This window comes from Sparus aurata, chromosome 17 (genome assembly GCF_900880675.1).
Source record: "Sparus aurata chromosome 17, fSpaAur1.1, whole genome shotgun sequence".
Taxonomy (NCBI): domain Eukaryota; kingdom Metazoa; phylum Chordata; class Actinopteri; order Spariformes; family Sparidae; genus Sparus; species Sparus aurata.
The window spans coordinates 36,270,663-36,395,557 of NC_044203.1; the positions used below are offsets into that span (position 1 = coordinate 36,270,663).

The following is a 124,895-nucleotide window of genomic DNA, read 5'->3' on the forward strand; positions in this document are numbered from 1 at the left end:
TTTGAATAGATGAATGGATCTTATTTTTCCCCTCCTGATGTTCAGTGGTGGCCTTCGTTTGAGTTTGTTCAGTGAGAGGCCGAGCTTGAAGCTTCATTAGGGCGTTTTCACACCTAAAGTTCGTTTGCTCTGGTCCGAATCAGGGACCAACTTGTTACAATGTTGCATGTTGCCTCGAGTTTGGTTTGTGTTCACACAGCATCATTTACAAGTGGACCAACATGTGTGATGCGCGAGGAAACTGCTCTCTAATTGGTCTAAATTTCGAAAACGAGGCAGCAATTCAGCTGAATTTAGCACCGAGCAGACAGGAAGTCAAGCACTGAAACAACAACAATTTGACATCTGGTTACTTTTCAAAATAAAACACTCCGTGTTTACACCAGCACACAAATCTCAAAAAAGAGACAAACACAAGCTCTTCTGCTGATCCTTCGGTCGGGAACACTTCGTGTTGTTGTTTTTATGACACAGACCTATAACTGCGGTCGCGAGTGATCATGTGATTATCGCGGGAACTCCTTGGCCTCGCGACGCCAGCTGCCTACCGTACTGCACCGTGTCCGACTCAAAACGCAACCGGGGGTTACCGGACGGCGGAGCAAAACACCTGATCGGGCCGTAACGCAGCGGACACGTATAAAGTGGAAATTCGGGGTTAAGCACTGATGCTTCCTGCAGTTGGGTCGGATCGAGTTTGGATCATGTTCTCACCACTAACGAACTGTACCAGAGTCTGTTTGGAACCGGACCGAGACCACCCCTTCAACAAGGTCTCGGTCCGGTTGTTTTGGTCCGCACCCGAGTGCGATTGATGTGTTCACACCTTCCCAAACGAAGTGCACCAAGAGGGTAAACGCTCCAGGGTTCGATTCAACCGAACTAAACAAGGCAGGTGTGAAAACGCCCTTAGTTTAATGAAACGCTGGCGGTTCAGGTGAAGTAAAACTCACACCACACTGGAAACCACCATCAGCCTCGACATGTTAGCAGGAAACAACTTCACACCTCTGCTCAGGCATTAAACTGGTTTAGCGAAACCTACGTGTTACGCTTTCATTTCCTAGTTCAGTGTCACACTTCTCGGTGTGTGAGCTTATTGACTTTCATCACTCTCAGCTGGGGGAACTTTTCAAAATAACACTTCCTGTAAAACTGAGAAGGCAGGCGGAAATTATATTACAGTAAATGTATGTGTCGTTTCTTTACATTCAGTGTGTGGTAGATTGCTGCTGTGTGTAATTGCATTGTACTATGATGCACTGCGGTCCAAATATATATATATATATATATATTCTGACTGACAGAAAAAAAGATGTTATCAGATTACAGACACATCTGGCAAAAAGGGGATTTCTTACAGGATTATAATTGTATAATTAAGAATAAAATAGTCTGTAATGTGCATGACATCACTTCACATCACTCTGCACTGTAAAATCTACTATAATCTGATTTAATAAATGTGTAAAATAAATGTATTCAGTTCTGACAACATTTAGTGCTTTATACACCAGTAATATGATTTTAAAGTCTTCTCTCAACATCAAATCTGTATTCTTAATTCAGTTTGTGAATCCAGCTATTTATTTGTCTTCTGCAATTACAAAAAATAATATTTTAAACTGTAAATCTTTTTAATCTGAACTATTTATCGATGGATTAATACCATCATTTATAATTCCTAATTTTTTTAAACATTAAAACATCAAATACATACATTTATTATAACAATATTGAAAACTTTGTAATTTAGTCTATTTTAGACTAATAAATGATTTATTAGTGCCGATATTTATTGAACAATTAGTTAAATGCTTGATTACTATCTTACATGACACTTGTGGTCTGTCTGTGACTGACCCTGACTCATTAACTACAAAATACATACTAACTAAAAACAAAGATGTGAACATTAATATTTGAGGAGTTTCTGCCTTGATGAATGAAAGAATGATTGTCAGTTTGCTTAGTTAAAGAAAAAACCTCCTGCCGATATTAAACACTCCAAAACTCTGATTGCCAGAATGTTCCATTGTGCTCTCGTGTTTGAAGTCTATACAGCCGAGAGTGTGAGTCTGTTTGAGCAGCACAACATTTCCTACTGATCTGATGGAAAACATTTGACAACACCGGGCTTGTAGAATCAGTTTGACTCATTTATTGCTTCATCACAGACGGACAGAAACCAAAGCAGTCTATGTTGTTGAGGATGTTCAGGAGTCTCACAGCCTGAGGACAGAAGCTACGTCAGCGGTTCCTTCTGGTTCTGTTAGTCTGTTCAGTATTCTTTGAGCTCTGAGCAGACACCTCACCTCTCTGTCACTGATGCTCTGTGGATGGATGGATCACCTGCTGCAGAGCGTTCCTGTCCTGGGCCGAGCACCAACCAGACAACATGTCAGTCCACAAAACTTGATGACAGGAAATCAGGATTCAGCTCAGGAAGCCGTCGTCCAGCTCGTCCTCAGCAGCCGGTTCTTCTGCCCACACTTTCAGCTCCTGGCTGCTCTCGTTCTGGAGAAACCAACAGTGACCATCAGCACTCTGCAGATATATCAGCCATGTTTGATCCCCCTCGTAAAGTCCAGGTGAAAGATACTCACACTTTCCCTTCAGGCTCCTGTGGCGGCTCGTCTCCATTGTTTGGCTCGTCTTGTTCGTCTCGGTGATTCGTCCTTTCAACCGTCCATCACCTGCAAGATGAGAAAGAAGAGCAGTGGTAGTGTCACGCCTCTTTGTGCAGGTTGTGTGTGTATTTATGGAAGTTTTAGTCTCTTTGTGGAGGTTTTTTGTGTCATTGCGGAGGTTTTTGTGTATTTGTGGAAGATTTTAGTGAATTTGTGGAGGTTTTGTGTGTCATTGCAGAGGTTTTCATGTATTTATGGAATTTTTGTGTGTCATTGTGGAGGTTTTGTGTATATTTATGGAATTTTTTGTGAATTTGTGAAGTTTTGTGGAGTTTTTGTGTGTATTTATGGTTATTTTGTGTGTCAATGTGAAGGTTTTTAGTGTTTTTTGGGAGGTTTTTGTGTATTTGTGGAAGATTTTAGTGAATTTGTGGAGGTTTATAGAGATTTTGTGTGTCATTGTGAAGGTTTTGAGTCTCTTTGTGGAGGTTTTCTGTGTCATTGTGGAGGTTTTCTGTGTCATTGTGGAGGTTTTGTGTGTCATTGCGGAGGTTTTTATGTATTTGTGGAGATTTTTTGCGTCATTGTGGAGGTTTTGTGTATATTTATGGAGTTTTTTGTGAATTTGTGAAGATTTGCAGAGTTTTTGTGTGTATTTATGGTTATTTTGTGTGTCATTGTGAAGGTTTTTAGTGTTTTTTGGGAGGCTTTGAGTGTATCTGTAAAAAGTATTTAACATGTGTATACACTGAGAGCCACAACATTAGAACCAGTGATAGGTGAAATAAATAACATGGATGATTGTGTTCCAATGCCATGTTCGGCTGTGAAACCATGAGTCCTAGCATTCATGTGGATGTCTCTTTGACAAACACCAGTCACCCAAACACAGCTGCAGACCGAGTACACCCCCTCATGGCAGCAGCACTCCTTGATGGCAGTGCCCCCCCTGCAGGACAATGCGCCTGCAACGCTGCAAAAACTGCTCAGGAACGACCCGAGGAACGTGGGAAAGAGCTCAAGGTGTCAAGTGGAAGCTCAATCCAACTGAGCTTCCACTGGATGCAGTCAGTGCCAAGAACGATCCACAGGGGGCCCAACGTGGATGGGAGTTGGTTCTGACGCATCCAACAGATGCTCAGCTGGACTGGGATCTGGAGAATGAGGAGGCCAGTTTGACACCTTGGGTTCTTTGCCATGAGGGGGTGTAGTTGGTCTGAACGGTGTTTGGGTGGGTGGTGTTTGTCAAAGAGGCTCCACAGAAATGACAGAACTCAAAGTTTCCCAGCAGAACATTTGATTGATAACAAGATGATCAATGCTCACTTCACTTGTCAGTTGTTTTAATATTGTGACTGAACAGTTTAGATATACATGTTAAATAAAATATAATTATATAACTTATATTATATATATATATAAATGAGATCAAATAAATGCAGGCGTTCTAACCAGACATACTGTTTATATTTCCTCTCAGTAAACAAAACCCATTTAACATGTTGAACTGAAACAATGCCAGTTGCCTACAATATAGCAGTTAGTAAAACCCATTTAAAATACTAATTTTACTTCCTTCTTTTACTTCCCATTTAAGTTACTTGTACATCGCTTGTTTGCAAATTTGTCTGCCTTTTTAATTAGACAAACAGAGAAAGAGGGAGGGAGTCTAGTGTCCCAACAGAGACACTGTAGTGGCTTCTGCCACCCCAAACTGTCAGTATTCAACGACCTGTGAATGAGACTCTATTATGCTCTAGAATCATTTACTGATCCTAGAGTATTAATGAACAGCAACTGACAAATCTCACACTTCCTGCCTTTAATTTTTGCACCTATATTGCACTGACCTTGTTGGACCAGGTGTCTCTCCTCTCCACACAGATCCCCACACAGGTCAGAGCTGTTCCACCTGAAGCTGAAGACAAGTCCCACTGTTCACCTGGAGAGAGGAGGAAGTACTTTAATATAATATATGTGTATATATATTCTGATTGTAATAGGAAAGAAGATGTGATCAGATGAAAGACACATCCAGCAAAAAGGGGATTTCTTACAGGATTATAATTCTATAATAAAGAATGATATGGCAGTCTGTAACCAAGTCTCACATCACTCTGCACTGTAAAATCTACTATAATCTGATTTAATAAATGTGTTTTTAAAAGTAAACCAAATGTATTAAATCCTGAGAACATTTAGCGCTTTACTCATGAGTAATATGATTTTAAAGTCTATCATTGATTTAAATCACACATTATACCAGAACTGAGACAAACACACTGAATCCATTCTGTGCAGATTACAATGAGGCTGCATATTGTGTGTTAAACTACTTTAGCTGCTCAAAATGACCTTCTAGATGCTGACATACTAACATACTGAGACATTAATAACACAACACATGGAGCCTGTTAGCTAACTGTGCTGTACTCAGATATTCAGCTGTAACAATGCTAACAAGCTAACATTACACAGCACGATAATGGCGTCATGCTAACACTCTCCGAACAGACACACACGTTAGCTAACTTGCTAACCTGTCTGTAAAAACACGATTAAATGAATCAGACGTCTTTATAAGCTTATTGTAGTGTCAGTACCGCTAATAAAGGCAGCTGAGCCGCTGCTAACGTGTTTCCAAACCGTGCAGTGCATCTGCGACAACTTTAAAGTAAGCTAGCTAACATAGCATAACATAACCACTCACTCAAACTGACCAGCAAACGTTAGCTAACCAGATTTCAGGCGTTCAAACTAATAGATACATTTAAATTAAAACTTAATGCTTCATGCCGAAAATACCGAAACTATCGACTTGTTTTGAAATAACGACCAACGTTTAATTAACTGTGCATTATTCATGTAAATAACACGGCAGAGGTAAAATTGCCAAAATCACAATGGAGTTTGGTGCACCGAGCAAAACATAACGTCCATCGCGGATTTAATTGGATGTAGTTAAAGGATTATGTTCCAGCCGAATTAACCTCAACACTTAACAGTTAAATGAGACGTCTTCAGCTTCTGTTCAGAGTTATTTCAGAAACATTTGAGGCAAAAACAAATCTCACGGACATGAGAGGGAGGCTGGCTCCATTTTAACCCGCACATATGCAGAACTTAGTGGGCTTAGACAAGGCATGTGGAGCTTCCTGATATATGAAGGAACATCACCTGGGCTAATTACCTGAGATCTGTAGATAATAACTGATCTGTACACATTCCACACAGACATGAATACACCTTTACTGCGCAGGTAACTGAACACATAAAGCAGATTCGTACAGAACAGTTTACTGACCGTGTTGGTGTCCTCAGAGAAGAGCAGCTCCAAACAGAGTGAAGATCTGTCAGCTGTTTTTATAGGCCTCTACAGTTTTGGAGGGAAATGCAGTAACTTCACGCGGGAAACGAGCAAGACCGCCCCTTTTGGCACGCACCACCTGGATTCGTCAGAAAATCTGTGGGCGGGACTTCATGTGGTTTACAGTGATGCAACATAAGAGTCAGTCAAATGCTGAATGATGTTTAGCTCAGGTGGTAGAACAGGTGTCCCGTGAACGGAAAGTTTATGTTGCCATGGGTTCGAGTCCTGACCAGGTGTCTGGTGATGATTACTGTCATCATTTAACCTGTCTTGTCAAAAGAGAGCAAAATAAAACAAACATTAATAGGACAGACACATAGAAATAACTATTAATAGGATTTAAAAAAGTAACATTTTTTATTGATATTTCATTTATCTGGTCTTTATTTGTTATCAATGCCAAAGTAACGGAAAATAATCAAGTTACATTACTTTGATATTGTAATCGGGTGAATTCGGGTAATCTGGACACCTCAGCTCAAGTGTTATTGATTTCAGTTCTGTACTTTTACAATAAAATTAATGAAATTAAATGTGAATGATGACTTCATGGGGTTGATGTCACAGAAAGGGGCGGGGCACATGTACATATATATATATAAGAATCTATTTCTTACCTTAATATTATACTGTTTATTTTGTACTATTATTATTGTTTATTGTTATATTGAACCGTCCTTAGGCTGCTGTGACACACAGATATCCCCGTTTGCAGGACCAATAAAGGAGTTCTGATTCTGATTCTGAGTCAATCACGATCCATGCCTCGCAGCCTCTGCGATTTACCAATCACGTTGTTTCAAATCGCGATTTGATTTCAAATCAATTAATCATTCAGCCCTAACTCGTACCCAGTTTAACAATGATCCTGTTTGACATTGCAGTTAAAGCTGTGAAAAGAAGCAGAGATATCCAAAGCTTCCTCTTCAGAAACAGAAAAGAGTCAGAGCCAGCCACAGCTACTTCCAGCAGCAGTGAAGAAGCTTAGTGAAGTCAGCAGGCTGGATTCAGCAGTAGTGATGAAGAACAGTCAGCTCCCCCAGCACAGCATGGCAGGTCCATGATCACATAGAACCTGTGATTATATGAACTTGCCACGAGAGTACTAAGCAAAAGATCTGGACTAAAAAGCCTCAAACTTCATCTGACTGGATTGATGTGTTTTAATTTAACCACAAGATGGCGCCTCAAACAGGGATCACCTGTAACAATACAGGTGATACAAACTACTATTGGATCACTAGTGATGTTTGACAATGTGTTCAAAGAGGTTTTCAGCCCAGTATTCCTGTTTGGCCCCTGCTGAATTGTTACATTTCATTTTTCTTAATGATTACACAGATACCTGATGTTCCAGGCAGACTCATTTGGTTCTCTACAATGAGAACGGCACTTAATGGCTTTTCCTAAATGCACTGATTTAAAAATGGACGTTATGTTAAACCAACCAGAGGTTCCCAGGGATAATAGTAATGTAATAGGCTGAAATGGAACAGGAATAGAAAACAGAATGGACTGGTACCTGCATGATTGGGCTGTTTTAGGTTGTTATATTGCTCGTTTGAACTTTTGCAGCAGTTTTATAAAATCTCTACAAAGTAACTAGTAACTACTGTTCTCAGATAAATGTAGTGGAGTAAATAATACAATGTTAGCATCTAAAATGTAGTGGAATAGAAGTATAAAGTGTCAGCTAATAGAAAATATAGGTACTATAGTAAAGTAAAAAATACCTCATAATTGTGCTTAAATACAGTACTTGAGTTAATGTGTCACATTAGGTCACTACATAAATGAATATGTCTTATAACTGTTGTTTTCAGTTCATGAAAGAAAAATGTGACATTTTGGTCCCCTAAAAATGTTAAATCTGAGTCATCCAACAATTGAATTTCTTTTGAATTTTTCTGCTTTCTGGATCATTCGCTCACCTTCAACTTTGTTTTTTTAACTAAATGAATGCAGCTCAGTACAATATTGTTTCTCACAAAAGCTGACATCATGCAGGGAGCTCATTTAGAGCATGTTTTCAATGAAAACATACTTGATGTTACAGCCTCAGTGCTGTGGGTGTATTTTTGTGTGTCTTCTTTCATCCATTCAGGTGACACCTGCATCCTCCTCCTCATCAGTGTGTGGATTGCACACCTGAAGCTGCTTGCCACTTAGTTGGTGTGGATGTAAAGGTGCTGCAGATGCCAGTGGGCTGCCGGCAGCCGTGATAAGCAGAGAGCCTGAGCTACAGCGTGTAGTGTGTTTGTGACGTGCTTTGTTTTGTCTTGACTACAGCCGTGTGGGCTACTACAAGTTCCTCTTTGGAGGCAATAAAGCCGTTTGAGTGAAGTTTTGTTACAGTTTTCCTTTGTCTCCTTAACTCCCAGTTCATTTTTAATATGTTACTCCCTTCATCCCCTAGCCATCCGGGGACGTAACACAGTGTACTGATGGTGTTTCTGAAGAAGTACTTCTGCAGTATTTTGCCGTATCACTTCTGTATGTTGTAAAGAAAGTAACACATTGCAGAGGCTCACTGAAGTGAAGGTAGACATTAAAGTGTGCAGAAGTTATTAATTGCAGATTGTTGTCAGCAGGTGGAGCCACACACAAACACACAAACACACACACATACAGAGACATTAGGCAAACAGTCATCCCTGCTGTAAGATAGATCCTGGTCAGTGAACGCACCGTAGCCTCTCTGTTAAATGAAGTTTCATCTTCATGAGAATCAACATAATGAGAGATGACATGAAGTTCTCATACGTGTCAGGATTGAATATATTTCTGCACACCTAACCTTGACCAAATTCATTCTGACTTTTTGTCAGTGCACTGTTAAATGTGATAAACACAACATTTATGTCCTTTTAACAGCTTTATTAAGCCTACAACTACGGCACACAGCATCCACCATTCTCGCACAGAACAAACTTCAAAGCGCTTGTGTTCAGGGTCAAAGGGTGAACTTTTCCAGTGCTGGGCAGTGCTGCAGTTTAGCTACATTTCTCAGTAGCGTGGTGGCAGCGTTGCTGTTTTCTGAATCAAATAGCTTTTCAGTAGCTTAGCTCTTTTATTGACCAGGTAGTGTGGCAGCGTCCACCAAGCTACATTTTTCCAAACATCTCTGAAGCTCAGCACAGTGGAGCAGAGCTTTCTGCTGCGGTCTGAAATAAAAGGATCAGTGCAAAAGACAAACTTCAATAATAAACCAATACAGTAACGTTACAAATAGGAGGTAAGAGGTGGGGAAATGAGGAAACAGAAAAACATCTGAAAAGTTTACAATACTCTGAATGATTACTTTTGTGATTTTCAACCAGCAGTGGGTACAACAAAAATGCAATTTCTACAAAATTATTAGCTTAGAATGTATGTAGATATAGCTACTAGTACAGAGTGGGCTTGATAAAAATACCACTTTTGAAACTGGCAGTTACATGGGATACAGGTCGGTGGATAGTACTTTATTAATCCCAAAGGGAAATTAAAGTGTTACAGCCACTCGACATAAATCAAATACCAAAACATTGAGGAACGTAAAAGAAACAAATACAATTAAAGGCTGAATTATATACAATAACTAAATAGACTAATTCAAACATAAAATATAAATATAAAATCTGAAACTAGAATACAGACTAGAGAAACTTAACGGAAACTATAACTATACTATACTATTACTGAGCATACACTGTTTAGTTTTATGTTAATATGCTAAAGTTGGTCCAATATATATATCTATATATATCTATATATCTATATATATATATATATGTATATATATATATATATATATATATGTATATATATATATAGCTTTGGTGTAGTTAAACTACTTTTGCCATGTTGCTGTAGCTTAGCTTGCTACATTTCTCTGGGTGTAGCTTCAGTGTAGTGAAGCTTAATTTAATGTAGAGTAACTGGTATGTAGGGTGTCGGGACTAGCAGCAACTAGGAGGTGCTCACTTCCTTTACCACCAGCAATGTGGGGATACTAGCTTTGTGCTAAAATAATCAGCTCTGTGAAGTTTACTGGTGTGTCAACCAGCACGCTACGAGCTGCATGGGTGTTTATTTGTTTCTTAACTATTTTAAAGTGCGAGGGAGACAGGAGAAGTCCACTGTTAGCCAGCTCGGTCTGCATTCAGCAAGGATTGAGTCACCACTGGATGTGTTAGTCCAGTGGTTCCCAAACTTTTTCTGCAGGGCCCCCCTTTATAGATACAAAAAAATGTCAATACATTTGATGTATGCTATTAATAAACAGTCTTTGTCACTTCATCCATCTGCAAAGCAAAACAGTTGTGTTGTATCTTCTCATTAAGCTGCTCCTCTGTGTCTTTTGATATAAAGCGCCTCGCGATTGTATGACAGTGGAATAGCCTTTAGTCTGCTGGCTGTTGCTTCATCAATTATAGTTTAAACCATATCAGCATCGGAAGGTAGTGTTAATTTCTCCGCTATTGTGTGCGTCTTTTTACGCTGAGCAACTCTTTACACTACTTTGTAGGGGGCGAGTTGAGCATTTGAAGGCACGTATGCTGCTTTAGTAAAACAACTGTTGTGCATGACAGTTGAGTGTTTTTTTGCTGAAGAAATCAGTGGGCTTCTCTTCATAGGAAGTCTCAAAGTTGTGTCCCAACATGTTTGGCTTCATACTGTCAGAAGCATTGAGTCACACAACACAGCTGTACTGGTGAAGCCGAGGGCAAGATATGCCATGTCATATTTTATTGTCTTTGCTTTTTGTAGTTGTGACATTTGGTGTAGATTCATCTTCTGTTTTACGTTTACCTGGCTGTCCTTTCACAAAACACAAACACAAACTTAGCTAAAAGAATAACGATGCATCATTTTCATTAGCCTCGCTGCGCTCCCCTGTCATAACTCTGGGCCCCCCTAGGGAACACGTCCCCCAGTTTGGAAACCACTCTGTTAGTCGATGGCTGTATCAATACACTTCTGAACTGCCCATTCACATATAGACGCCAAGAAAAGCTTGAACCCCCGTCCCTTTGCCCTTAGACTTGAATGCCCTCTAAGCTAGTGTTTTTTTTACATGAGGGAAGGATACACAAGTATAAAATAAACTAAAAGATAGTTACATTCTAAGAACCAGGCTCCTCCGCCACTCCTACAAATTTCATCTGCCAGTTAACAGGCTGTAGAGTGCCTCCAGCAGCTTGGGATGATTGATGTTGAACTGAACTTGCCAGCGTTGGGTGAAGTGACGCCACACCACTTAGATGTGGTTGATGCTTTTGCCAAACGCAGGTATTCGCAAGAAGGTAAGGAGTAAAAAAATGCTGAGTTCACAGGAATATCAAAAAGATCGATGACCGCTCGCTTTTCTTCCTTCTCTCATACAGTTTGATGATGCGTGGGTGTAGCCGCCAGCAAGAGCTGAGAATGCCCCATTCCTTAGAAAAACACCAGTTATTTAGATCAGAGCTCAAACAAGCTTCAGCTCAAGAGACATACTACTCAAGCAGTAGCTGCCACTGAGCGGTGAAATGGCACTGAGAACGGAGCCCGGGACCAGAGATGACTTCTTAAAATTCTCAAGCAAGATCACACTGGATCCAAACACAGCAAGCAATTATGTGGTGCTCGCACAGAACAAACAACACAGCGCTTGTGTTCAGGGTCAAAGGGTGAACTTTTTACCATAGAGTATAGAGTAGAGGGGAAATACATGTTAACAATCTCTTTATCAAATCTAATACCTTTAGGTTTCAAACCAAAGTCATGAAATGACCATAAACACAATTATTTCAGAGTAACACCCTGTGAGCATCAAGAATGGATTTGGCAAAAATAAAAATAAAAACATCTCTGGTTTGGTTTGATTTGATTTGATTTGATTTGAAAACTTGATATGAAGCTCTCTTTTTGGTAAGACGGTATCTGACCAGAGAACCTTTTTGATTTTCTTCCTTCTTTGACGCTGCTTATTTCCAACCTGAGTCTTTTCCAGTGCTGCAGTTTAGCTACATTTCTCAGTAGCATGGTGGTAGTGTCGCTGTTTTCTGAACCAAATAGCTTTTCAGTAGCTTAGCTCTTTTATTGACCAAGTAGTGTGGTAGCGTCCACCAAGCTACATTTTTCCAAACATCTCTGAAGCGCAGCGGAGCAGAGCTTTCTGCTGCAGTCTGAAATAAAAGGATCAGTGCAAAAGACAAACTTCAATATAAACAAATACAGTAACGTTACAAATAGGAGGTAAGAGGTGGGGAAATGAGGAAACAGAAAAACATCTGAAAAGTTTACAATACTCTGAATTATTACTTTTGGGATTTTTAACCAGCAGTGTGTACAACAAAAATGCAGTGTCTACAAAACCAAAGTATGGTGGTTTGTCAAAATTATTAGCTCAAAATGTATGTAGATATAGCTACTAGTACAGAGTGGGCTTAATAAAAATACCACTTTTGAAACTGGCAGTTACATGGGAACCATAATAAGGGAAACTCCAGCATAGAGAGATTGAGTGAATGTTAAATAATTGCTTTTATAATTGTGTATTTTTCTAGGGAATAGTGTCTGTAAGCCACTGCATTCCACCTCATGTTGGTTACACCAATGCACCCAGGCATTACCAAACAGCGCAGGTAGAAGAGGGAGCGCTTATCAAGCTTTTAAACATTCCAGGATGAGGAGCAGCAATAACAGGCCTTCCCGGTACATGCTGGCATGATACAGTGCATACATGACTGTAGGTTCTCCCAGGACAATGCTACATGCTGATTACCCAAACACAGCACAGACTTACCACAGACACTTCACTCAAGATGGTCTCTTGGCATACTTGACCTATTGCTACTACCACTCTTTGTGGGTGTCGGGACTAGCAGCAACTAGGAGGTGCTCACTTCCTTTACCACCAGCAATGTGGGGATACTAGCTTTGTGCTGAAATAATCAGCTCTGTGAAGTTTACTGGTGTGTCAACCAGCACGCTATGAGCTGCATGGGTGTTTATTTGTTTCTTAACTATTTTAAAGTGCGAGGGAGACAGGAGAAGTCCACTGTTAGCCAGCTCGTTCTGCGTTCAGCAAGGATTGAGTCACCACTGGATGTGTTAGTCCAGTGGTTCCCAAACTTTTTCTGCATGGCCCCCCTTTTATAGATACAAAAATGTCAATACATTTGATGTATGCTATTAATAAACAGTCTTTGTCGCTTCATCCATCTGCAAAGCAAAACAGTTGTGTCGTATCTTCTCATTAAGCTGCTCCTCTGTGTCTTTTGATATGAATGTGCCCCGCGATAGGATGACAGTGTTATAGCCTTCAGTCTGCTGGCTGTTGCTTCATCAATTATAGTTTAAACCATATCAGCATCGGAAGGTAGTGTTCATTTCCCCGCTATTGTGTGCGTCTTTTTACGCAGAGCAACTCTTTACACTACTTTGTAGGGGGCGAGTTGAGAATTTGAAGGCACGTATGCTGCTTTAGTAAAACAACTGTTGTGCATGACAGTTGAGTGTTTTTTTGCTGAAGAAATCAGTGGGCTTCTCTTCATAGGAAGTCTCAAAGTTGTGTCCCAACATGTTTGGCTTCATACTGTCAGAAGCATTGAGTCACACAACACAGCTGTACTGGTGAAGCCGAGGGCAAGATATGCCTTGTCATATTTTATTGTCTTTGCTTTTTGTAGTTGTGACATTTGGTGTAGATTCATCTTCTGTTTTACGTTTACCTGGCTGTCCTTTCACAAAACACAAACACAAACTTAGCTAGCAGTGCAGAAGAACAATGCATCATTTTCATTAGCCTCGCTGTGCTCCCCTGTCATAGGTCTGGGCCCCCCTAGAGGGCATGCCCCCCAGTTTGGAAACCACTCTGTTAGTCGATGGCTGTATCAATACACTTCTGAACTGCCCATTCACATATAGACGCCAAGAAAAGCTTGAACCCCCGTCCCTTTGCCCTTAGACTTGAATGCCCTCTTAGCTAGTGTTTTTTTTACATGAGGGAAGGATACACAGGTATGAAATAAACTAAAAGATAGTTACATTCTAAGAACCAGGCTCCTCCGCCACTCCTTCAGATTTCATCTGTCAATAAACAGGCTGTAGAGTGCCTCCAGCAGCTTGGGATGTTTGTTGTTGAACTGAACTTGCCAGCGTTGGGTGAAGTGACGCCACACCACTTAGATGTGGTTGCTGCTTTTGCCAAATGCAGGTATTCACAAGAAGTGAAGGAGTAAAAAAATGTTGAGTTCACAGGAATATCGAAAAGCTTGATAACCGCTCGCTTTTCTTCCTTCTCTTATACAGTTTGATGATGCGTGGGTGTAGCCGCCAGCAAGAGCTGAGAATGCCCCATTCCCTACAAAAACATAAGTTATTTAGATCAGAGCTCAAACAAGCTTCAGCTCGAAAGATGCACTACTCAAGCAGTAGCTGCCACTGAGCAGAGAAATGGCACTGAGAACAGAGCCCGGGACCAGAGATGACTTCTTAAAATACTCAAGCAAGATCACACTGGATCCAAACACAGCAAGCAATTATGTGGTGCTCACACAGAACAAACAACACAGCGCTTGTGTTCAGGGTCAAAGGTTGAACTTTTTACCATAAAGTATAGAGTAGAGGGGAAATACATGTTAACAATCTCCCTATCTCTTTATTAAATCTAATACCTTTAGGTTTCACACCAAAGTCATGCAATGATCATAAACACAATTATTTCAGAGTAACACCCTGTGAGCATCAAGAATGGATTTGGCAAAAATAAAAATAAAAACATTTCTGGTTTGATTTGATTTGATTTGATTTGAAAACTTGATTTGAAGCTCCCTTTTTGGTAAGACAGTATCTGACCAGAGAACCTTTTTTGATTTTCTTGCTTTGTATGAGCTCTTTGATGCTGCTTATTTCCAACCTGAATCTTTTCCAGTGCTGCAGTTTAGCTACATTTCTCAGTAGCGTGGTGGCAGCGTTGCTGTTTTCTGACTCAAATAGCTTTTCAGTAGCTTAGCTCTTTTATTGACCAAGTAGTGTGGCAGCGTCCACCAAGCTACATTTTCCAAACATCTCTGAAGCTCAGCAAAGCAGAGCTTTCTGCTGCGGTCTGAAATAAAAGGATCAGTGCAAAAGACAAACTTCAATAATAAACCAATACAGTAACGTTACAAATAGGAGGTAAGAGGTGGGGAAATGAGGAAACAGAAAAACATTTGAAAAGTTTACAATACTCTGAATGATTACTTTTGTGATTTTTAACCAGCAGTGGGTACAACAAAAATGCAGTTTCTACAAAACCAAAGTATGGTGGTTAGTCAAAATTATCAGCTTAGAATGTATGTAGATATAGCTACTAGTACAGAGTGGGCTTAATAAAAATACCACTTTTGAAACTGGCAGTTACATGGGATACAGGTCGGTGGATAGTACTTTATTAATCCCAAAGGGAAATTAAAGTGTTACAGCCACTCGACATAAATCAAATACATTGACAATGAGGAACGTAAAAGAAACAAATACAATTAAAGGCTGAATTATATACAATAACTAATAGATTAAATAAATAGTTAAACTACTTTTGCCATGTTGCTGTAGCTTAGCTTGCTACATTTCTCTGGGTGTAGCTTCAGTGTAGTGAAGCTTAATTTAATGTAGAGTAACTGGTAGCTGAGCTCACTACACTTTCCAAGCAGCTTGCCCAACAGTGGTCTTTGCGCTGTTTGGTTGACTTAAGTGCATCGAACAGAGAGTGATTATCAGTTACACAAATCACCGGAAGATCATTCAGTCCAGCATTTCCAGTATTAAGCTCTGAAAACAGGGTTGCCAGGAATATAGTATTGTCTATTCCGTCTGACATAGCAAGAGTCTCTCCTGCAAGAATAAGAGTGCACCACACGTCTTATTCTCTTAGATTACCAGCAGAGGGCCGAAAACTTTCCTTTTTCTCCCATAAGAACAATCAAGGTTCCCTCTTGTGTACCTCCATCTAGAAGATTGCCAAATAGATTTTAGTTTGCAGAACTTAGCAGAGGCTCGATAATAAGGGAAACTCCAGCATAGAGAGGTTGAGTGAATTGTGAATGAATTGCTTTTGCAATTATGTATTTTTCTAGGGTTTAGCATCTGTAAGCCACTGCACTCCACCTCATGTTGGTTACACCAATGCACCCAGGCATTACCAAACTGTATGAGAGCAGGTAGAAGAGGGAGCGGTTATCAAGCTTTTAAACATTCCAGGATGAGGAGCAGCAATAACAGGCCTTCCCGGCACATACTGGCATGATACAGTGCATACATGACTGTAGGTTCTCCCAGGACAATACTACATGCTGATTACCCAAACACAGCACAGACTTACCATAGAAACTTCTCTCAAGATGGTCTCTTGGCATACTTGACCTATTGCTACTACCACTCTTTGTGGGTGTCGGGACTAGCAGCAACTAGGAGGTGCTCACTTCCTTTACCACCAGCAATGTGGGGATACTAGCTTTGTGCTAAAATAATCAGCTCTGTGAAGTTTACTGGTGTGTCAACCAGCACGCTACGAGCTGCATGGTTGTTTATTTGTTTCTTAACTATTTTAAAGTGCGAGGGAGACAGGAGAAGTCCACTGTTAGCCAGCTCGGTCTGCATTCAGCAAGGATTGAGTCACCACTGGATGTGTTAGTCCAGTGGTTCCCAAACTTTTTCTGCAGGGCCCCCCTTTATAGATACAAAAAAATTTCAATACATTTGATGTATGCTATTAATAAACAGTCTTTGTCACTTCATCCATCTGCAAAGCAAAACAGTTGTGTTGTATCTTCTCATTAAGCTGCTCCTCTATGTCTTTTGATATAAAGCGCCCGCGATAGTATGACAGTGGAATAGCCTTTAGTCTGCTGGCTGTTGCTTCATCAATTATAGTTTAAACCATATCAGCATCGGAAGGTAGTGTTAATTTCTCCGCTATTGTGTGCGTCTTTTTACGCTGAGCAACTCTTTACACTACTTTGTAGGGGGCGAGTTGAGCATTTGAAGGCACGTATGCTGCTTTAGTAAAACAACTGTTGTACATGACAGTTGAGTGTTTTTTTGCTGAAGAAATCAGTGGGCTTCTCTTCATGGGAAGTCTCAAAGTTGTGTCCCAACATGTTTGGCTTCATACTGTCAGAAGCATTTAGTCACACAACACAGCTGTACTGGTGAAGCCGAAGGCAAGATATGCCATGTCATATTTTATTGTCTTTGCTTTTTGTAGTTGTGACATTTGGTGTAGATTCATCTTCTGTTTTACGTTTACCTGGCTGTCCTTTCACAAAACACAAACACAAACTTAGCTAGCAGTGCATAACGATGCATCATTTTCATTAGCCTCGCTGCGCTCCCCTGTCATAACTCTGGGCCCCCCTAGGGAACACGCCCCCCAGTTTGGAAACCACTCTGTTAGTCGATGGCTGTATCAATACACTTCTGAACTGCCCATTCACATATAGACGACAAGAAAAGCTTGAACCCCGTCCCTTTGCCCTTAGACTTGAATGCCCTCTTAGCTAGTGTTTTTTTTTTTTTAAATGAGGGAAGGATACACAAGTATAAAATAAACTAAAAGATAGTTACATTCTAAGAACCAGGCTCCTTCACCACTCCTTCAGATTTCATCTGTCAATAAACAGGCTGTAGAGTGCCTCCAGCAGCTTGGGATGTTTGTTGTTGAACTGAACTTGCCAGCGTTGGGTGAAGTGACGCCACACCACTTAGATGTGGTTGCTGCTTTTGCCAAATGCAAGTATTCGCAAGAAGTTAAGGAGTAAAAAAATGTTGAGTTCACAGGAATATCGAAAAGCTTGATAACCGCTCGCTTTTCTTCCGTCTCTCATAAAGTTTGATGACGCGTGGGTGTAGCTGCCATCAAGAGCTGAGAATGCCCCATTCCTTATAAAAACACAAGTTATTTAGATCAGAGCTCAAACAAGCTTCAGCTTGAAAGACGTACTACTCAAGCAGTAGCTGCCACTGAGTGGTGAAATGGCACTGAGAACGGAGCCCGGGACCAGAGATGACTTCTTAAAATTCTCAAGCAAGATCACACTGGATCCAAACACCGCAAGCAATTATGTGGTGCTCGCACAGAGAATTGATTTGATTTGAAAACTTGATTTGAAGCTCTCTTTTTGGTAAGACAGTATCTGACCAGAGAACCTTTTTGATTTTCTTCCTTCCTTGACGCTGCTTATTTCCAACCTGAATCTTTTCCAGTGCTGCAGTTTAGCTACATTTCTCAGTAGCATGGTGGTAGCATTGCTGTTTCCTGAATCAAATAGCTTTTCAATAGCTTAGCTCAAGTAGTGTGGTATTGTCCACCAAGTTACATTTTTCCAAACATCTCTGAAGCGCAGCGGAGCAGAGCTTTCTGCTGCAGTCTGAAATAAAAGGATCAGTGCAAAAGACAAACTTCAATATAAACCAATACAGAAACATTACAAATAGGAGGTAAGAGGTGGGGAAATGGGGAAACAGAAAAACATCTGAAAAGTTTACAATACTCTTAATTATTACTTTTGGGATTTTTAACCAGTAGTGGGTACAACAAAAATGCAGTTTCTTAAAAAACAAATTATGGTCAGTCAAAATTATTAGCTTAGAATGTATGTAGATATAGCTACTAGTACAGAGTGGGCTTAATAAAAATACGACTTTTGAAACTGGCAGTTACATGGGATCCATAATAAGGGAAACTCCAGCATAGAGAGATTGAGTGAATGTTAAATAATTGCTTTTGCAATTATGTATTTTTCTAGGGAATAGTGTCTGTAAGCCACTGCATTCCACCTCATGTTGGTTACACCAATGCACCCAGGCATTACCAAACAGCGCAGGTAGAAGAGGGAGCGGTTATCAAGCTTTTAAACATTCCAGGATGAGGAGCAGCAATAACAGGCCTCTGCCGGTACATACTGGCAAAATACTGTGCATACATGACTGTAGGTTCTCCCAGGACAATGCTACATGCTGATTAACCAAACACAGCACAGACTTACCACAGACACTTCACTCAAGATGGTCTCTTGGCATACTTGACCTATTGCTACTACTACCACTCTTTGTGGGTGTCGGGACTAGCAGCAACTAGGAAGTGCTCACTTCCTTTACCACCAGCAATGTGGGGATACTAGCTTTGTGCTGAAATAATCAGCTCTGTGAAGTTTACTGGTGTGTCAACCAGCACGCTATGAGCTGCATGGTTGTTTATTTGTTTCTTAACTATTTTAAAGTGCGAGGGAGACAGGAGAAGTCCACTGTTAGCCAGCTCGGCCTGCATTCAGCAAGGATTGAGTCACCACTGGATGTGTTAGTCCAGTGGTTCCCAGTGGTTCTGCAGGGCCCCCCTTTTATAGATAAAAAAAGTAAAAGCATTTGAAGGCACTTATGCTGCTTTAGTTAAACAACTCTGTTGTGCATGACAGTTGAGTGTTTTTTTGCTGAAGAAATCAGTGGGCTTCTCTTTGTGGGAAGTCTCAAAGTTGTGTCCCAACATGTTTGGCTTCATACTGTCAGAAGCATTGAGTCACACAACACAGCTGTACTGGTGAAGCCGGGGGAAGATATGCCTTGTCATATTTTATTGTCTTTGTTTTTTGTAGTTGTGACATTTGGTGTAGATCCATCTTCTGTTTTACGTTTACCTGGCTGTCCTTTCACAAAACACAAACACAATCTTAGCTAGCAGTGCAGAAGAACAATGCATCATTTTCATTAGCCTCGCTGTGCTCCCCTGTCATAGGTCTGGGCCCCCCTAGAGGGCATGCCCCCAAGTTTGGAAACCACTCTGTTAGTCGATGGCTGTATCAATACACTTCTGAACTGCCCATTCACATATAGACGACAAGAAAAGCTTGAACCACGTCCCTTTGCCCTTAGAGTTGAATGACTTAGACTCTTAGCTAGTGTTATTTTTTTACATGAGGGAAGGATACACAGGTATAAAATAAACTAAAAGATAGTTACATTCTAAGAACCAGGCTCCTTCGCCACTCCTTCAAATTTCATCTGCCAATAAACTGGCTGTAGAGTGCCTCCAGCAGCTTGGGATGTTTGTTGTTGAACTGAACTTGCCAGCATTGCATGAAGTGACCCCACGCCACTTAGATGTGGTTGATGCTTTTGCCAAATGCAGGTATTCGCAAGAAATGAAGGAGTAAACAATGTTGAGTTCACAGGAATATCAAAAAGATTGATAACCGCTCGCTTTTCTTCCTTCACTCATGCAGTTTGATGATGCGTGGGTGTAGCCGCCAGCAAGAGCTGAGACTGCTCCATTCCCTATAAAAACACCAGTTATTTAGATCAGAGCTCAATCAAGCTTCAGCTCGAGAGACGGACTACTCAAGCAGTAGCTGCCACTGAGCCGTGAAATGGCACTGAGAACGGAGCCCAGGACCAGAGGTGACTTCTTAAAATTCTCAAGCAAGATCACACTGGATCCAAACACCGCAAGCAATTATGTGGGGCTATCTGAGGGGAACAGAAAAGCGACAAGAACAGGAAGTCGTCAGAATTATGCTAAACACCCAAACAGATTCACCTGGTGGTGTATGGCCCTGAGTAATGAGATTCTGACTACACCCTGTTACTGGGAGGTGGAGCGGCACGGAAAAGTTCACATTGGAGTTGCATACGACACCATCGGCAGAACAGGCGCAGATGAAAATTCACTTGGATACGGTCCCAAGTCTTGGGCTTTGTTTTGTACACCAAGTGGTTACGAGTTCCTGCACAATGGCCAAAAAACCAGCGTCTCTGGCCCACAGTCCTCCAGAGTTGGACTGTTCCTGGATCCCAGTGCAGGTATTCTGTCCTTCTACAGTGTCACTCACACCATGACACTCCTCCACAGAGTCCAGACCACATTCACCGAACCTCTCCGTGCTGCACTTTGGTTTTACTGGGATATTGGAGACAATGCTGAGATCTGTAATCAAGGTGAGACATCAGCTGTGTCAGGAGGACCTGGAGTTGCTGGGGTCACTGGAGTGGGTGATTCCACGTCCAGAGAAGACTTCCTCAGATATTCCCGTGAAATCACACTGGATCCAAACACAGCACGCAATTATATGGTGCTATCTGAGGGGAACAGAAAAGCGACAAAAACAGGAAGTTGTCAGAATTATGCTGAACACCCAAACCGATTCGCCTGGTGGTGTATGGCCCTGAGTAATGAGATTCTGACTACACCCTGTTACTGGGAGATGGAGCTGCATGGAAAAGTTCACATTGGAGTTGCATATGACACCATCGGCAGAACGCGAGCAGATGAAAATTCACTTGGATACGGTCCCAAGTCTTGGGCTTTGTTTTGTACACCAAGTGGTTACGAGTTCCTGCACAATGGCCAAAAAACCAGTGTCTCCGGCCCGCAGTCCTCCAGAGTTGGACTGTTCCTGGATCCCAGTGCAGGTATTCTGTCCTTCTACAGCGTCACTCACACCATGACACTCCTCCACAGAGTCCAGACCACATTCACCGAACCTCTCCGTGCTGCACTTTGGTTTTACTGGGATAATGGAGACAATGCTGAGATCTGTAATATAGGTGAGACATCAGCTGTGTCAGGAGGACCTGGAGTTGCTGGGGTCACTGGAGTGGGTGATTCCACGTCCAGAGAAGACTTCCTCAGATATTCCCGTGAAATCACACTGGATCCAAACACGGCAAGCAATTATGTGGTGCTATCTGAGGGGAGCAGAAAAGCAACAAAAACAGGAAGTTGTCAGAATTATGCTGAACACCCAAACAGATTTGCCTGGTGGTGTATGGCCCTGAGTAATGAGATTCTGACTACACCCTGTTACTGGGAGGTGGAGCGGCATGGAAAAGTTCACATTGGAGTTGCATACGACACCATCGGCAGAACGCGTGCAGATGAAAATTCACTTGGATACGGTCCCAAGTCTTGGGCTTTGTTTTGTACACCAAGTGGTTACGAGTTCCTGCACAATGGCCAAAAAAACAGCGTCTCCGGCCCACAGTCCTCCAGAGTTGGACTGTTCCTGGATCCCAGTGCAGGTATTCTGTCCTTCTACAGCGTCACTCACACCATGACTCTCCTCCACAGAGTCCAGACCACATTCACCGAACCTCTCCGTGCTGCACTTTGGTTTTACTGGGATAATGGAGACAATGCTGAGATCTGTAATCAAGGTGAGACATCAGCTGTGTCAGGAGGACCTGGAGTTGCTGGGGTCACTGGAGTGGGTGATTCCACGTCCAGAGAAGACTTCCTCAGATATTCCCGTGAAATCACACTGGATCCAAACACAGCACGCAATTATATGGTGCTATCTGAGGGGAACAGAAAAGCGACAAAAACAGGAAGTTGTCAGAATTATGCTGAACACCCAAACCGATTCGCCTGGTGGTGTATGGCCCTGAGTAATGAGATTCTGACTACACCCTGTTACTGGGAGGTGGAGCTGCATGGAAAAGTTCACATTGGAGTTGCATATGACACCATCGGCAGAACGCGAGCAGATGAAAATTCACTTGGATACGGTCCCAAGTCTTGGGCTTTGTTTTGTACACCAAGTGGTTACGAGTTCCTGCACAATGGCCAAAAAACCAGCGTCTCCGGCCCACAGTCCTCCAGAGTTGGACTAGTTCCTGGATCCCAGTGCAGGTATTCTGTCCTTCTACAGCGTCACTCACACCATGACACTCCTCCACAGAGTCCAGACCACATTCACCGAACCTCTCCGTGCTGCACTTTGGTTTTACTGGGATAATGGAGACAATGCTGAGATCTGTAATATAGGTGAGACATCAGCTGTGTCAGGAGGACCTGGAGTTGCTGGGGTCACTGGAGTGGGTGATTCCACGTCCAGAGAAGACTTCCTCAGATATTCCCGTGAAATCACACTGGATCCAAACACAGGCACGCAATTATGTGGTGCTATCTGAGGGGAAGCAGAAAAGCGACAAAAACAGGAAGTTGTCAGAATTATGCTGAACACCCAAACAGATTCGCCTGGTGGTGTATGGCCCTGAGTAATGAGATTCTGACTACACCCTGTTACTGGGAGGTGGAGCGGCATGGAAAAGTTCACATTGGAGTTGCATATGACACCATCGGCAGAACGCGATGCAGATGAAAATTCACTTGGATACGGTCCCAAGTCTTGGGCTTTGTTTTGTACACCAAGTGGTTACGAGTTCCTGCACAATGGCCAAAAAACCAGCGTCTCCGGCCCACAGTCCTCCAGAGTTGGACTAGTTCCTGGATCCCAGTGCAGGTATTCTGTCCTTCTACAGCGTCACTCACACCATGACATCTCCTCCACAGAGTCCAGACCACATTCACCGAACCTCTCCGTGCTGCACTTTGGTTTTACTGGGATAATGGAGACAATGCTGAGATCTGTAATCAAGGTGAGACATCAGCTGTGTCAAGGGGACCTGGAGTTGCTGGGGTCACTGGAGTGGGTGATTCCACGTCCAGAGCAGACTTCCTCAGATATTCCCGTGAAATCACACTGGATCCAAACACAGCACGCAATTATATGGTGCTATCTGAGGGGAACAGAAAAGCGACAAAAACAGGAAGTTGTCAGAATTATGCTGAACACCCAAACCGATTCGCCTGGTGGTGTATGGCCCTGAGTAATGAGATTCTGACTACACCCTGTTACTGGGAGGTGGAGCTGCATGGAAAAGTTCACATTGGAGTTGCATATGACACCATTGGCAGAACGCGAGCAGATGAAAATTCACTTGGATACGGTCCCAAGTCTTGGGCTTTGTTTTGTACACCAAGTGGTTACGAGTTCCTGCACAATGGCCAAAAAACCAGCGTCTCCGGCCCACAGTCGTCCAGAGTTGGACTGTTCCTGGATCCCAGTGCAGGTATTCTGTCCTTCTACAGCGTCACTCACACCATGACTCTCCTCCACAGAGTCCAGACCACATTCACCGAACCTCTCCGTGCTGCACTTTGGTTTTACTGGGATAATGGAGACAATGCTGAGATCTGTAATATAGGTGAGACATCAGCTGTGTCAGGAGGACCTGGAGTTGCTGGGGTCACTGGAGTGGGTGATTCCACGTCCAGAGAAGACTTCCTCAGATATTCCCGTGAAATCACACTGGATCCAAACACAGCACGCAATTATATGGTGCTATCTGAGGGGAACAGAAAAGCGACAAAAACAGGAAGTTGTCAGAATTATGCTGAACACCCAAACCGATTCGCCTGGTGGTGTATGGCCCTGAGTAATGAGATTCTGACTACACCCTGTTACTGGGAGGTGGAGCTGCATGGAAAAGTTCACATTGGAGTTGCATATGACACCATCGGCAGAACGCGAGCAGATGAAAATTCACTTGGATACGGTCCCAAGTCTTGGGCTTTGTTTTGTACACCAAGTGGTTACGAGTTCCTGCACAATGGCCAAAAAACCAGCGTCTCCGGCCCACAGTCCTCCAGAGTTGGACTATTCCTGGATCCCAGTGCAGGTATTCTGTCCTTCTACAGCGTCACTCACACCATGACACTCCTCCACAGAGTCCAGACCACATTCACCGAACCTCTCCGTGCTGCACTTTGGTTTTACTGGGATAATGGAGACAATGCTGAGATCTGTAATCATAGGTGAGACATCAGCTGTGTCAGGAGGACCTGGAGTTGCTGGGGTCACTGGAGTGGGTGATTCCACGTCCAGAGCAGACTTCCTCAGATATTCCCGTGAAATCACACTGGATCCAAACACAGCACGCAATTATATGGTGCTATCTGAGGGGAACAGAAAAGCGACAAAAACAGGAAGTTGTCAGAATTATGCTGAACACCCAAACCGATTCGCCTGGTGGTGTATGGCCCTGAGTAATGAGATTCTGACTACACCCTGTTACTGGGAGGTGGAGCTGCATGGAAAAGTTCACATTGGAGTTGCATATGACACCATCGGCAGAACGCGAGCAGATGAAAATTCACTTGGATACGGTCCCAAGTCTTGGGCTTTGTTTTGTACACCAAGTGGTTACGAGTTCCTGCACAATGGCCAAAAAACCAGCGTCTCCGGCCCACAGTCCTCCAGAGTTGGACTATTCCTGGATCCCAGTGCAGGTATTCTGTCCTTCTACAGCGTCACTCACACCATGACACTCCTCCACAGAGTCCAGACCACATTCACCGAACCTCTCCGTGCTGCACTTTGGTTTTACTGGGATAATGGAGACAATGCTGAGATCTGTAATATAGGTGAGACATCAGCTGTGTCAGGAGGACCTGGAGTTGCTGGGGTCACTGGAGTGGGTGATTCCACGTCCAGAGAAGACTTCCTCAGATATTCCCGTGAAATCACACTGGATCCAAACACGGCAAGCAATTATGTGGTGCTATCTGAGGGGAGCAGAAAAGCAACAAAAACAGGAAGTTGTCAGAATTATGCTGAACACCCAAACAGATTTGCCTGGTGGTGTATGGCCCTGAGTAATGAGATTCTGACTACACCCTGTTACTGGGAGGTGGAGCGGCATGGAAAAGTTCACATTGGAGTTGCATATGACACCATCGGTAGAACGGGTGCAGATGAAAATTCACTTGGATACGGTCCCAAGTCTTGGGCTTTGTTTTGTACACCAAGTGGTTACGAGTTCCTGCACAATGGCCAAAAAACCAGCGTCTCCGGCCCACAGTCCTCCAGAGTTGGACTATTCCTGGATCCCAGTGCAGGTATTCTGTCCTTCTACAGCGTCACTCACACCATGACACTCCTCCACAGAGTCCAGACCACATTCACCGAACCTCTCCGTGCTGCACTTTGGTTTTACTGGGATAATGGAGACAATGCTGAGATCTGTAATATAGGTGAGACATCAGCTGTGTCAGGAGGACCTGGAGTTGCTGGGGTCACTGGAGTGGGTGATTCCACGTCCAGAGAAGACTTCCTCAGATATTCCCGTGAAATCACACTGGATCCAAACACGGCAAGCAATTATGTGGTGCTATCTGAGGGGAGCAGAAAAGCAACAAAAACAGGAAGTTGTCAGAATTATGCTGAACACCCAAACAGATTTGCCTGGTGGTGTATGGCCCTGAGTAATGAGATTCTGACTACACCCTGTTACTGGGAGGTGGAGCGGCATGGAAAAGTTCACATTGGAGTTGCATACGACACCATCGGCAGAACGCGTGCAGATGAAAATTCACTTGGATACGGTCCCAAGTCTTGGGCTTTGTTTTGTACACCAAGTGGTTACGAGTTCCTGCACAATGGCCAAAAAACCAGCGTCTCCGGCCCACAGTCCTCCAGAGTTGGACTGTTCCTGGATCCCAGTGCAGGTATTCTGTCCTTCTACAGCGTCACTCACACCATGACTCTCCTCCACAGAGTCCAGACCACATTCACCGAACCTCTCCGTGCTGCACTTTGGTTTTACTGGGATAATGGAGACAATGCTGAGATCTGTAATCAAGGTGAGACATCAGCTGTGTCAAGGGGACCTGGAGTTGCTGGGGTCACTGGAGTGGGTGATTCCACGTCCAGAGCAGACTTCCTCAGATATTCCCGTGAAATCACACTGGATCCAAACACAGCACGCAATTATATGGTGCTATCTGAGGGGAACAGAAAAGCGACAAAAACAGGAAGTTGTCAGAATTATGCTGAACACCCAAACCGATTCGCCTGGTGGTGTATGGCCCTGAGTAATGAGATTCTGACTACACCCTGTTACTGGGAGGTGGAGCTGCATGGAAAAGTTCACATTGGAGTTGCATATGACACCATCGGCAGAACGCGAGCAGATGAAAATTCACTTGGATACGGTCCCAAGTCTTGGGCTTTGTTTTGTACACCAAGTGGTTACGAGTTCCTGCACAATGGCCGAAAAACCAGCGTCTCCGGCCCACAGTCCTCCAGAGTTGGACTATTCCTGGATCCCAGTGCAGGTATTCTGTCCTTCTACAGCGTCACTCACACCATGACACTCCTCCACAGAGTCCAGACCACATTCACCGAACCTCTCCGTGCTGCACTTTGGTTTTACTGGGATAATGGAGACAATGCTGAGATCTGTAATATAGGTGAGACATCAGCTGTGTCAGGAGGACCTGGAGTTGCTGGGGTCACTGGAGTGGGTGATTCCACGTCCAGAGAAGACTTCCTCAGATATTCCCGTGAAATCACACTGGATCCAAACACAGCACGCAATTATATGGTGCTATCTGAGGGGAACAGAAAAGCGACAAAAACAGGAAGTTGTCAGAATTATGCTGAACACCCAAACCGATTCGCCTGGTGGTGTATGGCCCTGAGTAATGAGATTCTGACTACACCCTGTTACTGGGAGGTGGAGCTGCATGGAAAAGTTCACATTGGAGTCGCATATGACACCATCGGCAGAACGCGAGCAGATGAAAATTCACTTGGATACGGTCCCAAGTCTTGGGCTTTGTTTTGTACACCAAGTGGTTACGAGTTCCTGCACAATGGCCAAAAAACCAGCGTCTCCGGCCCACAGTCCTCCAGAGTTGGACTATTCCTGGATCCCAGTGCAGGTATTCTGTCATTCTACAGCGTCACTCACACCATGACACTCCTCCACAGAGTCCAGACCACATTCACCGAACCTCTCCGTGCTGCACTTTGGTTTTACTGGGATAATGGAGACAATGCTGAGATCTGTAATCAAGGTGAGACATCAGCTGTGTCAAGGGGACCTGGAGTTGCTGGGGTCACTGGAGTGGGTGATTCCACGTCCAGAGCAGACTTCCTCAGATATTCCCGTGAAATCACACTGGATCCAAACACAGCACGCAATTATATGGTGCTATCTGAGGGGAACAGAAAAGCGACAAAAACAGGAAGTTGTCAGAATTATGCTGAACACCCAAACCGATTCGCCTGGTGGTGTATGGCCCTGAGTAATGAGATTCTGACTACACCCTGTTACTGGGAGGTGGAGCTGCATGGAAAAGTTCACATTGGAGTTGCATATGACACCATTGGCAGAACGCGAGCAGATGAAAATTCACTTGGATACGGTCCCAAGTCTTGGGCTTTGTTTTGTACACCAAGTGGTTACGAGTTCCTGCACAATGGCCAAAAAACCAGCGTCTCCGGCCCACAGTCCTCCAGAGTTGGACTATTCCTGGATCCCAGTGCAGGTATTCTGTCCTTCTACAGCGTCACTCACACCATGACACTCCTCCACAGAGTCCAGACCACATTCACCGAACCTCTCCGTGCTGCACTTTGGTTTTACTGGGATAATGGAGACAATGCTGAGATCTGTAATATAGGTGAGACATCAGCTGTGTCAGGAGGACCTGGAGTTGCTGGGGTCACTGGAGTGGGTGATTCCACGTCCAGAGAAGACTTCCTCAGATATTCCCGTGAAATCACACTGGATCCAAACACGGCAAGCAATTATGTGGTGCTATCTGAGGGGAGCAGAAAAGCAACAAAAACAGGAAGTTGTCAGAATTATGCTGAACACCCAAACAGATTTGCCTGGTGGTGTATGGCCCTGAGTAATGAGATTCTGACTACACCCTGTTACTGGGAGGTGGAGCGGCATGGAAAAGTTCACATTGGAGTTGCATACGACACCATCGGCAGAACGCGTGCAGATGAAAATTCACTTGGATACGGTCCCAAGTCTTGGGCTTTGTTTTGTACACCAAGTGGTTACGAGTTCCTGCACAATGGCCAAAAAACCAGCGTCTCCGGCCCACAGTCGTCCAGAGTTGGACTGTTCCTGGATCCCAGTGCAGGTATTCTGTCCTTCTACAGCGTCACTCACACCATGACTCTCCTCCACAGAGTCCAGACCACATTCACCGAACCTCTCCGTGCTGCACTTTGGTTTTACTGGGATAATGGAGACAATGCTGAGATCTGTAATCAAGGTGAGACATCAGCTGTGTCAAGGGGACCTAGAGTTGCTGGGGTCACTGGAGTGGGTGATTCCACGTCCAGAGCAGACTTCCTCAGATATTCCCGTGAAATCACACTGGATCCAAACACAGCACGCAATTATATGGTGCTATCTGAGGGGAACAGAAAAGCGACAAAAACAGGAAGTTGTCAGAATTATGCTGAACACCCAAACCGATTCGCCTGGTGGTGTATGGCCCTGAGTAATGAGATTCTGACTACACCCTGTTACTGGGAGGTGGAGCTGCATGGAAAAGTTCACATTGGAGTTGCATATGACACCATCGGCAGAACGCGAGCAGATGAAAATTCACTTGGATACGGTCCCAAGTCTTGGGCTTTGTTTTGTACACCAAGTGGTTACGAGTTCCTGCACAATGGCCGAAAAACCAGCGTCTCCGGCCCACAGTCCTCCAGAGTTGGACTATTCCTGGATCCCAGTGCAGGTATTCTGTCCTTCTACAGCGTCACTCACACCATGACACTCCTCCACAGAGTCCAGACCACATTCACCGAACCTCTCCGTGCTGCACTTTGGTTTTACTGGGATAATGGAGACAATGCTGAGATCTGTAATATAGGTGAGACATCAGCTGTGTCAGGAGGACCTGGAGTTGCTGGGGTCACTGGAGTGGGTGATTCCACGTCCAGAGAAGACTTCCTCAGATATTCCCGTGAAATCACACTGGATCCAAACACAGCACGCAATTATATGGTGCTATCTGAGGGGAACAGAAAAGCGACAAAAACAGGAAGTTGTCAGAATTATGCTGAACACCCAAACCGATTCGCCTGGTGGTGTATGGCCCTGAGTAATGAGATTCTGACTACACCCTGTTACTGGGAGGTGGAGCTGCATGGAAAAGTTCACATTGGAGTTGCATATGACACCATCGGCAGAACGCGAGCAGATGAAAATTCACTTGGATACGGTCCCAAGTCTTGGGCTTTGTTTTGTACACCAAGTGGTTACGAGTTCCTGCACAATGGCCAAAAAACCAGCGTCTCCGGCCCACAGTCCTCCAGAGTTGGACTATTCCTGGATCCCAGTGCAGGTATTCTGTCATTCTACAGCGTCACTCACACCATGACACTCCTCCACAGAGTCCAGACCACATTCACCGAACCTCTCCGTGCTGCACTTTGGTTTTACTGGGATAATGGAGACAATGCTGAGATCTGTAATATAGGTGAGACATCAGCTGTGTCAGGAGGACCTGGAGTTGCTGGGGTCACTGGAGTGGGTGATTCCACGTCCAGAGAAGACTTCCTCAGATATTCCCGTGAAATCACACTGGATCCAAACACGGCAAGCAATTATGTGGTGCTATCTGAGGGGAGCAGAAAAGCAACAAAAACAGGAAGTTGTCAGAATTATGCTGAACACCCAAACAGATTTGCCTGGTGGTGTATGGCCCTGAGTAATGAGATTCTGACTACACCCTGTTACTGGGAGGTGGAGCGGCATGGAAAAGTTCACATTGGAGTTGCATACGACACCATCGGCAGAACGCGTGCAGATGAAAATTCACTTGGATACGGTCCCAAGTCTTGGGCTTTGTTTTGTACACCAAGTGGTTACGAGTTCCTGCACAATGGCCAAAAAACCAGCGTCTCTGGCCCACAGTCGTCCAGAGTTGGACTGTTCCTGGATCCCAGTGCAGGTATTCTGTCCTTCTACAGCGTCACTCACACCATGACTCTCCTCCACAGAGTCCAGACCACATTCACCGAACCTCTCCGTGCTGCACTTTGGTTTTACTGGGATAATGGAGACAATGCTGAGATCTGTAATCAAGGTGAGACATCAGCTGTGTCAAGGGGACCTAGAGTTGCTGGGGTCACTGGAGTGGGTGATTCCACGTCCAGAGCAGACTTCCTCAGATATTCCCGTGAAATCACACTGGATCCAAACACAGCACGCAATTATATGGTGCTATCTGAGGGGAACAGAAAAGCGACAAAAACAGGAAGTTGTCAGAATTATGCTAAACACCCAAACCGATTCGCCTGGTGGTGTATGGCCCTGAGTAATGAGATCCTGACTACACCCTGTTACTGGGAGGTGGAGCTGCATGGAAAAGTTCACATTGGAGTTGCATATGACACCATCGGCAGAACGCGAGCAGATGAAAATTCACTTGGATACGGTCCCAAGTCTTGGGCTTTGTTTTGTACACCAAGTGGTTACGAGTTCCTGCACAATGGCCAAAAAACCAGCGTCTCCGGCCCACAGTCCTCCAGAGTTGGACTGTTCCTGGATCCCAGTGCAGGTATTCTGTCCTTCTACAGCGTCACTCACACCATGACTCTCCTCCACAGAGTCCAGACCACATTCATCGAACCTCTCCGTGCTGCAATTTGGTTTTACTGGGATAATGGAGACAATGCTGAGATCTGTAAAGTCTAGCCTATTGCTGTTGCTTTACTGCACATAGATGAAATAGATAAAATCACTGAACAAGACTCAAGGCTAAATTTTCATCTTAATGTTTTTTATTTCTTTTATGGCTAATAATCGGTTTCCATATGATTCTCACCACTAAAGAAGTCTTTGCATTTACTTTTTTTTGCTTGGCAGGTCAGATGTTTTGTTCTTGTTCTTGTTATACAAATCAAGTTGCTTATGAGCAGCCTTTGGATATTACTGTCTTTACCTAGCTGAGCTTATGGCTAATCAAACATGATTGTTTGGATAAAGTCAGTTGGTACATGAAATCATTGAAAAAGGATCAAGGTTAAGTTTTCATATATATCTTTTTCTTTGACGGGGAGAAATGGGTTTCCATATGTTTAGATGTATTTGTTTGGCATACCAAATGTTTTGTTTTTGTAAAAATCAAGGTACAAAAGAGCAGTCTTGTGATCTTATTTTCTTTATATGGCTGAGATTATGGCTAATCAAACATGATTGTTTGGATAAAGTCAATTTGTACATGAAATCATTGAACAAGGATCAAGGTTAAGTTTTCATATATATCTTTTTCTTACTGGGAGAAATGGGTTACCATATGTTTAGATGTATTTGTTTGGCATACCAAATGTTTTGTTTTTGTGAAAATCAAGGTACAAAAGAGCAGTCTTGTGATCTTATTTTCTTTATATGGCTGAGATTATGGCTAATCAAACATGATTGTTTGGATAAAGTCAATTTGTACATGAAATCATTGAACAAGGATCAAGGTTAAGTTTTCATATATATCTTTTTCTTACTGGGAGAAATGGGTTTCCATATGTTTAGATATATTTGTTTGGCATACCAAATGTTTTGTTGTTGTAAAATCAAGGTACAAAAGAGCAGTCTTGTGATCTTATTTTCTTTATATGGCTGAGATTATGGCTAATCAAACATGATTGTATGGATAAAGTGAATCTGTACATGAATTCAGTGAATTGATTTGAGTCATGTAACACACTTTGGTGAAGGGATGTGTGAAGACGCTAAATGAAAATAAATGAAAAAAAATAAACATGAGCGATGTGTTTTGTTCCTGCTTCGTTACAGAGTTTCACACATGGCTGATTGAGAAAATGTGTAACTATATTAAACTAAAACTCAGGCAGTTTTTCTCATGTCCGAAGCAGAAAAGGAAAAAAAGGATAAAATTGCCAAAATGATACCTACATTTTTATTAACCTAATAGATTTATGTGGTGAGTTTAGCCCTAAAAGAAAAACTGAACATTTGGGAAGCGATCATGAAAAATTCTGTTCTTGAATAAAGAATTTTGCATATGGTGTGATGAAGTTGATCACATACTCAAGATTGCTATTGTCCGGACTATAATAGTAACAATATAGTTAAGGTTAGGTCAAAGTTAGTAAGTTCCAAAATAAGAGACACTTGGTCTCAGAATTTCCAAGATCAACAAAAAAAGGTGAGATTGTTTTTAATACTTTGTTTGCAAAAGGTACAAGACATATCAATATCTCTTAACTTGGCAACGAGACAGTTAACAGGTTATATATAATGTAAAACATAAATTGTACGTCCTTCAATACAGTTTTATTTTGAAAACCTTACATGGGCCCCTGGAAATGCTATCCCGTTGTCGTGGCCGAGTGGTTAAGGCGATGGACTAGAAATCCATTGGGGTCTCCCCGCGCAGGTTCGAATCCTGCCGACAACGACGTTTTGCAATAAATTACATTATGATAAAGTCTTTGCATTACTATCCTCTTTATCCAAGTCTTGGATCAAAGTCTATAATGTTTGCTTTGGGTTGTCATCAACCATGTTGCTCATGCAAAGTATAACGTAATACGGAAAAAATACTACTTCCTGTCACACCTTCAAAATAAGATTTTTAGTAAGTAGCGGCTAAGTTGTGTACTGACCCCTTTCGGTTTTATTGATATGTTAATATTATTTGTTGAATATAGTTTGAATCTGTAAAGAGAACAAGTAAGTTAAGGTATTTATTTACTTAGTAGTGGAGTAAACTATAGATAATCTGTTTATATGTTGTGAGAATCTATTCTGTCAATTACGTGTAATGGAATAAAGAAATATATATAAATTCGCCTCAGAATTGAACGAGTACAAAGTGGCACACAATGAAAATTCTGACGTGAAGTACAGGTACCTCAAAACTTTACTTTTTAACCAGTTGTCGAGTCCAAACATTTTATATTAAGACTAAACTGTATTTCTATTGTAATTAATGCATCAATAAATTGTTATTCAGCTAAATCGATGGTCAAACTCGTGAGAAAGTTGGAGGAAATTCGCTACATTAATCTTTCGAGATTTATTTTGAAGGCGGTGTCGCTCCATTTCCGCTCCGGTTTCCCGTTACTAAGCAACGACGAACGCTCCCGCTGAGCTTTGCTGTTAGCCTCCAAAGCTAGCTAGCAGGGCAGACACACGAACATGGATGGCGAGGACGACCTGGACGAGCTGCTGGATGAAGTTGAAAAAAAGTTTTGCAGCAACGTTTCTGTCACATCTGCGGCTCGCGTGAGCTCGAGTGCGGCTGGAAGACGCGGGAAAGGCAGCGAAGGACAGAAGAAACACAGGTAAGCGATGCTAGTCTGGCTAGCTCGTTTCAGCTAACGTCTGAAGCTTAACAGCGGGACGTGTAATGTGGTTTTCCAGGCGTCTCTGTGTTGATTACGTCTAATTAGCTGTGAGCCCTAAATGGCTTAAATGTTAGCTCAGTATGCTAAAAGACAGGTAAAGACCCAGAATGTCAGTTAAATTAGCTTAAACTAGAGATATTCATGTCAAACTAGCTATTTGGTTATTGTAGCTGCTACTGATACACCTGTTCTCACTCATTTTACTGTATTATAAAATCCGTCCACCTGTCCTAGGTATCATATTTAGATTGTTATATTATGTGAATTAGTTTATACTAAGTTTTAGCTTTTTATCTCTGTTATCTGGATAATTATGATTAAAACCAGGACTTAAAATCAATAAAAATAATTAAAAAACAATAAAGAAAGATAAGAAACAATAAAATCAGAACAAAAATCCACCTTTCACCCACCGTATAGGATAGACGAATAGATAGGCACCCTAAACATGTTTTAAACTAAAAGCTAAAAAAAATGAGGAACCAGCTTGGTAAATATCAAGCACATGTGAGGTTTGAACTGAGAATTGTAAACTCCTCCTGGGTTTCCAACGTTTATACCTGCCTAAAATATTAACAAATCATAAACACAGAGGTTTAATTATCAGTATTTGTCACCTATCTGGCTGTGCACAAGCTCATCCCTGATTTTGTCTTTTAATTTAGTGCTACCAAACCGGAACAGCCGATAAGCAGCGTCTCTGAGGATATCGACGCCCTTCTGGAGGAATTACTGGAGGAAGACTACAGTGAATCCCCTCCACTAAAGGTGAACGTGTATTCAAACAAACCAAGTTACGTCAAAGTAAATAGAGTGGGTTAGAAATAACTTAATGTAGTAGATTCATCTTTGAACTAGAAACTACCAGTAAGTCCAAGTAATACTTTTGCACAGCACAGGAGAAAATTTGTTTACTTACTTTTTCTAGCTTTAATCTTTATTATCATGCAGCTGCTTTGTCAAGTCTTTACCAGAACCATGAGCAACTAATTAGAACCACAGACAGCTGGATTTGTAAATGTGACTAAATCCATGGCACAGTGACCAACAGAAGTCATACAATACTATACAGTAATACATTTATCTGGTGTACATTTGTTGATGCCATATGTTTAAAACGACACAGCACCTGCGGTCGACAGCATTGAAAGTACACGTAGCGACTAAAAGAAAAAGAAAAACAGATCTACGGTCAGATTTTCAACCTGAGGCTGAACATTACTACGAGTTTGTTGGTTTGTGTCCAGTTGTTAATAAAAAACAGGAACAAAGACAAGAAATTATACATGAGAAGATAAAAATTCTGGTATCATGACAACTTGTGAAGACAGTGTTTCACCGTGTGCTGACGTCTCTGATCTTTCTCCTGATTTCAGACTGAACCATTTTCTAAAGGAGCACCAGCGGAGAAGAAGCTTCCCTCTCAGTCTGCAGGAAGAAAGTAAATCAACAAGTTCTTTCTGAATTAAAAGATCACACAGGTTGTGTTGTTGTGTCTGTGTTCAGCAAAATCAAGCCAAGTCCAGCAGCCGTCTTGGTCATCAGGGTCTGAAGGATACTTAACGACCCAACAAAATAAGAGTCTGTGACATTTCTTGTGGTAATGTTTTGAGTAAACATCATAAAATACAATAGACTATAGAGACTCAACTAAAGTAGATTAATCGATCGGTTGATCAAAAGAAAATGTGTGTATAGTGTATATCTAGTGTATATTTCTCTTCTACTTTATCTTATTTATTTGAGTTTATTTTTATTCTATTATACTTCACTTCCTACTAATTAATTAATTTCCACTAAGGGGGATCAGTCAAGGTGCATGTCATCTGATCTCATCTTATTGTTTCAGTCACTTTTTGAGCAAAAATGTCAAACATTTGCTGGTTTCAGCTTCTTAAATATGAGGATTTGCTAATTGGCTGATTAATTCAGAATGAAAATCATCGTTAATTGCAGCCCTAGAGGACGAGATTTTATATTTCTAACCAGTATTTGTGTTGTTCTGTTGGTTCTTTTTGATTCTCTTAAATATTTGATTCTGGTTTTGATGATGTTCAGAGACGATCTGCTGTGTTTGTTCTGTGTCCAGGTGCTGTCCTGTTTTCGTTGGCGGCAGCTCCGTCACAAATGGCGTCGGAACAGCCACGTCCAAGAGGTGCGGAGAGAACAATCCGAACACGAGCGTCTGTCACGTCTCCCTGTTTTTGGTTTATAATGATTCACGTCCCCAACACTGATTATTTTCCAGTGACTAACCCGACCTCAGGTAATGACATACTGATGCATAATTACTTTTGCAAAAATGTTTTTTTTTGTTTTTTTTCAGGTCATGTGACCAGCTGAGGTGCACGTCCTGTGACTTCCGGGTGCTGATGTTTGATGACTTTGAGTGGGACTCTTGTGATTACCTGTTCCTCAGGTGAGTCTGCAGATAATACAGAAAATATACAAACAAATGTAAAGAAAGGAAACTCCAGACGTACATTACTCCTCCACCACACAAAACACCAACCCTTTATGAAACATGTTCCTGGTGGTTTTGTGATGTTCTGTGTTGTGGTTTGGTCAGAAGGTGGCAGTATTGAGCTGTGAAGCCGAACACTGACAGATCCTAAATCTAAATAAAGTGTGTACCGACAGTAAACTCCTCAGACTGTTACAAAATCACAATTTAACAGTTGAATATTTAACATACCTGAAACAGTGAAGTGAGTTTTGTCAGAAGTTTTGTAATGAAGCCGTGTTAAAAAAAACCCAACAACTTGCAGGTTCGATTAGAAACGCTTGTTGTTTATTTTTCTCCCACATTTCCTACAAACCACATAAGAGTTGTCAACGTTTTAAAATCCCAGTGGGAACAATTGTGCATCTGCAGACCAGCGTGACTGGAATACAAAACCAGCCGAGGCATTGTTGTTTTAGGTACCTGAACCCACCAGAACCCACAAATCTAAACAAGAGAATAAGTGCAGCAATTAAGGGTTTTCTCTTCAGACCAATGCAGGAGGATGAAACTACAATTTAAAGAGTAACCTTACTGGTTTATGTCAACCTGGACTTCTTTCTAAATGACTCGCGGGGACAACAGTTTATGAAATATTCAGTATTCGATCAGTGTCGTGGCTGCAGTTTGAACCCTGTGGGCACATTATCTGAGTGCATCCATCTAAAGTGGTTGTTTTTGTCACTGACAGGCTAGGTTGTTATTCAAATTGTCTGACAAGGATCCCTGCAGCGACAGACCTCTTTGTTAAAGAGTGAAATTATTTTTGTTAAACCAAAAAACAGCTGCTGAAGCTCGTGCCAATCAACCAGACTCTGTTGCAGAGACAATCATTTTGTCTCTCTAAAACACATTTCATTCAAACCCGAAAGAAACAAAATTCAACTCAGAAAAACAAAATGTTGATGAGTTTTTTCTGTGTTCCAAAAATCCCCAACTGTGTGGTTCAGATAAAAACCTTAATCCACCGAGTCAGGTGTAAAAAATCCCGAGGAGAGGAGCGACAGGACGAGTGTGAAGAGTTCATGTGACCAAACCAGAGGTGGTGATTTGTTTGAATGACAAAGCAAGATGGTTGTTTCGGATTTTACTTAGTTTCTTTCGAGTTCGAATGAAGTTGAACATTTACAGATTCTGCATCAGTCTGGTGGATTTGGTCAAACAAATAGGAACTTAATTCTCACCAAAGAGCTTTTGACTTTCCCGCCCGACACGTGAAAACAAACATGTGAACTTTCTCCTCCTCACAGCTTCAGAACAGCCTCGTTACTTTAGTTTGATGCATCTGAGGTGAATTCTGGATTCTTGTTATTTCCCAGCATCAGCAGACTGATGTGGACCAATCAGAGCACATCACGCACGGCAGACGCAGCGAGACGAGACAAAGACTTAAAAGCCGTAAGAAGGCGTAAACAGACAGAGAGGGAGACTGGAATGTGGAGAAAAGGCGTGTTAGTGTCTCGTATCTGCAGAGAGTTTCTGATTTTCTCTCTTTGTTGCTGCTCGGGACGCTTTACCAACCCAACATGTGTCTATTTGACGTCCTGGGAATGAGACTCAACAATCAACTGTCTTTGTGGTGCGTTCAGGAACAGCTGGGACAAATCCTACTGATTCTACCTTTAACTTTAATAGTCTTTGAATTCTATTAATATGACGTGAGCTTCAGTTAGCTTTGAGCACAAATGTCCTTCAGAGGGAGACTTTTTACTCTGATACTCTGAGTACATGTCAGAGCCTGTAATCTATTACTTTACTGGAGTAAACAAGCTGAATCAGTTCTTCTATTGGAAGAAAGAATGAGAGGACTTTACATTGTCAGTGCTCAGTTTCCTGCAGAGATTACATCGCTACCTATTCTCCGGCTGCCAGCTGCAGCGGTCTCGCTCGATAGTGCACCACTTTAAAATCCGTCCTTATAATTATTTCAGACACAGAACTTGCTTCTGTGGATTGTCTGCTGTAACAGGTGTTCCTCTGGAGGGACACGCTGAAAAATAATGAATCACTGAGGCTCAGAATACAGAAATGAGGATTTAAGGGCCAAATGTAAAAATAAAAATTCCTTGGAGTGCAGCTGGGGGATTATTATCAGATTTTCATTATATTTTACAATAAAAGCCTGACATGATCTCGGAGGTCCAGCACCAGTTTGTTCTGCTTTATGAGCAGCAGATCTGAGCAAACCAAAAACATCCTTAACGTACGCTGTAGTTCTCTCTGCACCTGTAAACACACTTTAATGTGTAAAAGCTGTGGAGTGAAGAGTCAACAAACACTTCTCTGCTTCAAGCACAACCGCAAAGCATCTGCCACCACATCAGAGCGAGCTGAGGACATGTCGAACCACGAGAACACGACACAGCTGGATCCAGTGGACAGCAGGCGTAATGTGGCGTGAGCATTTGTTTGAAGCTGTGGTTCACTGGATCATGAAAAACAAAAAGAGACAGAAAATAAAAGACAGAAACTTCCAATTTGTGTCTGGGAAGCATTTTGTATCAGTCTCTGTGACATTTCAGCACCAAGCAGCACTTTTTCTTCCTTGTTTTCCGTTTCCTTTCGGTGTGATGTTGTTAAGCTCTGAGTGCTCCGAGTGACGAGTTTGTCCTTCAAGTCTCATCGTCAGCGTTCAGGCACAAAGTCCTTCAGCAGCAGAGCCTCGACCAGCTGACTGTGACAGAGAACAGGTTTCATAAAAACAGAATGAGGGAATCCTGCGCTCAGCCTCACCGCAGATACGTCGTTGATTTAACTGTGATCAGAACGTTTTAATGTCCAGTTCTTTAAAGTAAATCCTGGAAAACACAGTTAACTAAAGTGGCACTGCTGTAGTTAAATTTCACTCATCCTTTATTAACCGATTGTTTTGGTATTTTTCTCCATATATTTATCAGTTTATCCAGAATGTGTTCATTAAAGAATATAATGTTTAATGTTCCTCATCACCTTCACGGCTCTCTGAACATTTCTTCCTCAGGCGGATTGTTTTCTTTTTATTTCACGCTGCTCTTCATGTTCGCCTCAGTACAGAGTGAACATCCCCTACTGAGGCCGCCCACACGTTTGTTTTATGATTTATTTATTTTCTTTAATTAAGAGGCTTACCGAGGCGTGTTAATGGTGATAAAAGTGCAGGTGTTTTGGCCTGTAATTTAATATAAAATGTGACGTTCATTGTGCGCTCATAAAAGGTTGTAAGTGAATTTATAATTGCTCTGTAATTGTTGACGACGTGATGACTTGAATTAAAATATTGTTTTTCAGGTTAAAGAAAGGTTTGTTTTGAAAGTACACTGCAAAGTCACCGCCTGTGTTTCACTAAGTAAATAGGTCAGAGCCTTCCACTGGATAATTATTGCAGAGGGAAACAAGTTATTTAACTTTAACTGATGCAGCGAGGAGCTTCTCGTTTCTTCAGCCAACATGTCAGAAGACGAGATGTTCCTGTGTTTCACAAAGGTCCAGTTATTGTCCTGCACCAAACAAAGACAACCATGAAGGAGATGCAGAATCTACTAAACAGAAGAGAAACCTGGAGGGATCGTGGTTAACGTTTGGTGAAATCAAAAGGTCAACAGCAGAGCTGACGGCTGTGTTTAACAGTGAAAGTAACAGCACACTGTGAAATGACCTCGAGGGATTGGGACTGAACAGCTGTGTAGCCTAAAGAAAACCACTTATCAATGAAAAATGGCTTCAGTTTGAGTTGTAATTAAGGTTGATGTTGCTGCTGCACTCAGACTGCGTTGTCGTTCTGTCTTCTGCCTCACAGTTGGTAAAATGTTGATTTATTTTTGGTCTGCTGTGGTTTGTTGTCTTCCTGAGCAGCTGCAGCTTCACTCCATGTTCTCCATCTGAGCATGTTCAGCGTTAGTTCTGCATTCAAATCACAGTTGAGCTGATAGGAATGTAAATCAGTTTGGCAGCTATTTAATTTAATTGACCTTTTATTAAATCTGGACTGTATGAAATTAATTTGCAGGTGACGAGGACGTTAACGTCGCCTCCTCAGTGATTCGTCTGTTTTTCACTCCTGTGTAGGAACAACATGCCGGACCGGCAGAAGCTCAGAGCGAAGCTGAAGAAGAGGAGAGGTTTACGGGCGTACGCCTGCCAGTGCAGCTGGTTCTCCACGGCAGAACCGACGGACCTCAGGGACCGACCTCAGCTCAGATGGGTCTGTGGAAAACACCTGGACTGATGTTTACTCCTCACTGCTGCTCAGACACTCAGAGAAACTTCACATCCTTCCATCCGCTGAGCTTCAGCCGTCTGCAGACAGTCTGTAAATAATGAACCTTCAGCTTTCAACCATTGTTCATGAGAAACAGTTCAGAACAGTCGTGATGTTATTTTCAACATCTGTATTATCTTCTTCAATCACTTGTGCTATTTTTAGACCCTGAAGTTATCATGACCGTGTGTTAAACTGTTGAACATGTTTAATTATTCGGTACAACATCATGAGAGGACTCTGAAGCTGAACCTCCAGAGTTCATCTGTTCATTCTTTCCTACTTTAAAAGTCACATATGATGATTTAATCTGTGGTCAGATTTTATTTTATTTATTATATTTTCATGATAACAGTATATTTTATTGATTACCATCAATCAGGAAACTGTAGAACTGGACATTAGTCACCTGGACTGCCTCTGAGTCGATGTTCTGTTATTAGAAGTCACAGTTTAGTTTTCAATCTGCGATCACAAACAAACCTCGAGGAGTCAAAGCTGCAGCCAGACAGCTGGAAATCACTTTGTGGTGATTTTCATCTTCTTGCTGCAGCAGAACTGAAGGTTTGAGGGAAACAGCTGATCCTGCTGCTTACTGAGATAATGTACGTATCATTTTACAATGTCACATTCTGTCTTAGTTCACAGGGCGTTTTAATGCTCATATAAAACTGTTCCTGAATCAAAATCTGTACAGATCTATCTGGTGTTATTCTTTATTTTGCACAAACCGACAACACATGAAAAGATTTTCACTCCTGATGACGTCGAGCGTTCTGACCGGTTTAGTTTAGTTTGGCAGCTAAAGTCAAGATTTCACCTTAAAGGTTTTAAAATGTAAGAATGAGCCACCTTTCCATCAGCACAGGGGGAACAGATGATGACTGCATTTTACATTTTTTGGTGAACTTATTCTTTAAAATTCTTTTTATACTTTTACATATTTAGACGTGTGTATATTTCTTGCTTAGCTTTTTTCTTACTAGAGCGTTTGCTGTAAAAGTTTGTTTTGTTGTCACTAAGTTGGTTGACATTGTTCGGTACAGTGTAAACAGACTGCTGCCATGTTGTGTGAATATATCATTTAATATTTGTATTGACCAAATCATTTAAATCTGTATAGGATACAATGTACATTTGTTAATACGACAAGCTCAAACTGTGCTAAACTCAAAACCAAGCTTTAGACTTTATATCACCAGGAGGAGGAGAGGAGGACTTTATATCATCAGGAGGAGAGGAGGACTTTATATCATCAGGAGGAGGAGAGGAGGACTTTATATCATCAGGAGGAGAGGAGGACTTTATATCATCAGGAGGAGAGGAGGACTTTATATCATCAGGAGGAGTATATCATCAGGAGGAGGAGAGGAGGACTTTATATCATCAGGAGGAGGAGAGGAGGACTTTATATCATCAGGAGGAGAGGAGGACTTTATATCATCAGGAGGAGGAGGAGGACTTTATATCATCAGGAGGAGGAGAGGAGGACTTTATATCATCAGGAGGAGGAGGAGGACTTTATATCATCAGGAGGAGGAGAGGAGGACTTTATATCATCAGGAGGAGAGGAGGACTTTATATCATCAGGAGGAGAGGAGGACTTTATATCATCAGGAGGAGGAGAGGAGGACTTTATATCATCAGGAGGAGGAGAGGAGGACTTTATATCATCAGGAGGAGGAGAGGAGGACTTTATATCATCAGGAGGAGAGGAGGACTTTATATCATCAGGAGGAGGAGAGGAGGACTTTATATCATCAGGAGGAGGAGAGGAGGACTTATATCATCAGGAGGAGGAGAGGAGGACTTTATATCATCAGGAGGAGAGAGGAGGACTTTATATCATCAGGAGGAGGAGAGGAGGACTTTATATCATCAGGAGGAGGAGAGGAGGACTTTATATCATCAGGAGGAGGAGAGGAGGACTTTATATCATCAGGAGGAGGAGAGGAGGACTTTATATCATCAGGAGGAGGAGAGGAGGACTTTATATCATCAGGAGGAGAGGAGGACTTTATATCATCAGGAGGAGGAGAGGAGGACTTTATATCATCAGGAGGAGGAGAGGAGGACTTTATATCATCAGGAGGAGGAGAGGAGGACTTTATATCATCAGGAGGAGGAGAGGAGGACTTTATATCATCAGGAGGAGGAGAGGAGGACTTTATATCATCAGGACAAGAGGAGGACTTTATATCATCAGGAGGAGAGGAGGACTTTATATCATCAGGAGGAGAGGAGGACTTTATATCATCAGGAGGAGAGGAGGACTTTATATCATCAGGAGGAGAGGAGGACTTTATATCATCGGGAGGAGGAGAGGAGGACTGGATTTATATTTTTGGGTGAACTGCCTCTTTAAGCCCCCCGACTCCCCTAAACGCTCAGTCTGCTCTGATTGGTCAGCTCTCACAGGCCTGAGCAGCCACCATGTTCACATGTCAGCTGTGTTTTTGTGATCTTTTGGATTTTTGGATTATCATAACAAGTAGTGATAAAAAAAAAAACACCACAGGAAGTGAAGACGTCCACAGACTGTTCTCGTGTTTTTGGCAGGAGCGATTAAACCTGCTGGGATCGTTTGGCGCTCAGCCGGGGAGAGTTCTGGCTCGTCTGATAATTATCAGCTCAGAGGTAAAAACAGGCTTTCCTGCTGCGAGTGTGGAACAAACACAGCGACAGCTGATCTGAAGCTGTGTTCGTTCTGTTGGAGAGGCTCAGCCAGAGATGAGCGCTCGTGATTCATGTCCGATTACTTGTTGAATGTGTTTATTGACTCACTGGCTGGTGTGTTTACAACCAGAGCTCAGTTCAGTCTCTGTGCACAAAAGCTGGAAAGTCTGATGACGAGTGCAGACGAACATAATCAACTCATCAGACCAGTAGAGATTCAAAAGTCCACTTAACCTCTCCTCCAGGAGAAGTTCAGATACATGTGTACAAACAGACTCTGGTAAAGTAGAAGTACTGATTCAGCTTGATTACTCCAGTAAAGTAATAGATTACAGGCTCTGACATGTACTCAGAGTATCAGAGTAAAAAGTCTCCCTCTGAAGGACATTTGTGGTCAAAGCTAACTGAAGCTCACGTCATATTAATAGAATTCAAAGACTATTAAAGTTAAAGGTAGAATCAGTAGGATTTGTCCCAGCTGTTCCTGAACGCACCACAAAGACAGTTGATTGTTGAGTGTCATTCCCAGGACGTCAAATAGACACATGTTGGGTTGGTAAAGCGTCCCGAGCAGCAACAAAGAGAGAAAATCAGAAACTCTCTGAGTGCTCTGACACTGACAGTCTGAACTGACGGACAGGAAGTCAGAATAAATAGATTGAACTTCAGGTACAAAAACATAAATACAATTTAACACCTTTAAAGGAAGAACACACAGAGAATGACTCATCCTCTGATCTGGAGGAGAGAAAGAGTGATGGACTGAGGGAGGAAGACGGAGTGACAGACATCTGACTCAGCGTGTCTCCTGTCGGACAGCAGGAGGAAAAGAACGAGAGGGGAGCTGAAGAAGAGGAAGAGGAAGCAGAGGAGGAGGAAGAGGTAAACAACAGCCGGCGTGAGGGCGCTCTGCACATCGTGGGAAGGATGAAGTGTCGACAGCTGGCAGAGTGTCTGAAGAGTGTTTACAGGTGACATTAAAGGGGCGCTACGTTGTAAATAATAATGAATAAAAACTTTCTCCGTAAGTAAATAAACCAGCTGTTCTCAGACGAGAATTAAGTCCCAGAACACTGTCTGAATATAGAATGGTGGCAGGGTCCGCCACAGTTAACAGTAAAAGCTGCGTTGTCCTTTAAGGTCATTTTGTTTATTCAGTTTATTCAGTAACAAAAAAAAAAAGAATTACTATTTAGTTTGTTTCAATCAATGAAGATTAAAGTTTCCTCCCCAAAACTACATAATGCTCCTTTAACATTTCATTTTAATTTAATTGAGGGTTACATGTTCCTTCTTGTTACAGATTTGGCTTCTTACAAAACATAACCAATATTCAGTGACAATCAGCTACTTAATAATGGATCAATATTATAGATTAAAACACATTTATTGCCGTGTGCACAGGTACAGGGCAGTTTTGTTAAATTTGAATTCCTGTGTCTCTTTCTCTAGAAATAAAGGCAAAGAAGGCAGTTAAAGGAGCAACATACAACTTTATTAAGAATCACACTATGAGACTGTTTGTAGAAATGTAAATGTTATTTTTGTCAATAGTAAAATAAAACAAGTGAATAGTTTCCTGTTTAAGAGCCCAAAATTAAGAGTTATTGATTAATATCCCCGTTTACATCAGTAGAAACCGGCGGGAGCGAGTGTCCAGCAGGGGGCAGTGCAGCTCCGTCATTGGTTGAATGAAGCAACCAAGAAACCCACGAAGAAGGAATACAGGAAGTAGAGTAACAACAGATCCACGCCTGCAGTAACGTGAGGAGACGCTGACATGGATGAACCGGAGTGTGATGATGTTTTAGATGACTGGTTTATCGAGTCCCTGAAAACGTGAGAATTATTTACTCATTGTTAAAGTTCATGTTAGCTGTTAGCTAGAAGCTTCTTTCAGCCGCGAACGCTAAAACTAGGTAGCGTTGCAAACTGAACTCTTAAACTTTCCTAAATTCAACTTCCACTAACTCACCCTCAGGTGTATATTCCGTTTTCATAATATTAAAATATATTTCCTGCATCTAGTTTATCCGTTTTTCAGTTCGGCTTGCACGAATTCCAGAAGTGTTGTTAGTTTACCCGCCGTGGTGTCAATGAATTACTGTCCGACTGAAACAAAGTTCATGAGGTTTTCAGTACCTTTGTGCTGGCTTAACCTATAACCTATTGTTGGTTATAGGTAAGAGGTTGGGCTTATAACCTATTGTTGATTGCTAATGTGTAATTATTTATATAAATATTTGAATAGAAAATAAAAACATTTTTCTATTAAAGATCAGCATTTTCCCACGTACAGTCAGTCAGGGTTGTTGTCCAGTAGCATCCAGGTCATGTGAACCATTGACTCAAAATCAATGCCGAATTGTCTTCATATACTTGTTGAATGAGACACATGTATTTTTATTGGATTTTTGTCCTTGTCATGTTTTATATTTATCTTTTTTATGGAAAGTCATTTTTTTAAAAATAGGTTCCAGGTATAGTCAGCAGTTTTTTGTCAATATCTTTCAAGTCATGTGACCCCATGACTCGATATAAAAGATGGATTATCTACCTGTACTGGTTGAATGAGACACACCTGTTATTATTGGATTTTTATCATTATTTTAATGAAAAATCAGCATTTTCAATAGTTTCCTTGTATAGTCAGCAGTTTTTTGTCAATAGCTTTCAGGTAATTTGACCCATTGACTCAAAATCGATGCCGAATTGTCTCCCTGTAGCCGTTGAATGAGACACGCCCTATTTGTTTTTGCATTTTAGTCCTCCACATATTTTATATTTATATTTTAATGACAAATCAGCATTTTTTCCTTGTATAGTCACATTTACTCAAAAGCAAAGCTGACATCTCTTCTCATGCTGCTCGGTCAACAACTTTAATGCTGAATTGAAAAATGGATAGTTACATTTTATGGCTAAGACATGTTTGTTTATAATAACATATTGCACATGTGTATTATTTACTGCACAATCGTGTGAAGCAGTCTTGAGTGTGTGTGTGTGTGTGTGTGTGTGAGGCAGATGGAGGGATTTCACTTTGTGTTTAACAGACTTATGGCTTGTGGGAAGAAGCTAAGAAATATTAAATATGACGCATTTTTAAAGGAGTCTGGTGTCAAAGTAAAAGGCAGTGTGAATAGTCATTAACACCTGTCTGCTTTCTGTCCTCAGGTACAAAGATCTTTATGTGTACCAGCTGGAATGTCCCACCAAGGTCATCGAGTGGACGTCAGGCAGGAGTGAGTCAACATATTTTAATATAATAATCATCTCTGTTACCTGTAAATGTCTTATTCCAGAGTGGACTTACAAAACACTTCTATGAAGATTAACTCTGTACATTGGGCTGATTTTCAATTGGATCTTATTCAGGAGATGTTCACAAACTAAACTTTTTTATTATTGCTGTTTTGTTTTACAGCCGTGTGTGTCGCAGGTTACGGCTCATCTAAAAATGAAATCCTGGAGCTGCGTTTGCCTCCAAAACTCTTTGCCAATGAAAATAAGGTATCAAAACACCAACACAGTCCAAACTTTGTGGTTGTTATTATTAAAAACACAACTTCCAAATGTCACTCTTTGCTACAGTTTTGTGTGTGTGTTGTGTTCAGGGTCTCTGTGCAGAACGGGATTTCAAAGTTGTCCACGGTGGTTTCACAGACGGGCCTGTTCACTGCCTCAAACATGTCCCAGGAACCCGGTGAGTCTGTTTCAACTGTTCCAAGAGTGTCACCAGACTCCCTTAACAAATGTTGTGATTTTAAGAGTTGTTGAATCAGGAGAAACTTTCTAAACTTTGTGAAACACTCTTTATTTGGGACAACATGGCGTCTGTTTGTCCCAGTGATGGACGTGTTTATGTGCACATAGAGCAGGAAGTGACATCTGATCACAAGTGGTCACCATACCAGGTGTTCTGATGAGGTCTAAACCACAGAAGCCCTGAGGGGAAAGCACTTTTTTTTTTATGTTTGTGCTGTCTCACCATCACATCCGCTCCTGTGAGTGCAGCGGAGGGGGACGGACAAAAAATTATTTCATTTCAAACATTTTTTTGTGGCAGAGATTAAAAAATGGATCACCAGAAAAAGTAAATCTCACTTGTCCCTCACGGCTTCTGTTCTAAACCCAGTGATGTGAAATTGATTAATAAATGTAGGTGGAAGTTTTGTACGTGCTCTGAAGTTTGAAGTGAAGCTGATGTGGATTCTGTAGAAAAGATCTTAAAAACACCAGTCAGGCAGAGATGTAACTTGATTAGACTGCTGACATGAATTAACTTCCTGTTGTTGTTTTGACAGGTGTGTTGTTTCTAACGATGGGCGGAGCTCCGAGCTGCAGGTGTGGGAGCTCGGAGGAGAAGACAGCGGTGAGTTAAAGACGAGACCAGAGAGACGCCTTCTGTTTCAAAGTCACTTTTTTATTGATCGTCTGTTTTTTCCTTGACTGTGATCAGTGCAGCCACAACAACAAACTCCTCAGATTATCTGGCGGTTTTCAGATATTTTGTTCTAAATTGAAAGTACAAAATCAAAGCCTTCATTTTTTAAGCTAATCAATTAAATTGGTGTTGTGTTTTCTCACGATGTGATTGGTTATCTGGTGTTTCACTGTCCAATGACAGATGTGATCCGGAGAACAGGAAGTGTGGCGGGGAGGAGCGTTGTGTCAGAGGGAGGCAGCAGGATCGCAGCTCGACTCTCGTCACAGCCTCAAGTTCTTCACGGCGCTCGGAGCGGCGACGTCCAGCTGACCGAGCTGACCTCAGGACAGCCTCTGTACAAACTAGGTAAAAGTCATCTCACACACATTAATGTCACTTTGTAGCACAAGTCTCTGTTCTGTAGGTTCTAACCAGTGATGTTGTGGAACCATTTATAACATGATGTTCTTTTGACAGAGACGGACTCAGCAGATCCTCTCAGTTCTCTACAGTTTGTGACTGACGCCGTCTTCCTCGCCTGCTGCTGTAACGGGAACGTTTACATCGCCGACACTCGGACGGCTGCTGCCCCTCAGCTTTCACCTCCACCTGTGTCGTCAGGTGAATCTGTCCTCTGGTGGACGGACGCCTCCTCAGGTTCTTCCTGTTTGGACCCAACCAGCTGCAGGATCGTCAGACTCTCCTCGTCTGGACAGGCGGTGATTTCAGACCTGAGGAACCAGAGAGAAGCTGCGAGTCAGGCTCAGCTGGACGTCCAATCACATCACTGCAACCTGGATGATGTCACAGTGTCATGGGCTCCGGCGCTGGATGGCTGTATCGCAGTGTCAGGTTAGTTTACAGCACAGAGGGACATTAAAGGTGTAGTATTAGCAACCACCAACTGTTTTGAACATATGAGGAGCTTTAGATTAAAACTGCTGGGACATTTTAATGATGGAGAACAAAACGTGTAAATATGTTCAGCCTGTGGTGACCACACACCTTTACAACTGCTTTCTGGGTTTTAGGACTACAAACTACACCACTGTAATGTTCTTGCAAGACACTCCCTACTCCATCTCTGATTGGTTGGCATTCTTGGTTGTGTTCTCTATGCTTGACTCAAACTGTTGACTCACACAGTAGCTTGACCTGTCGGCTCTACCCAACAAGCCCAGAGACACTGGCAGCTCCGGCTCACAGTCCGCTGCATATCAGCTCTGCAACACTGTCTCTGGGCTCATGGCTGCCCTGCTGCTGCTCTGCCATCTGGCCTGTCCGCTCTACCTGGCAGCAGCAGAGACACTGAAGCTGCAGAGCTGATGTAGCGGACCGTCGGGAGTGTCTCTGGGCTCGTTGAGTAGAGCCGACTGAAAAGCTACTTTGTGAGATAAGTTTTAGTCAAGCATAGAGAATACGTCCAACCAGCCGAGATGGGACAGGGCAGGTCAGATTATAATAACACCTCTTCTGCAGAGTCAGCCATGTTCCACAGTACAAACCTACCTCCACCTGTAGGTGAGTGTGAGGAATGATCCTTCACACTGGACCTTTAAAGAAAATGACTGTTGTCTTGGATGTTTGAATGCTCTAAAAGACCTGTGCTAGTAAACACTGATTAACTGAGCTAACAATAGCAACAGTCATTAACAGAATACAGTTAGCAGCAGGTAGCTGATACTTTTGTAACTGATGGTAAAACCAGTGTTATATCTCGTTCTGAAAATCTGTGGAAATCTAAACTCCAGAGACAACAAAGCCACCTTAACTAGAAACCTGTTGGTCAGTTATAGCTGAGAAGAACCAACTTACCAGATGAAGTAACAGATTTGTTTCCCTCTGGCAGGTTTCAGTGGAGCCGTTCAGATCTACAACACGTCAGTCTGGAGGACGGAGCTGCAGGAGGCTCAGCCGCTGTTCCAGCATCGCGGTCACACAGTTTCATCGCAGCCTGACGACGGCGTCTTCGTCACCTCCCACGTCTGGCATCCCGAGCGGCCACGGACGCTCCTGTCCGCAGCCTCGGACGGCTCCGTCCATGTGTGGGACTGGGTCGACCAATCGGCTGGCAGCTGAGGAGAGGAGCGGATGTTACCTCTGAGGTTCTGCTCAGTGGAGCGAGTCAGGAACATCCAGTGAAAACATGAAAAACTGAGTAACTGATCACTTTCTGATTGAGCAGATCAACACATGAAGTCTGGTCTGTGGATTCCAGCACCGCCTCCATCTTTCATTAAAGGACGACGAGAGGAAAGTGGAATATAAGTACAAACGTGTCAGGAGCAGAATGTGGAACTCGTTTCTGTGCCCCAAAACCAATTTCATATTAAAATTACAGCAAAGCTTCATTTGCTGAAGATTAGATCAGAGAACATTTTCTTCTCGTCTCCAGTAAACTGTTGGAAACATAAACTTTAGAAATTACAGATATTTGTCTGGATTCATGTCGCAGCTGTTTCTGCAGACTTTTTTAAATTTAAATTCAAATTAGATCAGACGGCTTCTGGTTGTTGTGTTACTGCACATAATCAAATATTTTCAGTCCAGTGAGCCGGAGTGTGCTGCAACAGTTTGAAAGGGTCAGTAAGCAAAACACGTTTTCCTTCTTTAGACTGGCATCTAACAATACTGTCGTTAGTGAGGTAACCTGGTTAAACTGAGAGCCGGCAGCTGTGACACTGCATCAGCAGGTGATGGAGAAAAGCTTAATGCATCTTTTAACAGCATTAAAGTGTTGACAAAGACACTACAGAACCTTTTCTAATTGGATTTAGTCCCTAAAAGCTGTGTGAAATGTTTTTATTAGTCTGTATTTCTATAGTTGGGAACATCAGGAGCTTCGTTTACCTGCAGCAGTGACGCGCCGCTTTGTATGTTCAATTAAAATGAAGTGTGGTCTGGTTTTTGGAGTGTACCCGTGAGCAGCAGATGTCCCCGGTTAACTTTGAACAGTTCAGACAAAGTATCAACATCCGTCCTGAGTGATCGGATCACACGTGGTCGGCTCTTTGTACAGGTGTGAGTGAGACGCACACACAGTCTGATTTATACACGCTTCACTGTAACGTGAACAAAATGTTTATGCTCTCTTAACTCGCCAACGTTAGCAGCAGATGTTTGTGAACGCACCGCCTGTTTCAACTGACCCAACCAGTGAACTAGTCACCACAACATCACCAGACTCACTCACGACAAATTCTGCTTTATTTGGGCCTTCTTGTTAATTCAGCAAATGTTCTACATGAAGTTCTTTCTGTCTTTGTGTAAAAACCATGGTGTGTGTTTGTCCCTGTGATGGCCAAGCGGGGAAGTGAGATCCGATCACAAGTGGTCCATCACATGTTAATGCCAGGTGTGAAGTGACGGACTGAGAGCGTTCCTGTTGTGATCGGATCTCTCAGGTTTCTGCCTCCTTCAAACGTCTTCAGAAGATAACAAGAATTGACAACATCTGTTTGGGAAATTGGGTGACGCAACATGACACATCTGTGACGCGGCGACGCAGAAATAACCGACTCTGTGATTTGAAATAAATGTAGTTCTCCATCAGAGAACAACACGATCGCCTGACTGTCGATTTCTTTTTTCAGGGTGTGTTAACAACAAACTGTTTGTATGACTGACCTTCACTTTTCCCTCGATATCTTAAATCTTAGTGTGACTTTTGGGTCCTACAACACTGCCAGCCTTCAAAGATCAGCACTGTATGTTTAAAGCTGAAGTATGAAAAGGAGAAACCCAGCAGATGAAGTCGTGGAGCGGTTCTGTCTGGAGGACGGAGCTGCAGGAGGCTCAGCTGCTGTTCCAGCATCGCGGTCACACAGCTTCAGTCCGGCGGCAGCGTCTTCATCACCTCCCACGTCTGGCATCCTGAGTGGCAGCTCCTGTTTTATCACTGAAATAATTCAATCAGCATGACATCAGATAGTTTCAAGGTTTGCTAACACAAAGTCTCACTTTTTAATCTAGTCGTCTACAGTTTCTTTATGGTTTGTCTTTCATTAGTGCCATTTATGTTATCGAGTTGTTTACTCACAGTGACATCAACTCATCTCATTCAGACAGTCCAGGCCCTTACAACCATATTTTATAGTTTGTTGTAACTATTCTGCAGCCTGCTCACTATTTGGCACGTGTGGACACAGCTGGAGTTGAATTAAATCTTTCTGTTAACACGTTTCAGTCATCATCATCTCTTCTCTCTCTCTTTGAGGAACAACATGAAAGAGGTAAACATTGAAAGAAGCAAACAACCACGTGAGTGAACACAACGTCAGCGACAAAGATTCCTCAGAGAATTAAACTCATTCACCAACAGTTTACCTCCAGAACAGATTGAACACAAAGAAGCAGCTAACAATCATCCAGTGGTTCAGTTTACCAGTTTAACAAACAGTGGTTACATTTTTCTCCTTGACATTTCATCTCCCACTCTGACGTCGAGCCTGCCTGCAATTTGCTGCCCGTATTGTCCTGAAGATTACATTTTTCTCTCGCATTCAGCTGCATCATGAGTCAGTTCCTTCAGCGTAAACACTCTCCTCGACTTGTCTTTGTATTCTGTCCACACTGAGAAACTGAACCGAGGTCAGTGAAGCTCCTCTACAAGGAACCGGACGCAGTATTCACTGAACTGCAGTGACGAAACAGAGTTAATGAAGTAAAAACGTGTCGGTTCAGACGGGTTTTTCTGTAGTGTCTTATAATGTTATGGTTTTAATGTTTAAACTTATTTATATAGATTTGTATTTATATTTCACTGTTATTATTATTAACATTGATGGTTTTTATCTTTTAACTACTCATTTAATTCCAACTGGTGTGCATCTCTAAACCCATCTTTGTTTTCCTAATATATATCTTTTATTTTCATATTAATTAGTTTGAAAGGTGCCGTCTATATACAGCTGATAAACTTACACTTACAACTTACACCAACACTACAAAAAGTATCCTGTTATAAAAGACAAATATATGCATGTCAAATATATCAAATAAAATACAAAATTAAGGTTGTTTGTAATTTAAACAACTACGAAAGACATTCTGTTACATCATTACATTTTAGCTATTTAATTTAATAGCATTAATAAGGCTGCATTTTGTTGAAAAGTCGTTCTTTTGTGTCTTTGAGTTCATCATTAAAGTAACTCAGTGTTTCTCTTAATGTAGCCGACCGTGACTCTGCACTGAACACAGATCATGTCGGTGCTTAAAACAGCTTTCTAATGGAAAAACATCCGACATATTTCATTTATATTATCAAGCATCGACAATCTGAATATCTGAGACAACCCAGGAAACGTTTTGAATACAAATCATGCAATTAAACAACATAAGAGATGTGAACAGATTTAGGAAGTACATGATGGATGTGAAGTGTTGAGAAGAAGCAGATATAATCAACTGCATTGTGAGAAAAACATCTGACATAAAAGGGAGACAGACGGCAGCCCGCTACACAACACAAGAACCTTGAATTCTAACAACACATTAGTTTTCCTCCTCGTCTGCTTCCTCTCTAACGTCCAGACATGAACACAAGCGAGGGAGAGTGCCGTCGTCCTCAGAGTCCTTCACAGAGCAAAGTGCAGATAACTGTACTCGACTCAACGCAAACCTTCATCTGAACATGGTACAGAGTAAAAGATGTCTTTATCAGGGGCAGATGGACCGTCAGGGCTGATATTCAGCATTCTGACTATTATCTCTATCAGTGTGTTTTGTGTCTGAGTGCCAATAATATAACATAAATGTATAAATGCAGTACTTTGTCTCTGGAGCAGCGTCACTGCACCGTCTCTGTCTGATGTCACGAGTAGAAGCTCATCAGAACTGAATCATCTCTATTTGCAAAGTAATTAGTAACCAAAGTTATTAAATAAAACCTTAAAATTCTACACAAGTACAGAACTTCAGTAAACTGTAGTTAAATGTAAATCACGTGTAATCATCGGTTGTCGGTCTCCTTGAATGCTAATAATCGTTATCAACCCTGAAAAAACACACACATTGGTCGATGACTAGTCTGTTCAGCACTAAAGGTCTTTAGTTCCACATTTATGACATTTTGTATGAAACATTAAATGTGTTGAAATGACGTCTTCATTCAGATCAAATTTCACCTGTCTGTGACTTTAGAAAAATATTTAAAACTAATCAATATTGTCTGTTTTCAATCTACAAATGAACAAATTATACAAAGATGTCACTGCAGCCAACACGTTGTGATTCAGTCATGATTCCACTCGTCACCGTCTAATCACTGCTGACTTTTTGTACGTGACAGCAGAATCTGAACAACTTCCAGATCGTTTGGTGAAAACAAGTGAAAAACAAATGTAATAATCAACAACGTAGTTTCCCTCCTGCGACCAGCTCTTTAATATAAAAAGGTCCAACAAAAGAAATGGAATATTAAATCAGACAAACTGTGCAGCCTCCTCTCTTGCCTCTTGAATGTTACATTACATCTGCACTGAATACAAACGTCACCAATAATGACAAACTGCAGCTTCAGCTTGTAAGAACATTTCCCCCTCTTGTTTTTATCACTGTGTTTCAGCTGAGCACATCTCCTTCTTTCAACACACAGACTGAGTTTATCGTCGACCTCTGCACTTCATTTCTGTGCTGAAACTTTCCCTGGATTGACTCGTCCTGTCAGACCCAGTTGTTCTGTTTGTCTCCAAACTTCTGCTACCTGAGACACAAACACGACTGAATAAACCAGAGAGCAGCTCAATGAATTCACCTGCCGAGTGTTTACCTCCTCCTGGGGACATCTGTCTTTTAGGGATGTTTAATTTATCACCTTTGGTTTTTTATCATCCCTCTTTCAAAAGCCACTGGAACAAAAGGCATGCTGGGAGTTTTCCCCCCTGATCCATCACCTCTCTCTTCTGATATTGATGTCAATACCTGTCTCAGTTTCTAGTTTGACGAATGACAATTAACTCCAGGGCTGTCAGAACAGTCAATAAAGAAATAAAGTGATCGTTAGTTGCAGCCCGACCACAAACGATGGGCATCAGACTGAGTCATTCCATGACAACCAGACCAGAATCCAGAACTTTTCCAGCTCAAGTCAAGGATTTTCTTTTAAATAATTCATGTTGAAACTTATAATAAATTCATGGCACCTTTCAAAATCCCACAGCAACATGTTTTTATTCATATAGTTGATGCTGAAAGTTCAAATGGATAACAGGAAGTCATTTTTTTGGTTTTCACTTTCTTACAACTAAATCCTGATTCTGGGTCGTATTACTGAAGTTCTTTGACATCAAGAAGTTTTTTGGTCATAAATGAAAAAAAATAAAGACTCCCACAGATCTTGGTCAAGATCTGTGGGAGTCTTCAGAGAATTCAAGATGAAAACCCCAGAGTAGATTTTTTTTTAATTTCCCTGAAACACTTTAATGTGAAAGTCTTGATATTCACTGCATGTATATACAAAATTCTAAGCTGTTGCTTTGCTGCTTCATCGTTTATCAGTTTTTGAAATTAGCCAACTTTTTCATACATTCACACTATGTTGACTTCAAGGTTTTCTATCAGTCTGATACCCACTGAGCCGGTTTTTCATTTGGTTCCAGAAGATTGTAAGTTACAGCTTGTAGGTTTGTTCTTAATGAAAAAGTATTTGGAGAAGAGAACTGTAGGATTTCATAAAGTCTTGTGAATTTAACAGAAGTTTCAACATTAATCCATGACGTGGTGAGGTGATATGAAACGACACATATATCGTCTTAGACTGTGTAAGTGTCTTTCCTGGTTTTAAATGAATTTCCATAATGTTTAAAAAGAAGGATGAAACTTGTGAAGCTGTGTGAGTTTCACGAGGCTGTGGAGGCGAAACTGAGACAGATGAAGTTCGGAGGCTTTTCAGAGCGACAGTCATTATATTGACTGACAGGCCGGCGAGCGGCGAGCCTGAACCTCGGCTGGCCTGCAGACGCTGCAGTCATTACACCTGATCCTCACTGATCTGAATGAGTCACAGCCATTCTCTTAAACACACATCAGCTTCTGTTTGTGAAAACCAGTTTGGATGGACAGCAGACAGCGGAGGATGACTGACAGACCATAATGCTGCCTTCTTTTTTTTTTAACCATCATGATATAACCCGTTAATCACAGATCACGGTGTTTCCAGACTCATTCTTCCTTCCAGGGAGCCACAGAGTTCAGTTAATTCACATTAAAGTAAACTTATGGAGGAACACGATCGTTCATGTGGAGCCGAGTTTGTTTCCAAATCACTTTGTCTAAATAAAATCCTTTATTCACTTTGTTTTAGCTTTCTTTTAACCCTAACCCTCACCAAGACTTCTACCATTATTTCAACAGGCGTTTAGTCAGAATGATCTTTTTCATTTTTACTGACAGAAACAGTTATAATCCTGATAATGTGACATTTGATGGTTCTGCACCAAACAAACATGTTTTCTTCCATCTGGAGAAATGTGCAAGTCAGAACGTCTCTGCAGCTCGACGGTTCTCCATTATAACACTGTTTAGTCACATATTTTCACCTTTATTAAATAATTACAGCTTCTTGTAATTTCAATACTGGCTTGGACACTTGGCCACATTTTGAATTATATTTCCATTAACTGTGCAGCCTGTTTGTTAACAGGAACAGCAGCAGAGTCGACTGAGAAAGTAAATGCAGATTTTTCAGATTGTAATTCTGCAGTAGGGCGTTCATGATATGACAAACAAACTCAGAATAACAATATTATCGCATCAATTACCAGTGCAGAGAGTCTGTTACCATAACTGCAAAAGAAGAGTACAAACAGGACGATTACTATCAACTACTGGATTATTAGTCAAAAGGCAACCAGATGAACTCATTATCAAAAATCCAAACATCTAAACGATATTCACGTATGTGTTATTAACACGATATTGATATTTCATTTCTTTATACCACAGTTATCGTGTAGATCACAATATCAAACTCCCCTAATCTGCATATTATTTTATACCATTATTTATCATTCAGTCTGTAAAATATCAGAAAACAGTTAAAAGAAAAATTAATTCTTGAGCACAAAGTTACATCATCAGCCAACAACCTCAACACTTAACTTGATTTGTTTCAGAGCTAAAAGAAACTGTTGGAGTTTAGTTGGCCTATTTTTTTAACTGTACATCTGCAGACTGTAATCAGACTGCGTATCCCGGCTCTGACCCGGAGCGTCGTCATCGAGCACTGATGTAATGTAAGATCATGATGATTACTGCAATCATCCTCCATTATCAGCTCAATAACGGCCGCCGCTCGCTTTCACTAGCTGTCGCTCACAGAGAGTTTGAACCTTCGAGCAGCTGAGAGAGAAAAATAATCATCACTCTCTTTTTCATATATAGAAGATATTTGACATGTAATCACAGCCTGTATGATCTGCAGCAGCAGGAGGTTTTGGATGAGAGCTGCGTTGTATTGCTATAAAGTCTCACTCGTATAGATAAATACGGTTTATCTTTATAATTTTGTTTGTTTTTTTTAATTATGAAATTAATATTACTACCACTTTTAAACACTCTACAAAAAGCCACACACACTGAAGATATAAACTTATTTACACTAATTGAAGAAGAAGTCAGTGTAAGCATTTTTTTTCATGAAGGTGAAATCTGTCACAACATTTAATTATATAAAAAAAAAAACATTCATGATGCACAGAGATGACCCAGCCTAAGGTTGTTTCTATACAGACATAAGTGAACTTGTTTGTTTGGACTCACATTATCGTCATTTTTAGTTAAAATTACAGTCACCATTACAATCACGACTCATATCACAATATCTGTCAAAACAATCGCACTTAGATTTTCTCTGTCTTTAATATTTACCTCTGAGTGAGTAGAAGTAGTGATGAACAAAGTACAATTTTTAGACATTTGTACTTTACGTAATTAATCCCATTTTCTGCTGCTTTACAAGTCCAATCCACTTCACTCTGTAGGCAAATATCTTACTTTCATGCCACTTTTCTTTGCTAGTTACTTTACATTACATGCTACATCACATGACAATTTTAACAGTCACAAAGGAAACAACCAAACAAAAAAACGATACACAGATTCTGATCATGTAAAATCAGATCTAGAGTCCCCTAAACTATATACAATATATGTATAATTTACTTTAACTTAGATTCATTGTTAGATATTTTACTTGAGTACTATTTGAATGGGTGATTTTCACTTTGACCAAAGTAATCTTTTAACACGATATCTTTACTTTTGTTTAAGTTTGATCCCAATATATCCTGCCACCATTATGGTGGAGTGCATGTGGATGCGGACCAATATATCAATATCGAAATGTAATTTTACTCCCTAAGATCAATATTAGGCTCAACCCCAAACACTGCATGTGGGGATTAAAAACAAATACTCAAGTAACCTTAACGCACAAGAAACTAGAATTCATTTACAAGTACTCTAAATACTTGAGCAAACGTGCTCAGTTACATTCCTCCATTGTTTATGGAGCATCACATTATTGATTATAGAATGGACAAACTGCTCATTAATAAACATTAGCAGGTGTCTTACCTTAAACCAGGTGTGTGTTCCTCCTTTAAGCAGGTTAACCCTTCAGCTCACCGCGGCCATTACTCCCAATCAGGCCAGGTCGATTAAGCTAAGCTAACTGTTAGCTTGTACGACAGGTGAGTTCACTGACGTTGTTAGCATAAAGTTCGCATCAACATCGGCTCCAGAATCGATCAAATTTAACGACGACTTCGCTTCTATCTTCAGAGTTATTGTTCGAAGAGTCTGTGTCACCAGTTACCTGTTTTGTTACAACCAAAATGTCAAATCTGTGGACAGATTCCAGCTAACTTCAGTTTGTTCGGCACGCCAACCGCCAACCGCCATCTTTTTCTTCTTCTGCTGCTTCTTCTGCGTCTTCTTCTTCTTCTTTGAGTTTCATTGTCGGTTTATAAACAACTTTAAAATCGCCCGCTAACGAACCATACTGTGGAGGGAAGTAATAAAATGCCACATATTTAGAATATGACACAGAATAGAACACAGTTTAATAGCTTTCATGATAAATTCGTGTAAAATATATGTTTTAACCTGTGTGTGCAGCAGTGCCACCCTGTGGCGGCGACGGTAACTGCAGGGAGCTGCCCAGTGCTGCGTTCAGGTACAACCCAGAAATGTGACTACAAATCATGATGTGACTAATATTCACTCAAGTATTGTGCTAGTTAAATTTGAGGTACTTTTACTACTTTTAACATCTTCACCTATTAATAAATGTCTGCAGGAAATGTACTTCTTTACTTCACTACAATAATCTGACATCTTTAGTTACTAGTTACTTTACAAAATACGTTTTTTCACATGAAAATATTAAAAAATGACAAATTATTATGTTTGTTTTTTTTAGCCACATTGTCTGTTACCTGCCGTACTGTCTCCTTATTGTATTTAGAAATATATATTGTTTTAAATGCTTATCACAGGTTTCAAGTCTTGGTAAGGTTTTCAGATAAATATAGTGGTTTAAGATTTCCCTCTAAAAATGTCGTAGAAACAATATTGTAACATAAAAAATGAAAATCAGTGTTCCTCAGAATGGTGGTTGAGTAAATGTAGTCTGATTACTTGCTTATGAATTTGCAGCTCCTGGAGGATTTCCACTTGAAAAACAGTGAATCATTCAAAAAGGATGTGAGGAACAACTGCACTTGAAGGCATCAGTGAACTTTGATCTTTTTGATAATAATCATTCTCCAAAAGGAAAAGCTTTATTTTACTTATTTAGTTTTATGCGATTATTCTTCTTCTTGTGTTTCTTCAGTGATTAAACCTTCCCGAGCGTCCGGAGGTGACTACACTGCTGGAAGTCTCCTCTCTTGACTCTATATAATTCATATTTCATATCTTTCTGCTGTGTTTGGTGTTTGATGAGCCACAGAAGTCTGTTTGACACGACATTAACATTCATCATCATCATGCGATGCAGTGACTCGGCCTGTAGGATCAGTGGGATCATCGCTTGTGATGAAGAATTTATCATTTCTTCTTTGAATTTCTTTTATTCTGAGCCTTTTTATTTCACAGCAGAAACCTGCAGCCTGATTCCTCTGAAGTTTCTTATAGAAAGCAGCTGATCGTCTCCAGGTTCATACAGATATCATGAAAACACACAGATTTCTCTGCCATTAAAGGAACAGTTCACTCAAAGATGAAAAGCCAGTCATCTCCTCCTCCTGATGATGTAAATCTCATAATTAGCTCATAATTTCACATCTCAATTTTTACATTTTCTCTCATTTCAACTTTCTATTTTCATATAATTTAACTTTTTCAGACTATAATTAACCTTCTAATTCATGACTGTAACCTTTAACTCACAATTTAGACTTAATCATAGTTTTATCTTCTTAAAATCATAATTTTTATTTCTCAATGTTGAATTACCTTGGGATTTATTTTTTTCATCAATCTAGTATTCTTCCCACTTTAACTGGCTTCCATACAAATGCATTAAATACATATTATGTATGTCAATAAATGTAATTTTACATTTAGGCCTTTACATTCTCTATATGTGCAATTTAAAGCTCATATTTAAATGTGAATTTCACTTTCTTACTTTTCACAGTTGATAAAAAACAAGTGATGTCTACAAAAGTACAGAAAGATCAAAAATGCATTTGTTTAAAATCTCAGATGTAGATCGTCAACTTGACTTTTCAAAATAAGAGTATTTCTGCATCCTGTTTTAAAAGTTCCTCTCGATTTGTAAAGTAAACTAAAGCTGTAAAGTAATAAAACATATACAGAGTTTCTACTCCGATGAAGGAATCAACACATGACAACAGTCCAACTTTAAGCAGTACATTATTTATATATAACATAAACTTAAAGGTTTCTGAAGGAATTAGTAAAGAACATGATATGCTGGGTTACATTCTGATTGAAGCCCTTTTTTGTTTTTAGAAGCTTTTAAAAAGAAGCAAAATGACGACAAAAAACAAGGAAAATGAAGAAAAACACCAAAAATGAAACCAGAGGAAACATTTAAAATCCGTGAGACAGGAAGCGAGCGACTAACAACGAAACACAAACATCTCTCTGTTTCAGCCGTCTCCTCATGAATCCTCACCAGATCTCAGCATCTGCAGCTTTTACGCTCCAATGAAGTCGAACAAATAAAGTCGAGTCCCGTCGGTCTCACTAACTGGGAGCCGCTGACATAAAAGTCCACTTACAGACGTTTTCTGGAGCTTTCAGCAGGCAGACGGATCCCTCACAGATCGAGCTTTTAACAGGACAGATGCAGCAAAAGTCAGTAAGTGGACCTTGAGTTAATTAAAGTCTAACATCCTCATCGTCCCGTTCACTCAGAAAACGTCAAAGTTCGCCGTGCAAAATGTGAAACAGAGCCAAAACTAGACGAGACAGTTGAAAGAAAACTGATCGATCGCCATTTAATTGCAATTTTGTCAATTGAATGATCGTTTCAGTCATTCCTGGAGCAAAAGAAGTTAATCTGTGTCGTTCCAGCTTCTTAAATGTGAGGATTTACTGCTTTTCTTTGTTATTTCTGACTGTAAATGACGAGTCTTCGGGTTTTTGGCTGCTGGCCGACACAAGAAGAAATCTGAAGACGTCTCTTTGGGCATTGGAACATTTTACAGACTAATATCTTCTGGTTTCTTTCGTCCTCTGTGACAGTAAACTAAATATCTTTGGGCTGTGGACAAAACAAGACATCTGAGGACGTCATGTTGGGCTTCAGGAAACACTGATCGACACTTTGGACCAAACAACTAATCTATGCTGATCGACAGATGAGCCTGCTGAGCGGTTCTGGATCAGGACAGTGAACCTCTGTCTTTACGACACAGACGTGGTCGGCTGGGGAACATCATCGACATCCCGAGAGGACGAGGTTTTCATCTTTAAAATGGTGAGTGTGAAAAAAGCTGCAGATAATGCTGAGCTGTGACCGACAGGAGGAGGAGGAAGACGAGGAGGAGGAGGAGGAAGACGAGGAGGAGGAGGAGGAGGAAGACGAGGAGGAGGAGGAGGAGGAAGACGAGGAGGAGGAGGAGGAAGACGAGGAGGAGGAGGAAGACGAGGAGGAGGAGGAAGAAGACGAGGAGGAGGAGGAAGACGAGGAGGAGGAGGAAGACGAGGAGGAGGAGGAGGAGGAGGAGGAAGACGAGGAGGAGGAGGAAGACAAGGAGGAGGAGGAGGAGGAGGAAGAGGAAGACAAGGAGGAGGAGGAAGAGGAAGACGAGGAGGAGGAGGAGGAGGAAGAGGAAGACAAGGAGGAGGAGGAAGAGGAAGACGAGGAGGAGGAGGAGGAAGAGGAAGACAAGGAGGAGGAGGAAGAGGAAGACGAGGAGGAGGAGGAGGAAGACGAGGAGGAGGAGGAGGAGGAGGAGGAGGAGGAGGAGGAGGAGGAGGAGGAAGACGAGGAGGAGGAGGAGGAGGAAGACGAGGAGGAGGAGGAGGAGGAAGACGAGGAGGAGGAGGAGGAGGAGGTGGAGGAGATGGCGTCATTTCAGGACTGATCAGAACTGTACAACAAAAAAAAAACAAATAAACCCAAAACACATCTGTACAAATGTACAAAAAGAATAAAATCAACAACAGGATTAAAACAACATGAAGATTCATTTAAAACCTCCCACAGAGTCTCACTGTGGATCGAACAGCATGTTGCAACCTGGATCAAAGTCAATGTGCCAACTTTGTTAAGTGCAATCCACAGCAAACCTGAGGCCGGACTCTTCTGGTGCTGCTCGGCTGGACGGCGAGCTCGTCCCGTCCGTCGGCACCTCGGCCGCAGCGAGTATAAAGGACAGCTGGTTAGTGATCATTAACATGTTCATTTCTGTTGCGGCAACACAAAACATCAATGGTAAATCAAATCTGTGTAATAAAATCAAGAGGTTAAAAAAGAAAACGATCCCTTTCTTCTTCCTGTTCTGCTGCTTCGCGCTGCAGAACAGACGCAGCTAACGGACTGAGAACGACGAGCGGAGACACTCGGACAGAACAAGTGTCACGTCGAGTCGAGTCGAGCTGTTTAGACGCAGCTTCAACTTCTTTTTTTTCCCCGTTAGATCTCACGCGAAGGTCAAATAAGAAGTCTCATCTCATCACTTTTACTGTTCTATAAGACGGTGCTGACATCTGGAGAGTTTCATTCACACATCTGTCCTGTTTCTGACAGATTCAAAGAGGACGTCGTGGATCCAAATACAGATTTATGAACAGAGCGAGAAACAGCTGACGAGGACACGCGTGATCACAGCTGATGGGTCTGATTGGAGGTTGTGTTCAGGAATCAAGTGATCAATCAAATCTGAACGGCCCAAAGATGCTGCCGGTGTGCGTCGCTCTGTCAACACTGACAACTTAAAACTGACCATGTAACTAATTAGAAAATGATAAGTTCGCTTCTTTATCTCTCTCAAAATGCTCCACGTCAGACTTTAGTAACGTCGGCCTCTTTAAAAAGGAATGAAACTCTTCAGAGACGTCACTGAGAAGAGAAACTGAAACCTGAACTCTGTCAGCACCAGCAGGTAGTTCATCATTACTCCACCCAAGCAGCCTTTTTCACTTCCTGGTTCTGAGACTGATCACATGATTTAGGTCTCTCACACACACACGCATACACACACACACACGTCACACGATCAGGAGACTGTGCTTTTCAAAGGAAAAGGAAGGAAGGGAGAAAGGACATCAGGAAGGAAGGAAGGAAGGAGGGACGGACGGCCATGTAAGCTTGCGTTGGCAGCGGCTGTGGACAGAGTGTCGACACCGCTCCGCCGGGCGGGCGGGGCAGAGGTCACACAGGGTGCGTTTGTTTTGTGACACGGCGTGGCCCTCTGACAGGAAGACGCTGGAAACCTGAATTCCCGTAAATGCAAAACCACCTCAACTATCTATGCAAGCCGAGATTACAAAATAAAACACTTCCTGTTTATTGCATTTCATGTACTGGAGGAATCAGCCGAGAGTGTCCTCACCCACACAGACCTTCACCGCTCCCCTCTGCTCTCTCTGGAGCGCTTCATTATTTCTATAATCACGTCAATTAAAAATTCATTAAAATCCAAGCTCAGGCCAAACAAACCTTCAGCTCATCCACTACATGAACGTAATGACCCCGAACTCAACATGTATTCAGAGCATGTGATGTTGAGTTTTGCAGCTTTGTGATTTCCCTCCAATGCTTGAGTTGTTTTGGTGCTTTTAAATAAAAACAGACGCTGGAATCATCCTTGTGAACGTTCACCTGGATCTCTCTGTTATATCTGTTGGATCCAGATTATCGGCGCTTCAACGAGAACATTTTGCCAGAAGTCAGAATCACCTGATGAAAGTCTGGGTACTGAAACTTTACTAAAATGTTATCTGCCTGCAGGTGAAAAGGAGTTTGTATGAGAATTTCTTGTCGCTAAAACAATAAATTACTATCAGCATCTCAAAATTGTACTTTTTCCATCAGTGTTTATTCTAAAAAGATTTTCATTTTAGCTGTTGAGGCATCACGTATGAACTTACACACAATCTAAACTTGACGCTGATTTCTAATTTAGGCTACTACATTTATTATTTTCCTCTTCTGACTAGAACCAGATCCAGGTTCAGTTTTAGGTTGCTGAGTGCGGGTCGTTAAGTTGATGTAGTGGATTAAATGCTTTTTAGAACTCAAACAAGTAAATCCAGAGTCAAATACAGCTCGTTAGAGTTTCTTCTAGGAAACAAACTTTCCAGGAAACTTGAACTCTTCCTGTGTGTCGGCCGGTTCATCATCTCCACGCTCGTCTGTTCACAACACACACACACCATCCTGGTTTTTGGCAGCCTGGCTTCATTAAAAAAATAACCGTCTCTCTTCCTGAAGGCTTAGCTGGATTTCTACAAGGCACTACGTGACTTTAAAAGGCAAAAGTTCGATTTAGTATTTCTAATTTGCTCAGAAACTAACCTCACAAAAGGCGTGTTAGCAGACAAACACTCGCTGTGAGAGAAGCTGTAGCTGATTTGTCAGAAGCAACTATATTAGGTCGACTAGAAAAGCTCTGGGTTTAGCGTGATATCTACATTTTGTTATTTATAAAAGGGATCTTTGCTTCAGCTCCACATGTAGCTGGAGACACAGTTACAGAACAGGGAGGAAGAATAAAGTTCTATTACAAATAAAAGCCCTGTTTGTTATAATACCTGAAGCACAGAGGAGATAAATGTTAGAGCCCAAACATTTGCTTTTCCCTGCAGTAACTACAAGCAAATCACCTTGTGTAGTTCATGAACATAAAGTTAAAAGAAGTGAGAGAAAGAAAACTCTCAGATTAAATTAGGAGGACACAGGAGGGAGGAGGAGCGTCTCATTAGCACCATTGTGTTCTGTAGTGACTAATCACAGCCTAATTAAGAGTCAAGAGCGAAGGGGCGGACTGAGAGGAAGCCGTGAAGAGTCTTTTCCCAGAGTTCTGCTGGTCACCAGTTAATTCCACATTTCATTGTTCAATCACTGTGTTCCGGGGAAAATACTGATCCCTGCTAGAATTAGAGGAAGAATAAAATATTTTGGTTTGAGACTCCAGAGTGATTTAATCCTCAGGTGGAGCATGATTCGATCGTCCGGGAGGAGAGAAAGAAAGTAGAGAAGTATTTCCTCCTCGATGTGTGGACGAGAGGCCGTCGGGAGGACGGCTCGCTGCTCAGTCACTGCTGTCGTCTTCGTCGTCGTCGTCCGACAGGTTGTTGCTGTTGAACTTCGACCCCGGCCGGCTGATGGAGTCTGAGCGCGGCGCGAGGCCTCCCGACGTCAGCTGCACGAAGCAGTACTCGCACACGCGAACGGGTTTGGACGACTGGCTGGGCAGGAGGTACTTCTTCTCTGAGCACGGCCCGCAAACCACAAAGCCGCACTTCCTGCAGTGGTGGCGGCGGCTGACCGGCGTGAACTTCACTTTCTGGCAGCGCATGCACACCGTTGCCTCTGAGTCGGGCACCCAGACGGCGGCGTGCTCGCCTGTCGGCGCCTTGCCGCTCTTTTGCAGCAGGTCTCCCACACACTTCCCTATGTGGTTCATCCACTCGGACTTCTCGGTGGCGGTGGCGGCGTAGACGGCGAAGGACTTGGTGGGCGTCTTGATGAGCCAGCCATTGCGTAGGTCTCCTTCGTCCGGCACCGTGTCGATGGTGACGCTCTCCAGCGGGATGATGTGCTGCTTGTTGTACTTCTTCTTCTGGATGACGATGTTGCCGTACACCAGGATGTCGTTGAAGAGGAAGAACTGACGGGCCTTCGGCTTCTTGCGGCAGAGTTTGGTGAGGACGCCCTCGCCAATCAGCACGCGGCCGGGGATTGCCAGAGGCTGACCTGCGGCACCAAAGCAGCCCTCAACCACCGCGATCCGCTTGGAGTTGGCCTCGCTGTTCGCAAGCCGGTCCACCATCTTCACCTCACCTGGAAGGAAGCAGAGAGGAAAGTTTGAGTTTCATAAATTCAAAGGAAAAACAATTTTTATCAACAACTCGTTATTAAATTTATACTTTTAGATCGGTGGATTCTGTCACGTCCCCATTTTTGAAAACCTAAGAAAATGCTCTCGATCAAACTGTTTTAAAATACCTCCATCTTTATAAAAAATGTAAATGACAGTTGATCAAATTATAAACCGAATCATGGGTGTGGAGAAGTGTGACTCTGTTGACAGCTTTCTCATATTTTTGTCCGACTTTCACTTGATGAGCATCGACTGCTTTTCTTTTCTCGCCCGTCAAACATCTGCATTCTTGTATTTTACAGTGTTGCTTTCAGAATAAATCTTAACACCTGAGGTTCTTTAATCCACAACACATCTCTCATGTTCATTTCATTTGTTCATTATTGCACAACAGGGCACGGCAAGGTCAAAATACAATACACATTACGTAAACAAGGAAAGGACATTCAACAAAGCCGTTCATTTACAATTAACGTTCAGCTTGTCTGATTATATCCACAAAATCTAATTAATAAAACACAGATGGAGGTTTACGTGCACTGCGTTCGCTCTCCTGTTTGTTAATTCATAGATTTTAATGAGGGGAGGTTAGTTAATGCTGTAGAAGCACATTATGTTACAGGCCTTGAATTAGTAAATAAATATTTCAGTATTTTTGTACTTGATGTATTTTACAAGGCTTCAATTTTCCATAACTCGTCCATGAATAATTAACCAGGATACTGACATTAAACCTTCCAGCCTTTTCTTTTATATTACCAATAATTAGAGTAAATCCAAACCCAACCTGCAGCTTCATTAAAGATTAATCACATCCCTGTTCACTGCGGAAACATAACGCTGTTCCAACAGATTGGAATAAACACTTCCACAATTAAAGCAGTTAAAGTTGCTGGTTTTGTTGTAAACTTTCCCCACTACATGTTGGTTACGCTGTCTGTATTTGTTCCTCTACTGAAATCACACACACACTTCCTCTTTCTTTCCCTCGCTGCATCTTCCTGTCCTGCACGCCGACACTGCTCGGCAGAAACCGCCAAAGCTACCACAACAATCTGAGGTCCAAGATGTTATAAACGCTCAAAAGCCGCATCACGTGTCGGGTGTGTGAGCCACATGATCTGATTTTACACAACATATGAAGCACGGCTTAGACCGGAGCTGTTAAATGTGACTTCATGCAGGAATCTGCTGATCACGCCGATTAGAAAACCTCTGATCGTTAATATGTGCTGCGGTTATGAAACATCAGCAGAAACATCATCACCACGCCACCACTCAGACAGAAACGGATGTGTTCTATCATTTCTTTTATTCACATCTAGTTTATTTGAAAATATGTTAATTAATGACATGAGGACGTCGCTGCATTGATGACTTGTTTATTTCTTATGCAACAATAAAATCTTTGAATCATCTGAGATACAATCGTTCCATATCAGACAACACAGACGTGCAAAACACACGAGGGATGAGCACGAATAGTCGACTAGTAAAACTGCAGCAGAAACACCAGTCAGTCAATCAGCGCTTGGTTCTACAAAAAAGAACTAACGTTTGTCTGAACAGGTGTGTCAAGAAACTGAGCTCCTCCACACGGACCAAAATGATCTTTTTTTCCTCAAATTCTTTTCAAGAATATTTGCGTCCACACGGATCCACTGAAAACGACCGGAAACGCTGTAGTTCATATTCCAGCCTATAGGTGGCGCTTGACATTCACCAAAAACGGAGAAGAAGAGACGGAGATAGGGTTGTCATGATACTAAAATTTTCAAATCGATATTCGATACTCGATACCATTTTCGATACCACAAGGATAAAAAAAAGACCACAAAATTTAAAAGAAATATTTTTATTAACAAGAAAAATGCAAAAATAACCTCTGTTACAACATGTAACAATTAACTGAATGACACGTTAAATATTTATAATAAAAAACAGCCGTGCAAAAAGAAACTGCAACTATGATAACAAGTTTCAGGTCTGAGGTAGTGCAGAAAATAAATTAATCAAATAAACAATAACAATTGGAACAGTATTTTGAGGCTGTATGCTGTGCACATCTAAATATTAGGCAAGCCTGATAAAAACTAAATTAACTTAATTGTTCCTTCCTTGGTATCGATACTTTTGAAAATGAGTATCGTATCCGGATACAACATTTTAGTATTGATACTTTTTGACTTTCGATACTTTTGACAACCCTAGACGGAGCATGCGCAGTAAGCTTCCGCGCTGTAAACAAACAGTAGAAGAAGAAAACGAACACAACAAGAAGATGAAAATGACTACTGCAAGGAAACCAGAATCGTTCGTGTGGACCGTTAATGAGGTGGAACTGCTGCTGCGACTCACACTCGACTACAAGGAGAGTAAGTTACAAGAAAGGCTCAATATCTTCTGCAGCACGAACACAAGCATGTAGTCCGCCATTGTTGTTGTTATGAGACATCGAGGGGTTCAGAGGTCGAGGGGTGGGGCGATGGCGTCATCGTTTTGGAAAGTATGCAGATTCGCCGTCCACACGAGAACGGGAGGGCTGCGTTTTCAGATTTTTCCACCCTGAGACCCGTTTTCAAAAAAGTCCATTTTCAGGATCGGTCGGCCAAAACTATGCAATAAAAGAGTTTTCGCAAAAGAGCGTTTTCGTGTTGACGACCCCTGTTAATGACCGCTGAAGCAACTGGTTGCTGCAAATCACGCCTGCGTTCTTGTGCGATAATGTTTCTATGTTAATCATTGGAGGGATGATTCAGTTTAAAGGACACTTTAAAGCTAAATGACAATAAAAAGACAGAGTGTTGAAATGAAAAGTTTGTCTCTGACGTCGACTCATCAGAGGAGACACGGTGAACTTTATAAAGCGCCGTCCAGTTGCTCTATATTGATGAATATGTTACACAACCAGCCGCTCGTCTAAGTGTTTTGTAGGACGGCAGGACACAGGATGTACAGCGAGATGTGCAGCACATCCCAGCCATTAAAAACACGCCTGGATTATTGAATAATGTGATTATGTCGTGCTTCTAATGTGCAGTGTGCTTTTATGTCTGTACTATCTTTTCATCAGTTTGTAAAGAGGAAACGTCTGAAAACAACCTTGCACTCACTGTACGTGCTGTGTCAGTTTGAATTGTACATCCGAGGTCTTCTACAGAGAAATTCAACGAGGAGGCTGAAAGCAAACAGCAGCAGGTTTCTCTGCTCTGCTGCGACCCTGACGGCAACACGCCTGCCCCCACATCCAGCCTTCAGCTGTTCCTGCAGCACGACAGAGGAGGTCAAAGGTCGCTCATGACTGAGATGGAAGGATGCAAGTTGCTCTCTAGCGAAGCCCGAAGGTCGAGAGCAGAAGTTGTGACCTCAGAAAGACGCTCACATGGAGGATGATGTACACAGTTTAGTGGAGAGCAAACACAAACTGAACAGTTAGAAACGCAGCTGAAGGTTAATCCTTTCATTCTCTACTTTTTATCCACGGAGCGACTACTGCTCTTTTTCAAAACGACTCTGAATGGTGCACTCTTCTCTTCCTGTTGCTCTGCAGTTTATCTGGAGATCTGCAGTCGTCCTGATAGATCTCGCTGCTGAGAGGAGGTTTGTGTAACCGCAGATTCATCACGTCGAGATGCTCTGGAACGCCAAATCTTTTTAATCATCCACTCAGATACACGACCACAAACGAGAGCCTAAAATTCTACAGAACAACTCCTCCAAGGTTTCATGCTCGTAAAGTTGCCTTGAACAAAACAAATTGTCACAATTTCTAACAATCACTGATGAAATAAACCTTACAAGTACAATTTTCAGGTACTTGAAAAGGAAATAATCAAAGTTACACACACAGTTTCCAAGCAAACGAACTCCTGCAGCACACGGAGGTAAGATATCCAACTTCACATGTTCACGATTCACAAGATTAATTAGAATGAGTTTGGTGATTTGGCCAAAATATAGATTTGTCGAATATTTTGATTTCTGGACAAAAACCTTCATATCTATTTATAAAAGTACCAATTAGCACATGTTTGCACGCCAAGGCGCTAAAACGAACACACTATTAAAAATGCCCATAAAAATTCCCCAGAAGACACGATGATGTAATCAGATCGCTCTCAAACTCGCTTCTGTACCTCGTTTTAATCAGTCAACAGCCTGAAACATACAAAAAAAAGTATAGAAAAAGAAAGAAAACCTCACATTTGAGGAAAAACACATTTTTGCGCGTTATTTAAACGTTGTTGATTCAATCACAATTAACTTATCATCTCGCTGGCACAAAAACAGAAGCCCATGGAACCTCTGTGCAGCTACACCGGACTAATTCTGATTCTGATGTGCGGTTTCTTCTCAACTTCTGGACCTCGTGAGATGAACCTAAACCACAAGTCCAGTAAACAAGCTGCAGAGTCCATGAAGTGACTTGTGTTTGTTGTTATTAAGTAGGTGGACTGAGCGTGTGCAAACTCCAGAACTCAACTAACTGTAACACAGAGAACAAAGTGTAGGTGTGATTTCACCCTTGTTTTTCTTGCCCTTTTCAAAAAACCCACAGACCTAGAAACAATGCTAATGAGCCGACACGAGCCAGTGCAGCGCCGGGCCGGGCTCCCCAGTGATCTGCACACTAATAACCCCGGGAGAGGACAGAGGGGCTGCTGACATGTCCGCCCTGTTAGCGTGGGGCTCGTTGCCCACTGCCGAAGCAACCGGCCAACCAGCTCCCATCGGCACACAGATGAGGACTCAAAGAGCAAAGGCCCCGGAGAGCGAGAGCGGCATAAATACAGGCTGAAGGCTCCAAACCCAGTAATCAAAGCGAGAGGGAAGAGGGAAGAAACAGACTGAAAATACACAGAGAATATGACGGGAGAAAGAATGGGCTTAATTTGCTCTGCTGTGACAAACGCTTCAAAGACAGACGAGAGGAAAAAAAGCAATCAGACGGTGTTGTACACTGCTCTGAAAACATATTTAATGAATAGATATTATAATAAATGCAAAAATGTTCCACCTAAAATGAAAGAAAACAGAGAAGAGCAGCTTGAAAAATGATAAACTGTTGATCTGTATTATAAATTGGTGTCAGTAAATCATGATATTATAAAATATCAGCTGTATTCTGATTTTCCTCTGTAACGTCGTCCACGCGGGTGGTACCGCGGTATCTTTTTACATCTCTGACTAGTTTGTGGTCTTCTGAGCCATCGTCTGCTGCATGTGGACTGTAAGCGAGCTCCTTTGAACTCAAACATTATCATTTCCCTTTTCTGCAGACCGTGACGGTCGACTGAATCAAAAGGAATGAAGAAATCCCGCAAAGACAAAGATAGAAAGTCCGCTGACACGAGGCTGTGCGAGAAGACCAATTTATACCAGCCTCGCTAACGGCATCTGCTGAGGAGAAGTCCAGAGTTCATCGGCTCAGTAACAGCTTTACAACATTATAATTCAGCTTCAGGATTCAGAGCAGCTCCTGGAAAATGAAGCTGTCGTTTCAAGACACGAGGACAATTAACTCTGATCTCAGCAGGGATTTAAAATGCAAAACAGTGATACAGTATTCAATTGGTAGCAACACTAGATGTGACACCAGAGAAGAAGAGAAGCACGTGGATTTTTACAATGTGTTTCATCCAACATCGTCATATTTTGTCAGTCACATGGTTTAATGACTTTGTCGTGCTTTCAGTTAGATTGTAGAGATTAGAAGGATATGAAGCATTTTAAAATAATCCAGAAGTTGACATCAATACTCACTATAACTAAACACAGCGTAATTCAAATAACTATTGAGGTCTTAAAGGGATATTCTGGTGTAAGTTTAATCCATGGTCTAAATCACCTTGAAACTGTGTTAGACTCCCTCTCCAGAGATCAAGTTAGCAGACCGCTAATTTACGGAGTTTTATCAACCTCAGAAACGACCGCACGACAACAATACACTGCAGTAAATGGATCCAAATATAAACCGCCACCAAAAAGCCACAAATAATGCTCAGAACAGCACCAAACTTCAGCAACAGTACAAATAGGGTCTCAGCACATAGTCCGGGGCATCTAACCTCCGCTAGCTTAGCTGGATTTCTACTGAAAAGCTGACTAAATTTACCACTCTTCTGCAGCAGCTTCCTGTTGACGGGAAGTCCCGACGAGTCGATTACCGAGTGCAGTAGAGTTCCGCGGCTCATGGATGAAAATGTCTGATTATGACTCCATGGAAAAGCAATCAAAGTTCATGTGTCTTACCTGCCAGTTTATAACAGTTATTATCGAGAGCGGACAGGGAAAAGAACGGAATTGAGCATTTCTAACCGCACTCGGTAATCATCGCGTCGGGACTTCCCCGACCCGGAAGCTGATGGAGGAGAGTTGAACTCTGTTTTTAGCTTCACAATAGAAATCCAGCTAAGCTAGCGGAGGTTAGATGCCCCGGACTATGTGCTGAGACCCTATTTGTACTGTTGCTGAAGTTTGGTGCTGTTCTGAGCATTATTTGTGGCTTTTTGGTGGCGGTTTATATTTGGATCCATTTACTGCAGTGTATTGTTGTCGTGCGGTCGTTTCTGAGGTTGATAAAACTCCGTAAATTAGCGGTCTGCTAACTTGATCTCTCGAGAGGGAGTCTAACACAGTTTCACGGTGATTTAGACCATGAATTAAACTTGCACCGGAATATCCCTTTAAGAAATGTTTTGTTTGTGTGGATCAGCATGTTTTGTATGTTTATTGTTGACACACATTCTAGCTAAATGTCCTCACTGAGTTGTTACCTGTCAAAGAACGTTGGTAACGGAGATAAACTTCACAGCCAGGAGCAATTAATTATTAGTATCAGGTCGGCAGTTGGTGTCAGTTTCCCACCTCTGGGACCGGGTGAGTGCTGGCAGCCAACTGGAGAGCTGGACCGGACTCTTAATGTCAGCATCAGCCTCTGCGGAGCTAACCTTCACCAGCTGCTGTGTCAGCGGAGACAATAAACACATCAATCATCCAGCTGTGGCCTCGCGCTCAGACAGATGTGGTCGAAACCGAGCCGGGTCGGGTCAAAAAACTTCATGCGTCACACACCAAATTAGACCCAAAACAAAAGGAACGCCTAAAATCAGACGTGAGCTTGTAAACATTTGATGCACAGCTACAGTTATGCAAGAAAAATTACTTTGGATTCTTAATTACATTCATTATCAGATATTTCAAAAACTTTTACTGAAGTACCATTTGTATGACTGACTTTCCTTTTTACTAAAGTAATCAAGTATGACTTTCATGTACTGGACTTCACATTATCAATAATTCCTGGAAGGTTTCCTGTAAAGATTTATGTAACTGAGGGTTTTCAGACTAAGACTTTAAAGCAGCTGTGTGTGTGGACTGTTAAACACTTAGGTTTATGGTTTCATTTTATTTCATCTTTATTCAACTATTAAGTCATGAAGATGATGTCAAGACATTAACAAAATGGCAAAATAGAGATTCGCAAATGAATTTAGTCAAACTACCGAATCAACTGAGGATGTTTTCCATTTTACCCGTATCTAAAATTTTGCAGGAAATTATACAGAAGTAGCACATCCGTTAAATAAAGCTGTAAACAGAACACTTTTTAAAATAAATGATTCGGTCATCGACTGTTGGTTTAATCGATAAAATGTCAGGAAATGGTGGAAAATGTGGGTAATATTATCAGAAATATTAATTCTGAATATTTCATAAGAGAAAGAACTTGTTTCTAAATCTTTTCGATAAAAATCTTCCAATAAAAATCAAAAACACTTCTGTTGATCTAGTTCTTCAAACTGGTATCAAAAATGGTATCAAATATCGTTTTTTTGAAGGTATTGTATTAAAGTTAGAAATTTCAGTATGTTGATAACACCAACCCGGAGACTAAGAATACATTTCAGATGTCTTTGGTCTGATTGATGATCAGCAATTAAAATGATAAAGTAAAACAAAGCAGGAGAGGTGATCCAGCTCAGATTTGAGAAGTCCGACAGTCTCGTGGATTAACTTTTTTACACTGCAGGTATTCAGAAGCAACAAGTGGCACAAAATACAACCCTGACTCCATCATACAGAAAAACCAAGATAGCGCTGCACAGAAGATGAGAAGCAGCAAATGAAAGTCTATTTTGTACGCGGGTAGATGATGGACTGGGGTTTGTTGTGCTGAATGCCAATGCGGTCCCGTCTGTGCAACCTTAGGTTACAGGCACAGCGGTGGCTTTAGATAAGCTCAATGATTAATTCATTAGGAGTGCCGTCCTCTCTCTCAGCTTACAAGGTCCGGTCCTCTACTGCCAGGACCGAACCAGAATAAACCCTCTCCAAGAAGAAGATAAAAACTGTAGAAACGCGGCACTTTGTTCTCCACCTCTGACAGGAGGGACAAAGATTATACACAACAGGTGTTCACAGGTGGCCATTGTCCTTTAGAAGCGAGGGCAGAGCGACCTTTGTGACTCCGTTCCTTCAAGAGAGTGCAAAGTTAAGATCAACAATTTTCTTCATGACATGATTTGTTTTTTTCAAGTTGCCATGAAAAGATGCTGAAAAATCTTTGAAATGAATCTTGCAGACACCCTGAAATTATGCAGCTAATGACCTCAGTGAGCCAGATGGCAAAGGACATCATCTTGGCATCAGAGAAGGAAAAATGCCACAGACCCATTTAGCCAAGAAGAAAACCCTGACAAGTTAATAACAAGAGAGGCAGTTCAACCAGCCAACCAGCCAGGAAAGTGTGTCTGGGTTAAAAGAAATGATGTCTAAAAGAAGATCTCTGAACCAGCTACTTTTCCTCTAAACATGAAGAGGACGCTGGGTTTCTACTCCTCAACACGACCTGCACTTAAACCTCGAGCTGTACCACACTGGGAAGCCTCGGAGGGAAGGGAAGCGATGAGTCAGAGGCTGAAGGGAGAGAGTGACGATGACAAAGACGGGGAGTGAAGAGAGAAATAAAGAGAGTTTCTGTGGGCTGTAAACAGCAGCAGTGAAAAAAACAAGGACACCCATTTATCCCCGGGGGGGAATGTGAGTGCAGACGCTGGTTGAGGCTTTGTCATTGCGTTGCCTCTTCTGTTGGTACGTTTCTGTGTTCGAGCACTTGTTTTACCAGGTCACATCATGACGAAAGCGAGCTACAGCATCCATGAAATGCAACACAACCTGTTCTTCAGCAGGTATCAATTTAACACTCCTCAGGCATAAAGGTGAAAGCAAACATACAGACTGATGCAGTGCAGATATAAAACACACAGCAGCTGACCAGAGAAGTATTCCAGCTCTCAGGTTAATACTGTTGGTGTTATTCTTGATTGTTTTAGTATCGCAATTTTCATTTTCTCTGAAAACTCCTGAAAATCAACATAATGTGACATTTGTTTGGCTTAAAGGGATATTCCGGTGTAAATTTAATCCGTGGTCTAAATCACCGTGAAACTGTGTTAGACTCCCTCTCGAGAGATCAAGTTAGCAGACCGCTAATTTACGGAGTTTTATCAACCTCAGAAACCTAACCTCTGCTAGCTTAGCTGGATTTCTATTGTGAAGCTAAAAACAGATTTCAACTCTCCTCCATCAGCTTCCGGGTCGGGGAAGTCCCGACGCGACGATTACCTGAGTGTGGTTAGAAATGCTCAATTCCGTTCTTTTCCCTGTCCGCTCTCGATAATAACTGTTATAAACTGGCAGGTAAGACACATATGAACTTTGATTGCTTTTCCATGGAGTCATAATCATACATTTTCATCCATGAGCCGCAGAACTCTACTGCACTCGGTAATCGACTCGTCGGGACTTCCCGTCAACAGGAAGCTGCTGCAGAAGAGTGGTAAATTTAGTCAGCTTTTCAGTAGAAATCCAGCTAAGCTAGCGGAGGCTAGATGCCCCGGACTATGTGCTGAGACCCTATTTGTACTGTTGCTGAAGTTTGGTGCTGTTCTGAGCATTATTTGTGGCTTTTTGGTGGCGGTTTATATTTGGATCCATTTACTGCAGTGTGTTGTTGTCGTGCGGTCGTTTCTGAGGTTGATAAAACTCCGTAAATTAACGGTCTGCTAACTTGATCTCTCGAGAGGGAGTCTAACACAGTTTCACGGTGATTTAGACCATGGATTAAACTTACACCGGAATATCCCTTTAAAGTACCGAATAAACGTGGAGAACAACATTTGCAGGCTAAGGCGTCTCTGCAGCACAACAGTACAGATGGGTTTACTCAGGACAGATTTGAGAAACTGAAGATTTGTCACACATTTCTGTTTTGTTGTTTATTGTTATATAACTGAAGGCTGGTATCTTCGTTAACAAATCCATCTGTGAAGGAGCCGCTACAAACTGTTTGGAAAAGAGCAAGCACCATCAAAAAGGCTGTTGGACGAACCATCTGTCTGCAAACGTCTACAACAGACTAACATCAACCAATCAGATCAACAGTGGGAGAGCTTGACCAGCTGTGCCGGGCGCTGAATCAAACTCTTGGTCTTCTTCAAATTAAGAAATGTCGTCTGTCCATGCTAACCTCTTCAGTGGCCGCCGTTATTTACAAGCCAGCAGTTGCTTCTGGCTGTCGTCAGGTTGGTCCGATCATTTTTAAAAATCAGCCACAAGTGTAAAGCTTCATGCCAAGATGGATTTGTGAGAATATACGTAACCCTTACCTGCAAAAAGACATCAGGATGAAGCCAAACTGTAAAATCTTCCCTGTCTTTATAAAGAATTGTTTAAAATGACAGCTGTCAGGACACAAAACCGATGATCTGTTAATCTTTTCAAATCCAGATGTGAGGGACCAACAACAAAGCCATCAGTGCTGAAAGTAATAACAACACCAATAATTATAATGCCTTTTGTCAAAACAAACAAAAGAATGGCACGTCTTGCGATTTCCATAATATTCGGATAAAGATACGACTTAAATGTCTCAGAAGTCAATGTGGAAACCTGCACAAGTACAGAAAGTCAGAGAGTTTCATCCTGGTACAGTGGAAAATGTTGAAAAAACATCAAGACATCAGACGCTGTTTCCTCAGTGAAGGCTCTGTTTTTAAAAGTCTCTGTTCAACTCTCTACGCTCACTTCTACCTGAATCTCTGTGGTCACATACAGGAGTAAAACTAAACTCCAGCTGTACTGAAGCTATTCAAATTACTGCTCATACAAACTGAACCTTTCTGCCGACGCTGCCTCACACTGAAAGTGTTCCAGGCTTTTCGTGTGAAAACATAATGGAAGAGCAACGAGACTGTCACAACGTTAGCAGTGCTATTCGTCAAATGTTCTAGTGAGGCTAAAAACGAACGAAACGAGAGAATAAAGGAGATTCATTCCTCTGACTGTGAGGGGAATCATGATATTTTTGAGATTCAGAATGAAGCACATGGTCGTGATATTCCAGATATTCAGATTCAGTCGCACAGAAATTAAACAGCACAGTTGTTGATAACACAGACCGCCTCCTTTTATCAGCCCTCATCAGCTTGTGGCTGACCTGAATATGCCACCCTGCCGCCGCGATGAGCCAACAACATCCCGTCAGTCCACACACAGGATTACACAGCCACGGTGTGAGTATGAACACAGATACAAGGATTGGAGGTTAATCGGACGTGACAGGCGAGAGGAAACTGAACCCACCTGTTAACTAACCTGCAATAGGATTTTAAAAGCGGACGACTTTTACTTTACACAACGCAGGACGCCCAAAACCAAACACACAAAATCTGCGGATTTTGTGTCAAACTAAAAAAAACAGGAAGTTCCTTTAACTTGCCATTTCTTTGATTTTAATGCATTAAAAATGCAGCCATCAAGAATGGAAAATGATTGGAGCTACTTTTAGGATCAGGAGCACCACATTTAGGATTGATTACAGGAAATGCTGCCTAACATTTACTGAGTCAGTGCACTTTGGCCTCTAAGTACAGATAACAACTGTTCTTATCATCCATCCAGTTTCACATCAGCTTACATTACTTTAAAAACGGTGTTTAGTCCTTCCTCCTGCAGGTCAGCATACACTAACTCATTCTGCAGCATCTGGCTGGAGGCTAGTGGTAATTTCCCAGTCTTAATGGGATGATGACACTTAGCTTCACTGCTCAAATCTTTAATTAAACAACGTGTAATATGACTACTTTGTGTGTCACAACTATAACCTGCAGGAGAGGTTCAATTAGAGGATCTCAAACTTCAAACAGGTCTGGGAACTTCTAGACAAGAAGTCACTGGAGAGATCAGGCAGACGTGCAGAAACAACGTCTGATGTGTCGGATTGACTGAGCCTGGAAGAACGAGATGAAGTTACACTGACCACCAACAACTGAACAACCTGAAGTTGAAACAGCCGTGTTCTACCTGCTGATCCTTCTTCAAGGTCACAGCGGGCTGAAGTCCAAATATTCTCTCCTCCAGTAGGATTGTTAAAATCAGATACTCGTGTAAGAAACAGTCTCCCTCTGAAGGACATCTGTGGTCAAAGCTAACTGAAGCTAACATCATATTCAGAACTGTCCCAAAAGATTATTTTTCAAACGATTAATACAGCGATTATATTATAAACTAATCTAACAATTAATCTAATGTTAGATGACCAAACAAAAGTAAAATAGTAACTGTAACTGTCTTTGAGGAAAAAAATGCTGCAGTTGTACGTGGAGCAGCTTTGGATGTTTGGTGGGTCAGGATCTCAATCACTACACTTTATAACAGCATCCATATGATTATAAACTGTCCACAGGTTTAGATTGACAGGAGGACACCTGGGAAACACCTTGAAAACACCCCGACGTCATCATCATGACGTGTACCGTTACACGGCGGGTAGTCTTCACTCCAGCGGTGCTTCGCTCTGTGTGAATGACCAATGGCGGAGAATTGGCGAACCGCCGCTGCGGCGATAATGCCGCTTCTCTTGGACGACTTGTACATACAAATTATTCATGTCGTCCCAGGCATAGTTATATTAATATAGTTCAAACACTATTATGACAACTGAGCATCTTTATTGAAAAATTAAAGTCTGAATTCAGATTTTATCAATGGAACGAGTCTTAATCTACCTGCACGGGTCGCTCAAGTAGAGTCAATGTGTGGGAAACACTGTCATGTCTGATGACACCAGCAACAACAATAATCTCCTGTTCTCAAACCATTACGGACGCATTCCCATACTTTCTCAGACCGAACAGTGAAAACTGTTTTCTCAGCTCATCACCACCACCTCCAATCACATACACACTCTGTTCTTAAAAGCTCAAAGGGAAAAAGAAAAATCAAAAGGCACTTTAACTGATTAAAAACCACAGTGGTCTTGAACCAGGGTTATAATCAGAGTAATAACAGAGCAGACGTCGTGATAAATGACAGTTCAGCTTCTCCGAGACCTCAATTTCTGCCAAACAGTCCACGTTCTCTCTTATTGTGAAATGTCAGGCTTGTAAGTGTAACACGGCCTGTAAAAAGAATAATTATTACCCAGGTTACAATATCTTACTAGTCCAACTGAGACGACAATAAACTGCTCACAACAAACAAATGTTCCAGGAAACTTCATACAAATATTTGCAAAAAGATAAAAGTACAATAAAAATGTCTCAGAGGTTAAAAGCAAAAAGTCACAAAGCTTTTAAAGTCTTCGGTTTCATATCTGGGAGCTTGAAAAACAGCAAAATGACCTCAACAGTCATTTCCAGCCGTTTCTTCCTCTCGACCTCAACTGATGATCTTCATGATTAAAACGCCTCCCGACTGAATCTCTTTCCCTTTTAAGGCCACACACGCTGACGTCAGCAGAAATATGACTTCCAGTAGGAGCCGGGGAAACTTCCAGAGTGAAAGTTAAATTTAAAAATGAGTCATTCCAACATCAGGCTATTACCAAAGATCAAAAATCAAAACTACAGCGTCATGGTTTTTACATCTCGTGCGCTGATCAAACCGTCCTGTCCTCATTTTTACATCCACAATTTTCTCTGCATTAAAGAAGAAACTTTTGCAGATAAAACTCGATGGATTGGCAGTTATTGAGTCACAACTCAAGGCAGCCTTAAACTGGTGTTGTAAATTTTACTTCCTCTAATCTGCAGACATTCAGCTCTACTCACAATCTCTGGTTGTTTCTTTAAGAATAATCAAATATTCTGAACAAGATGGGAAACAAGAACCAGAAACCAGCCAAATAATCACAAGATAATGATGTTTTTATGTCAGAAAGCAAAAAGTAAAAGTTATCTAATTTACAATTATGTGAAAACAGCAAAGTTTCATATTTGAGAAACTAGAAGCAAAGAATATTTCAGTCTTCTATCAATAAAACCTGCCACACAAATACGTCAAATAACTCAAATAACTGTCAGGACTGTCAAGTCAAGTAAAAGTAAAGTTGGTGCATCCATTTCTGTTTCAGAGCGTCTCTTCCGGAAGCCAGGGGAGGCAGACAGGCTCCTGCTGCCAAATTTCATGCAAACTGGCATCACTGTCATCCGAAGGTGGCGGACGCAGAACAAAAATAGACTGAACTGAAGTCAAGTCGCCCATCCAGCAGATTTTGTGAAATTCAGCTCTGTGACGAACTGATTCTAATCACGGTGGGCTGAACTTCGTTGTTGAACTTTTGGAGAACATCATTTTAACCCGTCTCCCCTTCACCTGCAAAATAAACTATGAAGATATAATATCGTTCATGTCCAAGTGTTTTCCACAGTTGAGACTAAACGCACCATCTCTGTGAGGCTCCTTGGTTACCGTTGCTGTTTTAGTGCTTCACCTAGTCACTGTTTTTTGGAATCTTCTGCGCGTCTGGACTTGTGAACTTGACTAATCAGTTATCTGGATCACCTGGCTCGTACACCTTCATCTGTCTGAACCTGCATCAGTGACGCTTAAACTCTCCTGGCTGCTGACAGGGAAGACAGAAGTGACCTCGGGACTCGGGAGTGTTTCACAGGCTCAAACTTTCCCAGGCTAAACGAACATCTCAGCACAGCAACACACTGACACTACTGCTAGATAACTGCATTATTTTATCTTTTCCACACACACCCGCAGCTGTCAGGCTGAGGACCAACGTTTTTACAATGATAAAGAGCATTTATTTTGGCACCACAGCTGAACTGAGACAGCTGCAGCTGAACTGTCCTGATCCTGCAGTTCACAACAACTTTCCTTTTCCACTTTAGAGGCGAAAGACATGAATGTGTTGTTAAAATCAGACTCTGAAGCTTGTTAGACTGAAGACTGAATTTAAAACGAAAGCCTCAAGTCACCTTTCATTATTGTGGTGTCTGGAAGAAAGCCGGCTGTGTCGTCTTTAAACTAAAGATTTGTTTATTTTCTTTACTGAACAATACGCAACAAGAGCTCCGACCAAAGTTCTAGGTGAAATGCTGAAAAACAATAATCGACTGCAGTCTGCAAAACACACAGTGGCATCATAAAATACATTGTTGGCACTGCTTATTCAAGAAGGCCATGTGGGCGCTGATGTATGTCGCCACGCCTGAACCAACCAGTGGATTCTGTATTATCCACAGCACAAATATAACAGCACAACTGACAAATCTGTTTGCTTATATTAGTGGATAATATTGGCCTATGACAGAAATATCTGTATTGCTGTATATGTTGTTGATAAGCCGATATGACGTCTTTTTTGGTTTTAAACAACACGGTGAAGAAAAAGATGCTGTTTTTAAATCATCAATATTTTAAAGTTGACTTCTTCACTGCGATGATTTCACTGATTCGTAACCACATCTGAGGGATCATTGCAAAAAAAAATGACGTGTCGAAATATGTAGAATTCAGTCTAACAACCTGCCCACATTGGTCAAGACTTCATGTCACACTTTAAACGCAGAGCCAGACATCGTGCAGCACTCATGTTTGAGTTTGAAAGGAGGCTGTTTGGCTCAGCGGACACTAAATAATAAAACCTTGCAGCGGCGTACCCTCTCAAGAGTGCAGCGCTTTCCTGCTCTGTGGTTTTAACACACACTAACAACCTGAAGTGGCAGAGCGTGCAGCTTCGGTGTGAAGCGTTGGTGTGAAGTAAAAAAAAATAATAAAAACGGGACTGACAGGATGGAGTTTTCTGAGGAATGTGCTCTGAACAGGCCTCCATCTGTTTCCCTCGTTCTGCTGAGCTCATGTGTGCAGCACATCGACCTTTGAGCCTTTCCAGTGCAAATAAAGCCAACAGGTAGCAGAGGGCTGTGACCTGCAGTTCTGGCGTCAGTTTGACATTTTCCATCACTTTATGGTCAATTCAGGCTGTTTCTGCACGCACCATGAAAACAAATATTCGTAAATCACTTGCGCTAATTCCCTCAAGCTCGTCTGCTCCTATTCAATCCAAAGAACAGAGGAAACAACTGGAGGCTACAAATTCAGTCCTCAAGATGTTATAGTCACAATATGAATGGTTTTATTTGTTTCGTATTAATGACTGCACATGATAACTGCTTAAAGACTTGTGAGAAACACCTATCTATACAACAAATTGATTAAACAAGAGTCAGCGGATTAACTTGTTAAAAGAAAGCTTAGCAAAGAGGCTAATGCTCAATTTAAGTGTCAGACATCGTTAGAGAGTTTAAATTCTCCTGATTCTATTCATGTCAACGCTTTCAAGATAAAACCACATCAGCAAGATAGTCAATTAAAAAAAGTAGTAAACTAGCATGCAGTTTTGTTTTTCACTAGTGCATCTAACTCCAAAACAAAAACTGTCTCCTCTTTTCCCCCAATGTCCAATAGATCCATTTCAAAAAACACACTTAGTCCAAAACACAGTATTTCATGATGAAACAGTGACAAAATGGCCTGATAATGTGATCGCGGATGCTTTTTTGTGCTTTTATCTGTCAAAAATACTGCTGTTATCTCCCAGTAGATGCCATTATCCCTCCACACCAAGATCCTGTGACAGCAGCCTTTTGACTGACAGTAGAGCTGAAACGATTACTTGAGTAACTCGAATAATTTTATTACAAAAAATGGTCGAAGCAAAATCTCTGCCTCGAGGCTTCATTTAATTCCCATCACCCATGTTGTGCGGCCTGCTCAGGGATCATTTTTCCACATGGACTGTTATTATGGACACACACCGCTACGTTCAGAATTGAGTCGGCGTGATGGCGGAGAGCCAAGAAACCGTCCGTAAAAGACAGAATGTCCAAAGTTTGGGATCATTTCACACTTAAAAAAGAAGATAACAAAGTGAAATGTGTCTACTGCAAAGCAGAACTGGCGTACCACAACCGCACGCCAACAATGATTCAACATCTGAAGCGAAAGCATCCAGCTGTTAGCACCAGCTCACCAAGCGTCAGACACAAGCCAACGTAAACACTGATGTTAGCTAATTTAACGTAGCCTACCATCGCTAATTAGAACGTATGATATTTGTGGAAGCTGTAGCCTGATGTCAGTATGACCAGATATCATGTTGAGATGTCGAAACTAATTTGTGTTAAATTGCAAGATAGTAATAGCCTGAACCAAATAACCCAGTGGTAGGTTACCACCAGACCATATAGACCTCAATAATGCAATGTGATTTTTTATTAGATTACTTGATTTACTGATGGGATAATCAGTAGAATACTCGATTCTAAATATATTCGATAGCTGCTGCCCTAACTGACTGCTTATTTGAGCAAATATGAGCTTCTAGGCCCGCCCTAAAGCCTATAACAGCCAATGAGTGATTGTGAAGACAATCTCCTCATTCTTCCGTCTCCTGAGCCAATTACATGGCAGCCTCTGGATGTTTAATGCTTCATGTAGCCAATGAGATTTTAAATCCATTATCATACAGTTTGTCAGTGTTTCTTTAAGCTAAGCTTGGAAATTATGCAATTTTTTGTAGTTTTCCAGCTAACAGAAGCATTTACAGGTCAGGCAGGCTTAATTTTGCATTAAAAAATTCAGGCAAAAGAAATTATAATAATAATTCAGTGTGTTTATACTCCCACAGATCCATGTCAGACACACTTACAGAGCTTCTGACAGCTTGGGGAATAAAAAAAATGAATAAAATAATGATCTAACCTTTTCCTGGACAGGTTAATTAACAGCCAGTAAAGTTCAGCTACAGCAACATTAAACACCTGCTATAAGCAGATCTTCCAACGACATTTCACACCTTTTAAAAATGTGTGTGCCCACTTCCTGGCAAGAAATGGATGATGAGGTGCTTGACTTCCACCTTCCGACAATTAGCTTCTCTCAATCTTTAAACATGAAGCCACTCGACGTGTCGTGAAGAAGAACCGACACTGAATACAGATAAGTCAAACATCAGGAAAAGGCATAATTCAAATTTTTGCGATTAAACCAATCTAAAATGCCTAATTCATTTGATTTAAAGTAACTAGTAACTTAAAAAGTTATTATTTGTTATTGCTGCTGTTATTTGGGGATGAAGAATAAAAGAATGAAGAATAATAATAAAACATAAAAACAATTTCAGAAGATGACGTCCAACATGACACAGAGGACCTGCAGGTTATTAAAATAATGAAAGGTTAATCTAATGTCCTGAACTTTTTTGTTGGGGATATTTAAACCTTAATAGCCGATACCTGCTTACATATACATGTAGTACTGAATTTAGAAAGTCATCGTTTGTGACGGAAATGCTGATTACCTCAGTTCTAGAAAGGTGTACTCAAGTGTGAGACACATTTCCTGTCACTATGTTTCCAGTTCTACAGACACATCAGGGGTTATCTCGTTTCCTTCATCTGCATCTTTGATATTTGACTTGTCTTAATCCCTGTGGGCAAAGTCGTTATCTAATAAATTGAATATTTATGACTTTGAACCATCTGTCACGCCACAGAGATCAAAAGTTAACAGGAAATATACAGCATGAGTTAATGGATGTTATTCTGAGGTGACATCAGTGAAGTCTGATGTGTCTCAACGTTACTTTATATTACAATCAATTTTGACTATTGCCAGTATTACAGCGTATGCAGACGATGAAACACTGTGTATACAATGGTCAGTCTTATGCCTTATGATTTACAGAATAAGTTGGTTAAAGTATTTATCTTATCACACTTGGATTATTGTTTGGTTATGATATTCAGTAAAATTCATCTAAAAGGTTAAAGGTAGTTTAAAAGAACATGTTGTGTAACTTTCACTTTTTTTATACGTTACATTATTGAGCAACTGTGGCAGGAAATTCTTTCAAAAGGCTGCAGCTTGGATACATGTTGATAATTGATAAGTTGTTTGGTCTATAAAAGGTCAGAAAATGGTGAAAAATATTGATTGTTTGCTTCCCAAAGCCCAAGATGACATTCTTAAATATCTTGTTTGTGTCGACAACCCAAAGATATTCAGTTTACTGTCATCGGGGAGGAAAGACACCAGAACATATTGACATTTAACATGCTGAGAATTTGCTGAGAATTTTACATTTTTGTTCTTGAAAAGTTACACAAACTGATAAATCGTTAATCACAATATTACTTATCAACAAGGTTCTCGGACAGAAGAAAGTTGTTAAACATGCATTAATAACATGTCAAGATGGATTTATTTAATACAAACATGCTCCTTGTTTTGCTTGTAATCATCCTGATGTGTAATCAGAGTACATGTGTTGCTTTATTGATTGCTTTGGATCTCTTGGTCTTGATTCGTCTCAGTGTTTGTTGTTGTTGTTGAGCTTTATGGTGTGTGTGGATGTCCGCTTTTTGTTTTCCTTGAATCCCCACAAAAACTGTTGTTGGTTAAGTGGAACAAACTGTGGTTGTACTTGGCAGCTTCCAGGTGTTTGGTCTTTTAAAAGCAGTCAATATGCTCCGAACCAAACCGTTGACTGGAGGGTAAAACAATTTCAAACCTCCACCCTGACAGAGATGACACAAACTGCAGTGACTGTAGTGTGAAATGCTCTGCTGAGGCCACATGTTAAATAGAGAAGTGAGCCGTGAGTGAGTTGAGTAATGGTTGAATGTGGCCAGATATGAAAATGAGAAGTTTAGATGTTGAAAGTAGACACTGACTGTACACACTACTCTCCTTTCTAGGCCTTGTGCTGTTACTGTAAGGCTTATCAGTCGAGTAGATATCCCCAGGTTCATATACAATTTTAATTGTCTCATTATCTAAATGATATTCAAAGCTTTGAACTGTATGATAGTGACCTCTGGAATGTGGAAGTGAAAGTCTCTTCTGTGCACGGTCGACAGCTTCAGCTTTATGTGTTACTGAGCAGTTTTAATAGTAACGAACGAGGCGACACCTTCAACTCTGTGTCCGGGTTTCACTGTAATGTTCCTTACTTAGCTAGCAAGCAAGTGCAAATGTTTAAAACATGTTGTAACCAAAGTGAAAGATAAATTTGGCTTTGTATTCAAAATTTCTGTACATGTTGCGTTAATGTCGTTACCATGATTTTGTCCATGATATTCATCCAGTAAAAAGCTTTTAACTTCAACCAGAGAGAAACACTCAGATTAAGCGTGTAGATGGTTATTTTGTGCTAACATTTACCCAGTTAGCAGATTATTAAAGGTGTAAACCACCTCTCTCGGTCTGAATATCCGTTCAGACCGGGCCAGACTCGGATGGTTACATGACGCATCTTTATTCTGACTGGGGTGATTATTCTGATTATTGGTGGAAGCGATGAGTGTGTTTAACAACGGAGCGGTCGACATGTTCTGACGAATGGACTAACCGTTGCAAATCAAAAGAAAACACAGATAACGCTGTTTACAGAGTCATCCACAGATCAAACAATCATTATCAGATAAAACAGCTTGTCCTCAGAAGCCTCAGGACATTTTAGATTAATCTGTTAATCTGTAATGATAATCGAAACAATGTCCATCCCAGGGAGATGTCTTTAAAAATCCTAACAATACTCATCTCCACTAGCATGCAAGCTCTAGTGCATCAAATCAAGCGCTCCCTGCTCCAGGTAATCTGTCTGTTTACCTGTGAACTACCTGACATGGCACAGAGGAAGTAGCCTCCGACTCTCATGCCTCTAATCTGCATCCATTTATAAACAGAGACATATTGGATTATGTTCTGGGTGTTGGATTACGCAGGAAATGCGGCCAGTCATCCAGTGTTTGCAGAGCGAAAGGGCGGGAGGTGGGGGGTGATTACCTGTCAGGTAGGTAATATCCCTCAGCCTCGCCCTCCTCGGTTCTGGCAGAACTAGTTCAACCATGCTGAGACATGAAGAGGAAGAAGAAGAAACTTCTGCTGACTGACTACGCAGGAGGAAAACCTGCCGTCTCATCCAACACCTTAAAGGGATATTCCGGTGTAAATTTAATCCATGGTCTTAACACACCGTGAAACTGTGTTAGACTCCCTCTCAAGAGATGAAGTTTGCAGACTGCTAGCTAACGTAGTTTTAGCATCCTCAGAAACGACCGCACGACAACAATACACTGCAGTAAATGGGTCCAAATATAAAACCGCCATCAAAAAGCCACAAATAATGCTCAGAACAGCACCAAACTTCAGCAACATTAGAAATAAGGTCCCAGCACATATTTCTGAGGATGCTAAAACTACATTAGCTAGCGGTCTGCTAACTTGATCTCTCGAGAGGGAGTCTAACACAGTTTCACGATGTGTTAAACCATGGATTAAACTAACAACGGAATATCCCTTTAAAATGCTGAATAGTCAGTCAATACATTCACCAACTGCTGGAGATGGAAAGTGACAGTTTCCCTTCCTGGTTGTCAACGACCGGAGGTTCCCTGTTAGTTCTCTGTTCACTGACTGAGCTGAAGGGAATGTCCCGCCCGGAAACAACTCTAATGATCTTCAGTGTCGGGCTGGGCGACATGGACTTGGCTGGAATTGGGCAGCAAAATCAAATATCACAATATTTTTTACCAAATACCTCGATATTGACTTTGTGACAATAATGTTCAGCTGACCGTTTGCTGACGTGGACATTAGAGCTCAAACTATTCTCAATGAATTGGGAAGATACTGATATCAAGGATTCAAAAAAGAAGGAGGGGTCATTAGATCACAGAATCTTGTTTTGGTGCTGAACTGTGGTGTCAGTTGTATTTAAGTCTATGGGAGCTTCATGGAGGAACACATTAAAACCCAAAATATCTACGTCATGTGACTTCTAACGAAGAAATTAGTCTAGAAATAGAGAGGAAACACTCCAGAGAGAAGGTTAACGACAGTCTGTCACCAAAGTTCACTGGTTACAAAATCATCCCAACTGTCTTTTTCTGCGTTGTAATCTCAAAAAATAAACGTTTAATATCGGCACACATCAGGCAAAATGTTCGACAATATGATACATCTGCAACAGGCCAATATCTCGATCAGGTTCTAACGTACATTTACAATAAAAGTCAAAATCTTGGTGTGGAAATGTTGAGAAAGGAAAGAGCTAGAGAGAGGTTGTTGGCTCAGACCCACCGAAGAACAAGAAACTGATAATCATAGAAAAGCTGAATATCTGCCCACGATAATCAGCCAGGCAGCTAATCACACCTCCAATATCAGAGAGAATCAACATTTAATACTCATCCATATTATACAGTTTGGTTTTTCAGTCTCATTACTCAAAAGGTTACAGGTCAGATGAGCCACGCATCATGTTGAAGAGTCTCTAAACCAGTTAGCTTTTAAACTAAATGACTGAAAACACGACTTCTGCTGAAACTCCCACAGTAACCAGGTGAACTCTATCACTGTAAATCTGTCTGACTGCAGCAGTTTCACTACCAGACCTGTCACGTTGAACACAACCTCATTACCACCCCGAACACTTCTGCCACCCCAAGACTCGTCTCATGAAAACATTTTCTACCAAGATCTTATCTCAGCAACCGTCTTCCTGCAGATGTGCTCAGTCTAACACCGCAACCGAAGTGCGACAGGAACAATCATTGAATTATAAATGCAACCTCGTCCTCATCCAGCATGAGAGGCTCTTTACATTCATCAAAAGGCTCTAGATCAGTGAAGTCTGTATGTACGTATGAGTGAAGGAGAGACGTGAGGATGTTTTAAAGATGTTTTCTCTGAATGAGGTATCTGTGAGTCCACTCTGCTTCTACCTGCGCTTGAAGAACAGATGGATTACAGCAGCTCAGGGTTATCTTATTATGTGTGCAGAGTGAAGCCATAATCAGTCATTCATCACACTGGACTCCTTTCAACACAAAGTAGTTTGAGTTTGTCAGCTGCTGCTCTCCTCAGGAATCAGAGAATCGTCGACGCTCGGGGACTGTGATGTTGTGTTATGCAAATAATTGAAAGTAAATTGAAAAAAACCTGCACATCTGGTTCAGTGGATGAGGTTTCCTGACTTGTGAATTAATCCAGAGCTGCAGCTACTCTGTGACTGTGATTATTTGTTATTCTGATAATTGTTTGACACAGAAAAGCAGCTTGATATTTGACAAGTTTGCTTTAAAAATGACGAATTGCTGCAGCTCCATTTCCTCCTCTCACAATGTGAATGTGAAATTGGTGCTTTTAGCTGTTTTAGTTTATGGTAAATTAATTATCTTTTTAACTGCTGGTCCATTTGGAAATCCAGGGGCCGATATCAACACTGATATCAGGGAGTAAAACATTCCCACAGTGATATATCTGCTGATATCAGGGCTGAGAGGATTAATCGAGTTATTCAAATAACTCAGTTAGGTTATTTCCAGTCCAGGTTAATTAAAACGCACACTCTGTTTCACACGGATGATTATTTCTGTTGCAAAATTGTGGTTACGGCATTCAACCGGCTCCAGGGGCCAAATGATGAAATGGCATATTATCAATAGACTCCAAAGTTAACTGTTCATTTATCTGTAGTTTTAGCGATTCGATGTAATCTGTTCTCACATACAGAGAGTGAAGTCAGCAGATCTTTACTGTAAGTTGCCAATACTTAATCAACAGGCAGAAATGTGTAAACAGGCAGAAAGCTTCATTTTAACCTGCTCGTTCCTCGTCTCTCATCTGACGCCATCATTTTAAAAAAGCATAACGTGCTGTCTCGGATAAAAGAGACATGTTACAAACGACGTAGCAGAGTGCAGAAACTAAAGCCGTCTGGATGTAGTTACTGTTTAGTTCAGTTCGTCCTGTACCAGACTCTTAAAATCTGGTAAAAGATTCTCTACAGGTGAGTCGTCCGGCCAATCAAGACCAGTCACTCAGTGTGTTTACATGACACTCGAGAAAACCGAATTACTGTGTTAGTCCGACTATGATCTGATCTTTAAGATGCATGTATACACCTTAGTCTGACTAAAATCGGACCGGATCGGATTTCTCATAGTCGGATTAAAACACCCAGATTATTCGATTGATAGTCACATTATTCCTGCATGTATACGTTCCATCAGATCAGATTCAGAGTTTGCGTTCTGCGCAGGCGTGAGATTTCTTTCCCGGGGCCGTGCTCCGGAAGTAGAAGGACTGCGGCGTCTTTCTTCCAAAATCACCGCAAGCAAGAGCACCACTGTGCATCTACTTGTAGCTTCGTCTCGCTCTTCGTACGCCATCTTTCTGGAATGCCGAGGCAGTTTGTTGTTGCTGGTGACGTAAAGAGGTCAGCCGGAGGTGTTTCTGTTACCACAAGTTGAAATGGGTACAGCGCCACCTACCGTTCCAGGGTATGACATGCTCCGGACAATAATACGATTTTGTCACCGCCATGTATACTCGGATAACTGCAGTCGTCTGATTGAGTGGCGTAGTCGATCTATGGCTGTAATCTGACTAAGCTGTGCATGTGAACGTACTGACTGGTAGTTTTGGGACTGTGGGCAGGTGTAAAGTCCTGCTGAGAAAGGTAATCAGCATCTCTTTACTGTATGGAAATGTTGATTCCTTCTCCAGCAGGACTGGAAGCTGGTGTGCTGGCCTTCCATAACATAAGACATAAAAAAAGGGCTTGAAATATTTAACTTTATGTGTCATAAATCTAGAATACATGAAAGGTGAGAGTTGCACCTGTAAACCGATATTGAAATATGGTTAACTGGGTCGCGCTCTGACACAAAGGGGCATTTTCAGAGCACATGTAGTTATGAAGGGTTATGAATTCCTTTCTTAAAAGTCAAAGGCAGGTTGTTGGATGTAAATGGATAATGAGCTTAGGGACCACATGTGCAGAATACATGTGAATGAACTTTAACCCAACAGGCACAAACACCCAGTCAGTCTCCTGAAAGTCCTCCAGACAAGTTTACTGAACCAGGACACGAGCAGCAATTCTCTTTTTCACGGTATTAACAGTCAGGATCACACCTTCACCTCCACAAGGCTGGCAGGACCTGTGACAGACACAGCTCACCTGTACAGGTGGGAGGGGTGAACTCAGGACGGATTTCACCTGTGTATAAACTATTAACTCAAACATCAAGCTGACGTTGTGAAGCTCAGCTGTGTGATAAATGATCAGGTTCCAGTGTGCCATAAATAAATAACCCACAATGACTTTATCCCACAGGCTCAGATGAACCAACACAGGAGGGGCTCGTCACGTCATCATGAGTTTAAGTCTCTCCACAAAGTTTCCTCAACCGCTTTTTAAGTTATCGCCCAACTTCGGTTCGGTGGAGTCAGCGTTAGCCAGCTAGCACAGGAGCTAGCCTCCAGAACAGTTGGCTCATCTGTTGCTACTTGAGCCGAAGCTAACTCACAACTCTGCGTGCTCGTCTTTGCCTCCACTCACAGCTGCCTGTCGTATCTCTCACCTGTCAATAGTTAACGACTTCAGGTGAAAGTGTGAACGAGAGGTTGCTTAATGTGCTACTACGTTAATCAGCTAGCGTCTGTTAGCATGAATGGGAAAAAGTGGCACCGACCCACACGGAGTGAGCTTTAAGCTAGTCTTAGCAAAAGTGTGACAACATCAACACAGACAACTTTTAAATAGAGAAAGTACGAACCCGACGGCAGCTCCGGTGCTCTGAGAACTTTTGCAGCGACTTGTAGCTCAGTTGTATTCCAGATAAAGTGAGTGAAGCGGCGACTCTCCCCCTCACAGAGCCGTGGATCCGCAGGCGGCGACAGCAGCAGAAACTCTCCGAAGCGCTGCTGCGACGGCCGAACAACAATATGGCAGCGGAGCGCCGCGCTGCGTTCATGGCCCGCTGGACCGGTCGGTAAATACAAACACCGCAAGAGTGCTCAGTTCAGAACATGTAAAAAGTAAACACACAACAAACTGCTTATTTATAATTTATACACCAATAAACAAACGAATAATCATATAAGTCCATTTCCACCAGCCTCATAGAAAAGATGTACATGTGATGAAAAAAGTGTCTCCATGGTAAATCAAAGTTATACAATAAAAAGTCAAAATTATACAATAAAAAGTCAAAATTATACAATAAAAGGTCTGAATTTAGAGATACAAGTCATATTCTGGAGAAATTATTTGATAAAAAGTCAGAATTAGGAGATAAATCTCATATTCAGGAAATAAAAATATTAAATTACGAGAGAAAAAAGTCGCAATTAGGAGATTAAAGTCATAGCAAGTTTTTCTTCACTTTAATCGAGGGTGGAAGGACACAGGATGTCGTTCACTGTACAGATCGTAAAGCCCTTTGAGGCAATGTGACTGTGATTTATATAATTAAAAACTGATTTGATTTGATTTGATATTCAGGAGATAAAAAATCTAAATTATACCATAAAAAGTCAGAATAAGGAGATTAAAGTAATTCAGGTTATAGAGATTTGTAAATTAACAGATATGGGATAAAAAACAAAGCTATTTCATAAAAGTAAGGAGAATCCTTCCTGTCACTTTACCCGAATAAAGTTACTTTTTATCTCACAAAATTACTTCTTTTTTTTTTTACTTATTTGTAGTTTATGTTAAGGTCGTTGTTTTGATCTTTATGCTGAATAACTTATTTTATTTTGTGACTTTATATCTACTGGTTTATCTTGTTTTAATAGACTTCTATTTTTTTTTTATAGAATCAGCTTTGCTCTGATTCTACTAGAAAACACTTTTTAACTCATTTATGTAGTAAACAATGTTTTATATCTATAGAATCACCTTTCAGGAAGTAAATACTACCTAAAAAAGGTTAATAAGCTCTAAAGTTTGTATAGTTTAGTGACTTAATGCATAGCCTGAGTGAATGAAGACTAATTATGTACAGAAAAAAATCTGCTTCAGGGCCTTTACAACCTGTACGTTCATCCTCCTTAGACAAAATGTTTTAAAACTTTAAAGTTATAAATGAAGTCAGGACAGAGCTCCTCACCACCTCACCTGACCATTTATTACTCACTCAGGTGTGTGTTGGGAACAAACGGCTGAACATCTTCAGTCTCTCCGCCCTGACACATTCAAACGAGTTTCAACAAGTGAATCCAACCAAACCAAATTCTGCCGTTTGGTTGTTCCCACGTACAGCGAAGGCAGCACGAGCAGGGCCAGGATCTGTTGTGTTGGGAGGAGACCTGCTGCTGGGTCTCAGCAGGGGAACAGGACTGGACACGCTGCAGCTTACCAGGCAAACATGCACCAATCCAACTCAAGATCCACCTACAAGCTCTCTTCAACCACATCACATCAGTTTTCTTCAGTTTTCTTCACATCCACGCGCTGTAGATGATCCTGTCTGTAGCACTTTTAGGACATTTCATCAACATTCACACAAGATGTAGCTGTGAAAGTTAAATCTTTACATCAGCTTTACAAAGCAGACCTGACTCAGGGTTCACTCACTTAATTTCGCCCCGAGCTTTCAACACCATCACACATTTTAAGTACTTAGGACAACTACTGAGAAGAGAAGTCCTGTGGATGAGATTATAACGCCTGCTGAGGGTTAGGTTATCTCTCTCTCTCAGCTGTCTGGCCACTCTTCAGTTTCAAGTTTTTAATCTGGATCTTGGTTCTCCTGGAGGTTTTATACAAAAGACATTCATGCAAGTCTGATTTATTTAGTTTTCCGTTTACTGACTTGATGGTTGCATGATGTGCGATTAAAACAAAGCCCTCAAGGTATTTTTGTGGTATTGGGCTGCATTAATAAAAATGGACCCAACTTGACGTTTTTAGACTTAGTTAGCATGTAGCCCAGTTAGCTGTGGAGCTAAGCGGCCCTATTAGCTGACTGTAGAAGTCACACTGAGCAACCGGGCTCAGCGGCCCTCCAGTGAGGACGAGTGGACACCAGACTTGGACTGAACTCAGGCTCGGAGAGTGACAGAGGTCAGTGTGAAGACAGGAGACACACTACAGAGGTGATTTACAGTACAGAGGCGATTTACACTACAGAGGCGATTTACAGTACAGAGGTGATTTACAGTACAGAGGTGATTTACAGTACAGAGGCGATTTACATTACAGAGGTGATTTACAGTACAGAGGCGATTTACACTACAGAGGTGATTTACAGTACAGAGGCGATTTACATTACAGAGGCGATTTACAGTACAGAGGCGATTTACAGTACAGAGGTGATTTACAGTACAGAGGCGATTTACAGTACAGAGGCGATTTACATTACAGAGGTGATTTACAGTACAGAGGCGATTTACACTACAGAGGTGATTTACAGTACAGAGGCGATTTACATTACAGACGCGATTTACAGTACAGAGGCGATTTACACTACAGAGGTGATTTACAGTACAGAGGCGATTTACAGTACAGAGGCGATTTACACTACAGAGGTGATTTACATTACAGAGGTGATTTACAGTACAGAGGTGATTTACATTACAGAGGTGATTTACAGTACAGAGGCGATTTACAGTACAGAGGCGATTTACAGCACAGAGGCGATTTACACTAAAGAGGCGATTTACACTACAGAGGTGATTTACAGTACAGAGGTGATTTACATTACATAGGTGATTTACACTACAGAGGTGATTTTCAGCACAGAGGCGATTTACACTACAGAGGTGATTTACACTACAGAGGCGATTTACAGTACAGAGGCGATTTACAATACAGAGGTGATTTACAGTACAGAGGTGATTTACATTACAGAGGCGATTTACAGTACAGAGGCGATTTACAGTACAGAGGCGATTTACAGCACAGAGGCGATTTACACTACAGAGGCGATTTACAGGACTATGACTCCGGAGACGAGAAGACACGGCAGTCGGGGACAGGAGAGGACAGAGAGAGAGAGAGAATCGGACATCATCAGCGTGTCGAGCCAGAACATCTTCACGTTACTGTGAACTCAGGATTTGTTTGGACCGAACCAGAGGAGACTGTGGAGACAAACCAGAACTGTTCTGATGACTGTGTCTCAGTTTGTGTCCAGTCTGAATGAAGAGTGTTTTACAATATGCTCGTCTGAGTCCAGTCAGAGAGAGAACCTTGAGTTCAGACGGTGCACGGTTGTATTTTTCCCGTTCAGTAAGCTGTTAAAATATTTACTTTCCTGACATTTTGTTTTGCTTTTTGAATGTTTAAATTGAAATTCTGACCTTATCTTCCGAATGTCCCTTTGGAAATGTGTCTCTTTGAGTAAAGCACCTTGAACGGCCTCGCTGCCGATCCTGAATCAGGTTTTATCCTTGAAACAAATTGCAGTTTTAACGCTGCTGTGTAACATTCATTTTCTAAACTATTCATATTGGTTGACAGGAAAACTGAATGCTGTTTATCCAGGTTCAGTTCTGGTCCTTGAGATGGAGATAACGTGTGTTTGGCCCACACAAACATGTAACTGCTGACCTGAGAGTCTGAATCAGTTGATCTCTAACTGAAAACACGGATCCCAGCTGAGGTGAATACTGACCTGAGGCTCTGACGGATTAAGACTCAACAGATATAGTAACACTAATCAGCTCCCCCAGAGAAACACAGTGACCCAACAGAACTATTTTTAGTTCCATCGATTCATTTAGTAAAAAAAAGTGACACATGACCAATTCTGACAATCAATAAATACATTTTTATTAATGCATCTTAGCTGTTGGCTATATGAATTGCTATAAACAACAAGTTGCCATCATAACTTATTAACTGATTCATTAAAATGTTGAGGCAACTTTTATATTTCGCCTCATCTTACAGCCATCTCATACTTAGAGTGTTTCCGTCAAATCTACTTTCAAGACTTAGTCACTCGATATAATGTAGACATGTCGCAAATTCCTGAATTAATTTCTGTTAAATCAGATTTCCACATATTAATACACACACACACCTGAGGCAGTAGATATTTTTCTGGTTGTATTTCCTCCACAAGACTTTTATTCAGGAAGTCGTTGTCCACATCTAGTGTGAAACCAAAAGCCAACAGCGAGTATTTTTTGTGATGTCATGATGTAAGTGTTAACGATGGTACGTAGATAAGGGAAGTGATTAAAGGCCAAACCCTAAATTATCTGTGTTGCCAAAGCGTAATGAAACAGCGACTGTACGATGAAGGTCCGGCACGCCTCTCGCTGTTATGTAACCATGGCTGTGTTGTTTTGGGTAAAGCTGAACAACATCGTGACAGAGAAGCCACTATATTCCATTTTAGAGTCAGGATGTGTTCATTTCCTCATATTAAGTTAATCTATCCTTTATTGATCCACTTAGGGGAAATGTGTTCCGTACATTTCTTCGGTGTCACCCTGCAGGGCCCGGGAACCGACTCCAGCTCTCCAGTTCTGAGCCAGTTCTTTGGTTGAAGAAGTAACTGAGCGTACATGTTTCTGATGGGGGAGGAAACACAGAGAGAACATGTAACAGCTCCACATGGAGAGGTCCGGCCCGGTCTCATACACGCCTCATTTCATCAATCGATTCTGAACAAAGACACTCATGGAGCTGCCGGATGGACGGACACATGGTTTGTCAGGGATCTGCTCGAGCATGAACAGCTCAGTTTTGAAGTCTTGAAACGTCCTGTACTTTCAGAGAGGATCAGATGGCCTCTGCCGGACTCCTGCTGGGGAGCCTAAAAGCTGGTGATTGAACTCCTGGCGGGTGGCGTTTGTCTGGATGTGGCTCTCAGACTCCTCTGAGACAAACAGCGTGATTACAGTGATGCTCAGTCGGCCTCCATCTCCTGAATACGATGCTGTTATCAAACCCACATCACCTCCATGTGATTTTCTTTAAAGGATACATTTGTTTATTCTCATATTTTTGTGTCTTAGTGACTAATGAGGACAACAGGCTTTGAAACCGGTCCAGCATCGAGCGAGAGTGCTGCAGCAGCCAGCGGCGGTAAAACAGGCTGTAATGTAATTCATGTGGGCGACTGTGCTCACAAAAAGTGCTTTTTTTTTTGTCACTGACAGGTTCAGATCGTTATTCGATGCGTCCAACATCATTATAGGAAGGATCCCTACAGAGACAGACCTCTTTGTTAAACAATAGAATCCTTTTTTATTGAATGTGTTGCAGCAAAACATCCGTCCCTGATCCACACCGAGCAGACAGAGAGAGACGAGCTGCTGGACACAGTGTGATGGTGTTCTGCAGACAGATGGGGTCAAAACAGAGCAAAGAGAAGAGAAATTATGACTTAACGACATCAGATGATTAAACACGACTGATGGGATCATGTGTCACGTTGATCTGTTACTGCTGAAGGTTGAAATATACGATTGTTTGCAAAGTGAGACGCAAACAACAGCAATTTTATAACGACGAGAAAGAAATATCTACTTTTCCTGTTGGACAGCGACCTCTTGTGGCCGTAGTGATTATGACAGCAGCAAAGGAGGAAGTCAAGTAACTCGTTACCTGAGTTTATCTCCCCTGCTGTCTGTTTGCTGGAGTTTGACACACTCAGAGTGCTAAACCATTTAATTACACAACAACTCTTTCCCTGTACGCTAACACTGTGAAAGAAACGTCTCCAAAACCGTGGCTACATTTATTTGAGGCTCTCAACCTCCATGAAATGATTCATTTCACTGTCAGAATTTCATCCAATTATACTTGGAATGTCTAGAAGAGTTGCACGATGAAACTATTGTATCCCACTTCAAGTCAGGAAGACTGTAGTGTGCTCACACTGTGGGCACGCTGTGGGAAGTTGAGCTTTGTTGGCTTCAAAATGCAGCTGAGAAGCTTTCAGGAATGTGTAGATGTGATATGACATCCTCGGCTGACAGGGGCGCCACGGTGCGTTCAATGTTCAAATTAGAAATAACTTATTAAAGATGATATATATGAAAAATGTGATGTTGATTAAATAATTTAAGGAAGCTCTGTGACCTCCGACCTTCCCTCTGTGAGCGTCGACTGTAGGTGGACAGACCGGCGTTTTTTCTTTCTCTCTGCTCTACTTCTGTCTCTGACATGCCAGGGATGGTAGCTGACTTTGCATTCCCATGATGCATCAGTGCAGCTGTCACTTAACACCACTTGACTGACAGTCGGAAGACCGAGGCGTCATCGGTTGTTTGTTCCTCTGGTGGCTGGATTCTGCAGACTGAGCTTGGCTGGAGAAACGTTATCATACTGTAGGTCAGTTTTATGTTGTGTGGCACATAATCCCACTGAGATAAGTAACTATTGAAAAGGAGTGTAATCACATTATAGTCAAGGATTACTTCTTTACATCTTGATAACACCTTTTAAAATAGTTCCATCTTAAAAGTTCTGAAACTTTTTACATGACGATTTCTCAGCTTTTCCTTCATTCGTCTGTTTAAGTAATCCAAAACTGATTCACAAGTATTCAGATTAAGTTTTCGTGGGGAACTGGACTCGTTTCAGTTTTCCTGAAGATGTTTCACATCTCGTCCATGATGCTTCTTCAGGTCTAACCAACTGGAGGTGACTCACAGGGTTTTAGTCCATGTCCACACGTACCAAAACGATCTTTTCCCCCCCCGTCTTCCTCGGCATTGTTTCAAGAATATTTGCGTCCAAATGGATCCATTGTTAACGACTCAACATGCTGTAGCTCATATTCCAGGCCTATAGGTGGCGCTTGAAATTCTACAAAAACGGAGAAGAAGAGACGGAGCATGTGCATAGAACTTGAGCGCTGTAAACAAACAGACAGTAGAAGAAGAAACCAAACACAACAAGATGAAAATGGCTAGTCGGTCGTCCAGAATCCTTTTCTGCTCAGCGTCGTGGCAGAGGAGCAGAATAATTTGCCCTAGTAACTCTGATAGTCCGCCATTGTTGTTGTTGTTGTTATGAGACGTCGCGGGGTTAAGAGGTCAAGGAGCGGGGCGATGGCGTCATTCTAATAGCAACATCAAAAGTAGTTTTCTGAGAGAGCTGTAGAGCTGCCAGGTCAGCGTCTTGTTATCAGAAGGTTGCTGGTTCAGTTCCCCTGGTCTGCATGTTGACGCTGTCCTTGTGCTGGTCGGCACCTCTCATGGCAGCCGTCAGTGTGTGAATGTTTGTATGAACAAAAGTGTTTGATAAATGTAAATGCCATTTTTTAGGGAGTTCTTCACGTCTTTAATTTCACTCATACTTGAGTCTGCGTTGTAATCAGCAGGTTTGGAGACGTGAGCGCGACGCTGCAGCAGGAGATAAAGTCAAATCTCTGAGTTGTGTTTGAGAGAATACTGTTCATCTTATATTCCAGTAGTTTAACTTGTAATTGAGTATTTCTTCAGGAATGTAACTGTACTCGTCTTCGCGCGCTGGACGTATGGATGTGCTGTCCACGTGTCCACATACTTGTGGCCGTGTTGTGTGTTTGCTCATTGTCTTCAGCTCCACCTAAATAAAACCTCGACTTTGTCATCAAACGCTGTTACATAAACTCCCAGTGCAGCTGTTGTCTCTTGTAATGATCTTATAGCTGCAGCTGAGGCGACCTCTCCCTCAAACCACTCCCTCCTCGCCGCCCCCTCCTCCCCCCCGCCTCCCCTCGCTCTCTCGGACACACAACTCCAAACACAGATGACATCACCGCACACTCAAACGTGACTCAAAGCGGCCGCACGCAGCCGCTCGAGCCAGCGGACCGTGAAGCTCAGCTGCCTGCAAACTCCCATCTGTCGCCTGAAATCCACAGCAGCAGCCCCCAGCCGGGCTCCAGAGACTGACCCAGCAGGGGGGAGGAGTGGGTGAGGTGGGAGGAAGTTGTGATGGAGAGGAGGAGGAGGAGGAGGAGGAGGAGGAGGAGGAGGAGGAGGATACAGTGCTTGTCTTTCCCCACAGACAAGCGAGCACATCATGGTCAGAGTGAATTAATCCAACACTCGGTGGTGGCGTGCCGGCTGCAGGATTGGCGTCCTTGCTTGCCTTGCGAGCTTCTGTGTCACCCTCCTCCCCCATCTCCCCTCCCCTCCCCCATCTCTCTCTCTCTCTCAACAGAAATGATCTCCATCTCTCTGTGTAAAATGTTTCATTCCCCCTCTGGCCTCTGTTGTTCTGCTGCTCTGGATCTCTGCTGTGTCAGTGCAGTTTATTTGAAGGCGTTTGATGACACGCAGATGCAGCTCCGAGTCTGCAGACGATCCGCCTCGCGTCTCTGTGGAGAGCGAGCTGAACCGGGTCTGGGTCTCCTCTGAACCTGGACTTCACCAGCCTTCATCCTGAGAACTGTCACAATGAATTCACACCTCGAAGATTCCCACGCTGCCAGCGTTCAGTGTTAATCCAAGAGGTGAAATAAAGAGACGTGGGTGTGAGTACGGATGCATATTAAATCAGTCTGAGAGTAGAAAGAGAACGAGTGAGATGACACCTGAGTCAGGACCGGACTCGACACCTGGTCCAACACCAAATGCATGTTAAAGCTGAAGATTTGCTGTCTGAGTCCCCCTGCAGGAGCTACAGCTAACGTTAGCACGCCTGCAACCAGCGCTGAGGACGTTTGAACCTTTAAGAGTCGCATCGACATCTTCATCAACATCCTCGTGTAACTCGTCAGCTCGTTGGAGAAGTTGTTCTTGTCGTCCGTCTTGGTCTGATGTTCCTCATCAACGACATGTTTAGTCCGCTCGCTTCACTCAAACCATCATGAACGACACTTTGACTCCTGGTTTGTGTTCAAGCCACAAATATCCGTGTGAATCGTCCTGATTAGAACCGGGTCAACAAGACGACCCGCTCTCCGTCTGACTTCATCTCTGAACTGATGCCTGCAGGTCCGACACAGTTTCACATCCTCCTCATGGATCTCAGACTGTTGACACGCAGGCTCAGAGGGGAAATGTGTTGCTGCGAGTACAAAAGCCGGCATGAAGCACAAAAATGATCAAGGCTTTATTTATTGATCGTGTGCGCTGCAGCAGGAGGCCGTTACATCGTTATCACTGCTTACTTCCACGTCCCTGCTTCACAGTTTGAGTTTACAAAAGTGAAACCAAGCGAGTGTTTCCTTCATCATGTTACCACACCTGACCTGAGCTTCCGAACTGGGTGACCTGTGTCTGAGGAAATGTCACACATCTGTAGATACTAATAAAGATTATAAAATCTAAACTCTCGGCTCAAAGAGAAGGTGTGAGGAGACAAGAAGCACGAGGAATTTCTGACCTTGAGATACATTTTGTGTCTTTTCGTGAGACTAAATCCTTGAACAAGTGTGTTTTATGTCCTTATGATTTAATGTGAAATCACGAAAATAATCGTAACACATTTTTCATGTTTAAAGTGAAACTGAGTGGTAATTTAAAGTATCTGTAAGGAGTTGTGTGGATCATGCGGATGTATAGACCGAGGCTCTTTCACGTCACCTTCACTGACAGAAGGAACATCTCTGCGTTGATTGTGTTGAACACGTCGAGCCCTGCGTGACCTCCTCTTTCACACCATGAAGGTCGAATCCTCCTCCGAGCGCAGAGTGAATTTCATAGAAGCGAGACTTCATCTTGACTTCGATCTCTCGGTCAATCAGCGGCTGATAACGGACCAAGACCTCGTTTAAAATCTGCTTCTGCAAATGTCACACAAAGACCAAAGACTCATCACTCATAAGCGTTAAAGTTCCTCCACAATCAGATGTGATTTTTTTGAAGGTCACGTCTATTTCAGAGATGTGAGCATTTCTTGCAGGTAAAGTATGATATTTATATCACATCATATATTCTTTGGGGCCTGACTGTGGGAGACACACAAAGAAACACAATAAACTCAGAGATGTCTCATGTTGAACGACTTCTGAGGAAGAAATGCACTCAGAAAATGAAAGAACACCTTTCAGAGAGGAGGTCAGCACAAGATTACTTCCTGTAAATGATGCCAAAACAAAATCGATGCGTGAACAATACTCTCTAATGTGTGCTCGTTCATTTCATCACACAACATAGAGACGACGGGTTTGAGTGTGTTTCCTCAGGGACACGATGACCGTTCCTTCTTTTTTAAGCATCTTCAGGAAGTTTAATGATTTCATGATGTGCTGATATACAAAATACAAAATACAAACAACAAAAGCCCGGCCAAGGGAAGTCAGAGGACTGAAGAGAAATACAAAACTGAAGAAATACTCAAAGTCACGGAGAAGAAAGCAGAAACACTGAGGACGAAGTGACGGACTCCACGGTGGTTTAAGTGCAGCTGGAGTTATCAGGAAATGTTTCTTCGACTGGCGAAATTCAGAAAAATTCGCCGGGTGAGTTGGAGAGTTGACGTTACTTGACGCTGAAACACGGCGGATGTTAAAAACGTTGTTTTGATGGTGAGAAACTCACCCAAGTCAGGTTGTTTAGTGCGTTCATGAAATGACCTGATAAAATGCAAAACAACTTCTTCTTGGCTTCCATGTTGCTCCCACATTCAGACCTGATGCACATGAAGGAAATGGACGTTTCTTTATCTAACTTTATGTTTGTTTAGGTTGATTTGACAGTTTCTGTCTCGTCACAGCGCTCTGCTCACACTCTGGTTAGGTTTAGGAACAAACACCATTCAGTCAGGGTGAGAACAACATCGAGCTTTGGTTTCAAATGCCTGTTTTTGTCGTCACGATCACGGATGGAGGCGGTCCGACTTCCTGTCAGCCACATAATGTGAACGTGATATTCCACGTTTGGTTGGACTGGACTGCACATTTATGCATTTTGTAATGTCAGCAGGTCAAATCAGCTCCTAACAAAAACCCGAACAGATGCACAACACGTAAATCAAGACTTTCCATTCATTCCTCTGAGACTTTGGAGGTTTTTCTGCATCCTCGCTTCACATTCAGGCTTCAGATTGATTCTGTTTATTATCTTTAAAGAGGAAACACTGAGAATCCTTCAGGTGTGAAGAGTGTGTGTGGATGTCTGAGTAATTCAGTAATTCTCCTTCCTTTAACGTAAATAAAGAGTTGTTAGTCATCCAGCCGGGTTAGATAAGATTTATGTAACAGTCCTGTCAGGATGTTGTCCTTCAGCGTCATCTGTCCATTGACAGACGCTGGTGAATGCTGGTTATTTAACCATCTTCAGCAGATAAAATCATTATTTCCTGTGAAAATATTGACGAATGTTGCTGCTTGTTTTCTCGTCTGACACTGAATCAAAATGCTGCTTTGAAACTTTCATCCCAGCAGGAAGTTAAGTCGCCGTTTCAAATTGAATCATATCATTGATTTTAAGACGATGCTCGTTACGTGGAATGATCTCGCTCCTGCTTTGACGTCTTTACAAGTTTTCTGTCATTTCTTCCGTCTCTCTTTGTGTCTGCAGGGAACTTAAAAATACACTGTTCTCGTTGTGATACCCACAAAACTTAATCGTCTGTGCTTTCCACACTACACGGGGTGCTGGGCTGCTTTGCTTGTTTAAATAATTAATGAGATACAATTTGAGATTAGTCATCATCTTCACGTCCCCTGTGGGGGATTAAAAAAAACATCCCAGCATCCTCTCTGTGTGCACGCCTCCAGCATACCAACTGATTAGAAGACGGCTTTTAAAGGAACAGGTTGTTATGTAGTCCACAAAACATTTCTGGAGCTTCACAGCAAAACAGCGATCTCCTAAACAACTGAAGTATCTTTGGACTTGTTTTAAAATGTGAAAAACAACCAAAGAAATCCAGTTAATATCTCCACATCGCTCGTACGACATAATTCATGTCCACAGAAGATGAAACTGATCCCAGAAGACGTCATTTACACCCTCAACGCCAACCTCAGACTGGATGTGCTCCAACGCTTTTATCTCAGCAGCTACAGATTTGATCTGAATGTTAGTTAAGAATATTTCTGCAAAACCACAGATAAGTTCACTCTGTTTAGGTTGAAGGCTTTGCTCATGCTCTGGTTAGAGTGAGAGAAACTGGAAACGTCTCCTGGTTTGACGCCACTGAAACACCTAGAAACGTCCCCAGTGAGACAGTTTAAAGTTCAACACGAGTGGTTCAGAATAATTTCCTTCTTCGTTAAATTATTTTTATGATATTTTTCTCTTTTTTTTGCGTCGTTACCCAGCAGGGACAGTTCTCAGGTTCCCCACAGAACTCCAGCGACCCTGCAGATCCTGACTGGCTCCGTGTCGACGGGTTGGTGGAGTTATTTGCAAAAAAAACAAATGAACGATATCGAATAGCGTCACTTTTAATTGAACCGACACACATGTAGACATACACTCGACAGGAAGTGGAGAGAGAGACAGCGAGAGCGAGCGCAGCGGACCTGAACGCCTCATGTTCTGTCCTCTTCAGGAATTTAATTACTGTAAACAATTTCAGTCCATACGGTGCGAGAGGCTGCGTCCTGGACAGAGCTTTTATCTAAAGTGCTTTACAATTTGTCTCTGACACACACACACACACACACACACACACACACACACACACTCACATATGTATGATGCAACCCTGTCTGCTAGTAATCACGTTTATATAATAGTTTAAATTGTTCTGTGCTGCGGTGCTGGACTCGTGGCTCGGTTAACAGAAGCATGTTTTCTCCTGACATCCTGACAACAATCCATAAATCAAAGTGCTGACAAATCAAATCAAATCAAATCAAGCACATGTTTCTGTTGCCGTCCAATCGACTCATTCGACCCGTATGAAAGCATCAGACGAGACTTCCTGTCTGTCTGCTGGTTTCTACATTTTAAAGCTACGAGTGAAAACAACAAATGAACTTTTCTGTGTTTAAACCGAAGTCACGTTAAACATGAACATTAAAGACATCTACACATTGTTTACTCCAGTAAAGTAATAGATTACAGGCTCTGACATGTACTCAGAGTATCAGAGTAAAAAGTCTCCCTCTGAAGGACATTTGTGCTCAAAGCTAACTGAAGCTCACGTCATATTAATAGAATTCAAAGACTATTAAAGTTAAAGGTAGAATCAGCAGGATTTGTCCCAGCTGTTCCTGAACGCACCACAAAGACACATGTTGGTGTTGGAAGTGTGTTTTGTGTGTTTGTGATTGTGACATTTGACAGATTTGTTTAATTATTTGACCAGAAAAACAAAGAGAGCTCGTGGAACTTAACGAACTCGACACTCGCTACCAAACAGCACGACCACGTCTGAAAGCAGCCTGACGGCCCGTTCTGTCCAATCAGACGCCGCCTATCCTTCATTTTTTCCTCCAGCTCTCCTCTTCCAAACATCCGTTCACCTCCTGCCTGTCAGGACGCTCCACAAACCCTCTGACTCTGCAGTGTATCATCTCTCTGCAGGTTTGGCTCCAGTCCCGCTCTGGCAGCAGTGGACACAACAAAACAAAAGCATAATCCGGTGCTTCTCTGTGTGTGGAGGGTAATCCTTAATCCAGAGGTCACCGCTCCGGTCCTGTGCTTCAGATCGTGGGTTGTTCCTGGAGCTTAAATCAGCCGCTCGACTCCACCGAACCTGTCAGCTGCTTCGTGGTGATTCCCTCGTGTAACTCCTCCATATCGTACAGATTAAAGCCGTCTTAAAACTTCACATATGTTCTGTCTGTTCCACTGAGTGCTGCAGTCCTGGACTGACACTGCAGATACACCGTTGAACTTGATGAACTGATGCCGGGTGTGATGATGTCATCCTCACACATCTGCTCTGGGAAGCTTTCCGTCGTGTTCGCTGGAAACATAATCTCATGAAACAGCCACTGTTGGTGCCGTCAAAACCCCAGGTGTTTGTTTAAAGGAGACCTGGAGACACGTCCAGCTGGGAAATGTCCTGTCAGCTGGTTTCAACGCCACAAAAACCAGCTGGAACACAAACCAGTTGACACGGAGCAAGTTGGGATGTTCTGGGGGGGAAACTGAGAAGCGTCCCTGCAGGGAACTGAAGCTAAAAAGACAAAACAATGTCATAAAAATGATTTCACAGAGAGGGAAATCATTCTGAGCCACTCATGTTGGACTTTAAACTACACAAGTGGTCAGTTGGGACTTCTTACACGCAGGACTGACAGCTGTGACGGTGATGAGCTGGACTAAAACTAAATTAGGCTTTTAGAAGACGAGGAGGAAAAACAGACTAAACAGGCTACTGAACAAGAAACAGAGAGCTGACTGGTTTCCCAGCATGTCAAAAAACTTTGTACGGTGGTGAATGAAGAGAGACGAATACATTGTTGATCCCGTTTGAGTTTTGTGTCAACGATCCAAAACAGAAAAGGAAACGAGTCTGAGGTTTGATGTCAAACTTCACACCATGTTTGGACCAAAGACAAAGAAAATACTTGTGCCAGTTAATACACCAGCATTAAGACAAACAGCTACAAGGAAAGTGATGATACAAGACGACAAACAGTGTAGACGGAGACACAAACAAACACACAACAACAGCCGGCACGTTCAGCACAAAGAGAAGGAAACATACAACTGCACACGTCAGTTCATTTATGATGTCAGAGTCTCATGTGAAGACGAAAACAAGACCAGTACAATGTGCCAAAGCCACACAGAAAACATGGAGGATAAATAAATAAATGAATACAGCACATCAGTTCCTGGTTTGTGAGCTCAACAGATTTCCTGAAGGTGTAGACAGGAAACCATGTCGTTCAGCCATTTTCACCACACCAAACATTAGAACTAGTGAGTCATTAGAACAGCCCGATATCACCAGGAGACAATCTGGAGCCGCATGTCTGTTGAATACGACTCTGTATAAATGAAAGATGTCAGTCCAAAAACTTGTGAGCAGGACGAGAAAAGAAAAGATGAGGATTTTATGTTTTTAACGCCAGATTTCGCTGTGATCTGCTGCAATAATCAAATAGATACTGGATCATAATGTTGCCTTGTAAGAAACCTGAATTCAGACCAGAAGTCAAGCAAACAGCTTTTAAAATGTTCGTTTCCTGACTTGAGTTCGGATCTTTTCGTGTGATGCTGTGCGGTGCTGAGACGTATTTCCAAAACTTACCATGTAGCCAGACTTTCTGGCTCACTTCATCACCGCGGCAGCTCTCTTTTTGTTGTCCTGTCTCGGTAGGAGTAGATGTTATAATATCATCTTCTCCTCCGTTGTTGTTCATGATGTCATGGCGTCAGTGACAGACGACTGCCGACACCCTTCAGACAAACATTTCACTTGAGTTCAATATTTTCAGCTCCTCTGTCTTCGTATGTCATCTGGTTGGGTGGATAACTTGCGTAAACACAGCATTAAAGGAGCACCATGTAGGTCTGGAGAAAGGTGGCAGGGTCCGCCACATGCAAACAAAGTATAACAGAATATATCGTGTTGTTCTTTAAGGTCAGTTTGTTTGTTCAGTCTGTTCATGAGGACAGTTTGTTTGTTTCTCGTCTCATTAACATTTTCTTGGATAAAACTACAGAGCGCTCCTTTAACCTGACAGCTGGAGGAGGAGGAGGAGCTGGTTCACAGTCTTGGTCGCCAGCAGGCTTCATGTTATAGGCGGGGGGCTCCTCTGTCATCAGCCTCCTCAGCCAATGGAGGAACCAGCGGAGGAGACACTTTAGCGTCCCTCCGGAGCGCAGCGGAGCAGAGCGCAGCGCAGCGCCCGGTGCCACAGACCCGTCCTCCTCTCCACGAACCCGGACCGACATCTGGTTCGTGGCTCTGATCATGGACTCTTCCTCTCCTTCTTTATTTCTTTTTTTCCACGTGAGGACCGCGGGATGTTTTGAGGGACGCGCTGCTTTTCGGATTCTGCGTCTCGACTGGAATTCACGTCTGAAAGTGAGTAAGAGCTGTTTGTGTGTTTTTGATTTAGTGTCACCATGACTGTAAGAATCAGCGGGTGATTATATCTGGAAACTGGTTTTAAAGAGAGTTTCTGCAGGGAATGTGAAAGTGCACCAAAACCCGCAAGGATCCGTGCGTTTTACCGAACCGCAACCGCCAGAATGAGCCGAGCCGGAGCGCATCTCTTAGAGAACTTGTAAAACAGAGTGACTGCGGACATGATGCTGTAGTTGCATCTTTTGTTTTGTGTTTTTAAGCGTCCTGAGGGGAAAAGTCTCAACCCGTGCGCGCTGGAGGAGTGATGGATTTCTCTGTGCGTCCTGAGGATTATTGGCGGGACGTGCGGGATGTTTCTGCGTGACTGCGCGCTGCAGACGGAGACACAACGAGAGGGAGAGAAAAAAAAAGAGCTTGAGGACATGAGATGAAACTGAGGAGCAGAACCAGTGATGACAGGAGAGCCTGGAGCTGCGTGTTGGTCAGGACTCTCCAGAAACAGCTGGAGTTTCTGTTTAACGTTCATTTTAACTGGATACCACTGCGCGCTCATGACCACCAGTTCTCCTATAGTATCCGGATAGTTACATTTAAGTTACATTACACTGCATGTAATGAGACTGGCGTTACTTTTACACTGGATGTAACTGTAACTGGAGGAGGAGGAGGAGGAGGAGGAGGAGGAGGAGGTCCAGGGACCCGTCAGACTGCAGCTTGTAGATTTGAGCCTCTGTGGATTAAAAACCACGAGCTGCGTTTGTTTACTACTACAGCTGTCCGCCAGATTATGACATCACCCTTACTCCCGCTGGAGTAAATAGTATCCATCCAACATCCGTCATCCATCCAACCATCATCCATCCGTCATCCATCCATCATCCGTCATCCGTCATCCATCCAACCATCATTCGTCCATCCATCGTCCCTCTATCATCCATCATCCATCCATCGTTCGTCCGTCTATCATCCATCATCCATCCGTCATCCATCCAACCATCATCCGTCATCCGTCATCCATCCATCCATCGTTCGTGCGTCTATCATCCATCATCCATCCAACCATCTTCCATCCAACCATCGTCCGTCTATCATCCATCATCCATCCATCGTTCGTCCGTCTATCATCCATCCATCATCCATCCAACCATCATCCGTTCGTTCGTCTATCATCCATCTATCTTCCATCCATTATCCATCCAACCATTGTCTGTCCGTCCATCATCCATCCATCCAACCATCATGTATCATCCTTGCATCCATCCATCTCTTCTGTAAACAGAACCAGGCCAGTCTTAATACCCCTCCAAGACTTGAGTAGCTCCACTTGTCCCTGCTGAACATCTTCAGTGCTCTGCAAAATTCACATTTTCCCTCCAGTAGCGTGGACACATGAAATAACTCCGGTCACCTCTCTTCTCAGTAGAGTTGTTCTGATACGTGCACATTTTATCTGACCAGTGACTTCCTTGACGACTTTCTCTGTTTGTTGTAATTTCAGGTCATGGTGTGATCGTTGCAGCGACAGTTGATCCAATGATTGAGACCGGGACTCCGAGCATGTCGGACAGAACTGAGCCGGCGCACTGCACCGTGTGCTGCTGCACGCTGGCCAACAAGATCCTCATGGTGCTCTTCATGGTGCTGCTCATCTTGGCCATCTTGTTTGGGAACTTGGTGACTCTGGCTGTGATTTTAGGGAATAAACACTTCCATACGTCGCAGGGATACCTGAAGGCGTCGCTCGCCGTGGCCGATCTGGCCGTGGGAATATTCGTGGTGCCGCTGTCCGTCTACGCGGAGGTCTATCTCATGGTGACCGACTCGGCACCGGACTGGACCGCGTACAACTCACAGTCGGTTAGTTTCCATCCGTGCAACGTCATCGGTCCCATCTTCGCCGGGTGCACTTTGGTCTCCATCACGACCATTTTCCTGCTGACCATCGAGAGGAGCATCGCCGTGTTGAGGCCGCTGCACAAGGACTCTGTGATCACACGTAAAAGGACCACGATCCTCATCGTCCTGTCCTGGGTGGGGAGCTTCTTCTTGGCGGTGTCTCCGCTGGTTTTCAGCAGCGAGATCGCTCTGGAGTACAACTCCTGCAGCCGGATGTGTAATTACGCTCTGGGGACCATCGGCGAGTTCCCGAGCCAGGCCTGGAACATCCTCCTTCTCTTCCCCGCCTTTGACTTCACCCTCTTGGGAGGAACCGTGGTCATTAACATCATCTCTCTGTCCAGCATCAGGCAGCACTCGAAGCGCAGGAAACACCTGGCCGAGTCCGAGTGCCAGAGCACAACCAAACCGACCTTCTCCGACATCAAGGCAGCCAAAACAATCGGGACTCTGACTGTGGCGTTTACCGCATCCTTCACCCCCATCGCCGTCTTTGTGGTCGGCAACGTTCTGGGGAATAAATGGTGCAACTTCTCCTTTTTTGCCTTCTGGATTTTGGCCACCAACAGTTGCTGGAATGTCATAATTTACAGCGTGCAAGATCAGAAGTTCAGACTTCGTGCACACAAGCTCCTCGTGCCTTTCCAGAGAAAAAACACGAGCAAATCCTAAAAAAACCAGAAAGCTCAGGGACCAGAGACAGAGACTGGAGCTCCGCCTGAGAGTCATTTAGATGTTTGTCACACAAACTCTTTGTTCAACACATTGTGAGTCTCGTTACGAGACGTGTCTGCATGTTTTGTGGATTGTTTTTTGTGAAATTACATTTTTTAATAGAATTAATACGCATGGACCGTATCAGGTGTCAGATGTTGGATATTAATGCTCTTTGTGGGCATGTGTCTTGTGTGTAACACGCGATCACAGAAGCCTGTTTCAGTCTGTGAAATGATTGTTTGACCTGAGTGTGATCAATTAAAACATCATACAAACAAAATGTGTTTTCTGATTCCTCAGTGTGTCACAGCCATTGCACCATATTTAATATTATAATCATTGATAAATGTAATGAACATACTTCAGTAAAAACGATGATATGTTATTGATCTGCAGAAGGAACGTCAGTTGTCGTATCTAATTTAAATTCTCCAGCAGCCGTTCAGCGTGAAAACACTGGTTTGTTGCCCCAAACATGACCAACGACTGCACAAATATCTCCTCAACAATATCCAGTCTTGTTGCCCACATCAGGATTGCAATGTTTTGTCAAAAATATAAATCTTTGTTGCCCCAAAGATGGCTGCCATCTGTCACCAAGTTTGGTGCAAAGATATCTGGTCTTCTTGCCCAAACATGGCGGTATTTGCACCAAAGACAAAGACGTTGCACCAAAAAAAAGAGGTTGGTTTTCATGCATGAGAGGAAAAATTAAAAACAACAAGGTCGATGCATATTTAAAAACAGATGCATTATTAAAAAGAGTTGGGTTCACGCTGCTGCAAAAAACAACCTTAACTGGCACAAAATAAGAACTAATACATCAGGCTGCAAAATACCACATTTATTTCTTGGTGCATCACTGACTTCCACTGTTGCGTCCTCAGAGGACCATCAGGAGGTTTTCGTCCCTGAACTCCTCAGAAAAGAAAGAAAACATCAACAATTTCTGTGAAATCCATCACTTCCTGCCACGTACATTCACAAGTGAGTCACAGGGAGGAATGAAAATTAATGAAAACATAACGGAAGACAAATATTAAAGAAAAGCGAGAAGTTGTCCTTGACTTAAAAGCTCACCGGAGACTGAACTGATCTGAGGCAGAGAGACGAGAGGACGAGGGAGGAGGTGAGGCAGAGAGACGAGAGGAGGAGGTGAGGCAGAGAGACGAGGGAGGAGGTGAGGCAGAGAGACGAGGGAGGAGGTGAGGCAGAGAGACGAGAGGACGAGGGAGGAGGTGAGGCAGAGAGACGAGGGAGGAGGTGAGGCAGAGAGACGAGAGGACGAGGGAGGAGGTGAGGCAAAGAGACGAGGGAGGAGGTGAGGCAGAGAGGCGAGAGGACGAGGGAGGAGGTGAGGCAAAGAGACGAGGGAGGAGGTGAGGCAGAGAGGCGAGAGGACGAGGGAGGAGGTGAGGCAAAGAGACGAGGGAGGAGGTGAGGCAGAGAGACGAGGGAGGAGGTGAGGCAGAGAGACGAGAGACGAGGGAGGAGGGAGGAGGGAGGAGGTGAGGCAGAGAGACGAGGGAGGAGGTGAGGCAAAGAGACGAGGGAGGAGGTGAGGCAGAGAGACGAGGGAGGAGGTGAGGCAGAGAGACGAGAGGACGAGGGAGGAGGGAGGAGGGAGGAGGTGAGGCAGAGAGACGAGGGAGGAGGTGAGGCAAAGAGACGAGGGAGGAGGTGAGGCAGAGAGACGAGGGAGGAGGTGAGGCAGAGAGACGAGAGGACGAGGGAGGAGGTGAGGCAGAGAGACGAGGGAGGAGGTGAGGCAGAGAGACGAGGGAGGAGGGTGAAGCAGAGAGACGAGAGGACGAGGGAGGAGGGAGGCAGAGAGAGACGCGGAGGAGAGGGAGGAGGGAAGGAGGGAGGAGGTGAGGCAGAGAGACGAGGAGGAGGTGAGGCAGAGAGACGAGGGAGGAGGTGAGGCAGAGAGCCGAGGAGCGGTGCGGCAGAGAGACGAGGAGAGGTGAAGCAGAGAGACGAGGGAGGAGGTGAGGCAGAGAGACGAGAGACGAGGGAGGAGGGAGGAGGGAGGAGGTGAGGCAGAGAGACGAGGGAGGAGGTGAGGCAAAGAGACGAGGGAGGAGGTGAGGCAGAGAGACGAGGGAGGAGGTGAGGCAGAGAGACGAGAGGACGAGGGAGGAGGGAGGAGGGAGGAGGTGAGGCAAAGAGACGAGGGAGGAGGTGAGGCAGAGAGACGAGAGGACGAGGGAGGAGGGAGGAGGGAGGAGGTGAGGCAGAGAGACGAGGGAGGAGGTGAGGCAAAGAGACGAGGGAGGAGGTGAGGCAGAGAGACGAGGGAGGAGGTGAGGCAGAGAGACGAGAGGACGAGGGAGGAGGTGAGGCAGAGAGACGAGGGAGGAGGGACGAGGGAGGAGGTGAGGCAGAGAGGACGAGGGAGGAGGTGAGGCAGAGAGACGAGGGAGAGACGAGGGAGGAGGGAGGAGGTGAGGCAGAGAGACGAGAGAGGAGGAGGAGGTGAGGCAGAGAGACGAGGGAGAGAGGGAGGAGGTGAGGCAGAGAGACGAGGGAGGAGGGAGGAGGTGAGGCAGAGAGACGAGGGAGGAGGTGAGGCAGAGAGACGAGGGAGGAGGTGAGGCAGAGAGACGAGGGAGGAGGGAGGAGGTGAGGCAGAGAGACGAGGGAGGAGGTGAGGCAGATGGAGGGAGACGACAGAACGAGTTGCTGAGAAACAAAATGACAGTTGGCCTTTTTCTCACAGATTGAACGATTATTTGTGGCCAAAAACCAAAACATGACATTTGGTAAACGCTAAAATGAAAATGTTCTGATGGTGAAAACAGTCGACTGCAGCTGGTCGGCAGTGTGTTGTGTTAATGTCACCGTTAGAAACACCCAGAGAGAAACAAGTCAACACACGCTGGAGGAGTTTCCACAAAGTTTTGTTAAGACACGATTATTTTTTTATTACTTCTCCAATAAAGTCATGTTCATCCATCCGTTATCTGAAATCAGGCTGATCCCAGCTGACACTGGGCAATAGTGATGTCACGATTCTCCAAATCCTCGATTCAATCACATTTTTGAATCTAAGTTCTCGGTTCGATTCTCGATTTTTACATTCATTTTTTTAAAGCACAGGTTGCTAATGCCATTTTTAGACTAGACTTTTATGCAATATAATATCTGACCTTTGTTCACAAAGTACCACACTACATTGACAGATTTAAAACATTTATTAACAACAGAATGTAACAATAACTTAAATCTTCAGTCAACTGTAAACTTAAACACAATAACCTGCCATCTAGTTTCTGCAGAGCTTGCAAACTCTGGCTTTTGTTGACAACGCGAACAAAATACTTCCACACGGGCGACTTCAGCGAAGGAGGAGCGGGTTCAATTTTTTAATTCAAAGTTCGAGATTGTGACTTAATTTTGGTCGATTTCAATTTAAAATGGAAATCGCGACACCCTCACTGGGCAGCAGCGATACACCCTGAACACGTCGTCAGTGGCACAAACAACAAACAAACAAAACGATTCACACACCTACAAGTTTAGAGTCATCATTAACCTGACTTTATGCATGTCTTTACATTTGGGGAGGAAGCTGGAGTACCTGGAGAGAACCCTCGCAGAACCGAGCTCTCCAGCCCGGGTCCGTCTTGCTGTGGGGGAACAGCGCTGACCATCACGCTGCCAAACTGCCTATATTAATATTCTTCCTTTTACCTGTCGTGGTTTTAAACCATCCAGATTGTTTTGATTTGAGTTGCAGAGTTTGGGAGATAACAGGACACCATCCACATGCAGACTGCTGCACTACAAACCTCACGTTCACTCATACTTAGTCTGTCACTGAGCTGAAGGTTGTTTAAAGAGCTGCAGTCTTTAGTGCATTTAGTCCATTTGGCTCCACATTCAGGACAAACTTGACATTTTCTGCCTCACTTGTTGTCTTTCAGTTGATCAGTTTCAGTTTGAACACTGGAGCCTCAGAATGTCCGCGAGCTTGTTTGAGTATAAATGTCTCGTCCCGATTCGGTTTAAATAAAGAGAAACCTGCGACCTGCAGCAGCTCTGAGTCACTGAATCAATATTTTACTTGTCGCTCACATTTCCCTCTGAGTTGACCTGTTTTATCTTCATCGCTCCACCTGCAGCTTCAGCTCTTTCAAACCCTCGGGGGGGATCAGCACTGATCAGTCGCTGCCGTCTTGTCTGCAGCTCAGCGGGATTCACAGCGAGTTATCTGACACACAACCTCCACGTCGGAGGATATAAATGTCACAGCAGCGGCTGCTTTGTCCTCCTCTACCTGTTCTGCTGTGAAGTCGTCCGTCCGTCCTTTAACACCTTCGTCAGTCTGTGTTACAATGAAAGGAATGTTTTATAGCACGCACAAAAATCTCAAACTTCATTTTGTTCAGAATGACTTTGAGTAACGTCCTCTAGTGAGAATAAAAGCAGCAGAAAGATTGTGCATCATTAGGGCTGCATGACAGCATAGAAATATACATAATTTATGTTATTTTGACGGATATTACCAATGATCCAGAGATGACCTCCATCGTTGACCGCCGAACGAAGCCGGAGGGGAAATGTACTTTACTCTTTGTTAGCGCAGCGCTGCAGAGAACCGAGTCTCTGGTGAGCTACAGAACTCGCAGAGTTGTCCTGAACTGAATGTACTTGGTGACGTTAGCTAAAGGCTAACACCCGCTACTGTACGGTGAAGGATCTGCCTTTCTGGGGCGGATAAACACTGAATGAGTGACGCAAACAAACTCAAACGTTCCTGCAGTCGAACTCGCTTCACTGCTGATGTAGACGCCTTTAAACAACCACCGCCACAGATGAAAATCTGATGTGACTCGAGCACAAATGTTCACAGATGAGGTAATGTTTTAAGTTTAGTCTCCTCCGTATCTTAGAAACATCAGCAGTGACCAAAAAAAAAAGATTTCTGTGATTTGAACATTGTTGAAAAAATGTGGGATGTAAGTACACAACTCGACAACATGTAGAACAAAGGCTTGAGGTGTTTTTAGACATTTTGAAACAGAATACTTACATAATATACTTTAAAAAAGAGGTGTTCAGTAACCTGACCAGCAGCACCTCATGACACCTGCAGGAATTTCTGGCGCTGACCTGAAAAGAACTCAGACTTGCTGCTCCAGTGACTCTCAGGAGATCAAGATGTCCTGCTTTCAGACAATGTGGCTCGAGTCTTATCCAACAAAATGTCTCCAGAGTGTTTTCTCTCCCTTCTCTCCCTCTGTGCTCTCAGGTGCTCAGCAGGTGTGTGTTGTTCGTGGGCACTTTCTCCAGAAAATCACCGGCTTTGAAATTATTGACATGTGCTTGTTTTGTACCCAGCGGCTTGTGTTCTGTCTCCAGCGTTACATCACCAGGTTTTACTTCACTGAAGTCTGCGACTGACTCGCCTCCTCCTGCACGCTGTGATTCAGACCTCCACACTTTGCTTAAAGCTGACATATGAAGACGTTTAATCAGCGTGGCTTTGTAGGTGGAGGAGGGGCCGGTGGGCAGGTGAGCAGGTGGGCGGGGTCACAGGTGATGGTCACGTTTCTGCACACCTGGATTTTATTCTGAAGGAGCAGGAGGAGGGATGGAGACGGTTCCTGACAACCAGGACATGTTTCAGCACGTTAAAGTGAAACAATACAACCATGAAACTCCTGCAGGTGTTTGTCATCATCACACAGTGGGAAAAATGTCGACTCGACTGTATTTCAGACATTTCAGGCTTTTCAAGAAAGTGAAATTGAATTAATTATTATTTACAATATTTATCTGCAACCTTTGTGTAGATTTGATTCTCATCATCAGTGTCATTTCTTTCAGTTTGGGACGTTACTGAATAATGTTTTATTAAATCAAACATATCATGCATTTTAATTTAATCCTAAATGTGTTTTGAAAGTCTTTGTGAAATCCTGCACGATGTGTTTTCTGTTTGATATCATGTCTTCTTCATTTAATCAGGAGGTAAGAAAAATAACAGAATGTATAAATGAACTTTTACAGCACATTTATTCCAGGGAAACTGTTTTTGTTCAGCGGTGCTTTTTATTTTGTACTTGTCTTCATGTAGTTCATGACTTGTTGTTCTTGTTCTGAGCTGTTTGTGTTCATCAACCAGCCGATGAATCTGATTCTGATCATCATTCACTTCAAGTCCTCGACAGTGAAGCTCTGGTCTCATCAATAAAAGCTTCACAGACTGAAACCTGGTGTTTAAATGATTGATATCAAACATGTGTGAGCTGCCAATGAGGAAAAAAAAAGTTTGGAAAAGTTGATTTTGAAGTTTTAATGTGAGTCGGCCTCTCTGTCGCTCACGTCTTCCATTAACGGCTCGACTGATAAAAACTCTGCTGAGCTCCGTGTTCCCGTCTGCTCTCTGCCTCTCAGGACGGACTGAATCTGTCTGTTTGATAATCTGATCACACGACCGATCAATCACATCAAGTCAGTCGGTCTGATTGAGGCGGGAGCAGCCGAGGCGCTAAAATCAGGTCGAGTCCAGATTTTGTAATGAAGACGACTAAAGGAGCTGATTTTAACACACATTTTTAATCAATGTGTGTGTGTGTGTATGTGTGTGTGTGTGTGTGTGTGAGTGTGTGTGTGTGTGTGTGTGTATGTGTTGTGAGTTGTGTGTGTGTGTTGTGTGGTTTGTATGTGTGTGTGGTGTGTGTGAGTGTGGTGTGTGTGTGTGTGTATGTGTGTGAGTGTGTGTGTGTGTGTGTGTATGTGTGTGTGTGCTTGTGCTTGTGCGTGTGCGTGTGCGTGTGTGTGTGCGGTGTTTACACTTAACTTGATGCTTTTATCCACAGCATCATTAACTCTGAACCGGTCAGAGGTGACAGAGTTCTGTAGGTGTTGTTGACTCGACTCCCACTGAGTGATGCAGATGCAGGACGGTCGCTGCGTTCTCTGGTTTCCTGCAGCATCACTTCGTCATGTTGAAGGCAGATTTTGAGACACTTTTTAGCCCTCTGTGAGGCAACAAATACAGATATTTTTAGAGAGACGTCAGGACTTTTTCCAGCCGTGTTTGTAGCAACAAAAACGTCTATTTTCAGTGTTGAGGATAAATCGTTTGACATGGACGAGGAGGAGAGGGTTGAGTACTGCGAGGAAGACAAGACAGAGTGTTGGGACCAAAATAATACTTCTTCACCGCAGGACCAGATGAGGGGTGAGCATGGACAATAAGGAAAGGTGGCAGAGGGAAAGATCCACACTGACTTTGAGAAAGGCTTCATCACGGCCGAGGCTTCAGTGTAAAATGCAGTCGAGGCTGTTTGGAAATACAAGCAACAGGTCAGGAACTACGTCCTGGAGGATGGAGACATTTTCTAATTCAAACTCGACACACTCAACGCACCTGAAAAGAAACTGTGAGACCACGATACAGCTCAGCTCGGCCTCAGAGAGCTTCACTGTCCGCTGGAATTCAGCAGGATCCGGTCATGGGCCTCCCGGGTCTGGACCTGACTCTGTTTAAGTGATTATATCAATGATGTGCACATTTGTTGAAAAAGTGCCCTCTTGGGAGCCAAAACATGCGCTAAAGTGCCCTCTTGGGAGCCAAAACATGCGCTAAAGTGCCCTCTTGGGAGCCAAAACACACGCTAAAGTGCCCTTTTTGGAGCCAAAACGCGTGCTAAAGTGCCCTCTTGGGAGCCAAAAACACACGCTAAAGTGCCCTTTTGGAGCCAAAAACGCACTAAAGTGTCCTCTTGGGAGCCAACACATGTGCTAAAGGTGCCCTCCTTGGGAGCCAAAACATGCGCTAAAGTGCCCTTTTTGGAGCCAAAATGCACTAAAGTGTCCTCTTGGGAGCCAACACATGTGCTAAGTGCCCTCTTGGAGCCAAAACATGCGCTAAAGTGCCCTCTGGGGAGCCAAAACACACACTAAAGTGCCCTTTTTGGAGCCAAAACATGCGCTTAAGTGCCCTCTCGGGAGCCAAAACATGCGTTTAAGTGCCCTCTTGGGTGCCAAAACACGCGCTAAAGTGCCCTTTTTGGAGCCAAAACGCACTAAAGTGCCCTCTAGGGAGCCAAAATGCGCACTTAATGCCCTCTTGGAGCCAAAACGCACGCTAAAGTGCCCTTTTAGGAGCCAAAACGCACGCTAAAGTGCCCTTTTCACCCCTGCCCTTCAAAAAGTCTGTGCACGCCATTGTTATATATCATAATGTTTCTATGCAACAATAGCACACATCCCTATAATACGTTAAGCAAATTGTAATTTGCACCACTGAATTAGTCACCCAGTGTTCTTGCATTCGTAGTTTCAAGGAAGAAAAAGTTTAACTGAGATGTTTTCCAGTCGTGTTTGTGGCGGCAGAACCAGGTGAGCTAACACAGCATGTCTTCCTCACAGTAACCATCAGTGCCAAACCTGACCAGAGCATAAAATCAAAAAGCTCCACCACGGATGAGTTTCAACACATCTGTGGTTTGCAGAAACACACATGTCTGGCGACTGGAAGCATCCTTATCATTTAATACTGCATGTGTTTTACATTAAGCTGCTGCTGCTGGAGGCCGTGCAGCCATGTTTCCATCAGTACGTACATATTTCAGTAAGTCTTTTCCCCCAAAGCAGGAGATCTGATCCTGTAGCTGTCGCCACTCCCTCTACCTCCCTCTCAGAATGACAACGTGAGGCTCGTGAGGTGATTTTCCGGCCCTGTTGTATCAGCTCGTGTTAGCGGTCCGTGTGATGTGCAGCAGCGGGACACTGATCCCAACACGTACGCGAACCTGATGTCATCGTCGCTCCCGGTGCAGCAGATTGATCCACCTGAGCAGCTAAATGTCAAAGCTCTCACACTCCCGCTGAGAGCGCAGAGGGGATTCTCTGACAGCTGGACTCTCTCTGCTCTCAGCGAGCTTCAATCAAAATTACTGTGCCATGTTTAAATGAGTGTTATTCTGAACCACATCATCATCATCATCTCATCCGGTGCTGATGATGGAGGATGCTCAGGACTGACACATCTCTCCAAACTCAGCGCCAAGTGAAAGATGTTCAAGTATGTTTTCTCCCAAACCACAGATGAGTTCAAGCTTAATGCTGCAACTTTTCGTTTGTTTGGTTTAATTCTTCTTTTCCTGCATCACGGTTTGGTCAGACTTCCTGTGAAAAACACCCGGTGAAGCAGATCTGCACGCTCAATAGACGTCGGCTTAATTCTTATAATTAGCTGAGTAGTTTGACATCAGGCCTGTCAGACGGACTGTAATAAGGCTTTTCAATGAGAAGCTTACAGAGCTTTATGACAAAACACCTTCACCAGCAGCTCAGCTTTACATTTAACACATGACCGGCTCGAGAGGAAGAGACACATTTTTCGGTGACATTTCCAAAATAATCCAGACTGTTTGTCCTTAAGCCGAAGAGAGAGACGGCTGTTCGCTGAAGCTTGAGAGCAGAAAGTGTGTGTTGAACGTGGCGTTAGAGGCGAGCTGGAGCAGTTAAAATGTGGCTGTTAGCTTCGAGCAGGAGGAGGAGGAGGAGGAGGAAGAGGAGGTGGCGTCTGTGAAGCTCCAACACTGTGACTCTAAATCCATATCGACACGAGCTTCTAAAGCTCCTCCGCAAAGCTGCACTGATTATTCTGCTGTCAGGAATATTGAGGCCGCTCTGCTGTTAAATCCCTTTAACCAAACCTCAAACCCTCCAAATTACCCTGAACTTAAACCTTGAAACTCCCCCAAATCCAAACTTTCGACCACATTAAAACCTCCGATATAGTTTTGCAGACTTCCGTTATGTAAGCACAGTTTGTGCAATTCAGGAACAAAACTTCAGCTCCGTATGAAAGACTTTAGTTAACAGCTGACACACTCGTTTGCTGAGTGAAACAAGAATGAATATAACAAGTGTGACTTTTTGAGTTTGCAGCTGACGTCTCTCTGGATGTGAACACGAGTTGAGCTGCAAACCAAATCTGCAGAATAAAAGCTGCCAGTGAACGTTTCAGCAAACCACAGATAACTTAATTTTGTGCTGCGACAGCGATGCTCCAGTTCAGTTCAGGCAGAAAACCTTCCTGTGTTCGGGTCAGGAAAAGATCCTGGTTCTGTCCCGACAAACACCGCTCGTCTTCATTTAAAATATCCAGAGGTTTCCTGCCGACGAGTGTTGAAACGCCGTCTCAAACAGCGAACTCTGGCTTGAGCTGAAACCCCCCAGACATTTAACTCAGCAAAGTTTTAATGGAATTGTTTGTTTGTTTGTCAGTCAGTCCTCTCTGCTCTGTGACGCAAGAAAACAAAATGTCTTGATTTCCTTCAGCATTTCAATTTTTGTGTGAACGTAGAATTAAAGTCAAGGTTTAAAGGGATATTCCGGTGTAAGTTTAATCCATGATCTAAATCACTGTGAAACTGTGTTAGACTCCCTCTGGAGAGATCAAGTTAGCAGACCGCTAATTTACGGAGTTTTATCAACCTCAGAAATGACCGCACGACAACAATACACTGCAGTAAATGGATCCAAATATAAACCGCCACCAAAAAGCCACAAATAATGCTCAGAACAGCACCAAACTTCAGCAACAGTACAAACAGGGTCTCAGCACATAGTCCGGGGCATCTGACCTCCGCTAGCTTAGCTGGATTTCTACTGAAAAGCTGACTAAATTTACCACTCTTCTGCAGCAGCTTCCTGTTGACGGGAAGTCCCGACGAGTCGATTACCGAGTGCAGTAGAGTTCCGCGGCTCATGGATGAAAATGTATGATTATGACTCCATGGAAAAGCAATCAAAGTTCATATGTGTCTTACCTGCCAGTTTATAACAGTTATTATCAAGAGCGGACAGGGAAAAGAACGGAATTGAGCATTTCTAACCGCACTCGGTAATCGTCGCGTCGGGACTTCCCCGACCCGGAAGCTGATGGAGGAGAGTTGAAATCTGTTTTTAGCTTTCACAGTAGAAATCCAGCTAAGCTAGCGGAGGTTAGATGCCCCGGACTATGTGCTGAGACCCTATTTGTACTGTTGCTGAAGTTTGGTGCTGTTCTGAGCATTATTTGTGGCTTTTTGGTGGCGGTTTATATTTGGATCCATTTACTGCAGTGTATTGTTGTCGTGCGGTCGTTTCTGAGGTTGATAAAACTCCGTAAATTAGCGGTCTGCTAACTTGATCTCTCGAGAGGGAGTCTAACACAGTTTCACGGTGATTTAGACCATGGATTAAACTTACACCGGAATATCCCTTTAATTCAGCAAAGTTTTAATGGAATTATTTGTTTGTCAGTCAGTCGTCTCTGCTCTGTGACGCAAGAAAACAAAATGTCTTGTTTTCCTTCAGCATTTCCATTTTTTGGGTGAACGTAGAATTAAAGTCAAGAGTTAAATGTAATAATTAAGACATTTGGCTTCAAAGTGTTTCTTCCTTTTGCATCATTAACGAAGATTGGATAAGAGTCTGCACTCTTCTCTCTGCACAGACAGGCAGAGTCTCACCTTCCTTTGAGTTAGAAACTGAAATAAAGAGAAAATTATTGCAACACTCTCCCGGGAGTTATTGCTGCTCCTGTGAGAGGGCGTATCGATCCGGTCAGAGCTGAAGCTTCTCTGTGGGGAGCTGCAGTCTGAATCACTTAAGAGCCGCAGACGTCTGCAGAGAGTCTGGACCCCGAGGTCAGAACTACTCAAACTTTCACTCCTTAATTCCCAGTAAACCATCTCCCTGCTGGTTTGACTCCAGCAGCTCATTAACCTGCTCCTGTTTTAATATTCAGCTGTAATCATTCATCATACAAAACCCCCGAGTGTGAACCAGTCGGGGAGAAAATATGAATATGTAAAAAAATACAAACACGATGCCAAAAGGAGCAGGTGTAGCTTCAGAGCAGGCCGGTCTGAATTCTGCCGTGTCATTATCTGCCGTTAACGTGACTCTTAATTTATTCACAGAAAGGTTTTGTTGTTAGCGGAGCGGAGCGATGATTTCCCTTCAGCTGCTCCGTGACCGACATTTTCCACTTGGCTTCAGGAAGTGTGGAAGTGGGTCACGCAGGAGGAGCTGCATGCAGTTGTGGAGCATTTAAAACAGAATGAAATGTAGTAATAGTCGCAGTTTTACAATCTTTGTTTCAGGGCTAAAATCAGCTGCAGTTTATTCACATCTGGATCTTTTTCTTTATGAAGAGAGGTCAGAGGTCAACAGTCATCAGGCTGCAGCTCTGAACTACAAACCACAGAACCGTCTGGAAGTTAGACAGGAAGAAGTTCTGTTGAGTGTCATGTTTTCAGTAAATTAAACTCTCAAAGCACTGACTAAAGAAAAGATATAAACCTATAAGAATGAATCCAAACTCAGATATTTCAGAATAAAACACAAGTCAAGCGTCACGTCTGATGCTGACAGGTGTCTTTCAGTCGGTCGTGATCTGTAACGTGACCTGTTGAAGTCCAATCAAGTCTCCATCCTGACGAGTGTTATTGCAACTTAAAAGTTAAACTCTCGACAAAATGCAACCGAGGCTTTCTTTGTGAATGTACCTGAGTCAAACCTTCATGTAAAAGCATAATTACGATGAAAGAGGCTCTTTTAAGATTTACTGTAGTTTCGTTTTCAGGTCAAAATCATTTTCAATGGGAGTGCTACGGGCACTTTTACGATAGCATCAAAATCTCTCTGTTTAAAACAGTAAGAAGTCTCGACACAACATGAAACTTTGCTGGTAGTATCACCAGGGTCCTCCAGGTTACGTCACATTCTGAGATCGACACTTCTCCACTGGCAGGACGGCGGCGAGCGGAACAAGCTACTGCTAACGTGAGTTGTTCAAAAACCTTCTTTTTAGTAAACTCTGTGTACACAAACAATGTTCTCAATGCTCGTGTTCATGTGTAGAGACCCTGGTGATACTACCAGCAAAGTTTCATGTTGTGTCGAGACTTCTTACTGTTTTAAAAAGAGAGATTTTGATGCTATCGTAAAAGTGCCCGTAGCACTCCATTGAAAATGAGTTTGACCTGAAAACTAAAACACGGTAAATCTTAAAAGTGCCTCTTTCATCGTAATTATGCTTTTACACGAAGGTTTGACTCGGGTACATTCACAAAAAAAGCAGAGGTTGCATTTTGGCGAGAGTTTCACTTTAAGGCAAACACGAGTCACCTGGAGGTCTATCATCCAATCAAAATGGAGCGCCCTTTGTTGGAGTCAAGCTACATTTAAAATGTCGTTCTCACTGTCGTTCACCTCGAGATGCATTAACGTGCTGGTTTGTATTGAATTATTGGGGATTGTTTTATTTAATTGCAGATGTCGCAGGCTGTACTGTGCCCACAGAAAAAGCCCGGTCACCTCTACGCCTAAACCGAACCAGAACACAACCACAGCACGGACCTAAAGAAACATCTGCAAACATCACAGAAACACACAGTGCCAACGTGCATCCAGACGACCGGGTCGCAGAAAGATAAGAAGAAAAGAGCTGCAACTACAATAAAAAGAACTTAAAATTAACCAACTTTTGGATCACTGATTAATCGTTAAAGTCATTTTTCAGGCGAACACCTTCTTAGACGTGATCCACACGGTGAGACGACGGTCAAGTTCAGTCAAAAATCTCAGCACATGTCCGAGAGGCGTTCAGGGAGTCGCTGTGAGGGTCGAGGTCCATCTGGGTCCGATGCTGGATGTTCTGTCCCGCGGTTCTGCAGGTGTTAGTTGAAGTCCTGCTTCACAACCCGCTCAGGTGCTTTTTATGATTTGCCGGCTCAGTAAATGGAGATAAATGAGTCGACACCTCCACATGCTGATGATAAGAGGAGAGGCTGGTCTCCGCGGCAACAAATCAGATCTAATTTATCTTCCACCTAATCAACTTTAATGTTTCCTGTCTGTGTTTTCCTCGTTTTTAGTCTCTATTCAGACGTGCATTCATTAGTTTTCCTGCAGTAC

At 42.6% G+C, this 124,895-nt stretch overlaps 4 protein-coding genes, 2 long non-coding RNA genes and 1 other non-coding gene across 7 annotated transcripts; 4 read left to right on the forward strand and 3 right to left on the reverse strand.

Annotated features, from left to right (window-relative positions):
* Window positions 1-2,144: 2,144 nt before the first annotated feature.
* Window positions 2,145-4,540, reverse strand: LOC115567927 (uncharacterized). Its single transcript, XR_003981297.1, has 3 exons — window positions 4,481-4,540; window positions 2,607-2,696; window positions 2,145-2,517 (listed from the first exon to the last, which is right to left on the reverse strand). It is a non-coding gene; the product is annotated as an uncharacterized LOC115567927 (long non-coding RNA).
* A 28,397-nt stretch (window positions 4,541-32,937) lies between these two features.
* Window positions 32,938-33,019, forward strand: trnas-aga (transfer RNA serine (anticodon AGA)). Its single transcript has one exon. It is a non-coding gene; the product is annotated as a tRNA-Ser (tRNA).
* Window positions 33,020-33,683: 664 nt separating this feature from the next.
* cfap418 (cilia and flagella associated protein 418) lies at window positions 33,684-41,403 on the forward strand. Its single transcript, XM_030392734.1, has 6 exons — window positions 33,684-33,908; window positions 34,637-34,739; window positions 35,348-35,412; window positions 36,061-36,126; window positions 36,298-36,390; window positions 40,519-41,403. The coding sequence occupies exons 1-6, from the start codon at window positions 33,763-33,765 to the stop codon at window positions 40,676-40,678; spliced, it is 633 nt and encodes a 210-aa protein (XP_030248594.1). The 5' UTR covers window positions 33,684-33,762; the 3' UTR covers window positions 40,679-41,403.
* Window positions 41,404-45,097: 3,694 nt separating this feature from the next.
* Window positions 45,098-51,383, forward strand: wdr73 (WD repeat domain 73). The gene is made up of 8 exons (XM_030393836.1): window positions 45,098-45,226; window positions 46,565-46,632; window positions 46,815-46,900; window positions 47,005-47,093; window positions 47,695-47,762; window positions 48,018-48,182; window positions 48,294-48,668; window positions 49,666-51,383. The coding sequence occupies exons 1-8, from the start codon at window positions 45,168-45,170 to the stop codon at window positions 49,893-49,895; spliced, it is 1,140 nt and encodes a 379-aa protein (XP_030249696.1). The 5' UTR covers window positions 45,098-45,167; the 3' UTR covers window positions 49,896-51,383.
* Window positions 47,793-58,868, reverse strand: LOC115567358 (uncharacterized). Its single transcript, XR_003981178.1, has 4 exons — window positions 58,395-58,868; window positions 51,558-51,714; window positions 49,632-49,891; window positions 47,793-48,547 (listed from the first exon to the last, which is right to left on the reverse strand). It is a non-coding gene; the product is annotated as an uncharacterized LOC115567358 (long non-coding RNA).
* A 3,590-nt stretch (window positions 58,869-62,458) lies between these two features.
* Window positions 62,459-92,451, reverse strand: plekhf2 (pleckstrin homology domain containing, family F (with FYVE domain) member 2). Its single transcript, XM_030393837.1, has 2 exons — window positions 92,278-92,451; window positions 62,459-66,306 (listed from the first exon to the last, which is right to left on the reverse strand). Exon 2 carries the CDS (start codon window positions 66,293-66,295, stop codon window positions 65,555-65,557), a length of 741 nt encoding a protein of 246 aa, XP_030249697.1. The 5' UTR covers window positions 66,296-66,306; window positions 92,278-92,451; the 3' UTR covers window positions 62,459-65,554.
* Window positions 92,452-108,075: 15,624 nt separating this feature from the next.
* Window positions 108,076-111,240, forward strand: LOC115566825 (beta-2 adrenergic receptor). Its single transcript, XM_030392837.1, has 2 exons — window positions 108,076-108,344; window positions 109,846-111,240. The coding sequence occupies exon 2, from the start codon at window positions 109,881-109,883 to the stop codon at window positions 110,913-110,915; it is 1,035 nt and encodes a 344-aa protein (XP_030248697.1). The 5' UTR covers window positions 108,076-108,344; window positions 109,846-109,880; the 3' UTR covers window positions 110,916-111,240.
* Window positions 111,241-124,895: the final 13,655 nt, after the last annotated feature.

What these genes read in the sequence shown, in the direction of transcription:
- cfap418 (XM_030392734.1), top strand. Translation starts at nt 33,763, where the DNA reads ATGGATGGCGAGGACGACCTGGACGAGCTGCTGGATGAAGTTGAAAAA. An exon ending in GAAGGACAGAAGAAACACAG is followed by an intron (nt 33,909 to 34,636) that starts GTAAGCGATGCT and finishes CTTTTAATTTAG; the next exon opens with TGCTACCAAACCGGAACAGC. An exon ending in GGAACAGCCACGTCCAAGAG is followed by an intron (nt 36,127 to 36,297) that starts GTGCGGAGAGAA and finishes GTTTTTTTTCAG; the next exon opens with GTCATGTGACCAGCTGAGGT.
- wdr73 (XM_030393836.1), top strand. Translation starts at nt 45,168, where the DNA reads ATGGATGAACCGGAGTGTGATGATGTTTTAGATGACTGGTTTATCGAG. An exon ending in CGAGTGGACGTCAGGCAGGA is followed by an intron (nt 46,633 to 46,814) that starts GTGAGTCAACAT and finishes TTTGTTTTACAG; the next exon opens with CCGTGTGTGTCGCAGGTTAC. An exon ending in GCTCGGAGGAGAAGACAGCG is followed by an intron (nt 47,763 to 48,017) that starts GTGAGTTAAAGA and finishes GTCCAATGACAG; the next exon opens with ATGTGATCCGGAGAACAGGA.
- plekhf2 (XM_030393837.1), bottom strand. Translation starts at nt 66,295, where the DNA reads ATGGTGGACCGGCTTGCGAACAGCGAGGCCAACTCCAAGCGGATCGCG.
- LOC115566825 (XM_030392837.1), top strand. Translation starts at nt 109,881, where the DNA reads ATGATTGAGACCGGGACTCCGAGCATGTCGGACAGAACTGAGCCGGCG.